The sequence below is a fragment of the Amblyraja radiata genome, chromosome 23, assembly GCF_010909765.2.
Source record: "Amblyraja radiata isolate CabotCenter1 chromosome 23, sAmbRad1.1.pri, whole genome shotgun sequence".
Classification (NCBI taxonomy): Eukaryota; Metazoa; Chordata; class Chondrichthyes; order Rajiformes; family Rajidae; genus Amblyraja; species Amblyraja radiata.
This window is the reverse complement of record NC_045978.1, coordinates 24,893,599-25,035,131: the sequence shown is the minus strand read 5'-3', so window position 1 is coordinate 25,035,131 and position 141,533 is coordinate 24,893,599. Positions and strand designations below refer to the sequence as shown.

Sequence of the window (141,533 nt, the reverse complement as noted above, 5' to 3'; positions counted from 1 at the left end):
GTCAATGTGGTGAGGATTGCTGTGCCCACGAGGGAGCCGGCTGTGTCCACCACTCTCTGCAGCCTCTTGCGCCCCTGTATGTTGGAAATACAGCACCAGGTCATTATGCAACCAGTGCAATAGTGCATCTATAGAAATTTGTTGAGAGCATTTGGTGACAAGCCAAATCTCTTTAAACATCGCAGAAAGTAGTGGCGCAGGCATGCCTTACTCGTGATTGCATCTCTGTGCTGGGCCCAGGACAGATTATCAGAGATGTTAATGCCACGGAATCTGAAGCGGCTAACTCCCCACCACCGGTCCACCAATCTTCTGACTTATCCTTTCTGAGATCAAGTGTATAAAATCGTGAGAGTAATAGATCGGTTAGATGCACAGAGTCTCTTGCCCAGAGTAGGACCAGAGGACGTACGTTTAAGGTGAAGGGGAAAAGATTTAATAAGAATCTGAGGGGTAACCTTTTTCACACAAAAGTTGGTGGGTGAATGGAACAAGCTGACAGAATAGTTGAGGCTGAGACTATAGGGAGGTTGCACGGCAGTCGAGGACACGACCCGTGACCCGTACTATTGCCACGCAACGCCGTCTGGAGTACACGCGGTGAACGTCCGGTAAGCACATACTGTGGCTGCCAGTACAGCCAGCCCTTCTTCTGTTCCAGCATCTGGACTCCACGCTCTGGTTCCACACTCGTAGACCCCGGGCCGTCTGTCCCCGCGGTCAGGGGGAGGGTCGTGAGGGTTCGGTTCGGGGGAGGGGGTAGGGTCGGTGGGGAATAGGGACGGGGGGAGTAGGGACGGGGGGTGCCGGTGAGGGGGGGGGTGCCGGTGGGGGGGGGGTCAGTGACTGTGGGCGTGCGGAGGGACCAGACTGCCCCCAACTCTGCTGCAGCTGACGGGGACGTTGCCAGGATTTCGCCCGTGTGTCTGCTGCCCCGCTCCACCCGGCCCCGTGTGTGGGCGCTGCTGACCCACAGCGCGTGGCAGTGCGGCCACACAGAGGGAGACGGGGCGGAGAGCGGCCGTGACTGGACAGCGCTGACCATGGGGGTGCTGTCCCGAGGGATGTGCTCCATCGGCCGCTTACACCTTGCTCGGATTCAGAGCAAGGATACTAGAGCATTTGGTTCAGGGCACTCAGTCACCCGCCACAATTATTTACAACGCAAAAATTGATCATTTCGACGATTTTTAACAGGTAAGAAAGTAGCGTTTCGTGTGTTAACAGTGGGAGGCTGCCATGTCCGTGCTCCGTGCGTCACGCCCTTTGACTCGATGACCTTATGTGCAACCCCCCTATAGCAGATAACCCATCCCCAAGTGTTCTCTTCCCATACACACCTGCCCACCTAGTTTTCTTTCTCCTCTATTCATCTTTCCCATCTGGCTCCATTTGCCCATCATCTTCTCCCCAATCCCTCCCATCCACACCCACATTTAAAAAAACTGGTTCCAGTTCCAAATTCCAGTCACTGGTTTGTTTTCATGTAAATGGGACACAAATGGAAGTGTTCAACCAATGCTTGAAGTGCATGGAAAGATAGAGCGAGCAAATGCCAGGATTAAAGATGGCGACACCTATAGCGTCACACAGCCGTAGTCGATGCCGGGACACTGGAGGACCGCGGGCACCGGTCATCCCAGCGACACCACTGGCGCTGGGATATAGGATTGTGCCGAGATCGGGCCTGCTTAGGGATCGTGCACCGAATTGGCGGCTGATCTTACAATGTAACCGTCTTATGTTTCGGTTTGGAGAAACGCTGGGAAGAAGAGGTGAGAGGAAAATTGACGATTGAGCGGAGGGGGGACAGGGCAGTCGCGCACGAAAGTGGATGGAGAGCGGGGAGGACAGAAAGAGTGGGGAGGGGGGAGGATAGTGAGAGGAGGCGAAGAGATGGGATGGGGAGGTAAGGGAGGGAGAGGGAGACGGGAGGGGAGAAGATAGAGAGGAGAAAGGAGACGAGGTCAGGAATAACAGGGAGAAAGGGAGGGAAGAAGTGAATGCAGAGGAGGGGAAGAGAATTTAAGGGATAGTTCCAGAGCTTTGCTCCTGCCCGACAGGTACAGTGTGGAAGCTGTCCATAGCACGGTGGCAAAGGGATCCATTCAATGGGGAGGGTAGAAAAAAAGTCTGAAGAGTCTCGCTCCGAAATGTCACCCATTCCTTCTCTCCAGAGATGCTGCCTGTCCCGCTGAGTTACTCTAGCTTTTGGTGACTACCTTCGGTTTAATCTTCGGTGTCTATCTGTAGTTTCTTCCAACACAGGTGTACAATGAAGGGTTGACCTAATGCAGTTGGACTTCAGCTGCAGGCCAATAGCAGAGAGAGGATTTTCCTATTGGGGTATGTTCAAACATGGAAATGGATAACAAAAATTCATGTCCCTTGAAACTCTTGTGGAATTAAAAGAAAATGTATTGTTCCCCATCAAGCAAAAATCATAACTGTTAATCAATTAAAAACAAAAAGTTATTTCAATTTTGCAACAGCACCAGTCTATATATTAATCATAAGTACACACATAACCCTCAAATTTAGATTCTGCCCCCTTTCCCCAATACTATAATTTGGATGAAAATCATTTTCTAACACGAGAAAAACAGTTCTGATAAAAGATCAACACCTGAAATGTAAATTCTGCTTTCTGACCTATGCTTTAAAAATTTTCCAATTGCATTTCATCATCTTCAATATTTGAGTTTGGTCCTTGTATTGAATTTTTGATTCACCTTTTTCATGCGTTTGATTTTCACTGCAGATTTTCTTGCACATCCTACACCATGGCGACCGATACTCTGCAACAGGATGACCTGGGGGCACTCGCAAAGCTCCGTGTCAAAGATTTTCTTCAGCATTTCCAGATGATCAAACAAGGCGCTGAATCCAAAATTTACAGGGGACATTTCCTTGGAAAGCCAACCGTTGTGAAAGAGCGGTTCCCCAAATCTTACCGTCACTCTGCTCTGGACAAGAAACTCACGCATCGCAGGACTGTTCAAGAAGTACGATCTCTCCTCCGGTGCAGGAAAGCTGGTCAGTGTCTATTTGAAAAAGCTACTTTATTAACTACTAAACCAGGTTCGCTTCTTAATAAACAGACACCACACAAACTGTTTGGTAGACCAGATCAAAACTTTACTTAACATCGGCCGATGGAAGGAGGGAGGACTCCAGTCAAGTGACCATTACAGACACTTGACCGTCCTCCGTTCACCTTCTCTGAACAACAGAATTACATCGCATTATATAGTGTTTTTTTGTCCCCTTAGCACATTTCAGACATTAGTCATGGTCAGAGGTACAGAGAAAGGTTTCCACAGAATGCATCACATCAAAGGCCTTTTGTTTACATGTTACAAGATAACATTGGCCATTTGGTTTACGACATTTTATCTTTCTACTTCCCTGCTTTCAACTTTCTACTTCCCTGAAACATTGGCTATTTGGATAAGGCCATTTTATCTTCACAGAGATCACCCTAGCTCTGTCATTTGGTCCCTCATAAACATTGGCCATTTGGTTTATGGCATCTTACTTCAAAGATGTGACTAGCTCTTTCTCTCTGCTTGTCCCTTGGGAGACAATGCTATGGTGTTTATTATCCCACACACTGCAACCTGAGGCAAGCCTAATTTGACACTAAATATAAGCTATAAGCTAGCCCAGAAACCTATTTAATATCTTTTTATATTTTAACTAAAATTCAGCTTCATCATATTGTAATGTCTTTTGTTTGCTGAAGTAGAAAGGCTGTCAACTTCTGAAATACAAATGGTTAATATTTGAAATGAAAACTCATTGAAAGAAAATTTGTAATTTTAAATTGCAGTTGTTCTGTCACTTCAATACTTGTTTATAAATTTTGTTGTGTTTTCCCTTGACCTTTTTTTTTGCCTCAACTTCAATGAATATTCAAGACTTTTACATCAGAATTTTGTGTCTGGTTGAGTTTAGGATGTTGCAGTGAGCTTCCAGTGTTAATTTTAATTGGCAAAAAAATTGTGGGAATCTCAGCCTCTGCCTCTGGGTTTTAGGAATTGCCTGTGCCTCTCTCTGGAACATCAGAGGTTGGGGTTAGACGATATCTATATTACTAAAAGTCTGATCTTGACCACTTCATGTTGTTCTGTATATTGATTTTAGAAAAAACGCTGCCACTTACGGCTGTGATTTTTGGCCATCTTACTCGGAGTCCCCCTCCACCGCGCAGGACAAGAGGATTTTACCCCTCGATTAAAAATAAAAGAGTTATTAGTGTATAAAAAATGTTGAGATTCTCTCTCCTGAAGGCCATGCCCCTTCCGAAGGGACTATAAAACCCGGAAGTGTTGAGTGCCTCAGTCAGTCTCTGCAAGATGTGGGAGCGAGAGGGTCATGTCTCTCAGTCTGAGCTGTAAATAACACTGAACACATGTGTACTAAACTATGAGTGGTTTTACTGACCTGCCAGCACCCTTAATGTGGTTTGAAAATATAGTTTGGAAATGCTAAAGCTGTGTTGCCTTTGGTTTGGAAATGCTAAAGCTGTGTTGTCTTTGGTTTGGAAATGCTAAAGCTGTGTTGCCTTTGGTTTGGAAATGCTAAAGCTGTGTTGCCTTTGGTTTGGAAATGCTAAAGCTGTGTTGCCTTTGGTTTGGAAATGCTAAAGCTGTGTTGCCTTTGGTTTGGAAATGTTAAAGCTGTGTTGCCTAATTAACGTTGCCTTGCCTAATTAACGTTGCCTTGCCTAATTAACGTTGCCTTGCCTAATTAACGTTGCCTTGCCTAATTAACGTTGCCTTGCCTAATTAACGTTGCCTTGCCTAATTAACGTTGCCTTGCCTAATTAACGTTGCCTTGCCTAATTAACGTTGCCTTTCCTAATTGAAAAGTTGGTTTGAGAATGCTTTGCCTAATTGAAAAGTTGGTTTGAGAATGCCTTAGTTGCCTTGCCGTCTATATAATTAAAAGTCTAATCTTGACCACATCCTGTTTGTGCTGTATATTGATCTTAGGAAAAACGCTACCACGTACGGCTGTGATTTTTGGCCATCTTACTCAGTCCCCCTCCGCTCATCAGGTGCCGAGGATTTTTCCCATCGATGAAAAATAAAAGTTATTAGTGTTTTAAAAATGTTGAGATTCTCTCTCCTGTCAATCACACCATGACGGCCACGCCCCTTCTGGTAGGAAGCGGGGAGGGACTATAAAACCCAGAAGTGTGGGCGTGGCTCAGTCTCTGCAAGATGGAGGAGGGAGAGGTCACGACTTGCTGTCTTTATTGGCCTTGCACCCTGCTTGAAATGGTATGAAACTGCACTTGAATTTGGTGGCCTTGCAACATGCTTGAAGTGGTAAAAAAATGCACTTGAAATGGAATTTCAATGTATAGCCGTGAGTCAACTGCCAGCCCACCAGCCGCGAGTGATTGAGCTGCCAGCACAACAGGCTTGTGTGACTGAGCTGCCAGCCCAAGAATCCATTCGGCCCACAATGTCCATACTAGCCCTCTGGAAAACAGTCCCTTCAGCCCACAACACCCATACTAGTGCTCCAGAAAGCCTGTGGGTGTGGTGCATTTAGACTTTGCTTCAATTAGCTGCTGCATTAGGTTATTAAAGAAAATGTATGTGTGATTAGGGGTAATCTAGTAGCATGGATAGATTGACATTAGTTAATTAGTGGTTTATTTTCGGAATGGAAAGGTTTGGCTGGTGAAGTGTTACAATGATCAGTGCTGGAGCCTTAACTAGCAGTTGACAATCCTTTATGTGATGAAGGAATATTAAGTGGAAACAAATGTCAAATGTAGGAAAGCAGAGTAATCGTGAAAGACGAAAACGGTACAGGTCCAGTAAAAGTTGGAAAAATAAATAGTATGTTGGCCTTCATTCTAAGTACTAAAGAAGTATTAATGCAATTAAAAAGAACTCTAGTGACTCCACATACTGGAATGTTGTGTGAAGGTTTAGTCTCCCTATCTAAAGAAGGATACATTTGCTCTATACCTCACAGTGTCAGTGACCCGGGTTCGATCCTGACCTCGGGTGCTTACTCTGTAGAGTTTTCACGTTCTCTGTGAGCGTGTGGGTTTTCTCCGGATTCCTCTCATATTCCAAAGAAGTGCAGGTTTGTAGGTTAATTGGCTGAGGTAAATTGCTGCTAGTGTGTAGGACATAGAACTAGTGCAAGGGTGATCGGTGGTTGGTGTGGACTCGGTAAGCCGGTTTCTATACTGTATCTCTAAACTAAACTGAACTACTGGAAGAACTGTGCAGGAAGGAACTGCAGATGCCAGTTTAAACCAAAGATAGACACAAAATGCTGGAGTAACTCAGCAGGTCAGACAGCGTCTCTGGAGAAAAGGAATAGGTGACGTTTCGGGTCGAGACCCTTCTATAGACTGTTTTCTCCAGATGCTGCCTGACCCGCTGAGTTACTCCAGCATTTTGTGTCTATCTTCTTGCTGGAAGAACTGCGCAGGTCAAGCAGCATCTGTGTAGACAAGAGGACATTGACTATGTCAACGTTCAACGGCTCTGTTTCCTGAAACGTTTACTCTGTTTCTTTTCCACAAATGCTGCCTAACCACTAATATGAAATTTCCTGCATTTTCAGTTTTTATTTCTAATTTCAGAAATTTGCAGTTTTTTCTTAAATTTTTATTTGTTGAAATCTTTTCTTTTGATTTGCGATCCAACCCTCTTTTTATGGTGGATTCTAAATCAAATGTGCTTTATGCTAACAAAACATTGTGCTGCCTTTGACTTTTGCAATCTGGAGGTAGAATTTTGGAGGTAGAATTTGCATGCTCGGTGTCCAGCTTAAAATTTCAGTCTTGAGATCAGAGCAGATCCACCACATCTGACTTGGACAAGGAAAACTGGGCACATCTTGTTCCCTAAACAGCCAGCTGCTGGGAGGTTTGTGAATTGTGATGTCATTGGACAGTCAAATCTGAGGGTCACAGAATTATACAGCAGGCCCTTCAGCCCAACTCATCACACAACGTGCCTAACTAAGCTAGTCCCATTCTCTAAACCTTTCCTATCCACGTACTTGTCCAAATGTCTTCTAAATGGAGTTGACTCCATCACTTCAACAGTCAGCTTTTTCTAAATATTACCCTCTTGTGTGCAGGGCTGGGGAGTCGTCGCGTCGGAGCAATTTTGGTGCTGTCGGTGTCGGTAAAAAAGTCCCGACTCTGACCGACCTCAACATAAATTTCAGAGACTGTAAATCTGAAATATGATCGCTTATCTAAACTTGCAGAACAAGAAGTCATCCCGATTATCCAAAAATAGGAAAATTTGCAGCTGTGATAGTAACAGCCATACCACCCACTCAGGTCAGCATGGAGAGACTGTTCTCTGCACTGAAAATAATTAAATTAGATTTAAGGGCTTCAATGAAAGAGGATCTGGCAGAAGCAATCCTGTTCCTAAGGACATGTTATTAATAAATTTTAGGTATGTACTTTTGTAGCAAACTTAACTACCTATGCATTTAGTTTTAATTTCTATTGCACTTGAGGTTTTTATTTTGGCCATAATTTATACATTTAGCTCATACCTGTGGCCTTAGTTTAATACATTTTGGTGTCATGCTTTTATAATTTTTATTTAATTGAATTGAATTTTAATTTTGTCAGTCCTATATGTATTTTTGGTTTCTTTTAGCATAATTCTTTTTTTTTATAGAATAAACAATAAAAAAGCCACAATAGCATAGCTACAACCATTAGATTCAAAACTTTAAGGACATGGTTTAAAATGGGTCGGCAACCTACGGCGCCATTCAATCATGGCTGATCTATCTCCCTTCTAACCCCTTTCTCCTGCCTTCTCCCCATAACCTCTGACACCTGTACTAATCAAGAATCTATCTATCTCTGCCTTAAATATATCCAATGACGGCCTCCACAGCCTTCTGCGGCAAAGAATTCCAGAGATTCACCACGCTCTGACTAAAGAAATTCCTCCTCATCTCCTTCCTAAAAGAACGTCCTTTAATTCTGAGGCTATGACCTCTAGTCCTAGACTTTCCCACTAGTGGAAACATCCTCTCCACATCCACTCTATCCAAGCCTTTCACTATTCTGTACGTTTCAATGAGGTTCCCCCCTCATTTTTCTCAACTCCAGCGAGTACAGGCCCAGTGCCGTCAAACGCTCATCATATGTTAACCTACTCATTCCTGGGATAATTCTTGTGAACCTCCTCTGGACCTTCTCCAGAGCCAGCATATCCTTCCTTGGATATGGTGCCCAAAATTGGACCCAAAACATCCAAAAGCTTATCACATCGCACTTGTCTGAGAGAAATTCTATCTGCCATTCCTGGGCACACTTTACCAGTTGATCTAGATACTTTTGTAACCTAAGACAATTTTCTTCACTGTTCAGCATAACATCACTGATGGTGTTGTTTGCATGCTTGCTAATCATGCCTTCTACAGTCTCATCTAAATTGTTAATATCTTCAACAGATAATAGGGAAGTCAGCACTAATCACTGCGGCGCACCACTGGTCAGTCTCCAATCTGAAAGTAAACCCTTCTTCCCACTTTCTTGGTCCGGCAAGAATTAGGCCAAACCATGAAAGGCCTGATAGAGTGGACGTGGAGAGGATGTTTCCAGTAGTCGGAGAGTCTAGTTCTGGAGGGGGCAGCCTCAGAATAAAAGGATGTACCTTTAGAATAGAGATGAGGGGAAATGTCTTTATCCAGAGCCTGGTGAATCTGTGGAATTCATTGCCACAGATGGCAGTAGAGGCCAAGTCATCGGGTATTTTTAAAGAGCAGAAAGATATGTTTTTGATTGATAAGGGCACCAAAGGGTACGGGGAGATGACACAATGGGGTTGAGAGGGAAAAATAGATAAGCCATCTTCGAATGGTGTAGTAAATGCTATGAGCCGAATGGCCCAATTCTGCTCCTTATAAGTTACTTATGAGCACTAGGTTTTACAAATAGCACGATGATATTGGTGAATTGGGCGCTAAAGCAGAGTGAAATTGCAAGCACTCAAGTCATATTTCAGCATGAGACATATTATCCATGAGATGATGAATAAAATTGTTAAAAGTCAATTTTTTATTTTTTTTTAGGTATTGCAACCCCTGTGGTGTATTTTGTGGACTACAATGCAAGTTGTATCTACCTTGAAGATTTAGTTGGAGCTATAACCGTCCGTGACTACGTAGCTTCAGTCCAGAAGTCAAAACAGGATACAGAACAACTTTTTCCCTTGGCTGAAAAAATTGGCCTGATCCTTGCACGAATGCATGATGAGGATGTTGTTCATGGGGACCTCACCACTTCCAACATGATGATACGTCAGCCTGAGAAACAGTTTAGATTGGTACTAATTGATTTTGGACTGAGTTTTATCTCTGCTCTGCCAGAGGATAAAGGAGTTGACCTTTATGTGCTGGAGAAAGCATTTCTGAGCAGTCACCCCAATACAGAAAGCGTGTTCCAAGTCATCCTGACAAGCTACTCGAGCGCTTCCAAGAAGTCAGCTCCTGTAATAAAAAAGCTTGATGAAGTTAAACAGAGAGGACGGAAGAGGTCAATGGTTGGATAGTGATATTTTTTCTTTTTATTTTCTTCTCTCCATTTATATGTACAAATCTTTCGCACAATAAATCTTTGTAATTCCATTTATTTCAGTGAGTTTCATTTTGTAGTTAGTACATAATTTTAGCGTTCTCCTTCCTACCCATTTGCCCCACGTCATTTATTGGAAAGTATTGGAAGAATCTTTTGGGGAAAGAGTTTCAGAAGCAAATTTAATCATATGGTCTTTGCACAAAGTGCTGGTGGAACTCAGCAGGTTGGGTAGCATACCTGGGAACAGGAATTGGTGATGTTTTGGGTTGGAACCCTTCTTCAACACATATCATCCATATTCTCCAGGGATGCTGCCTGACCCGCTTAGTTACTCGAGCTTTTTGTGTCTATCTTCGATGTAAACCAGCATCCGCAGTTCCTTTCGGTGTCTTTTTTTATAAAGCAGCATCAGCAGTTGTTTTCGGGAGCAAAGAGATGTTAAACGTCTCACAAAGTCTAATCCACAATTCTAATATAGTTTTACGCAGTCAATTACAATTATAATTGGACAGAAAGTAAGATCTATATTTAACATCAGTTAGCCTAGCTATTCAATTGGATTTCCGTTACTCAGTTTTGTAACAGGTTGAATGTCGCAACTTAAAATTTAATGCCATGGACTTGCTGGTAATGCTAGCATTTATTGCATATATTTCCCTTAAATCAAGTGGCCATTTCAGAGAACAGTTGAGTGCAAGTGTATCATATTGCTCTCGGGACTTTTATTCGAATGCCCTGCTGCCTGGGGACATCTTAACTTTTCTGTGCTTTTCTAATATGGTTCTGATGTTTATTGACATGTGGGCCAGAACACAGAGGTAAATTCTTGCATGTCAAACATATGTCATAATTTAGTGGGAGTGGCGGCGCCTAACGGCAGCGGCTCGACTACAGTCGTCTTGTCTTTTTTTATTTTTGTCTTGTTAAATGTATGTCTTGAGTTTTTTATTATTATTTTTTTAGCTGTGTATATGTGGGGGGTGCTGTGGGGGAAACCGTTTTAAATCTCTTCCCTGTGCGGGGACCCGACTATTCCCTGTCGGGTCTCGGATGTCGTTGGGCCTAACATCGTGGAGCCGGCGGCGACCTCCGGCCGGGACTAACCTGAGGGCTCCAGTTGCAGAGCCTGCGGAACTGAGATCGCGGAGCTGGCCAACTTCGGAGCGGGAAGAGCTGTGGTGGCGTGCGGCTGCGACCCGACTTTGGAGTTCGGAGGCACCGGCCGCAGACCCGGTGGACAGGAACATCGGGAGCTCGCAGGTCCCTGGTGGGAGACCGCTTTTCCGAGCTCCGCAACGGCGACTTCTCCCGCTGGAACCGCGGGTTTAAAGGACATGGAGCCGGGGCCTAACATCGCCCGGCGTGGCTTAAACGGCCTCAGGACTTACCATCACCCGCCGGGGGCTATAACATCGGAGCCCCAGTTCGCCTCGACACTGCAGTTGGACTGCTGAACCGCGGGAGAAGGAACAAAGGGAAGAGATAAAGACTTTGCCTTCCATCACAGTGAGGAGATGTTGGAGACTCACTGTGATGGATGTTTATGTAAACTGTGTTAAGTGTGGGTCTTGGATTGTTTTGTAATGTAAAAAACTGCAGAAATTATATTTCGTTCAAACCTAGGTTTGAATGAAAATAAATAGCATTCTATTCTATTTCTCTTACCAATGTAATTAATAATCTTATTAAAATATCTCATCCAGATGACAGCACTTGCAACAATGTGACTCGTTTGCAGAGTGTTAAGACTTTAATTTTTGTGGTCAGGTCTCGAACACACAATGTTCTGACCCAGAGGCAAAACTACCACCAAATCACGCATAGATGATACTTGGTTTAAAGACATAGCATGGAAACGGGCTCTTCGGCCCACCGAGCCCACACCAACCATTGATCAACCTTCACACTTTCTGTGTAGGAGGAACTGCAGTTGAGGGTTTATACCGAAGATAGAAACAAAATGCTGGAGTAACTGCGGGACAGGCAGCTTCTATGAAGCGAAGGAATGAGCGACATTTTTGGTTGAAACCCTTCTTCACACTAGTTTTGTTACCCCACTTTCACAACTACTCCCTACACCCCAGCGGGGATTTTACGGCAGCCAATTAACCCAAACGTCTTTGGGTTGTGGGAGTAGATCAGAAGAAACTCACCGGTCACAGGAAGAATGTGCAAACTCCACACAGACAATACCCAAGGTCAGGATTGAACCTGGGTCTCTGGCCCTGTGAAGCAGGAGCTCTATGGGCTGCACCACTTGTATGGTTACACAAATTATAGTACAGGATATTGGTAAAATAACATAATTTATAGGATTTTCTCTTATTCCTTGACAATAGGATGGCATAGTGGTTAATGTCATCACAGGGAGAATGTGCAAACTCCACACAGACTGTGCGGAAGGTGGAAAGGGGTGGAGATGCGAAAATAGCTAGTGGTGGGATCCCCTTGGAGGTGGCGGATAATTTCGGAGGATTCAGTGTTGTACGCGACAGCTGATGGGGTGGAAGGTGACAGGGCTGCCAACTCTCACGCTTTGAGCGTGAGAATCACGCCCTCATCAAACTCTCACGCTGATCAGAAATTTCTCACGCTCTGTGGTGAGAAATTCTGTGAACAACGAAAATTTCAAAACTCAGATAAACTGCATGGTCTGCGGGTGTTGAAGAGCCGGGGCTGAGGGAGGGATGGAAGCAGTGGGCGGATACAGATGCGGGGAGTCGGGGCTGGCGAGTGTTTGCGGGGTTGCGAGTCGCTCGCTGCAGCTCCGGCCATGGAGCAGTGCAAGAGTCCATGGAAGAGTCTGACTCGTTTGCGCCGCTGCCGCGAGAGTTTCTGTGTCGAAGGGACAGACTCTCAAAGGGAGGTGGAGAGAGAGAGAGGGGAAGGAGACAATGGGGAGAGAGAGAGGGGGGTGAGAGGAGAGAGGGGAGAGACAGAGGGGGCGTGAATGGAGTGAGAGAAGAGGGGAGAGAGAGAGAGGGTTGGAGAGAATGGGAGAGAGGGGTGGTAAAAGAGAGGGGAAGGGAGGGGTGGTAAAAGAGGGGGAAGAGGGGGAAAGAGAAACGGGGAAAGAGATGGGGGGGCAAAGAGAAAGAGAGACAGGAGAAAGAGAGAGGGGAGAGCAAGGGGGAGAGTGAGGTGGGAGGGAGAAATGAGGAGAGAGGATGAGAGAGAGGGGGGGGAGAGAGTGGAGAGGGTGAGAGGGGGAGATAGAGAGGGAGGGAGAAAGAGAGAGGGGGAAGCGAGGGAGAGGAGAGAGAGAGAAGAAAGAGGGAGAGAGGGAGGGAGAGCAAGAGTTAGGAGGGAGAGAGGGGAGAGTTAGGGGAAAGAGAGGGGGGGTAGAGTTAGGGGAAAGAGAGGGAAGAGAGAGTTAGGGGAATGAGGGGGAAGGGAGGTAGAGAGGGGGGAGAAGGGAAGAGAGAGGGGGAGAGAGTGAGAGGGAGAGAAAGGGGGTTGAGGGAGGGGGAGGGGACAGATAGAGGGGAGAGAGGGGGGTTGAGAGGAGCGGGAGAGGGATGAGAGTGAGGTGGGAGAGAAAAAGAGGCGGAGAGGAAGGAGAGGGAGAGTTAGAGAGGGGGAGAGAGAGAGGGGGGGGGGGAGAGGGGGATAGAGAGGCAGGTCTGCCAACTCCCATGCATTTCGCCAAATTCTCACGCTGATCACAAATTACTCTCGCTCTGTTGTGAGAAATTCTGTGATCAACGAAAATTTCAAAACTCGTATCAACTGCATGGGCCACGAGTGTTGGAAGCAGAACCAGCGACAGGGACAGATGCGGACGGGGAGCAGGGCTGGCGAGTGTTTGCCGGGCTGGCGAGTCGCTCACCTCAGCTCCGGCCATGGAGCAGCCTCAGTGCAAGGCGTCGGAAGCGTTGCACCGCTGCCATGAAAGTCTCTGTGCCAAATTTGCCCAGGTGTCCGGCATGGATCAGGCTGCGGCTCAGTGCATCCTGGAGGACAACCAGTGGCTGCTGGAAGTAAGTACCAAGCACTGGGTAGAAACGGTGGAAGATAGTGGACTTCAAATGGAGGTGGTTGGAGAAAGCATCCTGCTTGCCTGCTAGATTTTCACTTACTGTAATTGCAGGAAAAATGTTCCCGATGTTGGGGGAGTTCAGAACCAGGAGTCACAGTTTAAGAATAAAGGGGGGGGGGGGGGGGCAGTTAGGACTGAGATGAGGACAAACTTTCTTCACACAGAGAGTTGTGAATCTGCAGAATTCTCTGCCACATAAGGCTGTGCAGGCCAATTCACTGGATGTTTTCGAGAGAGAGTTACATTTAGTTCTTGGGGCTAACAAAATCAAGGGATATGGGGAAAAAACAGGAAAGAGGTACAGATTTTAGATGAATAGCCATGATCATATTGAATGGCAGTGCTGGCTCGAAGGGCCGATGGCCTATTCCTGCACCTATTTTCTATGTTTCTATGCTTGAGTATATGGCAATAAAACTCGACCACTTGATTTTGACGCATTCATGCATGGTGGAGGTATAATGTAGTCATAGAGTGATACAGTGTGAAATTAGGCCCTTCGGCACAACTTGCCCACAACCGCCAACATGTCCCAGCTACGCTACCTGCTTTTGGTCCATACCTCCAAACCTGTCCTATCCATGTATCAATCTAAGTTTTTTTTTAAATGTCGGGATCCCTGCCTCAACTACCTCCTCTGGCAGCTTGTTCCATACACCCACCACCCTTTGTGTGGATAAAGTTACCCCTTAAAAAGTTACCTCTTAAAAATACTTCATACAAAAAACATTGAAATCATACTTCTACAATGCACTAAAACATGATTTTAATACATCAAAATTCAAAATGTTCCTACCCTGGGAGGGGGGACACCCTTCTTCCACACCCTCTCCCCACTCGGTTGCTCCACTCCCTCACCGGGTACCCCCCAAGGCCAGTGATCAGTGATTGCTCAGCCTTCCCCCCCTTTCAAAAACGCTCCACGGAGAACACTGCCAGATGTGAGCGGGGAACTGAGGCCAGTTATCCGCGGTCTGGATCCCAATGCTCAGCGCTTCATGTTTCGGAGTTGGCTAATGTTATTGATTGTAATTAGCCTGATTTGTAATTAGTTGACAAAACCTTAATTTATTAATCCGGAATATCCAGGGGGATGGGATAAGTGTAATATTAAATGACATGCAAGGTGTCAGGCTGACTGTCACAACATACAGCCTTGATAACCCATTATTTCCTTCAGTTAAATATTGGGAAGGTAGCACTATTGTCATTTGCCACTCAATTATTGTTTGTTTACATCACTGACTATTTCTAACACCCTCCACCCAATTCCTTTGACAGGTTGAATAGAAATGTCCCCATTCTCGTTGTTTAATTAATTGAACACATAGATGAACATCCTCAAGGAGTGTAATCAGATGGAAACTGATTCAGATGTGATGTTTAAGAGCTTGTTCAAACAAGGGGCATATTTTAAAGGAGTGACAGAGATACTTGCAGGGGAATGTGTGAGGAGATTATTATTTGTCTTTAGTTTTAGATTGAACCAGGACATCTGAAGACTCAAAGTTTAATACAGTAATTGTGCTGATACTGACCCCAACCAACCACATAATGAATATCATCCATTCCGGAGGTTTTACATTTATGATGCCATTTAAACTTCACTTGGATTTCAATCACTTCAATGTAGAAGTAATTGGGAATGGGAAGCATTGGAACAAAACTTTGCCCTCGGTACATATTAACTGTAATGTAATCATGTATGCATGTTGGTAGGTGCAATCAAAACAAAGATCTTTTTATCATTGTTGTGTTATGAATACCACAGAAAATATTATATACTCTCAAGATCACATTTAATAAAATAATATTGCTTAAATATATAGTTATTGAACTTTGCATTTCGGAAAAGGCCCAGCTGAGAGGAAGACAGCAAAATACTGAAAATATTAGGGGTGAAAATGATTTCAGGGAGAGAGAGGGGGAAGAGAGAGGGGTGGTAATGGAAAATGAAAGAAATGGTAACAGAATACCTATACAGCTGAGTGAGTATAATTTTATGGATGGGAATTGTGTTCAACCAACTGATGACTTATTTGACAGTAACTAGCATGTTAGATAACAAGGAAGCCAATGAATGCAGCAAATTTTGTTATCCATAATTTGGTCTGTGAAGTGCCCCATAAAGGATTACTGCATTAGATAAGCACCCGTGGACTTGAATGTAATAGGTTAAGTCCAGGGGGTCAGATATGGGGCTTTATGTGTGGGCCAGATATATTGTCAGTGCAAAGGGGCTAGGGGCAAGGCAAAGTTTGCATCCAGAGTCAAGGTCTGGAATAGTACTAGATGTGCAGTCAAAGCTGGGACCAGGGGTGTGTTCAGCACTGGGAACCTAAGCAGGTAAGCAGCTATGATCAGGGTAGAATAGGGGGCCAGGTGTAAGGCTGGACTCAGGGTCAGGAATGAGAGAAGGTATGCAACTGGAGTCAGGGCCAGGAGTAATACCAGGTGTGCAGTGAGACCCAGGTTGGTCAACATGGGCCAAGTGCTTGATTATAATCTGATTTCCATAATGAATACACTAAGATCATTCGTGTGCTGCACCTGTTGATCAGAGCCTGGGCTGTACTGTGGAATGTAATTAGGAATATAATTTACTCTAACCTTATTCATAGCTAATCCAATTTAAAGCATATATATTGCATTCAAGTGTATGTTAAAAGACTCGCTACAGTATGCACCATATTGCACAATTTCAAGCTGAAAAATGCAAAAGTTCCGTACTAATGGGAGGGGACACACTCTACTCATTTATGATGGGAGAGGGGAACCCCCGTTCCCGAAAGAATGAGGGCATCACAGATATTCTAGTTTGGAACACGTCATCTTGGGCGCAGATGTGGTGTAGACAGAGGAATTGGTAGGGGGATAGAGGCTTTGCAGGATGCAGGGTGGGAAGAAATGTAGTTGAGATAGTTGTGGAAGTCATTGGGTTTGTAATAGACGTCAGTCAATTGTCTATTTCATGTGACGGAGACTGTGAGATCAAGAAAGGGGAGGGAGGGGTCAGAAATGGTCCAAGTAAATTTGAGTGCAGGATGAAAATTGGTGTTGATGAAATCCATGAGTTCTGCATGGGGGCAGGAGGTTGCTCCGATGCAGTCGTCAATGTAACGGAGATGGGGTTCGGGGATAGGGCCAGTGTACGCCTGGAACAGGGATTGTTCAACGTACCCTACAAAGAGTTTAATTGACCCTCTGTAAATTGTACCCAGTGTGTGCAGGGAGTGGATGAGAAAGTGGGATGTGTATGAACAACAATATGCTGGTTTAAACCGAAGATACACACAAAATGCTGGTTTAACGCGAAGATCCACACAAAATGCTGAAGTAACTCAGCGGGTCCGGCAGCATCTCTGGAGAGGAGGAATGGGTGACGTTTCGGGTCGAGACGCTTATTCAGGCCCGTAGAATTGGTGTGAACGGGTGAATGATAGTCAGTTTGCTGGGCCGAAGGGCCTACTTCTATGCTGTATCTTGCAATATCAGTTTAATCGAGCTATACCTTTCTACAGCAGGTGAATTAGGCGGAGGAGCGTCCCGTGAGCGGTCGCCCAGACTGCGGGCACGGTGAGAAGATGGCGGCCGCCACATCGCCTTCAGCGGCCCCCGGTGAGGGGCATGCCGGTCCGGTGGAGGACCGCGCTGGCAGCCGCGCGCACTCGGAGTGTCGGGCGGGCTGGCGGAGCGCGGACCGAGCGAGGAGAGGAGCGTCGGACGGGCGGGTGGAGCGCGAGGAGAGCGGGAGAGACGGCCGGTCGGCCCTGACTGACTGACTGACCGACCGACTGCAGGATGAACGCGGCCAAGTCCCGTGAACACTTCGTGGCCAACGGCGGACTGAAAGTGTCCGTCTGGAGTAAAGTGCTGAACAGTAAAGCGGCCTGGGAGGATAAGGTGAGAGGTCCGGGTGTCAGGGGTTGTGGGGAGAAGGCAGGAGAATGGGGTTAGGAGGGAGAGGTAGACTAGCCTTGATTGAATGGTGGAGTAGACTTGATGGGCCAAATGGCCTAATTCTGCTCCTATCACTTATGAGGTGGCGAGCATGGCAGCGGGGCCCAGACCATGGGACACCCTCCCACGGACGCCGGCAAAGGCGTTGCTGCTCCTGCTCAGTGTGCCTGTCACCCGCAGGCGCGCTAACCACTCAACATTACACCCGGGAGGCTTTCCACTTCCAAAATTGGCCTGTGTCCCATGAAAAGCCTCCACAGCTCCATCCCTCCTCGGCGTTACACGCCCCCTTGACCCAAACCACCACACATTACACCTCAGACCAAAGATAGACACTCCCAAGTGTTGGAGTAACTTAGCGGGTCAAGCAGCATCACTAGAGAAAACGGATGGGTGACGTTTCTTGTCTGGACCCTTCTTAAGCCTCCTTAGCCTTAACTCAGACCATATCACCATGGGGGTGTATAAAACCATGAGAGGAATAGATCAGGTGGACGAACTGGTCTCTTGCTCAGGGTGAGGGAATTGAGAACCAGAGGACATAGGTTTCAGGTGAGGGGGGGAAAGATTTAATAGGAATCTGAGGGGGTGACCTTTTCACGCAAAGGGTGGTGGATGTATAGGGTGATTTCACGAAAGGTCACTGGATCATAGGTGACGGTGAGGCACAGTTATCTTACTTTAGAGTCCAGAAGATAGAAAGAAAAACGAAGGTAAAGACAAGAGAGCGCTGAAGGGAAAACAACAGCAGAAGTTGTTGGCCGTGCAGGTATAAAGATCGAAAATATCGGGAATTATCGCGTTTGCTCACTGCATTTCATCAAAACTAAGGCATTATTGATGTTTTGATGAAATGCAGTGAGCAAACGCGATAATTCCCTTCAGCTCTCTCTTGTCTTTACCTTCGTTTTTCTTTATCTTCTGGACTGTAAAGTAAGATAACTGTGCCTCACGGTCACCCCGACAGGCACAGTTATTTACAGCTCAAAAACGGGCCGTCTTCGCGGTTTTTAACAGGCTTGAAAGTACGCGTTTTCAGCATCAATAACATGTACTGGAAGTGACGTTTGTACCCCAGTTGGATTTTGCGGTCACGTGGGTGAGGATCTATGATCCAGTGACCTTTCGTGAAATCACCCTATAGAACGAGCTGCCAGAGGAGGTGGAGATCATCGTGATGTTTAAGACGCAATTAGACAGGTCCATGGATAGGACAGGTTTAGAGGGATATAGGCCAAACGCAGGCAAGTGGGACTAGAGTAGATAGGACATGTTGGTCTGAAGGGCGTTTTAACACTATGGCTATACCTTACACCTTGGACCTGCTCGCTCTTACGCCATCGCCATACTGTCTCTCTTGCCTCACTCCAGACCCCAAACTAAACACTCCCAGGCAGCTATTTCCCCCCCCCCCCCCCAAATATATTTTGCCTCCCATCTGTACAACATACATTTATTTGTCACATGTACCAATTGGTAGCCCCCTGTACACTGTAGCCCCCTATCCCCAAAATTCACCTTGAAAACTGCACCATTGATGCTTTTTACAGTCGTGCGGCACAGAAACAAGGCCTTCGGCCCAACTTGCCCCATGCTGACCGTGATGCCCCATCTACGCCAGTTCCACCTGCCCGCGTTTAGCACTCTAAACCTTTTCTATCCATGGACCTATCCAAATGTATTTTGAATGCTGTTATAGTACCTGCCTCAACTACCTGCTCTGGCAGCTTGTTCCAGCTATCCACCAATCTGTGAAAAAGTTGCTCCTCAGTTCTTATTAAATAATTCCCCTGGTTCTTGATTCGCCTACTCTGGGTAAAAAGACTGTCCATTCACCCTATCTATTCCCCTCATGGTATTAATTGATTGTTTAGATTTATACAATGATGTTCATTGATTGAAAGATACAGGGTGGAATCAGGCCCTTTGGCCCACTGAGTCCACACTGACCATCGATTCATACCAGTTCTATTTGATCCCACTTTCACATTCATACCCTACACACAAGGGGCAATTTTACAGCAGCCAATTAACCTACAAATACACATAATTGGGATGTGGCAGTAAACCAGAGCACCCAGAGGCACACCACGTGTACACGTGCAAACTCCGCAGCATCTGTAATTGGAATCGAACCTGGTTCTTTGGTGTTGTGAAGCAGCAGCTCTAAAAGCTGCGTCACTGCCACCCTTCGAAAAGCTGCGATTTGCTTCCAATTATGCTCCCATTACCTAACGCCACTACCTCACATACATCCATTCCTCTCACCATGTGCACACACACACACTCCTATTACCTCCATGTCCTCAACCCTGCACATTGACCATATGCTAAATGCAATCTGACAACATAACGCAAGAGCAAAATACTGTTAATTCTGGATATCTGAAACAAACAGCAAATTGTGGAAATATTCAGCAAGTTTGGATAGCATCTATATAACAAATATAACGTTAAGGGTTCCTGACCTTTTCTCAATAATAATGCCGACTGATAATCACAATACCTCCTGATGAGATTGGAAACAGTAAAATTGTGACATTTTCATGTCATAGCATTTGGTTCAGTTCTCTTTCTTAATTGTAAATGGTCAATGACAAGGCGTTGAAGTATTTTAATTTTCAGAGTGGGAGATGCTGCCAATCAAGTAGGAATATCATGTGATGCAAGCAAATGACAAATTATAAATAAAGATTTGTGTTTAATTCTGTGAAGACTTACCTTTTGATAAGGACATGAAGCTTCCCTACCGTAAACTAGTGATAATAGCTTTATTTATTTATAAGCACATGGCATTCATATGAAACCTCAAAGACTCTTAAATTAAATTAAAGTTTATAAGCAATGGTTCTCATAGTTTAGGACTACTATTGAAAGGCACTCATTTAAATATAAACAGTCTGTTTTGGCAGATAAAATTCTAAAATTATTTCATAAATATTTAAAATTGGAAAATAAGTGTTATATGGAACCACGTTAATAACAATAGACAATAGGTGCAGGAGTAGGCCATTTGGCCCTTCGAGCCAGCACCGCCATTCAATGTGATCATGGCTGATCATCCCCAATCAGTACCCCGTTCTTGCCTTCTTCCCATATCCCCTGACTCCGCTATTTTTAAGAGCCCTATCTAGCTCTCTCTTGAAAGCATCCAGAGAACCTGCCTCCACCGCCCTCTGAGGCAGAGAATGCCACAGACTAACCACTCTCTGTGGATAACAGGTGGTGTGATACTTTAATTTTCTTTGATAAAAATTAAGAAAGGGGAGATTAATTAGATGGAGCGAGGATGTAGTTTCAACCCCACAGCAGGTAGTTGTGCTATAATATGTAGTTGTGATCTCTAAAGATGGCGCCGGAGCGTGACAGCTCTTTGCATGCTGGTCCCAGAGGAGGATCTGCTATCATCCAATACAATCGCTTCACTCTTTTCCACTTGTCTGCACTCTGGTGTTTTTCTCTTCGCTCTACCTGTTATGTTTGGCTTGATTGTATTCATGTATAGTATTCTCTGATTTGATTGGATAGCACACAAACAAAAGCTTTTCACTGTAGTCACAAGGAACTGCTCAAACTAGTTTACAACAAAAAAAAGACAAACTGTACTGGAGTAACTAATTGGGTCAGATAGCATCTCTGGAGAACATGGATAGTTAACATTTTGGGTTGAAAGACGGGTCCAGATCCAAAATGTCACCATTTCATGTTCTCCAGAGATGCTGCTTGACCCCGTTGAGTTACTCCAGCTTTTCACTGTACCTCGATTACATGTGACAATAATAAACCTAAAGCTAACAAACCTCATATTATGGAAATTTGTGTTTTAAAGATAATTGTGTCAATTAGAGAAAGGAGTCTAGGGGCTAGAGAATTTCTGACTCTTGGGTCTCAATCCGAAATGTCACCTATTCCTATACTCCAGAGATGCTGCCTGACCCGCTGAGTTACTCCAGCTTTTTGTGTCAACTCAATGACAAAAAAAATTTCCCTCAGTATTTGCAAAATAATAGCAATGAGTTTATTTTTGTTACTGAAAGCCAAAGATACTAAAGGCTGTGTGTTAACTTGTTTAATAGACTATCATTGCACAAATGTCAATAGAAACAATTGCTTGTCAGTTGCAATGGCCACGCACAGTTATACTAGCAGCTATGTTAAGGGACAATGGTGTCCGATTACTGTAGGAGGTCACATGGAAACATGTTTTCCCCCCCTAATTCTGCTTAAATCTAAGACAGCTTTTTTTCCTGCTTAACAATTTCAAAAGTAATTTATGTGGTTCTCTACTTCCTGACTGAAATCACGTTATAACCAAATAGTGTTCCCTATTTCTTCACTCTGGAATTTAGAAGGATGAGAGGGTATCTTATTGAAACATATAAGATTATTAAGGACACGATAGAGGCAGGAAACATGTTCCCAATGTTGGGGGAGTCCAGAATTAGGGGCCATAGTTTAATAATAAGGGGTAGGCCATTTAGAATGGAGATGAGGAAAAATGTTCAGAGAGTTGTTAATCTGTGGAATTCTCTGCCTTCGGAATTCAGAAGGCAGTGGAGGCCAATTCTCTGGATGCTTTCAAGAGAGTTAGATAGAGCTCTTAAAGATAGCAGAGTCAGGGGATATGGTGAGAAGACATTAACGGGATACTGAATATGGGTGATCACAGTGAATGGCGGCGCTGGCTCGACAGGCCAAATGGCCTACTCCTACACCTATTGTCTATTGTCATTATATCCAGTTGTGTTATGAAAACATGCATATTAACAGAATGACCTGAACTTATAAATGTCAGTAAACAGACTCTGATATGGTAAGATGTGCCCATTACTATGCCATGGAAAATTAAAGCTGGATGATCAGCTCCAGAGAATAATTTATTTCTTATGTGAGAAGTATAAATTCTATGTTTTCACTTTAGACTAGCTTTTCAATTTGTACCTTTTTTTATAGGTATCAATGGAATTTGCCAACCATTTTATGCGCAAACTATATTAAGAATAAAATTAATGTTTGTACGAATTCAATTCATCAATAGGATAAAAGGCAATTAATCCATTATGCTTATGCCAACCCTGTGTTGAAGATATCAGTCAGTCCCTCACTCTGGCTGTGTTCACATTATCCTATATGTTATCTCCTTGATGTATTCATTAGAACTCCTTTGTAAAGGTCACCGCAAACATCGTTAAAACAATATCAGTCTGTGCATCGAGACCACTGTTGTTGAGAAACATTTTAGTGGTGCTAAGTTTAGGGTCAAGGTGAAGGGGAAAAGATTTAATAGGAATCCGAGGGGTAACTTTTTCACACAAAGGGTGGTGGCAGATGAGGTAGTTGAGGCTGGGACTATCCCATCGTTTAAGAAACAGTTAGACAGGTACATGGATAGGACAGGTTTGGAGGGATATGGACCAAGCGCAAGCAAGTGGGACTAGTGTAGCTGGGACATTGTGGGCGAGTTGGGCCGAAGGGCCTGTTTCCACACTGCATCACTCTATGACTAAGTCTTAAATGCAATACCAAAATGGTAAAATTATTTTTTTTTCAAATTTTCTTCCATTTGGAGGAGTATATTCGGAAATATAGCCAAACCCATTAATAAAATAATATGTGTAGGAAAGAACATGCAGATGCTGCTTTAAATCGACGGTAGACACAAAATGCTGGAGTAACTCAGCGGGACAGGCAGCATCTCTGGAGAGAAGGAATGGGTGACGTTTCAGGTCGAGACCCTTCTTCAGACTGAAGTGATAAAATAAATATGCTTGCTTTTATCGGTCAGGGCATTGAGTGTAAGTGTGGGGAAGTTATGTTGAGGGTTAATTGAGGACTATAAATAGGGCCCTTTTGGAGTATTGTGTGGAGGCTTTGGAGAAGATGCTGATGAGGTTTACCAGAATGATGCCTGGATTGGAGGGTATTAGCTATAGGGAGAGGACAAACTTGGATTGTTTTCACTGGAATGTCAGAGGTTGAGAGGAGACCTGAAAGAACCATATTAAATTTTCAGAGACATATATAGGGTAGACCAATAGGGTAGAACTTTTTCCCCCAGGGTTGAAATGTCAAAGACTAGAGGGTGTAGATATACGGTGAGAGGAGAATAATATAAAGGAGATTTACGAGACAGTGGCAGTGCCTCGCAAAGCAAAAATGATACAAGCAGATAGGTTCGCAACATTTAAAAGGCATTTAGTCAGATATATGACCAGGCAGGGAATAGTGGGAGTTGGATCATGTGCAGACAGATGGGATTAGTTTAATTTGATATGATTGGTGGAGACATGGTGTGCTGATGGGCCTATTTCTGTGCTGTACTTTTTTATGTTGTATGTTTTATATTCACATTGGTGACTTTTTAAAGGTTTAAAATTAGTTTAATTGGAGAGTGAGTCGCTACAAGTAATTTTACTATTTGGCATACTTGAACCCAATTGTTATATCAGCCTTATATATCAGGCTGTTATATCAGCCTTTTTCTAACAAGTTAGCAACTATTGGACCTGGTTTCAATTTTTTAGGTACCATCACTTATATGGAGCCAGTCCATTAACTCTTCGCTCCCCTGCCTTAGCTCTTGTGTATGCCCCAGCTGAGTACTGTGCACCAGTGTGGAGTAGAAGTAGACACACTAGCCTGGTAGACATGAGCCTGAACAGCACCTTGCGAACCTCCCTCCCTCCCTCACCCACTCCTACCCAATCATCACTTCAATCCCACTTATAGCCTGACTTCAGTCTGCAAAGACTGGACCCTTCCCCACCCACTCCTCCCCAATCACCACTTCATGCCCACTTACAGCCAGACTCCAGTCTGCAAAGACTGGGCCCTTGTCCACTACCCACCCCCTCCTTGCTGCCCAACATCAGTCTGGCCACTTCTCCATCACTAACAATAACAATTGAGGAGGTGGAAAATCTAACCAGGAGACAGAAAAGCCGGAAATCTCCAGGACTGGAAAATGTTTCCCCCTCTACCCTCAAGCTCTGTGCCGAACAACTGGCACCAGTCTACAGACATTTTCAATCGGTCCCTGCAAACCTGCTTCAAAGTCTACACTATTGTTCCCGTATCCAAAAAGCCGGGGATTACTGGTCTTAATGACTCAGGCCTGTCGCACTGACCTCTGTAATCATGAAGACCCTTGAAAGACTTGTGCTGGCCCACCTGAATAATATCACAGACCCCCTGCTGGACCCCCTGCAGTTTGCATACCGGGCAAATATATCAGTGGATGACGCAGTCAACCTAGGCCTGCACTTTATCCTCCAGCACCTAGACTGCCAGAGGAACTATGCAAAGATTTTGTTTGTGGATTTTAGCTCTGCATTCAACACCACCATGTCAGAGCTACTACCCTCCAACTCTCCCAGTTGACTGTGCCTGAACCCCTATGTCAGTGGATCACCAACTTCCTGACAGACAGGAAGCAGCATGTGAGGCTGGGAAAGCATATCTCGGACACGCAGACCCTCAGCATAAGAGCACCGCAAGGCTGCGTGCTCTCCCCTCTCCTGTACTCTCTCTACACCAACGACTGCACCTCCACAGACTCCTCTGTCAAGCTTCTCAAGTTTGCAGATGACACCACCCTGATTGGACTGATCCAGGATGGGAAGGAATCGCAACAACCTGGAGCTCAATGCTCTTAAGACAGTGGAATTGATTGTAACCTTTAGGAGAGCTCCCCCTCCCCCTTCCCCCACTCACCATCAACACCACAGTCACATCTGTGGAGACATTTAAGTTCCTTGGACCCATCATCTCCAGGGACCTTAAATGGGAGACCACAATCGACTCCACAGTCAAAAAGGCCCAACAGAGGATGTACTTCCTGCGGGAGCTGAGAAAACACAATCTGCCACAGGAAATGATGGTCCAGGTTTATACTGCCATCATAGGGTCTGTCCTCACCTTCTCCATCATTTTTTTTTTTTTTTTTTAATTTTATTAGAAGTACGGTAAATTACAATAACACACAACACATATATCTTAATACATTTTTTTGTACCGCTTCATTTTTTTTTTAAGCTTTAAGAAAAAGATAGAAGTAAGGAAAGTAAAGAAGGTGCGCAAGAGTCGTGAAGTGCAAGAGAGTGTTGGGAAAAGAAAGCCCCTTAGAAAAGAAGTTAGAGAAGGAAGTAAAGTAAGAAAGTAGACCCTAGAAAAGAAAGAAAAAGAAAGTAAGGACAATCGCTCTATTATAACATTAAACTCCGCAGAAAGACTACCAACCAAGTCTGTTTTTGTTGTTTTACCTCCCATTGCCAGGTCCTGATACCATTTATTTATTTATTTATTTTTAAAATTACTATTGCACCTCATGCTTGTAATAGGTCCATAAACGTAGACCACGTCTTTTGGAATTGGTTTGCTTTACCTGCTAAGAGGAATCTCATCTCTTCCAGATGTAATGTTTCAAACATATTTGATGTCCACATTTTTATTGTTGGTGTGGGCGCATTTTTCCAGAATTTAAGTATGAGCTTTTTTCCCATTATTAGCCCGTAATTGAGTAAATTCTTCTGATACATGTTTAATTCAGGGATACCTTCCGATATCCCAAAAATGATCCATTCTGGTTTTGGTACCAGTTTTATTTTAATTAATTTTGAAAAAATATCAAATATTCCATGCCAGAATTTTTGGATTTTTGTACAAAAAACAAAAGAATGCGCTATGGTAGCTTCTTGACACAGACATTTATCACAGATTGGTGAAACATTAGGAAAGATTTTATTTAATTTAGTTTTTGAATAATATAATCTATGTAATGTTTTGAATTGGATAAGCGTATGTAGTACATTGATCGAGCATTTATGCACCTGTAGTAAATGATTATCCCAGCTCTCTTTTGAAATTTTTATAGCTAATTCTTGTTCCCAGTCTCTTCTAATTCCCTCTGTTGTGGGTATTTCTATGTTTAAAATGATATTATATAAGTACGATATTAATTTAGCTGATTCCGCCTTTGTCTTCATTGCTTCATCCAGTAAGTCGGAAGGCATATTATGATAGTCTTTTGTGTATTTTTTCAGATAATCACAAATTTGAAGATATTTAAAATATTGGTTATTTTTCAAATTATATTTCAGTTGTAGTTGTTGAAATGATAGTAATTTTCCCACTTCATACAGATCTTCGAGCGTTTTGATTCCCATTCTTTCCCATTGTATAAATGATTTGTCTATGATTGATGGTTTAAACGATGGGTTATTGACTATTGGTATTGAGAGAGATAGGTTTCTTAATTTTAGATTCTGTTTTATTTGTTTCCATGTTCTAATTGTGCTATGTATAATTGGGTTTTTATTATAATTTTTATTATTCAGATTTATTGGTGAGAGGATAATCGCTCCTATATTACTCGGGGAGCAGTCCCCTTTTTCCATTACAATCCAGTCCGCCTGCTGGGCAGAATTGTCCAGCAGGTGAATCATATTTTTAATATTTACTGCCCAATTATAATACATAAAGTTAGGGAGCGCTAGACCCCCCCAACTCTTTTCGTTTATTAAGGTGTGTTCTTTGTATTCTATGGGGTTTATAATCCCATATGAAATTTGTAATGTCTGAGTCCAATTTTTTGAAAAACTTTTTTGGGAGATATATAGGTATTGATTGAAATAGGTATAGAATTTGTGGTAAGAAAATCATTTTTATAGCGTTTATTCTGCCTATTAAGGACATCGGAAGTGTTTTCCAGAATTTAATCAAATTATTTAATTTCTTAAGTAAGGGATTATAATTGGCTTTAAACATATCCTGGTAATTTCTAGTAATTTCAATTCCCAAATATTTGAATTTTTCTGTAGCTATTTTAAAGGGGAATTTCCTGAGGTGTGTTGAGTCTTTTGGTTTTATCGACATAATTTCACTTTTGTTCCAATTTATTCTATATCCTGAAAAGGATCCAAAGTCCTCAATTAAATTTAATATATTCGGTATACTAATTTGTGGTTTTGTGATGTACAGTAGTACATCATCGGCATATAGGGATATTTTGTTATTTGAATATTTTGTATTATAACCGTGAATATCCAGGTGTGTTCTTATTTTTTCAGCAAGGGGTTCAATTGCCAAAGCAAATAACAGCGGAGATAATGAACAACCTTGTCTATTGCCCCTTGATGGTTCAAATTTGCCATCATAGGGTCTGTCCTCACCTTCTCCATCATGGTCTGGTATCAAGCATGACATCCGGAAGCTGCAGCGTATTGTTCGATCAGTCGAGAAGGTTGTTGGCTGCAACCTTCCCCACCCCCCCCAATCGACGAACTGTACACTGCAAGGGACAGTAAGCGTACGTGTAAGATCATCTCAGACCCCTCCCACCCTGGCCACAAACTCTTTGAAGCACTTCCCTCTGGAAGGCAACTCCGAACTGTCAAAGCCGCCACAGCCAGACATAAAAGCAGCTTTTTTTCCACGAGCAGCAGCTCTACTCAACAGCCAAAAGTCTGTAGCCTCCTTTTGCTCTGGTATTTTATTTCATTCTTCACATGTTTAAATTATAATGTTTTATTTTTAATTGTCTCGTGTAGATCGTGTTGTTACTTGCGATCAAAGCACCAAGGCAAATTCCTTGTATGTATACGTATTTAGCTAATCAAAATTTTTTTTTAAAATGTATTCAATTATTCAATATTCAATTATTCAATATTCAATAGATAGAAGCAGCTGATGGGTCAATTAGCAGCCTCCTGTCAGGTAACTTGGTATTCAGAGGGTGCGCTTTTATAAAGTCAGTCAGATTGTCACTCGGAATTATAAATATCCTTTGAAAGGTCATTCTTAACTCGGAGCTTACCAAAACAGAATCTTAATTGAATTTCAAGCTTTTAATAATTGCTTTGTAAAAATCCTAGACTGCAAATTGGACAGATTAATTTAATTTTTTTTCCTTCCCCCCTCCTTACAGGATGAGTTCCTAGATGTGATCTACTGGTTTCGTCAAATAATTGCAATTGTTTTGGGTGTTATCTGGGGAGTTGTTCCACTTAAAGGATTCTTGGGAATAGCAATGTAAGTCTTGATGCTGTTCCTCTTATGCTTATTTGTGTATAAGAAAAATATTTACTGTTAAGACAGATGTATTTTGTGGATTAATTTTGATGCACTGGGAATTTCTTTCAAGGTTTTTTCCCTGCCTCCTGCCAACTACAGAATCCCAAAACATAAATTTCTAAATCAAGTGATATTCAGCAATCTGTTTGGTAGGAAGCTGGAACTAGGCTTTCTATCCTAAATTTGGTTCAGTCAAATAAAATGAGCTACCACAAGTTTAAATTAATAAGAGTGCCCCACCGACCTTGCCCTCCCTTCCATTGTATCTCAGTTTTCTAACATTTAATTTTTTGCTCTTCATTCATCATTCTCATCCAGTAAACATCAGGTATTTGGGTCTCTTTTGAGTTGCCACAGCCTTAGTTTGTGTGATCTGAATGGAGTAGCCACGTTACCTGTAAAGTATGCCATTTACTCCCAACTATTGATTGTACATTAGATTGTACCTTCAGAAACAAGAATGGCTCCAAGGGTGAAAAGTTGGCAACTCTCTGAGTATGACCGTAATCTTTTCACATTTTGAGAAAGATTAATTTTTAATTAAGAAGAAGGGTCTCGACCCGAAACGTCGCCTATTTCCTTCGCTCCATAGATGCTGCCTCACCCGCTGAGTTTCTCCAGCATTTTTGACCTCCTTCGATTTTCCAGCATCTGCAGTTCCTTCTTAAAATGTTTTAATTAATGTGCTGTTGTGTCATGTCTAAACATAGATAGTTTAAATGCATCCTCTTGGCTAATTTGGTTTAGTTTTTGAAGCTAATCGGAATGAAACGTTAGTAACTAAACTGGTAACCACCAAGAACCAGTGGAAAACTGGGTTTGGAGGACCAGGGTAGTTCTCAACATATACAGGTTGGTTTTTTAAACCAATAGGCAGAAGAACCGACTAGAGGCCAGGCAGGATTAGTTAGCGATCTTGTTGTGCAAAGCCCCATGGGCAACAGTGACCACAATATGGTGGAATTCTGCATTAGGATGGAAAGTGACACGGTTAATTCAGAGACTAGGGTCCTGAAATTAAAGAAAGGAGACTTTAAAGATATGAGACAGGAATTGGCTAGGATAGACTGGCAAATTATACTTAAAGGGTTGACAGTGGTGATGCAATGGCAAAGATTTAAAGAACGCATGGATGAACTCCAAAGATTGTTCATCCCTGTCTGGCGAAAAAATTAAACAGGGAAGGCAGCTCAAACGTGGCTAACGAGGGAAATCAAGGATAGTGTTAAATCCGAGGAAGAGGCCTAAAGCAGCAAACCGGAAGACTGGGAAAAAAATTAGAACTCAATAGAGGACAAAGGGGTTAATCAGAGGGGGGAGCATGAAAGAAAGCTTGTGAGGAATATAAAAACGGACTCGAAAAGCTTCTTTTAAAGAGATATGTGGATCTCGACCCGATACGTTGCATATTTCCTTCGCTCCATAGATGCTGCCTCATCCGCTGAGTTTCTCCAGCATTTTTGTCTACCTGTGAAAAGGAAAAGATTAGTGAAGACAAATGTAGGTTCCCTACAATCAGAGACAGGTGAATTTATAATGGGAAACAAATAATTGACAAAACAGTTAAATTACTTTGGTTCTGTATTCAACAGTAATTCCTAGGGCCTGATGGTCTGCATTCTAGAGTACTCAAGGAAGTTGCCCTAGAAATCGTGGATGCATTGGTGATCATCTGCCAATGTTTCTCGATTCTGGATCAGTTCCTGTGGACTGGAGGGTAGCCAATGTAAGGCCACTTTTTAAGAAAGAAAACGGAATTATAAACCAGTTAGCCTTACATCGGTAGTGGGGAAGATGCTTGAGTCGATTGTTAAAGATGTTATAGCGGCGTATTTGAAAAGCAGTGACAGGATTGGTCAAAGTCAGCATGGATTTATGAAGGGGAAATCATGCTTGACTAATCTTCTGAAATTTTTTGAGGATGTAACAAGTAGAATGGATAAGGAAGAGCCAGTGGATGTGGTGTATCTGGACTTTCAAAAAGCCGTTGACAAGGTCCCACACAAGAGATTAGTGTGCAGAATTAGAGCATGGTGTTGGCGGTAGGGTATTGACAGATAGAGAACTGGTTGGCAGACAGGAAGCAAAGAGTAGGAAATAACAGGTCCGTTTCAGAATGGCTGGCAGTGACTAGTGAGGTGCCACAAGGCTCGGTGCTGGGACACCAGTTATTTACAATATATATTAACGAATTAGACGAGGGAATTAAATGTGACATCTGCAAGTTTGCGGATGACACAGAGCTGGGTGGCAGTGTGAGCTGCGATGAGGATGCTATGAGGCTGCAGGGTGACTTGGATAGGTTGGGTGAGTGGCCAGATGCATGGCAGATGCAGTATAATGTGGATAAATGAGAGGCTATCCACTTTGGTGACAAGAATAGGAAGGCAGATTATTATCGGAATGGTGTCAGATTAGGAAAAGGGGAGGTGCAACGAGACCTGGGTGTGCTTGTACATAAGTCACTGAAAGTAAGCATGCAGATAGAGCATGCGGTGAAGAAAGCTAATGGCCTTCATTGTGAGAGGATTTGAGTTTAGGAGCAAGGAGGTCCTACTGCAGTTGTGCAGGGCCCTGGTGAGATCGCACATGGAGTATTGTGTGCAATTTTCGTCTCCTAATTTGAGGAAGAACATTATTGCTATTGAGGGAGTGCAGTGTAGGTTCACCAAGTTAATTCCCGGGATGGTGGGACTGACTTGATGAAAGAATGGGTCGACTGGGCTTGTTTTCACTTGAATTTAGAAGGATGAGAGGGGATCTTATAGAAACATATAAAATTCTTAAAGGATTGGACAGGCTAGATGCAGGAAAAATGTGTCCGATGTTGGGGGAGTCCAGAACCAGGGATCACAGTTTAAGAATTAGGAGTAGGCCATTTAGAACTGAGATGAGGAAAAACTTATTCACCCAGAGAGTTGTGAATCTGTGGAATTCTCTGCCACAGAAGGCAGTGGATGCCAATTCACTGTATGTTTTCAAGAGAGAGTTAGATTTAGCTCTTAGGGCTAAAGGAATCGAGGAATATGGGGAAAAAGCAGGAATAGGGTACTTATTTTAGATGATCAGCCATGATCATATTGAATGGCGGTGCTGGCTCGAAGTGCCGAATGGCCTACTCCTGCACCTATTTCTCTATGTTTCAACAAATCTTCTCGAAAAGACAAATTTAATTTTCAAATTTAAAATTATACCACCATCATTTGTTGTGATTTTTGCAGTCTTTCTGCGTTGAACATCTGTGTAAGTGTTCTCTGGGCTCTCTGTTTCCAGATTTTGCTTGATCAATGCAGGGATCCTCTACCTCTACTTCAACAGTTTCCAACAAGTGGATGAAGAGGAGTACGGCGGAACATGGGAATTAACAAAAGAGGGATTTATGACGTCTTTTGCATTGTTTCTGGTAACTATTCTTTATGTCATAATATTGGTCACTCCTGCTTTGTAACAGGCATATTTTATACTTTGAAGCACTGAAATAATTGGCTTTAAAAAAAAGTTTCCACCATTTTACAACCTCCACCAAATTGTCACGAGGATTTCTTCAGTTTGAAGAAGGATCTCAACCCGAAACGTCACCCATTCCTTCTTTCCAGAAATGCTGCCTGTCCCGCTGAGTTACTCCAGCATTTTGTGTCTATCACGAGGATAAATTCATTTGTGTAAAGTCTTGGCTCTGGATAGAGTTAAATTACAATTTCTGAGCTTTATACACAAAGAGAATAGGTCCATGATGCTCTGTGGTATAAAAGCGTAGTCTATATATAAAAATACCTGTCCTCGAGTTTCATAGCTCAAAGTTACTGGAAGGATGCTTTGTTGATAATGGTTGCTGCCCTGTAATCTATGGATAAATACCGATTAGCATGTGAAAGAGAAAGACTGTCCGTAGTTAAGATATAGACTGTCTACTTTTGCATACTGCCATCGAGCTAAGAAAGAAATATTACAGAGGGCATATCTTTTTTGTATATAACTGCTGATGTCTGTTAAGAGTTGAACAAATTGGGGATAGGTTCTCTGAATCGAAGAGAACCGTGCAACTACATGCCTTTCTTTTCAGCTGACTCAGAATGGTAATGAGAGGCTGGGGAACAGAGTATGTGTAGGAAGGAACTGCAAGTGCTGGTTTAAACTGAAGATAGACACAAAAAGGACAGGCAGCATCTCTGGAGAGAAGGAATGGGTGACATCTCGGGTCAAGGCCCTTCAGTCTACATCAAGGCCCTACATCAGAGGCTTCATCACTTCTTTCCATCCAGTCCACCTTGACGGTGCATTGGATTAGAAATGCTGAAAGTATCATCAGGGATGCCTGGCATTTCCCTTTTTTTCCCCTACCTTCTGGGATAAAATACTGGAGCTGGAAAGCCTAGATGTCCAGAGTAAGAATAGTTTTTCCCCACTGCTCTCAGACACTGGAACCAATTACCTGTGTAACATGCCTTTCCAGAGACAAGGATGCTGCCATAGACTCTTATCTTAACTCAACCTCATTCGGTTGTTCCATTAATGCACTTTAGTATTTTTGTTGCACAATTTCAGATTGCACTAATATCTTTGTGCCATTGTGTACTGTTTTGTATTCATTGTTGTATGTATTGATGTATCCATCATTATCACTGTATACTGTGTACTCTGAGCTTCATGCGAACAAGGAATTTAATTGCACCCTGGTGTATATACAATACACTAATCTGAATCTGACATTCAGCCTGTAGGGTACCAATAAAGAATAACTGGCTAGGTTGGATGATGAAATATTAATGGCATCTGCTAGGTCATTTTTCAGCTTGCCAGAGGCAATGTAATGGATTGGGGGTGGTAGAGAAGAAACCAAAATCAAACCACATAGTTTTGAAAAAAGTATACTGTAGCTCAATTGCTGCTTGTTTAAGTGATACATTTAATAAATTGAATTCAATTGAAACTGTCAAAAAAGGTGTTCCCTGAATTAATTTCCCCTCAGATTTTTGTAAATAAGAAAATTAACTTCCGTATTTGTCACGTAATATTTTTACCTTTTTTTATGCTTCTAGGTTGTTTGGATTATCTTTTACACTGCAATTCACTTTGACTGAAGATCAAAAACTGTCATCAATTCCTGCCAGTTGTAAATTTTGAAAGGAGAGAAATCAAACTCTTGGTGTACATTATAAAAACTTGCAGCAGCTCAAAATCTTTTGTACCATCAAATCACGGGATCTGTGAAGACTCCATGGGACAGCTTGCAGGAAGTAATATTTCCACTGATGTTGTTTTAATCTCTGCAATAATGTATGGAATCTCCCAGGAATCTAACAAGACGTGGATCTCTTTGGCCACCACTGTTTTAAGAGATGAGGCAGCATTGAAGCACAGCTTCTCTGTAATGCTGGTACTCTTGTAGTTAGTATCTGTTTTAATTTAATTAATGTAAATTACCTGTAGAAATGAGAGATGAAATGTTAATTTTTGACTTGTACATCTTTCAGAGTTTGTATTTCAGACTTTATAATGGAAAATGATTGCACCTTGGTAGCATTAAAATGACAACCCAATACAGTTTTGTACCTGCTTTAAAGATCAAAGTGGTTCAACTAGCATTTCAAATGACTATCTGATAAAATTTTTGATACCTGGAGCAGGTTTATTGAATATTTTGTACTGGCTCCTATTCTTGTCTTCCTTTTTTTGCTACTAGTGTATATATCAGATTACATAGATATCAAACACTTTGGTCTACAATGATCCAAAAGGTTTGAGACTACCTCTCGTTTATTCTCCCAAATACTTGCAAATTAACAAATAGGAAAAGACCTTCTGGCCAATTCAGCCTTTCCCACAGAGTTGTAGTACCTTGTCCATAAGAGTAATTGCACTGTACCCTAAAAGAAAATCTGTGGTTCCAGCATGTGGTTTAAAATAACAATAACCTTTCATTATCGGTTTACAGTTCTTAAGTTATTGGAGCAGAATTAGGCCATTTGACCCATCAAGTCTACTACACCATTCAATCATGGCTGATCTATCTTTTCCTCTCAACCCCATTCTCCTGCCTTCTTTCCAAAACCCCCAACACCCGTACTACTCACAAAAATATGTCAATCTCCACCTTAAAAATATCCATTGACTTGGTTTGCACAGCCTTCTGTGGCAATTAATTCCACAGATTCACCACCCTCTGACTAAAGAAATTCCTCACTTTTCTAAAGATTCGTCCTTTTAGTCTGAAGCTATAAAACATTCTCTCTACATCCACCCTATCCAGGCCATTCATGGTAAGTTTCAATGAGGGGGCCCCTCATCCTCCAGCGAATACAGGCCCAGCGCCATCAAATGCTCATCATATGTTAACCCAATCATAGATGGGTCTCGACCCGAAACATCACCCATTCCTTCTCTTCAGAGATGCTGCCTGTCCCACTGAGTTATTCCAGCTTTTTGTGTCTATCTTAACCCAATCATTCCTGAGATTATTCTTGTAAACATCTACTAGACCCTCTCCAGTGCCAGCAAATCCTTCCGCAGATATGAGGCCCAAAACTGCTTACAGTCTAGGAAATTACTCTCAAATCTCTCCCATTACAGAGATTACTGTGGTCCTGGCGATAATTCTTTGCAAAACCTTCTTTCATAACAGGAGGTCTCTGCTCTACCTTCTAAACAGCCCAGTTACTGCTTGAAAAAAATTGAACAAATAGCAGTCCACAGCAATAGATAGCAGCAAATTTCTGAGTGTCACAGTTCTGCGGGAAAAGAATCTTCACCAGTCACCTAATTTAGATCTGGCCTGTGACACTTAAACTAGTGAAGCTTGGCTCAGCCAAACCTATTCTGCAAAGCTGTCCGTTTATTTCAATCTATTCTTCCTCTCCTTCAGATCACACTCCCACATCTATCCCTGCCAGAAGTGTAGATGTACACCTCTTTCAGCTTGCCTAAATAACTGGATACTTTTTACTCCTTTCAATGGACTTCAAACCTTTCATTTATAAAAGCATTAATGGAGGACATTACACTTTAGAGATACAGACTGTAGGACCAGAAGATGTATAATATATATAGTGCCCTCCATAAAGTTTGGTACAAAGACCCTTTATTTAATTATTTGCCTCTGTCCTCCACAATTTGAGATTTGTAATAGAAAATAATCACGTGGTTAAAGTACACATTGTCAGATTGTAATAAACGCCATTTTTATACATTTTGGTTTCACCCCATGTAGAAATTACAGCAGTGTTTATACATAGTCAGTCTGCCCCAGGGCAGCTGTGGCTACAGAAGTAGCTTACCACCACCGAGTGTGACTGAGGAGTGAATGAATAATGCGATGTAAAGCGCCTTGAGTATTAGAAAGGCGCTATATAAATCCCATCCATTATAGTCCCCCCATTTCAGGGCACCATAATGTTTGGGACACAGCACTGTCATGTAAATGAAAGTAGTTATGTTTAGTATTTTGTTGCATATCCTTTGCTTCCAATAACTGCTTGAAATCTGCAAGTCATGGACATCACCAGTTGTTGGGTGATGCACTTCTCTGGTGATGCACTGCCAGGCCTGTATTGCAGCCATCTCTAGCTTATGCTTGTTTTGGGGGCTAGTCCCCCAGTTTTCTCTTCAGCATATAAAAAGCATGCTCAATTGGGTTCAGATCGGGTGATTGACTTGGCCACTCAAGAATTGACCATTTTTTAGCTTTGAAAAACTCCTTTGTTGCTTTAGTAGTATGTTTGGAATCATTGTCTTGCTGTAGAATGAACTGCCGGTCAATGAGTTTTGAGGCATTTGTTTGAACTTGAGCAGATAAGATGTGTCTATACACTTAAGAATTCAATATGCTACTACCGTCAGCAGTTGTATCATCAATGAAGATAAGTGAGCCAGTACCTTCAGCATGCCCATACATGCCCAAGCCATAACACCCCCACCACCGTATTTTATAGGTGATGTGGTATGCTTTGGATCTTGGGCAGTTCCTTCTCTCCGCCATACTTTGCTCTTGCCATCACTTTGATATAAGTTAATCTTCGTCTCATCTGTCCACAAGACCTTTTTCCAGAACTGTGGTTGCTCTTTCAAGTACTTCTTAGCAAACTAATCTGGCCATTCTATTTTTGCGGCTAGCCAATGGTTTGCATCTTGCAGTGTAGCCTCTGTATTTCTGTTCATGAAGTTTTCTGCGGGATGTAGTCATTGCCAAATCCACACCTGGCTCCTGAAGTGTTTCTGATCTGTCGGACAGGTGTTTGGGGATTTTTCTTTATTAGAGGGAGAATTCTTCTGTCATCAGCTGTAGAGGTCTTTCTTAGCCTGCCAGTCCCTTTGTGACTAGTAAGCTCACCAGTGCTCTCTTTCTTCTTAATGATGTTCCAAACAGTTGATTTTGGTAAGCCTAAGGATTGGCTGATGTCTCTAACAGTTCTAACTGTTTCTCAATCTCATAATGGCTTCTTTGACTTGCATTGGCAGAACTTTGTTCCTCATGTTGATAAACAGCAATAAAAGTTTCCCAATGTGATGGAAAAACTGGAGGAAAGACTAGGTGATGAGAGCTCTCTTATACCTGCAATACGCACCTGAGCAATTACAAACACCTGTGAAGCCATGTGTCCCAAACATTATGGTGCCCTGAAATGGGAGGGACTATGTATAAACACTGCTGTAATTTCTACATGGTGAAACCAAAACACATAAAAATGGCTTTATTAAATTGACAATGTGCATTTTAACCACATGTGATTTTTTTTTCTATTACAAATCTCAAATTGTGGAGCACAGAGGCAAATAAATAAATGATGGGGCTTTGTCCCAAACATTATGGAGGGCACTGTAAGAGAGCTGCCACATTGTGCTTTAGTAAATGGCCAGTGTAGCAGGTGTTTTACATGTCCTTGCAATTAGAGGGACCTCAATTAATGGTATTAAAATTACATTTCAATGAACTGATGAGATTTCAGTCGTGTATATGATTGTTCAATTGCTTAATACCATTTGGGTGTCGAACCACAATCCAGAATTTCAATGTGGTGGCATCTTACTGAATTTGTTGATCTGAGACCTACCATGGTTGGATTGCAGTCATGTATATCCCATATTACACATTGGGTTTGCCAGATGAGGTCTTTCTTTTTGGTTTGGTGCATAGCTACAATAGTTAGTCATCTTCAAACTATTTAGAGATGTTTTTCAGACTGAGTTAAGATATGGGGTAAGTAGTCTTAAGGCAGCTACATCTGGCACCCGATTTTTATTGTCCATGCTGCCAGAATGCTTGCAAATACTTTGGCCATTAAAAGTAACAAACACTTCTGGGTTTTGGCTTTGTAATTACGACTCATGTTTGCCACTGACCTTTACCATGGTCATAAGACTAGATACAGGTTGCAAGAAGTGAATGTTTCATCATGAGTTTATAGGTTCCCCACCTCACCAGACCTATTATGGCCATCTCACTTTTAATGCTGCACACATTTGCCAGAATGCACCCAATAGGCATGGTTCAAGGTGCCATTTTGGAGTTGAGAGGGCAGCTCTATGTCCATAACATTCCCACCTAGAGAATAACATTGATCAAAGATCAGTTGGGTAGCTTGCACTCCAGCGGTATAAACATTGACTTCTCTAACTTCAAATAGCACTTGTTTTCCCTCTCTCTCTCCATCCCCTCCCCCTTCCCAGTTCTCCTGCCAGTCTTACTGTCTCCGACTACATTTTATCTCTGTATTGCCCTCTCCCCTGACATCAGTCTGAAGAAGGATCTCGACAAGAAACGTAACCTATTCCTTCTCTCCAGCGATGCTGCCTGTCCCGCTGAGTTACTCCAGCATTTTGTGTCTACCTTTGATCAAAGTCAAATAGGTGCAGTCTGAAGAAGTATCCTGACCAAAACATCGCCTATCCATGCTCTCCAGAGATGCTGCCTGACCTACTAAGCTAGTCCAGCACTTTGTGTCCTTTCGACTAGATTAAAGTTGAGCAGGGAAATATTGCATTCAATTAAATTGATCCTCTTGCACATTGTATCCTGTCTTAAGCAAGAACCTAATGTAATTATTAAAATAGAAGTACACATTGCTTTATTTATACAATGATATTGTGGAGAAGATTCCCTTGAATGAATTTTGCAGAAGTTTAGCTGATGCTAATCTATTTTTCTGCCTGTAAACTAATGTTAATCTCGGAATTCTAAAATGAAAATTGGCAACACAGAGATAAAGCCTGAATGTATTGATTGTCTAATCCTCTTCAATGTGATGTGTTTTATGCATGTGTGCTGATTTCAGGGCTATTAAGTGCTATTTTGCAGAGACACAAGAAACTGCAGATGCTGGAATCAACACAGGGCTGGAGTAACTCAGCAGGTCAGGTGGCGTTTCTGGTCAGGACCCTTCTGCAGACTGATTGTTGTACGGGGGAGAAAGATGCAAAAGAAGTGGAGGCAGGACAACAGGTGAGGGGTTAATTGACAGATGGGTGAACAAAGGCGAAAGATGAAAAGGAGACAAGAATGGAGAGAAGTAAAACGAAAAGCTAGAGGAAAATATATACAGTGCCCTCCATAATGTTTGGGACAAAGACCCGTCATTTATTTATTTACCTCTGTACTCCACAATTTGATATAGAAAAAAATTGCATGTGGTTAAAATGCACATTGTCAGATTTTAATAAAGGTCATTTTTATACATTTTGGTTTCACCCCATGTAGAAATTACAGCAGTGTTTATACATAGTACCCCCATTTCAGGGCAACATAATGTTTGGGACACAGCAATGTCATGTAAATGAAAGTAGTCATGTTTAGTATTTTGTTGCATATTCTTTGCATGCAATGACTGCTTGAAGTCTGCGATTCATGGACATTACCAGTTGCTGGGTGTCTTCTCTGGTGATGCTCTGCCAGGCCTGTATTGCAGCCATCTTTAGGTTATGCTTGTTTTGGGGGCTAGTCCCCTTCAGTTTTCTCTTCAACATATAAAAGGCATGCTCAATTGGGTTCAGATCAGGTGATTGACTTGGCCACTTAAGAATTGGCCATTTTTTAGCTTTGAGAAACTCCTTTGTTACTTTAGCAGTATGTCTGGGATCATTGTCTTGCTGTAGAATAGAATGAACCGCCGGCCGATGAGTTTTGAGGCATTTGTTCGAACTTGAGCAGATAGGATGTGTCTATACACTTCAGAATTCATTATGCTACTACCATCAGCAGATTGAGGGGGGATCTTATAGAAACTTACAAAATTCTTAAGGGGTTGGACAGGCTAGATGCAGGAAGATTGTTCCCGATGTAGGGGAAGTCCAGAACAAGGGGTCACAGTTTAAGGACAAAGGGGAAATCCTTTAGGACTGAGATGAGAAAAACATTTTTTACACAGAGAGTGGTGAATCTCTGGAATTCTCTGCCACAGAATGTAGTTGAGGCCAGTTCATTGGTTATATTTAAGAGGGAGTTAGATGTGGCCCTTGTGGCTAAAGGGATCAGGGGGTATGGAGAGAAGGCAGGTACAGGATACTGAGTTGGATGATCAGCCATGATCATATAGAATGGCGGTGCAGGCTCGAAGGGCCGAATGGCCTACTCCTGCACCTATTTTCTATGTATTATCTATGAAGAAAAGTGAGCCAGTACCTTCAGCAGTCATACATGCCCAGGCCATAACACCCCCACCATCGTGTTTCGTGGATGAGGTGGTATGCTTTGGATCTTGGGCAGTTCCTTCTCTCCTCCATACTTCGCTCTTGCCATCACTCTGATATGTTAATCTTCATCTCATCTGTCCACAAGACCATTTTCCAGAACTGTGGTTGCTCTTTTAAGTACTTCTTGGCAAACTGTAACCTGGCCATCCTATTTTTGCAGCTAACCAGTGGTTTGCATCTTGCAGTGTAGCCTCTGTATTTCTGTCCATGAAGTCTTCTGCAGACAGTAGTAATTGACAAATCCACACCTGACTCCTGAAGAGTGTTTCTGATCTGTCGGACAGGTGTTTGGGGGTTTTTCTTTATTATAGAGAGAATTCTTCTGTCATCAGCTGTGGAGGTCTTCCTTGGCCTGCCAGTCCCTTTGCGATTAGTAATCTCATGAGTGCTCTCTTTCTTCTTAATGATGTTCCAAACAGTTGATAAGCCTAAGGTTTGGCTGATATCTCTGACAGTTTTATTCTTGTTTCTCAGTCTCATAATGGCTTCTTTGACTTTCATTGGCACAACTTTGGTCCTCATGTTGATAAACAGCAATAAAAGTTTCCCAAGGTGATGGAAAGACTGGAGGAAAGACTAGGTGCTGAGAGCTCTTATACCTGCATTAAGGAGGCAATTGAAGACCCCTGAGCAATTACAAACACCTGTGAAGCCATGTGTCCCAAACATTCTTCAGACTGAAGGGTCTCAACCCGAAACATCACCCATTACTTCGCTCCTGAGATGATGCCTGTTCTGCTGAGTTACTCCAGCATTTTGTGTCTACCTTCGATTAAAACCAGCATCTGCAGCTCTTTTCATGTGCAGTTACAATCCTGTTTGACCCAATGCCTTAAGTCCACTTTGCTGTAGTCCAAACTACATGCTACGCCATGGTGTTGAGAAGGATCCTGTATGAATCTGAGGAGCAATCTTGATCAACCTAATCCATCAACAAAAAAAGCATCCAGATTTTTTTTCCAAACTGGTTGCTTCAATGTCGAGTAACATTCTACATTTGAAGAGCACTTCGAGGTTTGAGAGATCCATGAGGAGGTAAGGTGTTATATTTTTTTACTGTCTTGTGAAGTTTCTAGTTTATGATTAGGCATCCAATGAAACCATTGACTTTGTTGTTGTGGATGAAACCAATCAGTCCTGGAAGTGTTGCAGGAGAACAATATAATAGCGCCACCTGGCCCCTCAAGCTAAGCCTGCCATTAGATAGGATCATGGGTGATCTGCCCCATGACAACCCCTCATCTGTGCCAGATCAAACAGCCCTCAATTCCTGACCTTTCAAAACTTTGTCTACCAATAAATATTTCTGGCAATAATAGTTTCCAAAGCAGAAGGGAGTTGGCAAACATTACCTATGTAAGATTACCCCAGTAGTTGATATTAACAGAAAGACCATGGATTGAATGAATGGTTTGGTAAGTGATAGGAGTAGAATTAGGCCATTCAGGTCATCAAGTCTACTCCGCCATTCAATCATGGCTGATCTATCTCCCTCCTAACCCCATTCTCCTGCCTTCTCCCCATAACCTCTGACACCTGTACTAATCAAAAATCTCATCTATGCCGTAAAAATATCCACTGACCTGGCCTCTACAGCCTTCTGTGGCAAAGAATTCCACAGATTCACTGCCTTCTGACTAAAGAAATTTCTCTTCATCTCCTTAAAAGAACGTCCTTTAATTCTAGACTATGACCTCTAGTGCTGGACTCACCCGCTAGTGGAAACATCCTCTCCACATCCACTCGATCCAAGCCTTTCACCATTCTGTATGTTTCAATGAGGTAATAATACATTTTATTTATGGGCACCTTTCAAGAGTCTCAAGGACACCTTACAAAAATTTAGCAGGTAGAGGAAAAACATGTAAGGGGAATGAAATAAATAGTAGAGACATGACTAGTACACAAAGTAAAGACAGAATTCAATACAAAACACAATATGAGGCAATTAATGCACAGATGAAAAGGGAGGGGGACGTGGGGCTAAGGATAGGCAGAGGTGAAGAGATGGGTCTTGAGGCGGGACTGGAAGATGGTGAGGAACACGGAATTGCGGATCAGTTGGAGGGAGTTCCAGAGCCTGGGAGCTGCCCTGGAGAAGGCTCTGTCCCCAAAACTGCGGAGGTTGGACTTGTGGATGGAGAGGAGACCGGCTGATGTGGATCTGAGGGACCGTGAGGGTAGGTAGGGGGAGAGGAGGTCAGTGAGATATGGGGGGGCCAGATGGTGGAGGGCTTTGTAGGTGAGGATCAGGATTTTGTAGTTGATCTGGTGGGAGATGGGAAGCCAGTGAAGTTGTTTGAGGACTGGAGTGATGTGATGCCAGGATTTGGTGTGGGTGATGAGTCCTGGACCAGTTGGAGTCGGTTGATGTAGGTGGAGCTGATGCCAAGGAGAAGTGAGTTGCAGTAGTCCAGTCGGGAGGAGATGAAGGCATGGATGAGTCTTTCAGCAGCGGGAGGTGTGAGAGAGGGTCTGAGTTTGGCGATGTTGCGGAGATGAAAGGAGGTTTTAATGACATGGCGGATGTGAGGCTCAAGGGAGAGGGTGAAATCAAAGATCACGCCAAGGTTGCGGGCCTGGGGAGATGGGGAGAGTGGGGTTATTGATTTTGCTGAGTGTGGCTTTGGAGCCTATGAGGAGGAATTCTGTCTTATCGCTGTTGAGTTTGAGGAAATTATGTTGCATCCAGGTTTTTATAGCTGACAAACAGGAGTTGATATGGGAGAGGGGGGGGTTGTGGGGGGATTTGGTGCCGAGGTAGATCTGGGTGTCATCAGCGTAACAGTGGAAGTCCAGGTTGAAGTGGCGGAGTATCTGACCAAGGGGGAGGATGTAGCTGATGAAGAGGAGGGGGCCGAGTACGGAGCCTTGGGGAACGCCTTGAGTGACTGTGGCTGTAGCAGAGGTGTGGTTGTGGAGAGAGATGAAGTGGGATCTGTTGGAAAGGTAGGAACGGAGCCAGCTGAGTGCAGAGCCTTCAATGCCGAGGTCTTTGAGTCTGGTGAGCAGGATGTTATGGTTCACTGTATCGAAGGCTGTGCTCAGGTCGAGGAGTATGAGGATGTTGAGGGAACCAGTGTCAGCAGAGGTGAGGAGGTCGTTGAGGACTTTGAGGAGAGCAGTTTCTGTGCTATGGAGGGGGCGAAAGCCAGATTGGAGGGGTTCAAGTAGGTTATACGCAAGGAGGTGGGAATGAAGTTGCGACGCAACGATACGCTCCAGGGTTTTTGAAAGAAAGGGGAGGTTTGAGATTGGGCGGTAGTTAATGAGAGAGGAGGGATCAAGACCAGGTTTCTTTAAGATTGGTGTAACAGCAGCAGTTTTGAAAGCGGAGGGGACAATTCCTTGGGACAATGAGGAGTGGTTGGGATGCTGCCCCAGAAGAGCATTGGAATAGTTGAGGCAAAAGTTAAAGTATGAACAATGGTCTAAGAGAAGTGAGAGCAGGTGACATTACAAAGGTGGAGATAGGCAATTTTCATGATGAAATGCATGGGCAAAGCTTAGGGACAAACAGGCCAGCAAGGTTGCAAAGAGCTAGCACTTTGAAATGGAGAGGTGGAATCAATGAGGAATGAAGTTCATGGCAGGGACTGGAAGTAATGAGCCCTGTCCACATTAATGGGACAAAATTTTAGCTCATTGTAGTGTAAGGGTTAAACAGACAAAGATTTCAGCTAAAATGTGGAATGGCTAAATTAGCAGCTCTACATTCCATAGCCTCTTGAAAACAAGATTCAGACGCGTTATCTAGAATTGACCTTGCACCTGTCCATGTGTGGGGACTCGCATTGTCTGGGAACGCAGCCTTTCCCAGGCCATTCTATAGGAAATCATAGCGTTGGTGAACAACAGCAATAGTGGGCTAGACCAAAGATCTTATGGGCTAGACCACTCGTGCCACCTGCCACTAGTGGCGCAGCAACGTTGCAGACAGGGGGGGCTTATGATTGGCTCAGGGAGGGGGCAGTGGCGCGGTCTGCTCTGATACGAAATGCCATAAAGGATGGTGTTGGACGCCCTTTCGGTGAGAGAACCTCAGCCTTAGACCGTGACGCAAACAGTGCCAGAATGATCAAGAATGAAACATCCTGTGGCATGCTCTGATGAGTTTGCAAGTGCGTACAGGTTTACATGAGTGTATTTAGAAACATCCTGCGGCTTGCTTTGCTGTGTACTCGGGGTTTGCGAGTGTGTTTTGGGATATTCAGGGATACATGAGTGTATGTGCCTTATTCAGTAGCAAAGATACTAGAGGCTCCTCTATTATCTTTGTTCAGTAGTGTTGTAGCGGCGCCTGCTGGTGCCCGCAAGTATCGGACCCGGCGTTCAGAAGCCGCGTGACCCGAGAGGAGCCGGGGTTTTCGTGCGGTTTCGCTTTCACACAGCAGTTGTTCGACTGACCACCATTGTGGCCAGTCACGTGTGTATAGACCTATAGGGTGATTTCACGAAAGGTCACTGGAGCGTAGATCCGCACCCACGTGACCGCAAAATTTAACTGGGGTACATGCGTCACTTCCGGTACATGTTAGTGAATGGGAAAACACGCACTTTCACACCCGTTAAAAACATCGAAACCGGCCAGTTTTTGAGCTGCAATTTACTGTGCCAGTCGGGGTGACCGTGAGGCACAGCTACCTAAATTTACAGTCCAAAAAAAAGATAGAAACGAAGGTAAATTCAAGAGGGAGCTGAAGGGGCAAAAATAGCGGAAGTGGTTAGCGGACATTCGCCGTGGAGATTTAAAGATCGAAAATATCGGGAATTATCGCGTTTGCTCGCTGCATTTCATCAAAAGTAAGGCATTATTGACTTTTTATCTTTATTAATTTGTTATATGAAAAGTATTAAAAGTTAAAAATTCGTCAGTAAAATTGCAAAATCGCCCATGGTTCTCAGGTGGGTTTTAACATGCAAAATGAACACGCTTCTGAAGCTCTATTTACCATTTAAATAATCGTAAACTATCAATGCGTTTTGAAATAAATTTTACTCAGATGCAAGCTAAGGAATGGGATAATTGTTAGCTGTTAGTTGGACAAAATCAGGACATTTTATTATTTGCCAAAATATATTTCTCAATGTTTCTTGTTTAAAGCCTGCACAATCGCCCAAACTACTTATTTATTTATCATCTAATAACAGTCAAGCCTGTTAATGTCAACAATCCTGATTGGGCACCCATTGTGAGCAGGATAGACAATGTGCACAAGAACGCCATGCACGTGCAACAAGAAGAGAGTATTAAAGCAGATTTGGTCGCAGCTCAAGCATCTATAGCTCTGCAAGTTGATGCTGAACTTTGAACGATTATTTAAATGGTAAATGGAGCTTCAGAAGCATTTTCATTTTGCATGTTAAAACCCTTCCTGCGAACCATGGGCGATTTTGCAATTTTACTGACGGATTTTTCACTTTTAAAACTTTTCATATAACAAATGAATAAAGATAAAAAGTCAATAATGCCTTACTTTTGATGAAATGCAGCGAGCAAACGCGATAATTCCCGATATTTCGATCTTTAAATCTCCACGGCAAATGTCCGCTAAGCACTTCCGCTGTTTTTGCACCTTCAGCTCTCTTGAATTTACCTTAGTTTCTATCTTTCTTTTGGACTGTAAATTTAGGTAGCTGTGCCTCACGGTCACGGCACAGTAAATTGCAGCTCAAAAACTGGCCGTTTTCGATGTTTTTAACGGGTGTGATAGTGCGTGTTTTCCCATTCACTAACATGTACCGGAAGTGACGCTTGTACCCCAGTTAAATTTTGCGGTCACGTGGGTGCGGATCTACGCTCCAGTGACCTTTCGTGAAATCACCCTATAGACCAAGGAGCGACTTATTAATAAAAGATCGTTCAAAGAAACTGGTCATCATCTCTGCACCGCTAAAGTGTAATGATTACACAGTGAATCAAACTCTGTTATCTGAATCCGGTGATTTATCGAACACGACACTCATTCAGAGCTGTTCTTGGACAAGTGGTATGACAATGCATGTGCAAACAGGTTTTATGTTAAGAGGCTTTTATTGAGCTGTAGAAGATTAATTCAGTTGAACTGAACGCAACCTGCTTTTAATTAATGCCGCCTTTGTGCATGCATTTTCAATAATCACTTGCACTTACCTCTGTTAGTGCCTGCAGCTGTAAAGCATCAAAAGATTTAAATATTGCTTAAAGGAGATAAATTGCTTTAATTTATTTTTTCAACTAACATCGGTGATCCCATTCACATGAATGGGGACAGTAACCATTGTTGATATACCTCAGCGGAGATGGAAAGATGCATCATCTCATCTCATTGCTCGCTTCTGATTAGCAATACATAGATATGGAATGTGTAGGGAGAATTCATTTTCTCCAGAGCTGCTCCAGCATTTTGTGTCTATATAGAGAATTGCCGATCAGCTGTTTAAAATAAGTCAACCTATTCCTGATTATATTATCTATTGAATCAATGGCTGACGAGCATCATGATTCAACTCATTATTTAAGGGCAGATAGAGTTCAAATAAATAGATTCTAAGCTTTTTTTGCTATCTTGTTTTGAAATCTGACCACGTGATTTTTTTCTATTACAAATCTCAAATAGTGGAGTACGGAAGCAAATAAATAAATGATGGGTCTTTGTCCCAAACATTATGTATTCAGAGAGTTTAGATAATTTAGGTTCTATAAACATGAAAACAAAGGAATAAAGTTATTCCTAACATCCAACTTACAACTGTGAAAATTAAAAGATCCATCCACACAATATAGAAGGCATTAAAGAAACAAGTCAAATGAACATCCCAGCACATTTTCTAATGCGGAGATTTAAAACCAGTGAATGAAAGGCAGCTCAGGACATGTATCACAAGCTGATGCGGTTTGTGTGTGGGAAATTCCAGAAACATTACATGAAGATTCCTTGAATTAAGTTCACACACTGAGCTCTTTGTCACATGTCCATCAGCTTATGCACTCTGCATCATACTTCAGAGGATAAGGACTCACTGTGTGGGCAAGTTGGGCTAAAGGGCCTCTTTCCACACTGCATGACTCCGACCCGTTACCATGATTTCAAGTAAAATTTGGTGTACGACGTCTTTTTTCCTAGTAATTTCTCTGGAGATTCCAAGGGAGTAAAATTTGCACAACGATGTGTACATCACCAAGTTTTCTTAAATTGCGTGAAGCTGCATTAGCTGGAGTAACCATGTTGTCTCGCAGATCGGTGGTTTTTACACTGGATGTTGTGGTCCAAGGCAAAAAAGTGCATTGATGTGGACTGTGCAATGAGTCATCACAACTATGTTGGAAAGAGATCAAGTCATTTGCTCAAGATTTCATCAAATTCAAATCAAATTTTCTCCACAGTTGACTTATCCTGGTGGTGCCAACAATACCAAGCAGATGTATTATTGCAATGATGTGCAGGGTCCCTTGGTTCTTATGTAGTACATTCAAACAATATGTGTGTTAATTATATAAATGCATGCATGAAAGGAGATGCAAGTTCTTCATATTGGCTGATATTCAGCAATATATTTTACCTGCTTTAAATCAAATAGGATGATACTGGTTTCTGGGCCAGTTTATAAAATTTTCTGGGCCAGTTTCTTCCCAGCTGTTATCAGGATACATTTAATCAGTCTTTACCATGCACTAAATGTTATCCCCGTTATTCCCATTAGAGTGTATCTGTGGACGGCCTGATAGTAATCATATATTCTTTCACTTGACTGGACAGCATGCAACAAAAAGAAGCTTTTCATTGTCCCTCAGTACACGTGAGAATAATAATAATAAACTAAAACTAATATAATTCACCTCCTCGCAAAATGTAGTTCCATGCTTTAATTCTCTCAATAAGTCTCCTATATATATCCATTAATGTGCAGAAATAACCAGTAAAAGCTGCCGCAGAACATTCATTTCAAATGTCATTTCATCATAAAATTCAAACAATTACTCTTATGTACAGTATTACTTTACAAAGTCCAGTAGATTCTTTGATAAGAGAAGGAATTAATCATTTTTTGTGCATTGCTATTGAACCAGTCATTCAGTGTGATAAGGGCCATTTCCATTTGTTGCCCGGAGCAAAATCACTCAGCCGTTAGATCTCGAGAGTCACTAATACAAACACATCCTTGGGCTCCAGTACATGCACATGTAGGCATCACAGAAAAGTCTTTTAGCAAATCCATCAAGCTGCTTCAGGTTGGTATAAGCCAGCATTGCCTCTGATATCATCAGGTAATCACCTATTTGTGGACAAACTGTAATCTCTGGGATATTCTCTTCATCTAAGGCAGACAGAACAGATTGGTCAGTGAAGGGGAAAAAAAAAAAAAACTTGCATCAGTCTATGCACCCGTCTAAGAAACCAATATACACATCAGTCTATGAAACCAATAGATTTAAATGGATAGAATTTGAGTGTTCAATTATTTTATCTACAAGACAAATGTTATAGTATATACCTATTTAGATTACGCAGGGGGAGTAGGCTGACGCCATAGATCTGTGTTTGGGACAGAACATTTCAAAATACAGTATAACCGTTCAGATTTCCCTATGATTTTGCAACAAAAAAAACAGATTTTTGTTTCGCTGGCTCTTTAAACTGATAATGGCTTTGTTCCCAAGCTCTTTTTAAACTCACTGCGGTCTTGTTTCCATGCTCACTTTTAACCCCTTCCCACACTGACCTGTGTTCATGGGCATCCTACACTTGTCAGGCCACACACTCATTGGAGGAACACCATACCATATTTCACTTGGGCAGTTTACAACCCAGCGATATAAATATTGAATTCTCTCATTTCAAGTAATCCCTCCACTGTTCTCATCCCTGTATATCTCCATTATAACCTCTTCCCCAGCCAACAATGGGACATTATGGGCTCCACACTTTGTTGGTTATTTGCTGCCTGCCCAGTTTTGTTCTGGCACTTTCCTACCTCCAGCTCCCCCCTCCCCTCTCTCCTTTCAGTCCGAAGAAGGGTCCCAACCCGAAATTTCACCTGTTCATTTACTCCAGAGATGCTGCTTGGTCTGCTGAGTTACTCCAGCATTTTGTGTCTATCTTCATTTATAAATTAACCAAGTTCACTGGAAAGCTCAGAATCAGAATTATACGGCACAAAAACAGGTCCTACCATTCCACCCCATCCATCTGCACCAACCACGATGTCAATCTGTGCTTATCCATTTGTCTGCATTAGGCACGCCTTTCCCATCCAAATGCCTTGCAAACGCTGTCATTGTATCTGCCTCTATCATCTCCTCTACCTGCACATTTCAGATAACCACTATCCTGCAAAAAAAGTCTGAAGGAAGGTCTCGACCCAATGGTATGTCGCCTGTCCATACCATTCCCAAATGCTGCCTGATCCGCTGAGTTCCTCCAGCACTTTGTGTTTTGTTGGAGAACTTCTAACTTCTCACAATCTACAGAAACTGGTATCTCCTGCTAAAGTTAAAGGTTCACTATAACTCCTGCTGAGGGAATTTCACACAAAGGGTTTGTTAGGAACCTTAATCTTCTGTAAACCAGAGGGAAGACTAGTAGGTGTAGGAAGAAACTGCAGATGCTGGTTTACACCGAAGATAGACACAAAATGCTGGAGCAACTGAGAGGTTCAAGCAGCATCTCTGGAAAAAAGGAATAGGCGACGTTTCAGGTCAAAATCCTTCAGTCTGAAGTAGGACTTCGACCCAAAAAGTCGCCTATTCCTTTTCTTCAGAGATGCTGCCTGACCTCCTGAGTGACTCCAGCATTTTATGTCTATCCTTGTGAAGACCAGTATACTGTGTGTGTGTGTGTGTGTGTGTGTGTGTGTGTGTGTGTGTGTGTGTGTGTGTGTGTGTGTGTGTGTGTGTGTGTGTGTGTGTGTGTGTGTGTGTAATATATCCAATAGAACTTTACCAATTCGATCAGCCATACTGTCAAAGAACAGCCATGAATTTTTGCTGGTGCCATATTTCACAAATGACACATAGTGGCTGGTTTCAATGCAAAGTACTGCAAACAATTCCATCTTGTGCCGTGGAAAAGGGGCTTTGACGCAAACATTGATCGGAGAAGGAAATTTTCGGAATTGGTGGTCCTTCCTCCCCTTGTGGGAATGAACCTGAGGAAAAATCCCAGAGCAAAATATTGGAGACAAAGTGAGATTCAACAGTTTTGGATTCATGAACAATGTATTAGAACATCTCATTATTAGTAACGATGCGCAAACGCTTTTAAATATAAAACTGATAGTTAGATTCACCAGGGAAAGGGATTTACAAACCGGCTCCAACATGGCCCCCTAGGCCCACAAAAGACCAACATCAGTACCTGTACATACAGCGTGGAAACAGGCCTTTTGGCTCTCACCGAGTCCGGGCCAACCAGTGATCACCATCTGACACAACAGGGACAATTTTATCAAAGCCAACTAACCTACAAACCTGTACATCTTTGGAGTGTGGAAGGAAAACGGAACACTCTGAGAAAACCCACGCAGTCACAGGGAGAACGTACAAACTCTGTACTGACAGCACCCATAGTCAGGATCAATCCCGGGGCCCGGCGCTGTATGGCAGCAGCTCTACCACTGCGCCGCCCTGTGGCCAGTTGTAAATCAGCACCTACTGTGGCTTTTTCACTAGATCTTGGAATGCAGCAATCTGTGGATGCAGGCTTTGATGATGGGAGGATGAATGTAAATGTACTCATCAAGTTTATCTTAAGTTAGCAGTCAGAGGATGATGTTGATCAGTTGGTAAGAGTAGAGCATTTCCTGATGCACTTTAGCAGGACTAATAAGCTAGGACATTATGCATGGGAGTGCCACATTGCTGGAGGGATGTGTGGGCTTTGCAGAGGGTTCAGGTTTGCCAGAATGCTGCCTCGATTAGAGGTATTTTAGCTTCAAGAAGAGGTTGGACAAACTTGGATTGTTTTCTCTGGAATGTCGGAGGCTGAGGGGAGACCTGATAGAAGTTTATAAACTGATGAGAGGCATGGGCATGGTAAACAGTCAGAAACGTTCCCCCCCCCCCCCCCCCAGGGTGGAAATGTCAAAGATTAGAGGGCAGAGCTTTAACGTGAGAGGGGCAACATTTAAAGGAGATGTGCAGGGCAAGATTTTACCCCCACAGAGAAAGTAGTGGATGCCTGGAATGTGCTGCCAAGGGGAGAAGTGGAGACAGATACAATAGTGCCATTTAAGAGGCTTTAATATAAACACATGAATATGCAGGGAATGGAGGGATATGGATCACTTGCAGGCAGTAGAGATCAGTTTAAATTGGCATTGTGTTCAGCATGGACATTGTGGGCTGAATGGCCTGTTCCTTGCGCTGTACTGTTCTGGGTACAACATTCAATGTTAGTGCTTGAGAATATTGAAAAATGGAGGGAGTTTGCTGCACTAGTCCAAAGAGCCTGAAGGTGGGGAGCAGCACAGGGAAACGGTACATGGGATATGTGCCTTCATCAGCTGGGGCTCAGAACATGGGAGCCAGGAGGCTATGTTACAACTTAATAAGACATTGGTAAACCACAGCTGGAGTAGAGTGTACAGAACTGGTCACCACACTATATGTTGTTTGCACTGGAGAGGACATTCACCAGGATGTAGCGTTTCAGCCATGAGAAACTGGACAGGTTGGCTTATTTATCCACAAGGTAGAGGGAGGCTGAGCCGGGACTCAATGGAGGACGACATGATTATAAGGAGCATAGATAAGAGTATATTGGAAACTTTTCCTCTTAGCAGAGACATTTTAAACCAGAGAACATATTTTTAGGGCAAGATCATCAAAGGGATCGGAGAAAGAACTTTCTCATCTAGGGTGGTTTGGAATCTGGAACATGGCCTGAGTGGATAGAGGAGGCAGATGCACACATTCAAGTATCTAGCAGAGCAGCTGCATTGCGAAAGCATGGCAGGCCATGGTCGAAGTGCAAGTACATATGGATACCTGATACTCACATGGGGATGGAGGGCAGAAAGGTCTACTTCTATAGCGTATGACTCGATGTAATGAAAGTGTTTAGTTTTAGAGATACAGCGTGGAAACAGGCCCGTCAGCCCACCAAGTCCATACCGATCTTCCGTTCAGATGAGGGGCTATTTACAGAGGCCAATTAACCTGCAAATCTGTACGTCTTTGGAGTGTGGGAGGAAACCAAAGCACCCGGAGAAAATTACCAAGGTCACAGGGAGAATGTACAAACTCCATACAGACAGCACCTGTGGTTAGGATCGAACCCGGGTCTCTGGCGCTGTAAGGCAGCAACTCTACCGTTGCGTCAGCGTGCCGCCCATAGAGTGGAACTAACTACATTTCAATCTGGCAAGTTTTAATATTCAGTCTTCATTATTGTCTGGGTTCAAACCCATAATTTTAGATTTGAAAAGATTGTGGTGTCATTGGTTTAGTACTCAATTAATTTGTTGATAATGAATCCATACCTGGCTGTTGCAAGTGTAACAGTACTGCTTGATAGCACCCGGACTCAGCATTGGATCCAGAAGGCACTGAGCACATTCATATTCTGCCACCACTCCACAAATGAAGCACTGCCTCAGAGCTGCAGAGAACAAAAAACAAAACTGCTACATTCTTCAAACACACAGAATGAGTTATCAGATTTGGCAAAGCTTGGTCTCGCTTCATCCATACTCCAAGCGGTGATGAATCTAGGCTATGTCAGTGATGTAAAAGTTAATGGCAAAGCCTTTAACAGCAATGATGTACAGAGGGATCTTGGAGTCCAAGTCCATAGCTGAATGATAGTGGCAACACAAGTAGATAGAGTGGTAATGAAGGTGTGCTTGCTTTCATCGGTTGGAGCATCGAGTGCAAGAGTCAGGAAGTCATGGTTAGGCTGCATTTGGAGTATTATGTGCAGTTCTGTTCACCCCACTGCAGCAAGGATATGGAGGCTTTGGAGAGGGTGCAAGACAGGTTTACCAAAGCGCTGCCTGAATTTGAGGATATTAGCGTTAGGAAGAAGTTAGACAAACTTGGATTGTTTTCTCTGGAGTGTCAGAGGCTGAGGGGTGACTTGATATAAGAATACAAATAATCAGCGGCATAGATAGGGTAGACAGTCGGAACCTTTTTTCCCCACAGGGTGCAAATATCAAAAAGGCATAGCTTTAAAATGTGAGCGGCATAATTTAAATGAGATGCACAGGGCAAGTTTTTTTTTTTTAAACAGAGTGGTGGATGCCTGGAATGTGGTGTTGAAGTGGTGGTGCTGAAGTCAGATATGACAGTGCCATTTGAAACATGTGAATATACAGCAAATGGAGGGATATAGATCATATGAAGGCAGAGGAGATTTAACCTGGCATTATGTGTAACATGGATATTGTAGGACGAAGGTCCCGTTTCTCTGGTGTAATGTTCGGTGTTCTATGGAATACTGTCTAGTATTGGCAGCTGTACAAAGTACCGTGGTTGCGTTCATTGACATGGAGTTGAAATCCACTGACTGGATAACAATGGTGTAGGAAGGAACTGCAGATGCTGGTTTAAATTAAAGATAGACACAATATCTGGAGTAACTCAGTGGGTCAGACAGCATCACTGGAGAAAAGGAATAGGTGATGTTTCAGGTCCAGACCTTTCTTCAGACTGAGAGTCAGGGGAAAGTGAAATGAGAGATACAGACAGTGTTATAGAGTGATATAAAACAAATAACAAGAGTGTTAGTAACTGCAAGTTGATTGTTGTTAAAACGGAAGGAAATTCTGCCACCTGAATACAATCTGGTCTTTTAGTGACGATATGATCACAGCATTTCATGAGATCTTGCCTGTCATTCGATCAATGAATGTTTCAAACACTTTCTGTGACCTATTGAAACTGGCACAGCGCTGCCTATTTCAGGACAATTAATGGCAGCCTTGCCAATGACAACCCCATCTCTTGAACAAATAAAGTATGTGGGTGTACATACAGGGGAGTCTGGTCAACCTGAAACATCACCTATCCATGTTCTGTGGAGAAGCTGCCTGTCCCACCGTGTTACTCCAGCACTCTGCGTCTTTTTTTGAATGCACATAACTTGCTGAGTAATTCATGTGACAAAATGTGTGACTAATACCATTTCAATCACTGCTGTTTGTGAGATCCACAGAAAGGACTCACAAGCTGCGGCACAGTGGCGCAGCGATAGAGTTGCTGCCTTACAGTGCCAGAGACCAGGTTCGATCCTGACTACAGGTGCCGTCTGTACAGAGTTTGTACATTCTATCTGTGACCACGTGGGTTTTCTCCAGATGCTCCGGTTTCCTCCCACATTTCAAAGACATGCATGTTTGTGGGTTAATTGGCTTCTGTAAATTAACCCAAGTGTGTAGGACAGAACTAGTCTACGGGTGATTGCTCGACTGCGCCGACTCGGTGGGCCGAAGAGCCCGTTTTCACACTATCTCTGAACTAAAGCTGTAATTTTACAGCTTTAACAGCAATAGAAACCATCTGTATTCAATGTACTTGTGCTTTATTTCTGTACAAATACTACTCAATGTACAAATACTGATAGCTGGATGCAATCACAGTATAGTGTTTATAGTGATTTGCTACTATTAAACCACTTGCACATTTTACATGCAATGCTGTTAAAGAAAACGGAATCTTTATGACACAATTAACTGAATTATAAATATACAACCAATACTTACAGTTGTTGAGTAAGTCTGTAATATCTAGTTCCAGCGAGGGCATGATTTCTGTGAACATTTTAAACTGTTTTCCAAACCTGGGCATCTGCACCAGAAGACATGATGGGATCTGAAATTGAAATACCATTGGAAAGTTGGGAGATGCTAGTAACTATTTGATAATATAACTCCACATTGCCCCAATATTTCCTAATGCCAGCTTCAACACTTAATATCTACCTAAAATTTTAGATATTGTACACAGCACAGTTTAATTTAATGTATTATTGTCACATGTACAGAGGTGCAGTGAAAAGCTTTGTTGCGTGCTATTCAGTCAGAAAGACTATACATGATTACAATCAGGCCGTCCACAGTGTACAGATACGGGATAAAGGGAATAACGTTTAGTGCAAGATAGAAGTCCACTAAAGTCCAATTAAAGATAGTCCAAGGGTCTCCAATGAGGTTGATGGTAGTTCGGGACCGCTCTCTAGTTGGAGAGAGGAGTTGAGTTGCTTGTCGCGTGTACCGAGGTACAGTGAAAAGCCTTAGTTGCGTGCTATCCAGTCAGCGGAAAGAATACATAATTACAATCTGGTTCAGTTGCCTGATAACAGCTGGGAAGAAACTGTACCTGAATCTGGAGGTGTGCTTTGTCACATTTATGTACCTCTTGCCTGATGGGAGAGGTGAGACGAGGGAGGTGAGACGTTCTTGATTATGCTGGTGGCCTTGCTGAGGCAGCATGAAGTATAGATGAAGCCAATGGGAGGGAAGTTGGTTTGCATGATGGTCTGGGCTGCGTCCACAATGCTCTGCAATTTCATGCGGTCTTAGATGGAGCTGTTCCCAAACCGTGCTGTGTTGCACTCCGATCACAAGGTCAGAGAGACCTTGATCCACATTTTTATTTCAATTTATTGGCAGTGAAGTGCAAAATGCAGCATTGGAAAGAAAGGAGGTACCTGAAACTGGCCTAAAACTGAATCCATATTGTCATGAAAAGGGACCTTGATAGTTTGGGCATTACTCAAACTTACATCACATTATAATGCATTACAACTGTCAATTGACAACAATGAAATGCACTACAATTCACCAAGAGAGCCCATGATGACTTACCTTGTAAATCAAAACAGCTTTTCAAGCCAGTAGCACATAGAACCCTGAATAAGTGAAGGAGCAATTTTACAATAAATACTAATACTATTGTAGGCTTGGTCACCTTAACTCCAACTTGCAATTCACTTGCAGCCCAAAATGCCTAGTGATTACACAACTTCTTTAAGAATGAATGGGCAGCACAATGGCCCCGGTGGTAGAGCTGCTGCCTCACAGCACCAGACCAGGGTTCGATCCTGACCTCAGGTGCTGGCTGCGTGGAGTTTTCACGTTATGCATGGGTTTCCTCCAGGTGCTACATTGTCCTTGTGTTTGTATGTTCATTGGCCCTCTGTAATACCACCCTTATGTGTAGGGAGTGGGTGGGTTAACATAGAACTAGCATGAATGGGCGATCAGTGGGCAGCACGGACTCAGTGGGCCCAAGGCCCTGTTTCCCTGCTGTATCTCTAAACTGGTCCACAAATTAAACTTTATAGTACTAGTGAAAACATTTGAAGCAGATTGTTCTGAATTTCTTAGTGGGTTTTGAAACGTTAATTGCGAAGCAACTCACTGAACATTAATAAAGTGAAATATTTAAGAGAAAACGTTAGTGTTTTAGAAAAGAGAGCAACCAACCTCCTCAAATTTCAAATCACAGGAGAGGAAGGATCGCTCCAGGAGAAACTGTACAGTTGGCACTTTAACTGTGTCATCTTTATCCAGGATTATCTGATAACAGTTGCATTCCTGAATTTTCTCACCCGACCTGAAGTGTGCACATGAAGAATAACACTATTCTTGTGTCCACATCAATAAAAATGTCATCACTTACAGCCATCAGTACAGTAACTAGAAACAAACTGTTAATAAAATTAGAAAGGGGTTAGGATTTGACCATAGTTTATTTTCAGAAACTGTATGTATATTGCAAGGAGACCAGTTTTAATTTAGGTTACCGAGGAAACATCAGAAGGAAAGAGAAAAATGAAGATGTAATGAGTTAATGAAGACACAAGGAACTGCAGGTACTGGTTTACAAAAAGAAAAGGCACAAAGTGCTGGAGTAACTCAGCGGGTCAAGCAGCATCTCTGGAGAACATGGATAGGCGACGTTTCGGGTTGGGATCCTTCTTCAGAATGATTTTAGTGGGGGGGGGGGGAAGAGAAAGCTGGAAAATTGGTGGGGGCGGAACAAGGGGGTCGGCAAGTGATAAGTGGATGCAGGTGAGGGGGGGCAGGGGGAGGGGGCTGAGAGGCCACACCTGAATTCCCATTCTTTTCTCCCTTTCCCATTCCACCTATATTCTTTCCTCTGGCTTCACATTTTGTGCCTCTTCTATCTTTATCCTCTTATCTCACACCTTTTGTCTTTTCATCTCTGGCCTTTGCCCTACTATCTACCAATTGCTCCAGGATTGCCAGTTTATTTGTTCAAATCCGAGACATAAATCAGTGTTTAAACTTTGTATGGCCACTGCACGAGAACTCTATGGTTAAAATCAGTGTAAAAATTACAAGAACTAAACATTCTAATTTAATTTTCAGAATTGTCCTCCAAAACAAGTTAATCCGATTTGTTCTTTTTATTAAAATACGTGAACAAACATGGCTGAAGATTAAAACACAATGCTGGAGGATCTCAGTGGGTCAGGCAGCATCTTAATAATAATAATAATAATAAATACTTTATTGATCCCCTCAGGGAAATTCAGATGTCCAGAAGCCCCCAACCAACAAACCCACAGATTCAAAACGAATGCAGACAGAAAATACATAGAATACAGTATGGACACTACCTGAGAGCAATAAATACTTAAAAAGACCAATAATTAACAATTAAAAATTAAAAATTGCAAAATGCATCCCCCTACAGCCTAGCGGTAGATGGACAGACAACACTGTTTGAGATGTATCTTCAGAGTGATGGTGTTGAGGGGAGAAAGTTGTTGCCACCTACTGTGTGGAGTTTATACGTTCTCCCTGTGACCACATGGGATTTCTCTGGGTGCTCCAGTTTCCTCCCACACTCGAAAGACTTATAGGTTTGTGGGCTTCTATTAAATTGTAAATTTTCCATAGTGTGTAGGATAGTGCTAGTGTACGGGGTGATTGCTGGTCAGCGAGGACTCATTGGACTGAAGGGCCTCTTTCTGCGCTGTATCTCAAGTCTAAAGTAAAGTCTACTCCACCCATCTTCCCATCACACTCACTCACCTGTATCCACCTATCACTTACCAGGCTTTGCCCCAATACCATCTCTTTTCCCCCTAATCGAATCTGAAGAAGGGTCTCAACCCAATGTCACCTGTCCATTCCCTCCACAGATGCTGCCTGACCGGCTGAGTTCCTTCAACAGTTTGTTTTTTGCTCAAGATTCCAGCATCTGCAGTCGTTTGCAATCGCCATGGGTGGAGATCATTTTGATTTCAAAATTATACAGGGAATCGATAATTTTCTCTCCCTTGCTGCCTCACAGCGCTAGAGACCCGGGTCCGACCCTGACCTCAGGCTCTGTCTGTACGGAAATTGCTCGTTCTCCCTGTGACCGCGTGGGTTGCGTCTGGGTGCTCCGGTTTCCTCACACATCCCAAAGACGTACAGGTTTGTAGGTTGATTCACTTCTGTAAATTGTCCCTAGTGTGCATGGGTGATCGTTGTTTGGTGTGGACTCTGTGGGCTGAAGGACCTGCTTACACAGTATCTCTAAACTAAGAATATCAGGGCAATTGGTGAGTCCAGAAGCAAAGATATAAATTAATCAAGATCTTCGGGACATCCAAGCTGACACAGGACGTGAAAGAAATGCCCTCTTGTAATGAGCATGAGATTTATTTCAACGTTGAAATCAATTTGAAAAATTCAGAACAACTTTTTTAATGTAAAACAAAACTGTTACTATCGAACAAATATTTACAAGGGAAACTCAAGATTAAAATCTGGGACAGCTAGTGACAGAAACAACACATTTTCATTACTTTTAATGCATTTTTTTCTTCTACTTTTTCTCTTGACAAAATTAAAGAGTTTAGAAATTAAAGCTAGAATGTATGACATTCGTAATGAAGGGCAATTTCAAAATTATGACAGAGCTTCCAAGGGAAGTCTTAAAAACTAGTCCAATTGGTACCAGAATCTATTCAAATTCAGTTTGAATCATAAAAATCTGTTTTTCAAACTATACTTTGGTGATCACAATTGATATCAAGTGGGGAGAAGCTGGAACAAAAAACAGAATGCTGAGATAATACAGTGGGTCAAGCAGCATCTGTGAGGGTGAAAGGCGTTTGCCGTTATCCAGCCCTGATGCAGAGCTTTGGCCTGAAACATGGACATACATCTATTGCTTTCACAGATGCTTGATAAGCTAAGTTCTTCTCTCATTGTTTTATGTTCAATCTCTTTTAGCTTCTGAGTTGGATTCGTTTAATGGACATGAACTGATCAGAAATGATGTCTACGAAGAAATGTCACTAGCTTAAAAAAAAGAAAATTACCTGATCTTTAGCAGTGGATCAACCGCCAAGACTTCATGCAGTAGGACATTGATAAACTCTTCTGGATCTAGAATGCAAATGATCAGAAGTTCACATGAACCGTGCTATTCACTTTAATTGTAGTTATTTATTACAATAGTTCAGGAAGATGGGCACTGGCAGATTGCACAGTGTACATTCATGATAGGTTAGTTACTGCTCTGATTTGAAGACAGGCACTCAGATCCAAAATAATGCTTGGTTTTGTAGGCTCTCGAATACAAAATATAATTGATGTTAAATAAACTGCAGTTATAAACACAATATCATTCAGATTTCATTAAAGGAAACCTTATTATATGTTGGGTTATCGCTCAAGAGTTTGCCAATAGAATATTCGGGTCAACACCTGTGCTTGGCAAATAATTATAATTAAAAAAAATATCCTATTGCATTTAATGTTAGATACAATCCAGAAAAAAAATGCACCCCCCATCTTAGTACATCGACGAGAAAGCATAGGGAAAACTTAAAAGGATCAAATTTAGACGTATTTTAGAATGCCATCGTTCTGAAGATCCTGGTGTTGGTCAAACATGCTGGTTCAAAGTAATTGTATTGAACAATAAGGGGAACAAACCAAACATTAGAGGCCATAGGTTTAATGTAAGAAGTGCAACGTTTAAAGGAGACGTGCAGGACAAGTTTTCTACAGAGGGTGGCGAGCGCTGGGACCCGCTGCCGTGGGTGGCGGTTGAGACAGATATTATATCTGCAGTTCCTTCCTACATTCCATAGACTTCCTTGACCACACTTTGTTCTAGATATGAGCATCTGTCCCAATTTCACAATAATGTATTTAGACCAACCTGGTTGCCATTCCTGATTGATGAAAAAAAAACAAGGAAACATTGCAACTCAAAAATAAGGCGGCATCAGGAGAATGTTTATACTTAACGAAAAATAAAATAGTTACCCTTCTCTGCCGAAACAAACGTGTCACATCCTAATAGCTTCCTCAATTTCATCACCTTCTCTGCATTCACAAACCCATTCCTAGGATCAAAGTATTTGGTGGTTAACTCTTGGCATCTTGAATATTTATTTAAATATCCGGACCCTAGATTACAGAGAAAATTACAAACGTGCAAGCCTGGATCGATCGCCTCAGCGCAGAGGGAGAACAAGGAGGGAAGAGACGGAGACTAAGACTTTGCCTCCATCACAGTGAGGATGTGCTTGGTGAACTCACTGTGGTGGATGTTTAATTTGTGTTTATTGTATGTTTTGTTTTTATTGGTTCTGTGTATGACTGCAGGCAACATAATTTCGTTCAGACTGAAAGGTCTGAATGACAATAAAGGAATCTAAAAAAAACTTCTACACTACACTGAATTTTCTGACAACGTAAAAAAGTCTGTAAATGACAAAGAATGAGTGGCAGGAAATCTTAATAAAAAGGAAGTGCTGGAGTAACTTAGCGGGCCAGACAGGATCGACAAAGGGAATGAAAAAACAACACTTCTAGTTCGCACCCTTGAAAATGGTCCTGAACCGAAATGTTATGAGTTGGATGATCAGCCATGATCATATTGAATGGCGGTACAGGCTCGAAGGGCCGAATGGCCTACTCCTGCACCTATTTTCTATGTTTCTATGTTATCTGAAGGGTCTCAACATGAAACATTGCCCATCCATTCCCTCCACAGATGCTGCCTGTCCCACCGATTTGGCCCAGCACTTTGTTTTACTCAAGATTCCAGCATCTGCGGGTCCTTGTGCTTCTAGATGGAAATCGTATTTCTTAATCGTTCCAACAGCAAATTGATAGTTTCACTGAAACGTTGTATTCTCTACCAATTAATCTGGTGCCACTAGACCACTAGTCAGAAGAAATAGAAGTGTATATAATAAAGTGGCATAAGTAAAGGGGTATACAGTAAATCCTCACCATAATGGACCAAGGTAGGGGGGGGGGGGGGGGAGGGGGGAGGACCTGCTGTTCACGATTGCCAATTGTCTGCTATAACCTAGTGAGGGGGGTTTAAGTTTAACCCAAGCCAGGAGGGAAAAAAAACCACCGTGGGGGTGGGTTAAACCAGCGGGATTCTCAGGCCAGGGAGCCACTCAGCTCCCAGCCCCACACGCGGTGCGCCAGGGGAGAGCCCAGTATTCACACCGCCTTCTTGCTGCTCGCTCTCTCCCATCCCACAAACTGGACCAGGAAGCACGCCACGTAGTACCAGCTCGTTGGGTAACTGCCGAAAGTGGGGAAAGGATGCAATGGGAGCATCGGTCTGCTATAACCAAAATCTGCTCTATAGAAGGCCGTTATTGCTAGGGCTTACTGTATTTTCAATCATTGGTCCACAATTCGTACCGCCAGTACAAATGCTCGCTCGAATTTAGAAAACCCAATCTTCCACTTATGAAAATGACTGATGATTCCAGATCCGGACAAATCCTGCCCTCAAACAATTTGCACAGTAAGCATTGCAAAGTAGAAATTAATAACAAAAACTCTTGACTAATCTTCTATTTGATCCTAGATTTTAAAATCATTTCTTTATTTCAATAGACTTGACCAGCAAACTGAACAGAGAATGTCGTTCAATCTGGAACATCACTGCCACATGTTGGCTCTTCATCATCAAAGTGGAACCAAAGACTATTTTTGCCCATAACTTTGAAATATTTTTAAAAAAGAACAAATCTTAAAATTGTCAGGTGCACGAGGCTTGGTCGGCATGGACAAATTGGGCCAAAGGGCCTATTTCTGTGCAGTACGACTCATTGCAGAATCGATACTGTGATTCTCACTTACGTTCGCAATGGGTTGACTATATCCTCCCTCAGTATTTGTTGAATTTTCTCGTCATGTCCTCCGGGCTTGTGAAGTATACCATCCAATACTGAACTGAACGTGAACAAACTGAAAAATTAATGAAAAGTAAAACAATGAGGCATAACTCCGTAGAATTCATTCTTACCTATGTTGAAATAAATGGGCTGGAAATAGAACATTTTCTGTGAATGACATTCAGCTTCGAGAGGGAAATACTCCCTTCACACTTCCGGCCGTGACTGCAATTGACCCCAATCTACACTTGCCCTGTGTAAAATATCAATGGAGCTAAGGTAAAAATCTGCCTTCAGGTATAAAATGAAGAACACACACGGGGGGGGAACAAACATATCCTAGAAATTATCCCAAATGTACAGACCCACTCGGGATATCTGACGCATCCTACACAGCACAGGGGCCGTCTCAGCAGAGACATCAATGTACATTCAATGAAACTCCACCCACCATCACACACAAGCCCGTCAATTACGTTAATGTGGTCAAGTCCATTATATGCCAGCGATCATGTTTGACATTCGCAAATACTTGGGATATGCATTTTTTTCCCTTTACATTTAAAACACTGCAAAGGCTCCACTCCACACAATAAATGTCATAAAAACTAACTGAAAGTAATTAGAATATTTTTTTTTCTCTTGGGAGCAAATTACTCTCCTTCATTTAAATTGACCGAGTTCACATCAGCTTACCCTGGGGAAAAAAACAGTGCTGGAGTAACTCAGCGGGTCAAACAGCATCTCTGGAAAACATGAATAGGTGATGTTTCAGGTCAGGACCCTTCTTCAGACTAATTCAGGGGGTGAAGAAGGGTCCCCAAAAGTCACATATCCATATACTCCAGTTATGTTGCCTGACCCGCTGAGTTACTCCAGTACTGAGAGTCATTTTGTAAACCAGTATTTGCAGTTGTCCTCGTCCACAGCCAACAATGGATCATTGTGGGCTCCACCTTTCCTATGTCATTGGTGCTGGCTGTGTTTTGTTCTCAACTTTTTCATACCTCTAGTTTCCCCTCTAACACGACTCTCAGACCAACGGGTCTCAACACGAAATGTCACCTATTCCTTTCCTCCAGAGATGCTGCCTGATCCGTTGAGTTGTTCCAGCATTTTGTGTCTATCTTCAGTGTAAACCAGCAACTGCAGATCCTTTCTACACATTTGCAGTTCCTTGTTTCTCTGCTTAAACCTGACGTTGGCTTGGGCAGATGTATCAACTCAAGAGCTGGGATCTCTGCAGCAGATCATGTCCAGTGCGACTCCATGAGGTCTGAGCACAGGAGGCCAGCAAAAGAGTAGAAAACACCACTGTCAATTTAAACCAATGCTAGCAATGGAAACTGGGACTTCTGCAGCAGTATATGTTTGTCCAGCTTAGTGCTGGCATCAATGCAAGGGTTGTATTCATTGTATTGCTCATTGAAATCGGCTGCAAGTTTTCAATAAAGTTCTCCAGTACTTTGGTTCTTATTTGCCACAGAAACCAAATTATACACCGCATACAGTGCATTATAGCCCTTGCTTTCTCTCTCTCTCTCTCTCTCTCTCTCTCTCTCTCTCCATCACCTCCCCATCCCAGTTCTCCCACCAGTCTGACTGTTCCTGACTACATCTATCTCTGTCCCACCCACTTCCCTGACTTCAGTCTGAAGAAGTGTCTCGACCAGAAAAACGCCACCCATTCCTTCTCTCCAGAGATGCTGCGGGCTGAGTTACTCCAGCATTTTGTGTCTACCACTTTTTAATCTTGAACTGCCTGTAGTAAAGCGTTATGGTACAACTGTCCAACAGCATAGAAAAATGGCACCGCACAACATCAGTGCTTTCACAAGAACAGAGGCGGCACATAACAACCAATTCAAACCTAGAAACGGGAGCCAAACCTGAAAATTGTAGAGTCCAGGTAACAAGAATTGTAATGTCCCTGAATCCCTTTCATTCTCCCTGCCATCAACTGCTGCACCTCATCCTCACGTACTGGGGGAACATCCTCTTCCATTGTGTGATCTGCTATCATTTTCTCTAGTAATTGAAACAACCAAAATTAATATTTTTAGTTCTCACATATTAAATTCATAATCCAGTAAGTTAAATGCAATTCCAAGGCCAAAAGCCTTAACATCATGCAGCACCGAAAAATATGCATTAAAAAAAGTGTGGATTAACTTTTAGAGCCAAAACATAACATATAATCCTGGACTTCCAATACGCACAGCAAGACTTAGTTTTAAAGGAGTAAAACTAATGATCAATCTTTTTGCAACCCCTAGCTCATAATTAAATATACAGTATGATTATCTCAATTGCAATCTTGGATGTTTCTGCTTCATAGAATGGAAACTTAGGGGTTTTCAAGTACTAAAATCGGGTTTTCTGCTGCTGTACTGGTTACACTTTAGACTATGGAGATACAGCACAGTAACAGGCCCTTTGGCCCACCAAGTGAGAGGAAACCGGAGTACCCAGAGAAAACCCACGCAGTCACAGGGAGAATGTATAAACTCCGTACAGACAGCACCTGCAGTCAGGATTGAACTTGGGTCTCTGGCACTTTAAGTCAGCAACTCTACCGCTGCACCACTTATTACAGAAAGTACTCACAACATTCATTAACAGGAGTGGCACAGTGGCTCAGCTGGTAGAGCCACTGCAGCACTGCATCAGAGATACGGGTTCGATCCTGATCTCAGGTGCTGCCTATATGCAGAGTCTGTACATTCTCCCTGTGCCACGTGGGTCTCCTTCGGGTGCTCCAGTTTCCTCCCGCATTGTACCGAAGACATGCGAGTTTGCAGCTTAATTGGCCGCTGTAACTAGTCCACAGTGCGTAGGGAATGGATGAGAAAATGGGATAACATAGTGGTCAATGGTCAGCGTGGACTCGGTGGGCCAAAGGGCCCGTTTCCATGCTGGATCTCTACACTAAACATCTGCGTTATTCTGACCAAAAGGCAATAAAATATTTCAGAGCAGTCTTAGCAAATGTCCCAAAAAGCAAACAAAGAACAGCAATTTTACCTGGTGCATTAATTGGGGTTGTGCGCACATTCTTTAGTTCATGTGTGAGAAAACGTGCATCTGGTTTACAGTCTCCAAGCTGTATAAATAATGCTTTATTCTTTTCACAGACAAAATATTGCCTTTTCTCAAATGTGCCATCAGAGCCAGTTTTCTGCTCATAGTCCTAGAAATGATTTAAAAAGAAACGTTAGCTTCACATTTGTCTACCTTTGCTCATGAATAAACTACCTACCCCTGCCTTGAAAATATTCAAAGATATTGCTGCCATTGCCCTTTGAGGAAGAGTGCCAAAGTCTCACTACCCTCAGAAAAAGAATTGATCTCATCTCATCTCATTTATTATTGTCCTGGGTACCGGGGTACAAATGAAGGGTTTTTGTTTGTGTGCTATCCAGCCACAGAAAAGACAAACGACATATGAATACAATCAATTCCTCCACAGTGTGCAGTGAAATTTCATAAGGTCTCCAATTAGACAGATGGGAGCTCAAGACCACACTCTAGCTCAGGGGTTCTCAACCAGGGGGGAATTCCCCCCAGGGGGGGATTTCAGGTTTTCAGGGGGGGGAATTGGGACCACAGATTAGCAAACTCAAACTGTTAGAATGTTGATCTTTTTATTGCCTTTGAGCTCCCCAGGGCGGCACAAAATTCAGTATGCATCGGTTACCTGCTGCAAGCAGCCTATCAAACCGTTCACCACAAGCTCCTGAACCGTAAGGATCAAAATAGATTACCCATAGACAGGGCTGCCACAAAGGAAAGACATAGGCGCCACCGAGTGGTCCGTCTGCAAGTACCCTTACGAAAGCTTACGCTTCGCTTAGTCCTAGACCTAGCCTCCTGTCACGAGTACCCCCACCCCCTACACCCGCTTACCCCTCGGTGAAGCGACGCCGCTGCACCCCTGCCGGGCCCCCACTCTCGCAGATGACGTGTGACTCATACTTCAATGCTTGCAGTTCTGAGCAGTCTTCAATGATCCGCGCTACTGAGAGGTCACGCCGGGTTTTCTCTGTTAGCTCCTGTGTTTTTTGCCACTTTTTGTGAGTATTTTGTTGGTTTCGCACTCACATTGGTGACTGTGCTTCTCTAGTTTTTGTGGTGTTAACGTGGACCATAATCTCCCATATTTGCGCATTTTACACATATTTCTTTTTGTGCGTCACTGGCATTATTTACTTCTTAATGCCAGCCATGTTGCTGATTAAATAAAAAATAAAGATAAATATTTCACTTTTTATCTGTTATAAATTTTTATCTTTTATAAATATCCATTTATAGTTTTGACTTTTTCTTGTTTTTATTTACAGAATTTGGAGCCCAGTCATGAGTGTCAAAAAAAGAGGGTACGATCATTCATATATTGAATATGGATTCACATCCATCATCATCAATGGAGAAGAAAGGCCTCAATGTGTTATTTGTAGTAAAGCTTTGTCAAATGATTCTATGAAACCAACAAAGTTGAAGCAACATTTGCAGAATGTTCATCCTCAACACAAGGACAAGGACAAAAACTTGTTTGAACGTCATGGGAATGCTCTCAAAAAGATGAAGCTGGATTCAACAGGGGCATTCAAAGAAACAAACCAAAAGGTTACTGAAGCTTCTTATGTCGTAGCACTGGAGATAGCAAAGCAGAAAAAAACACATACAATTGGGGAAAATTTGATCAAACCTTGCTCTCTCAAAATGGTGGAAATTGTGTTGGGAAATGGATTGGAGAAAAAACTTGCAGCGGTTCCACTATCAAACAGTACTGTTCAAAGGAGGATCAGCGATATGGCCATTGACATCAAGGATCAAGTTGTGCGGGAGATCAAGTCTTCAGCATTTGGCTTATTTTCAATTCAACTTAATGAATCGACTGATGTGGCATCGTGTTCCCAGTTGATGGTGTTAGCAAGGTATGTTCACTCAGGTTCATTTAAAGAGGAGTTTCTCTTTTGTTCTCCTCTTGAAACAACTACCAAGGCCTCGGATATTTTGGAAAAGGTTTCATCTTTCTTTGAATCAGAAAATCTTTTGTGGGATAATATCTGTGGGTGCTGTACAGATGGAGCACCAGCTATGTTGGGGACAAAATCAGGATTTCAAGTTTGTGTGAAAAAGCGAGCTCCAAAAGTGAAAGTCATTCATTGTTTGATCCATCGTCAGGCACTGGCCTCAAAAACACTTCCAGCTCCGCTAGGGAAGGTTTTGGATCAAACAATTCAAATTGTGAATTTTGTCAAAGGAGGAGCTCTCAACTCACGACTTTTCAAGCAGTTGTGTACCGACATGGATGCAGCCCATCATTTGCTTCTTTTCCACACAAATGTTCGATGGCTGTCAAGAGGAAATGTAACTGAGCGAATATTTGAGCTTAGAGATGAGCTCAAATTATTTTTTGAAGTTCAGGGTAAGATGGAATTTTTTGCCTGGCTGGATGATGAGGAATGGATCATGCGCCTTGCCTATTTGGTTGATATTTTTGAGCAGCTGAATAAACTGAATCTTCAGATGCAAGGAAGGAATACAAACATCATAAAATGGATGCCTTGAAAGCTTTCATGAGCAAGCTGGAAAATTGGAAGAGAAAGGTCAATATAAAAAATGTTGCAATGTTTGAGAAAATGTCATCCGTTCTTGTTGTTGGTGGTGAAGACAAGGTGCTTCCACAATTTGCAAAAAATGAAATTTTGCAGCATTTGACAACACTGGAAAATGAATTCAGCCGATATTTTCCTGAACTCAGTGATGATGAGTTGGATTTAGTGCGAAATCCATTCAAATTGTCAGTTGAAAAAGTTCCTGATGATTGTCAAGATGAATTTCTGGAGCTGAAATTCGGGAGCAAGAGATATGTTCGATGAGAAATCAATCACAGAATTTTGGCCCTTGATGTGCGATTCCTACCCAAAAGTGGCAGAAAGAGCTATCCGTGCATTGCTTCCGTTTGTGTCGACATATCTTTGTGAGTCAGGCTTTTCAACTCTGTTGCAAATTAAAACGAAGCAACGTAGTAGATTAGAGGTAGAAAATGACCTGCGTTGTGCCCTTTCAAGCACTCCTCCGTGTATCCCAGAATTGGCGAAGAAAAAACAATCACAGGTTTCTCATTGACTGTAATCTTCATCTGAATAAAATTAATTACAAATTTACAATATCCTGGTATTCTATTGAACTTTTTGTTTATTGCATTATGCTTCAGTTTGGTCTGTTAAGTAATTCATTATAAATATTAAAAAAACTATTTTACTTTTATTCAAGTTTTATAAATCCATCAACATTTTCAATTGGCATTTAATTTGTAAAACTCCACTATAAAAATAATCCAATTAAAATTGTAAATGTATATGTATATGTACTAATATGGAAAAAATAAAGGATTTTCAGTATTATATGCATATTATTTGGAATGCACTTTTTGAGGCAGACAATCTTGGAAAGGAGGGGGGGGGAATGACATTCTGACATATGGTGAAAGGGGTGCATGGGGCAAACAAGGTTGAGAACCACTGCTCTAGCTGATGAGAGGACTGTTCAGTTGCCGGATAACAGCCATGAAGAAACTGTTCCTGAATCTGGAGATATGTATTTTCAAAATTCTGAAGATCCTGCCTGATGGGAGGGGGGAGAAGAGAGTGACCGGGGTGAGTGGTCCTTGATTATGGTGGCAGACTTGCCCGGGCAGCATAAAGTATAAATTAAATCAATGGAAGGGTAGCTGTTTTGTGAGATCTGTCTTAAATGGAGGTCCACTTAAGGAGGACCACTTATTCTTAAAGAGATCTCTACTTCTAGATTGTCCAAGAAGAAATGTCTCCTCGACACCCAACACGTGAAAACCCATCACAATCTTATCTGTACACTGTGGATGAATTGATTGTATTCATGTATAGTCTTTGATTTGATTTTATCGTCTCTTTAGTTTAGCGGAAACAGGTCCTTCAGCCATCCGAGTCCACACCGACCAGCAATCCCCGCACACTTACACTATTCTACACACACCAGGAACAATTTACAATTATACCAAGCCAATTCTGTCATACTTCCATAAGGATTTCACTGACCCAAAATGTCACCTATTCGTTTTCTCCAGAGATGCTGCCTGACCCACTGAGTTACTCCAACATCTTGTCTATATTTGATAACATTTGTCAAAAAGCATCTTACAAATATTTATCAAATTACATGCAATCATGCAGGTCAGAAAACAAAACCAGTACAAAACTTACCAATTCAATTCCTGCCATCCTTTGCACCTTTCCTTCTGGTATACCAATCCATCTAATAACTCCGTAGGCAAGATTGCTTCTTAATTGTACTTCAACCATTGACCCAACCTCAAGAGCAGGATTCTCACATCCCTCAAAAGGATCAGGGCTGATTTGAGTCAGAGCTTTGGAAATGTGTTTAGAAGAGTTCTTCCCACGGTCCGGAATTGAAGCAGAGGAGACAAATGACTTTGGAACTTCATTTGATTGTCCCATTCCCTTTCTTCTCGAAGATGTACTGATATTTTGGGATGGATCATCGAATAGTTGTGTGCTCCCATTTTTTGCATCTGCTAAAACTGTAAGACAACAAGGTTAAACCACAGATATTTCATATTTATGGCATAAATATCACACAGAATTAAAAAAACCTCCGCAACTGAACAACCTACACAAACATATTAACTCAGATACTGAATACGAGTTTATCTTCCCCTTATCCCAGAAATGATTGGGTTAGCATAAGAGTATATGATAGCTTTTGGCCTACACTTGCTGGAGTCTGAAAGGATGTAGGAGTATCTCACAAAAACCTACAAAATAATGGAAGGTCTAGATAGTGGAAGTGGAGAGGATGTTTGCAGTAGTGGGAGAGTCTAGGGCCAGAATAAAAGGAAGTACATCTAGACTGGAAATGAGGAGGAATTTATTTAGCCAGAGTGGTGCATCTGTGGAATTCATTGCCACAGACAGTGGTGAAAGCCTAATTGTTGGGTATTTTTAATGCAGAGAATGATAGGTTCTTCATTAGTAAAGGTGTCAAAGCTTATGGGGAGAAGGCAGGAGAATGGGGTTGATAGGGAAAAATAGATCAACCATGATCAAATAACGGAGCTGACTCGATGGGCTGAATGGTCTAATTCTACCTTCTGGACTATCTGACATGAGGAAACTTGTATCAAAGGTAAAAATCTCTCGCACCACCACTCCAAAAGCAACCAAAATCCAAACAAAAGAATAATGCGGTTGAGAGATGTTTCTCTCATGAAATCGCTGAGCTTTCTGCATGCCAATCACAGTGAGTATTGTCAGACGAAATAAAACACTTGGTACAAATTCCTTGGGGAATGGGGTTTCAAATTGGCCTCCCGAGGCAATCCGAGAAAGCTCAAACATTTGCTGTAATAGAAAAAAAAACCTGCCTGGGTTGGAAAACAAGAGCTTTTTGATCATTCCAATTACTATTAATAATCTTATCCCAATAAATCAAAAGCAAAAGAGGGAGACTGATGCTTGGCAAACAAATAGTCACTTCAGATTGCAGAGGTAGCTGTGGTTCATTTCAGTTTTAAATGAAAAAACAATTTAAAAATATGTTAGGGCAATGCTTTTTTGATTTAAAAAAAAGGATCCAGTATGAAATACTGCTCCTTGCAATTGCTATCTATAATAGATCATCCTCTATAAGTTGCTAAGGCTCTTTAAGGGCCTGACGTCAATCAGTCTGAAGAGTCCTGCTCCGAAACATCACCTGTCCACCCCCTCCCCAGATGCTGCCTGACCCACTGAGTTCTTCCCGCACTTTGTGTTTTGATTAACATTTTTCATCTTGGTTTTCTAAACCCTTCACCGTTTCCACAATCCATATTATCCTCCAGCCCTCTCAAAATCTCTAACTCTAGCCACCTTAATTATCACCAAATTTAATGATACCCTTGGCCGTTAAGGGATTATCTCCAGCATTGCTTCAAATTTAGTTTAATTTATTGTTGTCACGTGCACTGAGATACAGTGAAATACATGCTAATCAGTCAGCGGAAAGACGTTACGGGATTACAATCGAGTTGTGTACTGTGTGCAGATACATGATAAAGAGAATAGTGTTTAGTACAAGATAAAGTCCAGTAAAGTCTGAGTAAAGTGAGATAGATAGTAGTTCAGGACTGCTCTCTAGTTGGTGATAGGATGGTTCAATTGCCCGATTACTGATGGGAAGAAACTGTCCCTGAATCTGGAGGTGTGTGTTTTTACACCTCTGTACCTCTTGACTGATGGGAGAGGAGAGAAGAGGGAGTGACCGGGGTAAGGCTGGTCCTTGATTATGCTGGTGTCCTTGCTGAAACAGCGAGAAGTGTAGATGGAGGCAATGGATGGGAGGTTGGTTTGTGTGATAGTCTGATCTGTGTCGATAATTCTCCACAAAATATCCCAAGCAGTTCCCAGGTGTTATGCAAAAAATAAATTGTTGCCAATGAAACATAACATGTCAGGCACAGGATATCAATGCACTCCCGTTACAACGTTAAACCGTTCATGCACAAAATAAGCAAGCTTGAAACTACCATTGTACAATTTAATTTCTTACCAAATGGTTCTACTTCAGTGTTGCTGACCTGAATGATTTCTCCTGCATTAACCTTCACGCATGGATCACATTTCTTCCGACTTGGTCTATTGTCTTCCTACATTGAAAGTGGGGTGAGAAAGGTGCAGAGAATAGAGAAAAACATTTTAAGTGAGGCAACATGCGAGTCACTGAAGCTTTAACAAGAAGAGCTCTACATAGTCTCTTCCAAGTATTACTTGCAAAATCTGAAGCAAATTAGTAAAAACAACTTGTTCAGCAAGTCAGGATGCATCCATGCAAAGAAATAAGACGTCGATGTACTGCTGAAGGATCATTAACCTGAAACATGAAATTATTTTCTTCAGCACAGATGCTGTCTGAGCCACTCAGTATTTGCAGCTCTTTGCTTGAATTTTCAAATTTCCTCTTTTAAACTTAATGATGAAATATACAGACATAATAAATTAACACCAAGTAACAGGATTCTCTCTTTTTTATTTTGTTATGTTGACTCCAGAGCTTAATGCTACCCACAGGCACACAATAGCTCTAGGGGCATAATTTATCTGATGACCTAAAACACTCCAGACCAAAGTACTCAGCCTGCCAGATAATATCTTGCCTACGTGGCTTTTAATCATGCTGCAAAACTTACTCTGCTCTGGATCAAGGGTGATCTGTTTTTTTCCTCCATCCCATTCTAGTATCTTCTCCCTGTAAACCTGAATGCCTTTACTAATCAAGAACCCATCATTTTCCACCTAAATACCCAATGACATGCCCTCCAGTCGTCTGTGGCCATGAATTCCACAGAGTCACCACCCTCTGGCTAAAGAAATTTCTCATCATTCTAATGGTATGTCCTTTTATTCTAATGCTGTGCCGCCTTGTCCTAGAGCCTTCCGCTACAAGGAAACATCTTCTCCACATTCACTCAATTTAGGCCTGGTTCATGAATAATTATATTATTCTGGTTCATTGAAATCTGATATTAATGTATAAATAAAACCTGCATTCATCCAAAGGATCAGAATTGCTCCACTTGATACAAAACAATGACAAACTAAAGAAAAGTTAGATGATCCCCAATGCTGTTAGATAGTCCTTTTGAGCTGTGTTTTACACAAGCATCCAAATAATAAGGTACAGCTGATACAAAGCTTTAAGTTCATGAAGTCAAAATGCTGATTGCTGGACAAAAGATGATTAACCATGGAAACATAAGTGACTGCAGGTGCTGGAATCTAGAGCAGAACACAAAGTGCAGGAAGACCTCAGTATGTCAAGCAGCATCTGTGGAGGGATTAGAACTTCCTCTCTCCCCACACCCCCACTACAGTCAAGCTCCCCTCCCCCCACCAGAACAATCAGTCTGAAGAAAAATCCCGACTTGAAATGTCTGTCCATTCCCTGCACAGATGCCACCTGACCCGCTGAGTTCCTGCAACATTTTGTGTTTTGCAAGCGTACATTCTCATGAAGCTCACTTCCCAGAATTACATCCAGAGGAGAGGGTCTCTGATTATGCTACCAGCAATATCAAAGACTCACACAGCCCTGGCCAAACTCTCATCTTACTCCTGCCAACAGGAAGGTAGAAAAGGAGCCTTAAAACTGTGACGTCCAGGAACAGCTTCTTCCCGGCAACCATTTTGCTATTAATCAACCTCCAAATAAGCTCTGACCTACATAGACTTTGGGGATTTTTTTGTGTTTACACTATTGTTTGTTTAAATAAATATTAAGTGTGTGCGCATGTATATAATATATATATATATATAATACACATACGCATATACAGATAGTATAGATATATACACACATAATAATATATATATAACACTATATATATATATTATATGATATATATACAACACACATATATATACATACACAATTATATATACACACATCCGCGCATATATATTATATATGTGCGTGTGTGTATATATTATATGTCGTGTGTGTATATATTATATGTGTGTGTGTGTATATATATATATGTTATATATATATATATAATATATATTATATGTGTGTTGGTGGTGTGTATGTATATATATGTGTGTGTATTTATCTATATATCTATCCCACACACACATATATAATACTATAATATATATATACTACATATATATATACTATATATATACACATATATACACATATATATATATATATATTATAATATATATTATAATATAGATATACACAATAATATATCTATATATATACCACTTATATATTATATATATATATATATACTATAGATTATATATATATATAGATAATATATAGAATGTATATATATATATAGTATGTATATATAAGGTAATATAAATAAATATATGTATATATATATAAATATATACTATATATAATAATACGGATAGTAGAGAATATGATAGTATGGTTATAGATATGAAGTATGTAGAGGTAATGCTAAGATATAATGTAGTGGAGTACGTATGTTATAGTATAAGATTATATCTAAAAAGAAATATATATGATAATAATAATACATATCATACACCAACACACACAGACATACATATATTATATAATATACACACACACACGTATGCGTGCGCACACATACACAGAATGTTTTTCTCCTATGTTTACATGTCTCCTGTGCTGCTGCAAGTCAAGGCCAAGGAAAGAGCATTCACGTCGCAGCACTGTTTCCACCAATCTTTCCCCACAAGAAGCGCAAGACAGACACCATTGAATGCAGATGCTGAGAAGTGTGTTCAGCTCGGGCTCAACAACTTCTAATCTTGTGTGTGGACTCAATAAGAAGCAGCTGCAAGTGAAAATTTAATTATTCTGTTCTGTTTCATATGACAATGCAACATTCTTGACATTTTCCAAACTAGCAAGTGCCCAATGGTTCTTTACAATTCGGCATTGTAAATGCCATTTACAAACTGAACCCACAATATGTTCTGGTTATTTGCTGCTTACCATCAAGCTTACTTGAAACAATGTTCCATATAGATCCAATTCTTTTTTTCTCGTGGTATTTTCAATATTTTTGACAATTCCTACCAATTCCTTGTTGTTCTTTCGTAGTTGAACTACGTCATTGATTTGGACTTTAGCAATGGATCTGAAGAGCGGTTCGTTCTTAAAGAGCTCGTATCGATGAGAAAGATCCTGGATATCAACAAGTAGCTCCGCTTCTTCCTTACTGATTAGTATATAATTTCCTGGTTGCAACTTTACCACTTGCTTGACGTTTTCCACAGTTGCGGACATTTCCTCACGTCTTGAGCGGTTGAAATATCCCAAAGACCCTCGCGGGACCTTTATTCCACATGTAGTAAAATCTTTTAACACAATACAATAACGTTTATCATTTTCAACTCCGCCCATTCTTTCCATGGGGAATCCAAGGCAAGGTTAGAACCTGAAAGGGATCATACCAATGGTAAATTTTAGAATATAAGACACAAATGATTAATTTAGACACAAAGGATAAATATGATAATTATCTCTTATTGTTGTTTCACTTGAATATATTTAAATATAGCATTTTCCGATTTGAATGGATAGCTTATAAAACAAAGCTTTTCACTGTACCTCAGTACGCGTGACAATTATAAACCTAAACCTTAGGGGTTTGTAGCATGAAAAAAGAATCATCATTCAATAGATTTATGAATGCCTAATACTGCCTGTAATCGTCTTCCCTGTTCACTATACCACCAATTTTAGTGTCATTCATAAATCATAAATTATTAAAATGCCACCTATGTTTATACCTAAATTGTTAATACTGTATAAAGAACAAGAAGAAAACACAGCACAGACCCCTGAGGCAGACCTCAGGTTACAGGTCTTCTGTCTGAAAAACAATCCTCTACCACCCTGTTTCCTACTTTCTAACCAATTTTGCATCTAATCGGCTAGCTCACCGTGGATCTCATGTATAGCAACCAACCAGACCAGCCTACATGAAGACAAACTCAATTATGCAGTTTTAAGCATGATTTGTGAATGCTCGCCACCTTAGAAGGGTCAATGCTTAATTTCCCTCCACTGGTGCTGCCCAAACCACTGAGCTACTTTGGCACTGTGATTTGTTCAAGATTCCAGTATCTGCAGTTCCTGATGCATCCATTTTATTGCTCCACTGCAAAATCTCCACAACGTATGCCTGTTTTAAGCAGTACTACTCCTCTCTCTGAATCTCTCCAGATACTGCCTGACCCACCATGTTCTTCCAGTACTTTGTGTTTTGTTCAAGATCCCAACATCTGTACTTCCTTGCAAATTCCTCCAACAATTTGGACTTGTTTTGCTCAGGCTTGTTGTTATTAATGGCATTCTCCAGCATTTTTTTTTTTTTTTTTTTGTCAAGCACCCAACACCTGCAGTTCCTGATGTCTCCAGCATCTGTAGAGGACTGAATTCCTCCAGTATTGTTTTTTTGTTTTGCTCAAGATCCGAGTATCTGCATTTCCTTGTGCCACCAGCATCTGTGGAGGACTGAGTTCCTCCAGCATTTTGTTTCTTTTATTTGCTCAGGATCCCAGCATCTGTATGTAGTCTGTACGTTTCACCCGGGAAGAGGGTTTGGGCCGCACACAGTGGGCTAGGGCGAGGTTAGATGGGCAGAGCGGCCGCAGACCCATCACCACCGGGAATGCGGTGCGCCGGGCCCCGACACCTGTCCGCACGTAACCCCGGGGTTTATTCGATGCCTAGGCTGCTGTTACCGCCGCTGTCTCGACCCCGCCCGCTGCTGTTCAAGTCCACACACCGAGTACGCGAGAGCGTTTCCCGGCCGCTGTTGTATCTCAACCCGGGACATACTCACCCCATCCCTCCGCCGCCGGACCGAGCACTGCGCCTGCGCCTGCGCCACCCCCCGTCTCACGTGATTCTTGCAGCAGGCACTACGCATGCGCCACCCCCGTCTCACGTGATCCGGGCCGTTTTCCGGGCACTGCGCCTGCGCCACCCCCCCAGTCTCACGCGATCCGGGCCGCGCTCCACCTCACTTGAGTCACCGACTCCCGGGGACGGATCTCTGCTGTCGATCATGTCCTAGCCGAGGGCAATTGAGTCGCAGAGTGATACAGTGCGGAAACAGGCCATTCGGTCCAACTTGCCCACACCGGCCAACATGTCCCATCTACACTAGTCCCACCTGCCCGCATTTGGTCCATAAACCTGTCCTATCCATGTACCTGTTTAAATATTTCTTAAACTTTGGGATGGTCGCAGCCTCAACTACCTCCTTTGTCAGCTCGTTCTATACACCTAGGTATAGGTATGTTGCAAAGCCTACCTGAAGCGTCGCTGAAAATCTGTCGTTGCGGGTGTGCGCGATTTTGGCGCCGTTTAGAGGGGGGCGGGTTTAAAACGCGATTTTCTCTAGGCTGTTCAAATCGAAGATGTTCAGCCTAGTTAATTATTAACGAAAAATCGCTGAACGACCCCGCCGCAAAAGCTATTATTAGTTTTAAAGGCCTCGTAAAATAGTTATAGTAGTTTAAAAATCAATCTCTAAACCCGCGACCACCAGCAACCGCAGGGTCTCATAAAGCAAATAATTGAAGGTATGCTGTATATTTTTACATTAAAAAGGGCTTCTAAAGATCCCTTTATACAAAGTTTAATATTGCGAGTAGCTCATTTTGGGCCCATTATATCCCGCAGTATTTTTCTGGGCATTTGGGGGCACAAATCTAGCGCAATGTGAACGTTCTAAACCAGCGCGTTCCACAGGGACCCACTGGAAAGCTGATTTAAATGGGCATTTATTTACAGCAATTGAACACTAAATTCCTTCCATTTGGTCTATAAATTAATGTAAATGAGATTTAAAATTCATGTTTTATTGTGAATTATTTGTGAATATTATTTGGACATTTAGGCTATTTAAAAATGTTAATCATTTATTAAGAAATGGATAGATGTTTAGATCTAGTAATTGAAGTCTGAAATTAGCTACAATTAGGTAACTAACTAATTATATGCTTTAATTTCAGGTCATCCAAGTAAGATTATTTTATATTTGTTTCAGAATGGTTCAATCTATGATAACTGAAAATTTCATTCAGTTCTCTTAATTTTTAAGAAAGTTATGGGCTTTTGACTGTTCACGATCACAGCTTTTTTGTTATGTCCATAGAAAATCAATAGGGAACAAGATGCTCATTTCCCAGTATGAAAATGGCCATAACGTTTTAAATACTTGAGATATGAAAGTGAATTAGGTGTCAAATTAAACTTATTTTTATGCTTTATCTGATGGGATAAATTGCAGACTTGATTTTTAAAATCTCAAAATTTTGTAACATTGCTAATACACCCACCACTCCTTGTGTGAAAATGTTACCTCTCAGATTCCTATTAAATCTATTCCCCTTCACCTTAAACCTATGTCCTCTGGTCCTCGTTTCACCTGGCTGGGCAAGAGCCTGCATCTACCAGATCTATTCCTCATGATTTAATACACTGCTTTTCTTGAACAAAAAATTACATTTTCATAATAGTGAAAACATTTTTCATCATAGATTTTTTCTACCCATTCCTCTCTAGAAACAATTTGCTTTCTACCACAAATGGGGAGAGTTTTAAACCATAATTCGCTCCGGTAATGTTACAATGACAATGCTCTCCTGTGTTGGATCTTCAGCTCAACACAGGCTACCCGGCCCTTCTGTCCATGTCACGGTTCATGTTCCATCTGCTCCTCCTCATGACTTTTACTTTTGTAAAATACGACACAAAGTGCTGCAATAACAGCGGGTCAGGTAAAATCTCTGGAGAACATGGAAATGTGACGTTTCGAATCGGGACCCTTTGTCAGTTACTTTTGTAAATCTATCGCCCCGTATTCACTTTCCCCACACATTTCTGTCTAGCCTCTGTTAAAGACACCTGGAAAGGCACAAAAAATCTGACGGTTGTGAGTTTGATCTTCACACGGGGCATTCATTTATCGCAGTGCTGCAGCGGATACAGCTGCTGCCTCACAGTGCCAGAGACGCAGGTTTGATCCTGACAACGGGTGCTATCTGTACACAGTTTGTATGCTCTCCCTGTGATTGTGTGGGTTTTCTCCGGGTACTGCGGTTTCCTCCCACACTCCAAAGGCGTACAGGTTTGTAGGCTAATTGGCTTCAGTAAAAATTATATATGAAGAATAATACTAGTGTACGGGGTGATTGCTGGTCGGTTCGACTCGGTGGGCCGAAGAGCCTGTTTCCACGCTGTATCTCTAAAGCCTAAAAGTAAGATACCCAGAATATAGAAGTGATAGGGAGGGATGAGACAGATATTGTTAAGTAGCATAAGAAAATGAGGCAGCTGGAAGCAGGTAGATTAAATGTGGCAGATGCATCCGACCTCACCACATCTGCCTAATTCTCTTATATTTCCACCCATCACCCACCAATGTCTGTCTCAGCATTTCCTCCACCTTTACCTTCCCCACCTGACTCCATTCTCCCTCCACCTCCTCATCTGGATCCACCTAACACCAACTGTAGCAGAGGAGTTACTTGCAAATTTAGATTTTGGTGTCATCTTTTCAGTACTTTCAAAGATGTACTTTTTTTCCTTTATGAGTGTTCATTATAAATATTAATTACAGCGGATGATTGGGAAAGATATTTATTGGTAGTGCCATTAGGTGCTTCTTTATGAATATATAACGTGCTGAATGTTGTCAGTGCAATCTCAAATTGTCCTTGAGAAGATGGTGAACTGCGTCCTTGGACCACTGCAACCTTTCTGATGATGATACGTTCCAAAGTGCACTTGGGATGGGAGTTCCAGAGTTTAGACAAAGTGATAAATAAGAACTCTTGTCACAAGGAACTGCAAATGCTGGAATCTTAAACAAAACACAAAGTATTGGAGTAACACAGCGGGTTAGGCAGCATTTGTGGAAGAATGGACAGATGACAGCATCCTTCTTGAGACTGATTGGAGTGGGGAAAGCTGAAAAAGAGAGTAGGGGCCCCGTCCCGCAACATCGTCTGTCCATTTCCTCCATGGATGCTGCCTGACTCGCTGACCTCCTCCAGCACTTTGTTTTCAGATCAGGAAACAAACTGGTGATATATATTTCCAAGGCAGGATGACATGCAGTTTCAAGGCAAACCTGCAGATGGTGGTGTTCCTATGCAGCTGACATTCTTGGAGACACAAGGACTGCAGGTGCTGGCTTACAACAAAAGATGCAAAGTGCTGGAGAAACTCAACATATCAGGCAGCATCCCTGGAGAACATATATAGGTGACTTGGGGTCACCTATATATGTTCTCTGAAGAAGGATCCCGACCCGAAATATTCCATTCATATTCTCCAAAGATGCTGCCTGATCCGCTGAGATACTCCAGCACTTTGTGAGTTTTTTTTCACCTGACGTTCATGGCCTTCTTGGAGGTGGACATTTCAGATCAAGAACTATCAGCCAGAAGAAGGGTCCCAACCTGAAACGTCACATGTCCATTCCATCCACAGATGATGCCTGACCTGTTGAGTTCTTCTTGCGCTTTGTGTTTCGAATTAGAATAGCATTAGCATTTTAAAAATAAACAAAGTGCTGGAGTAACTCAGCTGGTCAGGCAGCAATTCTCCAGAGAACATGAATATGTGACGATTCAGGTTGGGACCCTTCCTCAGACTGATTGTAAGTTGGGGGAGAAAGCCCTTCTGGGGATTGGATAGTGGAATGGCTTTAGGTGTGAAGAAGTGAGTCGCTTGCTGCAACATACCCAGCCTCTGACCTGCTCTTACATTGAACATAGAACAGTACTGCACAGGAACAGGCCCTTCACTCCACTACATTTGTGTCGAACGTGATGCTAAGTTAAACTCATCTCATCTGCCTGTACATGATCCATATCCCTCTATTCCCTGCAATTCCATGTGCCTACCCAAAGCCTCTTAAATGCCACTATCGTATCTGCCTCCACCACCACACCTGGCAATGCTTTCCAGGCCCCCGCTACTCTATTTGTAAAAACCACTTGCCCCGTATATCTCCATTAAACTTTCCCCCTCTGACCTTATAGCTGTGCCGTCTAATGTTGGGAAAAAATGGTTCTGACTGTTTATGTTATTTATGCCTCTCATCATTTTATATACTTCTATCAAGTCTCCCCTCAACTTCCAACGTTCCAAAGAAAACAAGTCTATCCAACCTCTCCCTGTAGCTGAAGCCTTCTAATCATGACAGTAAAAATTGTCTCGTGGCAGGTTGATTCATTTCAGTTTCAAGTCAGTGGTGACCCCCAGAATATTGACACTGTGAGACTTAATAATGGTATGCCATCAAAAGTCAAAGGTAGGTGTTTTTTCTCTTGCGTCATAGAATTATGCAGCTTGGAAAATGGCCCTTCGGCCCAACTTGCCCACACTGACCAACATGTTCCACCTACACTGGTCCCACCTATTGTATTTGAACTATATCCTTCTAAACTTGTCCTTTTCAGGTACCTGTCTAAATGTTCCTTGAATATTGCGATAGTACCTGCCTCAACTACCTGCTCCGGCAGATCGTTCTATACACCCACCACCCTTTGTGTGAAAAACATACTCCTCGGGTTCCTATTAAATCTTTCCCCCCTCACCTAAACCAATGTCCTCTGGTTCTCGATTCCACTACTCTGGGCGAGAGACTGTGCGTCTACCCAATCTATTCCTCTCATTGGAATTCCTCTTTGTTGGAATGGTTATTGCCTGGCACTCCTGCAAGACTGCAAGGTTGACCTTGCTGTTCTTCGTGTCTGACAAGTTATTGCGAATAAAGAAGTTAACTGTTACTCACGTCTCGTGTAAATTATTCAGACACATGCACATGAGTGGTCAGTGCATGCATTCATGTGCAGTTGTGTGTCAGTGTATGAGTGTTGTCAATGCAGCCCAGTCCATAACACAAACCCTACTCCCATCCCAAACTCCCAATCACATCTACTCTATCTCAGGTACTTGAATAGGAAAGGTTTAGAGGGATATGGGCCAAATACAGGCACGTGGGACGTGTAGATGGGGCATCTTGGTCAGCATGGCATGTTGGGCCGAAGGGCCTGTTTCTGTGCTGTACTTTTCTATGACTATGACTTCATGCTGCCTCAGGAACACAGCCAACATAATCAAGGACCAGTCACATCTCAGTCATTCCCTCTTCTCCCCTCTCCTGTCAGGTAGAAGATAAAAAGACTTCAAGGCAGATATCAGAACAGCTTCTTCCCCACTGCTATCAGACGCCTGAACAGACCTCCTGTACGTCACCCAACCTTTTCTGTCCAGAGATGCTGCCTGACTCGCTGATTTGCTCCAGCACTTTATTTCTATCTTCGGTATATACTAGCATCTGCAGTTCTTTTCTACATATTCTGCACACAATTTTATCTATTGTTTACACAATGTAATGTACTCGTTCGTGTATGGTATGAAATGCCCGGATAGCACCCAAAACAAAGTTTTCACCATATATCAGTACCTTTACAATAATAAACCAATGGTAGACACAAAATGCTGGTGTAACTCAGTGGGCCAGGCAGCATCTTTGGAGAGAAGGAACGGGTGATGTATCGGGTCGAGAACAATACTGTACCGATACCACATGTAAAGCCTACACAGACAGCATCTGAGGTCAGGATCAAACCCGGGTCTCTGGCGCGGTGAGGCTCTCCAAGAATAGTTTAGTTTAGTTTATTGCCATGTGTACCAAGGTACAGTGAAAATGTTTTTTTGTTGCGTGCTGTCCAGTCAGCGGAAACACGATACATGATTACAATCAAGCCATCCACAGTGTACCGAAACAGGATAAAAGGTATAATGTTTGGTATTAACACAAGACAAAGTCCAGTAAAGTCTGATTAAAGAAGGTCTGAGGCTCTCCAAATGAGGTAGTTGGGAGCAAATATCCTATAGCAGAGCAAAATAGATCACTCCTGCTAAATGCAATGGGCTGACGTGTGGTATGCAACGGCACGTGGGCCTTTTTTTCATCCATCTCCGTAACCCGACCCGACCTGACCCGACTCGCAGTGTAATCAACGTTGTGGGGGAACAGTTTGTGTTAATAAATTAAAATTCTGAAAATGAGGAGATTTTTACCAAATAACTTTTCTTTTTACGAGGATGTTTCCGTGACCGGCTTCTGTCTCTGCACTAGTTATCTTTGCTCTGCTATGGGATCTTTGGTGCGGAGACGGAAGCCGGTTACGGAAATGGGGCCTAAAATTACCCATGAATCTGCCCATGACCGTACTACATCTTTTTTGTCCAGTGATCTATCTTGCTCGCTACAGGATCTTTGGTTGGGAGGACAGGACTGCTCTCTAGTTGGTTCAGTTCAGTTTTAGTTTATTGTCACGTGCACCGAGGTACAGTGAAAAGTTTTTGTCGTGTGCTAACCAGTCAGCATAAATACCATACATGATTACAATCGAGCCATTCACAATGTACAGATACATGATAAGGGAAGAACGAAGGGATCGGGAGTGATTTAAGGATTCCCGTGCAATGATTACTCCTGACTCTCAGTTTGAAGAGGGTGTCGACTCGAAGCGTCACCTACTCCTTCTCTCCAGAGATGTTGCCTGCCCCGTTGAGTTACTCCAGCACTTTGTGTCCACTTTCGATGTCAACCAGCATCTGCAGTTCTTTCCTACCCATTTAATGATTTAACGTTTTCAGAATTAACCAAAGAAGCGTCGTGCCGCGCAGATGTTATTTCGAAATGTCCTCTATTTGACTCCCAGCGGGGCTCGGGGCCCCTTTGTACGTTAATGTTGTGATCAGAACAGTAAATCGCAGGAGGGAACAAAGGCAGCCGTTCCTGGCATATTCACACAGCGCTCCTTTAGAAACACGCCCAAACCCGGAAAGGGGCGGTGAAAAGACTGACCTATCCAATGTCGGTGATCGGGGCAGCAAATCCATCCCTGCTTGCGATGTAACATCACAAACCATCGCCGCCCACACACACAAGCCTCAAAAACCAGTCGATGTGTACAATATGTTAACCCTGCAGCGTGTGCCCAGATAAGCCGACTGGGTTTGTGTGCAAAACACGGATATGGGCCAAACCCGGGCAAACGTGTCTTTGGCGAGGCACAAAATGCTGGAGTAACTCAGCGGGACAGGCAGCATCTCTAAAGAGAAGGCATAGGTAATGTTTCGGGTCGAGACCCTTCTTCAGATGGGTATCTTGGTCCGGCATGGACGAGTTGGGCCGTAGGACCTGTTTCCGTGCTGCGTGGCTCTGCACAGAAAGAAGCCCCATAACTTGTATCTAAATATATGTTTAATAAATGTATATATAAATGAATAATTGAAGTATATAAGGTAATAGAACCCGATACCTGCACTATACATAAATGCGCATTCTATATATGTATACAAATTAATTTCTTCATGTTTAACGTATATATATATATATATATGGATTCGTCCTCTCCCTCTCACCCCATCTTTTCACTCCTTCCACTCTCTGTCCACACCCCTTGTCCTTTCTCCTCCCCGTCATTTCTTCTCTTGCTCCCCTCCCACCTCTGTCCTCTCTTCCTATCCTCTGTCCCCTCTGCCCTCCCTCTCCCCATCCTCTGCCCTCCCAATCCATATCTTCTCTCTCTCTCTCCTAATTCATGTCATCTCTCTCTTTCTCTCCTACCAATCCCTGTCCCCTCTCTCTCTTTGCACACGCATAATTGAAACGCGAACGCTTCAGTTCCGCACCTGCAGCGGCGTTGCACACTGGCTTCCTCAATCCCCTCAATGAAAGCAACATCGCAGTGACGAGACGGACGGAGGGAGGGGGGAGGGAATGGCAACAGTGTATCACCGCGGGAGCCGGGCCACCGAGTGAGTGAACGAGTCGAGCGGGGTCGCTGCCGGGTTGACATGGTATTTCGTTACAAAAATACATTGTTTCATTGAACGTATCTTTCCAGCGAAGCGATCGGAAAGGAAAAACGAGACACAATGGCAGAGGGCGAAGCCGGGCAGGAGACCAATCTCGGGGCCTACTCGCCTGTAGATTACATGAGCATCACCAGCTTTCCCCGCTTGCCCGAAGACGATGCCGGCTCCAGTGACAATGTCCTTCGGTGCCGCAAAGACGACGACTCATCTCTCTGTGATCCGGATACAGCAGGTCAGTCTTATCACCGTGACGCCTCATCTTGATTTCAATGTCCAATTCCTTACATTTCTAGCTGTGATTTTGTCCAGACATAAATAATGTATAAATCACCTCCCCCCCTCCCCTCTTTAGAGGGTTTTCCAGGTGTGAAGGGAAGGGGATTATCACATATTTTAAAAATCCAAATTAATATATGGTGCAAAATATTGGAATCCAGGGTATTTATTCGCTGGAGCTGCGTCACTAAACCTTCTAAGCATTGGGCTGCCAATGTTGCCTGTTTGTCTAACCTGCGTACTGACTCATGCTGGTTGAAGCTAGGTAGCAATCATGCGTTGCCACAAAACACGGGGAAGTCGGTGTACAGTGCGGCAAAGTCGTACTGGGAGTGGGAGGGCGAGAGAGAACTAAAGTCAGCTCAGTGATCTATCTCCCGGTTGCCAAACACTTTAACTCCCCTTCCCATTCCCACACTGGCCTTTCTGCCCTGGGCCTCCTCCGCTGTCAGAGTAAGGCCAAACTCAAATTGGAGTAACATAACCTCATATTTCGCTTGGGCAGCTTACAAACCAGCTGGTACACACCAGCTGTCTGACTTTTGATTTCTCTAACTTCAAGTAACCCTTGGAGCCTCTCACTCTCTGCCCCTGCCCCAAACTAGTTGTTATACTAGTTTCACTGTTGTCCTGTTGAGTTTAACTCTGTAACTCAGTATCACCTACCCCACAGCCAACAATGGACCTTTCTTTGATCATCGTTGTTTCTTGCATACCTTTCATTCCTGTGTTCTTTGTACCTCTTCATATCTCTCATTTCCCATTCCCCTGACTCAGTCCAAAGAAGGGTCTTGATCTGAAACGTCACCTATTCCTTTTCTCAAGAGATGCTGCCTGATCCGCTGAGTTACTCCAGGTTTTTGTGTCTATAACTTTGCAGTAAAATTCATGACAGGCATCCAGAAGTACCAGGACACATTGGTGACGGGAAGAAGATGTTTCACGAGATGTTTCCCAACGTAACACAGACTGCTACAAATTAAGATGAAAGAAGTACAAAGTAAATTGCTTTGTGCCTTGACTGTACAAATGATAGAGATAATGGGGGAACTATTGCAACTCTTGCAGGGTGAGGGAAGGAGGTGTAAGTAGGAAGAGATTCCGCCACATTATATCTCTGCGCTGACGTAATGGCCAAGAAAGCAAACCAATGCCTCTACTTCCTCAGATGGCTAAGCGATTTTGGCGTGACTCCAATACAGTGGCGCAGTGGTTATCTTGCTGCCTCTCACAGCGCCAGAGACCCCGGGTTTGGACATGACTATGGGTGCTCTCTGTTCCTCCTGGGACCACGTAGGTTTTCTCCGGGTGCTCGGGTTTCCTCCCACACTCCAAATACGTACAAGTTTTTAGATTAATTGGCTTTGGTAAAATTGTCCCTAGTGTGTGTAGTATAGTGTAATGCAATGGTGATCGCTGGTCAGCGCGGACTCTGTGGGCCGAAGGGGCTTGTTTTGCACTGTATCTCGAAAGTCTAAAGATTCTTGCCAATTTCTGCAGATGCACCATAGAAAGCATCCTAATGGGATGCATCACAGCTTGGTTTGACAACTGCTCTGCCCAAGACTGCAAAATAAATAGTGAGTTGAGAATGCAACCCAATCTTCCACGCAAAACAACTTAACCCCCCCCCCCCCCCATCAACTCCATCAATAATTCACATTGCCTCAGGAAAACAGCCAATAAAATCAAGGACCACTCACACCCTGATGATTCCCTCTTTTCCCATTTTTCTGTTGGGCAAAAGATACAAAAGCTTGAAAGCACATACTACCAGATTCAACAGCTTCTTCCATGCTATTATCAGACCTGTCATACGCAGAGGATGACGTGACGATCTTCCAATCTACCTCATTATGGCCGGTGCACCTTTTATTTATCTGCACTTTCTCAAATAGTTGTAACTATATTTGTCCATAATTTCTCCACAGGCAGTATCTGCACTTTCCCCATAACTATAACTATTTATCTTCTCTTTTGCACTGCCCTTTGTACTCATGTGCAGTATGATTTGCCTGGATAGCACGCCAGACAAAGTTCTCGGTACACGTGACAATAATAAACCATCAGAATACCAGTGCAAATCTTGGTAGTGACCAGGGTTCTGCAGAGGGAACAGTTTCCATAAAATGCTAAAAATGGGGGGAGAATGGGAAGAAATGTTTGGTGGAACTGAAATATTGGATGATGATTGTTGCAGGAACAGGATGCTGAGGATAAAAGGTCCCCTTACTCTGGTTCTGTGAGGGAGGGAGGTGAGATGAAGCTATCAGTTTGGAAATAGAACAAATTTGGAGGAAAAGGATGTTGGAGAAAAAGGGGGATAAAAAAAAGTCTGGCACAGTAGCGCAGCGGTAGAACTGCTGCCTCGCTGCGCCAGAGACCCGGGTTCAATCCTGACCTCAGGTGCTATCTGTGTGTGGAGTTTGCATGATCTCACTGCGACTGTGTGGGCTTCCTCCAGGTGCTCTGGTTTCCTCCCACAGATGAGTTGGTTTGCAGGTTGAAACATAGAAAATAGGTGCAGGAGTAGGCCATTCGGCCCTTCGAGCCTGCACCACCATTCAATATGATCATGGCTGATCATCCAACTCAGTATCCTGTACCTGCCTTCTCTCCATACCCCCTGATCCCTTTAGCCACAAGGGCCACATCTAACTCCCTCTGAAATATAGCCAATGAACTGGCCTCAACTACCTTCTGGGGCAGAGAGTTCCAGAGATTTACCACTCTCTGTGTGAAAAATGTTTTTCTCATCTCGGTCCTAAAGGATTTCCCCTTTATCCTTAAACTGTGACCCCTTGTCCTGGACGTCCCCAACTGGCCTTCCCCAGTTGGGACTTCCCCAACTGGTTAATTGGCCTCTAGTGCGTAGGAAGTGGATGCGAAAGTGGGATAACATAGAACTCGTGTTAAAACAGGCCCTTCGGACCACTGAGCCCGCTCCAACCAGCAATCCACCTGTACACTAGTTCTATCCTATAATTTACAGAAGCCAGTTAACCTACAAACCTGTATATCTTTGGAAAGTGGGGGGGAAACCGGAGCACCCGGAGAAAACCCACACGGTCACATGGAGAACGTATAAACTACGTACAGACAGCACCTGTAATCAGCATTGAACCTGAGTATCTGACGCTCTGAGGCAGCAACTCCACTGCGCTACTGTGCTGCCCTAGTTCTATAGAAACAAGGAACTGCAGATACTGGTTTATAGCAAAGATAGATACAAAGTGCTGGAGTAACTCTGTGGGTCAGGCAGCATCTCTGGAAAAAAGGGTGGATGATGTTTTTGTTTGCTCCAGATATGCTCTGCCTGTCCCACTGACGTGCTGCAGCACTTTGTGTCTTTCTCTTACACTAGTTCTGTGTTATCCCCTGACTGATTCAAAGACACTGAGCCCAATGGAATTTAAACAATGACATGTATCAGAGGAGAATAAATGCGTGGAATGTCTCCACCTTGCAGGAATTATTGAGTTCCTCGCCTCCCTTGGCCTGATGCAATAATACGGTGAATGCAATTCTTGCCAAGCCTGCTTGGCAGACCCTAAAGCTACTTGTGGTAATGAGGTGTGCTGCCTCTACACCCCTGCAACACTTCGGTGTGGTTCCAACTGCATACACCATGTACTCAATATAAATTTACCTGTACAAGATAAATTCAGATGTAAATATCATTGTAGAATCATAGAAAATAGGTGCAGGAGTAGGCCATTTGGCCCTTCGAGCCTGCACCGCCATTCAATATGATCGTGGCTGATCATCCAACTCGGTATCCTGTACCCGCCTTCTCTCCATACCCCCTGATCCTTATAGCCACAAGGGCCACATCTAACTCCCTCTTAAATATAGCCAATGAACTGGCCTCAACTACCTTCTGTGGCAGAGAATTCCACAGATTCACTGTGCAAAAAATGATTTTCTCATCTCGGTCCTAAAAGACTTCCCCCTTATCCTTAAACTGTGACCTCTTGTTCTGGACTTCCCCAACATCGGGAATAATCTTCCTGCATCTAGCCTGTCCAACCCCTTAGGAATTTTGTAAGATTCTATAAGATCCTCCCTCAATCTTCTAAATTCTAGCATGTACAAGCCGAGTCTATCCAGTCTTTCTTCATATGAAAGTCCTGCCATCCGAGGAATCAGTCTGGTGAACCTTCTCTGTACTCTCTCGATGGCAAGAATGTCTTTCCTCAGATTAGGAGACCAGAACTGTACGCAATACTCCAGGTGTGGTCTCACCAAGACCCTGTACAACTGCAGTAGAACCTCCATGCTCTTATACTCAAATCCTTTTGTTATGAATGCTAACATACCATTCGCTTTCTTCACTGCCTGTTGCACCTGCATGCCTACTTTCAATGACTGGTACTGTACTGGCATAAAGGGAAATGAGGACAAGGAAACCACCTTTGGACGTGGTGCAAAGAGCAAGTTGGTTAGGCAGTTGTTCACCAGCATAATCGAGGACCAGTCTCACCCTAGTCACTCCCCTCTCCCATCAGGCAAGAGATACAGAAATGTGGAAACCTCCAGATTCAGGGACAGTTTCTTCCCAGCTGTTCTCAGGCAACTGGGCCATCCTATCAACAACTGGAGAGCTGTCCAGAGCTACTATCTACCTCATTGGAGATATTCGAACAATCTTTATTCGGACTTTACTGGACTTTATCTTGCACTAAACATCTTTCCCTTTATCCTGTATCTGTACACTGTGGATGGCTTGATTGTAATCATGTATAGCTTTTCCACTGACTGGATACCGGCAACAAAAAGCTTTTCACTATATCTCAGTTTGTGTGACACCAAACTAAATTAAAGTAAACCTAACTAAAGAGCTCAGAATAGGCCATGTATCCCATCATGTCTGCAGCACTCTTGGCTGACCATTTGCCTCAGCTCCAGTTTCCCTTCCATCTCCATCTCCCTTTGAACCCTTTGTGCTGAAAACCCATTAATCGGGAGTTGGGACACACCAACCTTGGTGCATGGAAGCGGATGGGCGGCTGCTTGAAGCGACGGACTTATGCCCCTGTCCCACTTAGGAAACCTGAACAGAAACCTCTGGAGCCTTTGCGCCCCACCCAAGGTTTCCGTGCGGTTGCCGGTTGGTTGCCGGAGGTTGCAGGTAGTGGAAACAGGTAGGGAGACTGACAAAATCCTCCGGGAACCGCACGGAAACCTTGGGTGGGGCGCAAAGTCTCCAGAGGTTTCCGTTCAGGTTTCCGAAGTGGGACGGGCATAAAGTTACATTAGTTTATGTATTGTCACATATACAGTAAAATGCTTGTTCTGCATGCTATCCAGCCAAACCTTAACGTAGACACTAGGAACTGCAGGTGCTGGTTTACAAAATAAGATACACAGTGCTTGAGTAACTTAGCAGGTTAGGCAGCATCTGTGGAGAACATACAGTACACGAGTACAATAGACTCTCTTCTGGAACAGCACGCAGAGAGTCGCCACATTCTGGCGCCATCTTGCAACTCCCAAGGTGATTTGTAGTCTCTTATTTTCTCACTTTAAGGCCCGGTATCCGGGCGGCACAGGATCGATGAGGTCTGGCCCAGCGTAATGCCATCGGCTCCTTCTGCCGCCGCTCCGTGCAGTTGCTGCAGGCTGTGTGCTCCATCCGTTCGCTCGCTCGCCCGGTTGCTGTAGTCCTGGAGTTGGCAGAGGCGGCCACGGGAGGCCCAACAGCAGCCGGACAAGCGGGCAGATCCAGCGCAGCCTGCGGCAGCTGCACTGAGCGGCGCTGGATGGAGCTGACGGCATCAAGCTGGGCCAGGCCAACTCACACCTCATAGATCCTGTGCCGCCAAACCACCGGGCCTCAAAGTGAGAATGTGAGAAATCGCACATCTTCGAGCTTTTCAGAGATTTGGAAGTTTTGTAAGATGGCACCGGAACGTGGTGACTTTCTACGTACTGTTCCAGAATAGGATCTGTTATAATAATAATAATAATAATAATAATAATATAATAATAATATCTTGTATTGTCATTGCACATAAGCGCAACGAGATTTGGTACGCAGCTTCCATCCGATGTCATAACATAAATAACTAATAATATTTAGATTTAGATACCCCGAGAACATGGATTGTAAAAAGAACAGTGAAATAGTCAAAGCAGTTCAAGCAGACTAAAGTGCAGATGTGTCTGTGCGACGTGACCATCCGAGGGAGACAGTCCAGGGGGGATGGGGGGCTCTCTAGTCTAGTATGATTTGACTGGATAGCTGGAAAAACAAGCACTTCACTGTATCTCTGTACACATGACAATAACTAAACTAATCTAATTGCAGTCTCAAATTTATTCAGTGACTGGACACCACAGAACTGTGAAGGAGACAATTTGCAGAATTGGATGTAGAGATTCCTGACTCCACATCTTGAACTTGTTTCCTTTATTGAAAGACACAGTGTGGAAACAGGCCCTTCGGCCCACCAGATTCACCTGACCACTCACACAAAGTCTATAGTATACCACTTTCTTACCCACTCACCCACTCACTAGTGGATGTTTAACAAATGCCATTTAACCTACAACCGGCATGAATTTGCAATGTGTGAGGAAACCGGAGCACCCGGAGGAAACACAAGCTGTCACAGGGTGAACATGCAAACTCCACATGGACAGCACCCAAGGTTACGATTCTGTTTCTCAATAGCTGCTGCCTGACTTGCTGATCTTTTTCTACCATTTCTTGTTCATTTTTGTTTCAGATTTACAGCATCTGAAATGTTTTGCTTTTTCAGCAAATAGATCAAGTGTCATAAATTCTCTTTGCCACGTTGAAAAAAAAAGGAATTAATTGTGCAAAGGAATTTGGCAAAGAGTTTGTGAGATCAACTCTGACATTTGCAATTGTGATGTGGGCTGGAACATTTAAAGAATGCTGCTCCATTAGTATATTTGCGTCAGTGTGCATATAAATCTCCCATCCCTTTTACTTTATTAAATGTTCACGGCACATAAATATTAAATAGATTGTTAAATGAACAGCGCAGCTCCAAATTAACTTTGTGAAGCAGTCAATAAAATAAGTTGTGAAAATGGGGAATTATAGAATCCAAGGACATTGAGTCACACAAACCAGAATTGGGTCTTTCGGCCCATCAAGTCTGTACCCACCATCAAGCACACATTTACACTAATCCTAAACTAATCCTCAATGCAACGTGGAACTCAGCGGGTCAGGCAGCGTCTGTGGAGGGAAAAGACGATGTTTCGAGTCTAGATCCGTCTTCAGACCCAAACCGTCGTCTGTCCATTCCCTCCATAGATGCCACTGAATTCTTTCAGCTCTTTGTGTTTTGCTCAAGATTCCAACATCTGCAGATCTTTGTGTTTCCCTCCACAGATGCTGCCAGACCTGCTGAGTTACTCCAGCATTTTGTGTTTTGGACTTTAGATATACAATGTAGAAACAAGCCCTTCAGCCCACTGAGTCCGCATCGACCTGCGATTGCCCCGTACACTTGCACCATCCTACACAGTAGGGACAATTTACAATTTTACAGGAGCCAATTAACCTACAAACCTGCATGTCTTTGGAGTGTGGAGGGAAACCAGAGAACCCGGAGAAAGCCCACGCAGTCACAGGGAGAACGTATAAACTCCATACAGACAGCACCCGTAGTCAGGGTTGAACCCGAGTCTCTGGCGCAGTCAAGCAGCAACTATACTGCTGCGCCACCGTACCACCTAAAAGAGAAAAGACTAATGCCTTTAATATCTCACACTGTGCGCAAGATTCCAGCATCTGCAGGTCCTTATGATGCTCCCCCCACACTCCAAAGACGTGCAGATGCTGGCTGACCCGCTGAGTTATTCCAGCATTTTGTTCTTTGTTCATGATTCCAACATCTGCAGTTTCTCGTGTCTCTACAAAACCAAATGATCTGATTTTTTTTGTATGTGGAATCTCTGTGCAAAAAAAATATGCTGCTGCATTTCCTGTAACAATGACAAGATTCATTGACTGCAATGCCGGGTTGTGATAAAGTGCTCTGTATAAATGTGTGTTTGTTCACTCTTTAAGGTGGGGCTGTGAAAGGAATAATGTAGAATAAAGGCATTCACAAAGAAAATGTGAATGACTAAACTCCCTGTCCCGCTTACGTGTCCTCGGCACGCTAATTATGCGACCTCGTGGTCCCGCGAAGGTCGCGCGCGACTTCATGCGCCCGCAATGCCGTCTGGAGCAACTCAGCGGGACCGGCAGTATCTCTGGAGAGAAGCAATGGGTGACATTTCGGGTCGAGACTCTTTTTCACTTTGAAAGAAGGGTCTTGACCCGAAACGTCACCCATTGTTTCTCTCCAGAAATGCTGCTGGTCCCGCTGAGTTATTCCTGCATTTTGTGTCCATCTTCAATTTTCCCACTGTGGGAGTAGAAGTGTGGGTGGATCCGGACCGCAACGGTCGTGAGCCCCAGGCCGAGCTCGGCGATCGTCTGCCTGCTTCTGCTCCTGTTGGATGTGAGACGTTGCGCCGTGCCAGGGTCTTGGGTCTGTCCCACTTTGGCCATCAGTTACCCAACAGGCCGTTGGCGCGCGAAGATTTCGTTCGCTACAAAATTTCAGAGCGCAGCGCGATATCGCGCACAACTCCATACCCCTCCGCGCTTCACAGTGGGACCGGCCCCGCGCGTCAACACGATGCCCGTGCGCCTCAACGCGATGAAGAGGTCGCGTAATTTGCGTGCCAAGGACACGTAAGTGGAACAGGGCCTTAAGGAATGTGGAGCTAACAGAGAGAGAAGTGGCAAAGTGAGTAAATTCAGACTTAGGCTGCAGCAGTCCAGGAGCCTGACAGAAGAAAAGGGCCGCACAGTGGCTGTCTTACAGTTCCAGAGACCCCGGTTCGATCCTGACTACAGGTACTGTCTGTGCGAAGTTTGCACATTCTCCATGTGACCGTGTGGGTTTTTCCCGGGTGCTCCGGGTCCCTCCCACATTCCAAAGGCGTGCAGCATTGTAGGTTAAATGACTTCTGTAAATGGCCTCTAGTGTGCAGGATAGTTCTAGTGTATGAGTGATCATTGGTCGGCAAGGACTTGGTGGGCCGAAGGGCCTGTTTCTAAGCTGTAGCTATAAACTAAAACTAAACTAAAACAACAAGCTGGTGTCAAGAGTGAATACCATTTTACAAATGAGCTTAAAATCTCACTGCTTTCTTTGCATGAATGCAAATAATTCAGCTGAAGTATCATATGAAGTATGCGCTCGAAAATTAATGCATTTTTGTTAGTTACGGAATTAGTGGAATAGTATGACTCCTGAAAGCACGCCTACATTTTTTCTGAAATTTACCTCCCTTCCCCTCCCAAAAGAAGGCAAGATAATTTAACACAAAGATTGCTGCTAGCAATAAAGAAGCTACAACTAATGATAGTCACAAAATGCTGGAGTAACTCAGCGGGACAGGCAGCATCTCTGGAGAGAAGGAATAGGTGACGTTTCAGGTCGAGACCTTTCTCCAGACTAAGAATCAGGGGAGTTTGACACTCGATATATGGAAGGGTAAGGTGTGAAAACGACAGATCCAAGCAGACGATGATCAGGAAAAAGGTAGAATGGTTCATCGTTAGCTGAGGAGGTGACAATGACATACTATCAGTAAAATTAATCAGGAGGAGAGTGAAACTAGTCGGAGAACTAGGGTGGGGGAGGAAACGACTGATGATGTGGTAGCAAAACAAATGGCAGAATCCAAGAGTTTGGAGCAGGTTCAATGGTGAGAATATGATTGCTTTCAACACTTGCTATTATTAAAGGGTAAAATAGACAACACCATCCTGTCTGCCCAATTAAACCCCAGAATCATCACCTTGGTGAAGTGTTGCACTTTGGGAGGTCAATATTAGGGGAAAAGGGTCTGAAGAACGGTCTGGACTGAAATCGTCACCTATTCCTTTTGTCCAGATATGCTGCATGACCCGCTGAGTTACTCCAGCACTTTATGTCTATCTAAGGGGAAAATATACAGGTTGAACACCGATTTTCCAGCACACGGTTCCAGAGCCTTAACTTGCATGATTTGCATCTTTGCATTTCACTTCTCATCTTCTCTCCTCATCTGACACCATTTTGCCCCCCTTTCACCTCCAGTTTTTGCCACCTGTTTGTCAATCAGCCCTCCTTACCAGTGTCCACCAATCACTTAGTAACAAAAAGTGTAAGGGAGTGACGCAGCAAGTCAGCAACATTTCTGGAGGGCACGGATAGGTGACATTTTGAGTTGCGATCCTTGGTTCCTCCAGTACTTTGTGTTTTACTCAAGATCCCAGCATCTGCAGTTCCCTGTGCCTCCACCTACGAGTTGCCAGGATTTGCCACAACCCAACCCCTCTCCCGCCTACTACACTCAAGGATGATGACCTGAAACGTCGCTTGTCCATTCCCCCTACAGTTTAGTTTAGGCATACAGCACGGAAACAGGCGCTTTGGCCCAACGAGTCTGTGCCGACCATTGATCACCCCAATCACAAACACTGTCCTACACACTAGGGACATAGAAACATAGAAAATAGGTGCAGGAGGAGGCCATTCGGCCCTTCGAGCCAGCACCGCCATTCATTGTGATCATGGCTGATCGTCCCCTATCAATAACCCGTGCCTGCCTTCTCCCCATATTCCTTGACTCCACTAGCCCCTAGAGCTCTATCTAACTCTCTTAAATCCATCCAGTGACTTGGCCTCCACTGCCCTCTGTGGCAGGGAATTCCATAAATTCACAACTCTCTGGGTGAAAAAGTTTTTTCTCACCTCAGTCTTAAATGACCTCCCCTTTATTCTAAGACTGTGGCTCCTCGTTCTGGACTCACCCAACATTGGGAACATACTTCCTGCATCTAGCTTGCCCAGTCCTTTTATAATTTTATATGTTTCTATAAGATCTCCCCTCATCCTTCTAAACTCCAGTGAATACAAGCCTAGTCTTTTCAATCTATCCTCATATGACAGTCCCGCCATCCCAGGGATCAATCTCGTGAACCTACGCTGCACTGCCTCAATCACAAGGATGTCCTTCCTCAAATTAGGAGACCAAAACTGTACACAATACTCCAGACGTGGTCTCACCAGAGCCCTATACATCTGCAGAAGAACCTCTTTACTCCTATAGTGAAATCCTCTTGTTATGAAGGCCATCATTCCATTAGCTTTCTTCACTGCCTGCTGTACCTGTAAGCCAACTTTCAGTGACCGGTGTACAAGGACGCCCAGGTCTCGCTGCACCTCCAATTTACAATTTTTACTGAAGCCAAATTAACAGACAAACCTGCACGTCTTTGGAGTGTGGGAGGAAACTAGAGCACCCGGGGAAAAACCATGCGGTTACAGGGAGAACGTACAACTTCGTACAGAAGGTGGCAAAGACTTTCCCCCTCCCCCCCCCCCCCCCCCCCCCTCCCAACTCTATCACTCTGAATTTGTAGGAAGGAACTGAACATGCTGGTTTAAACCGAAGATAGACACAAAAAGCTAGAGGAAGTCATCGGGACAGGCATCATCTCTGGAGAGACGTAATGGGTGACGTCACTCATTCCTTCTCTCCAGAGATGCTGCCTGTCCCGCTGAGTTACTCCAGCTTTTTGTGTCTATCTCCATCACTCTGAAGATAGATCTGAAGACAGCACCCGAGGTTAGGATTGAACCCAGGTCCCTGGCTCTGTAAGGCAGCAACTCTACCACTGCGCCACCATGCTACCCTTATTGCAGCCTGTTGACCCGTTGACTTCCTCCTGCGTTTTGTGTTTTGCTCAAATCTTTCCACCCGCTCTCCTCGCTTGTAGATCCCGACGTGTTCCTGAAAGCAGCTCGCCTTCAACGCCTGCCTTCCTCCTCCTCGGAGATGGGCAGTCAGGAGATGTCACCGCTGCGTGTGACCAACAAGGACCCGTTTTCCGCTGACTGCGTCTGTCGCCAGGATGGGCTGACTGTGATCATCACTGCCTGCTTAACCTTTGCCACCGGAGTCACCATAGCATTGGTCTTGCAGATATACTTCGGAGACCCACAGGTATCTATTCAACCTTTACTACAAAAACAAAATGCACACCCTACCTATTGATCAAACACTGTTCCACATTTCAGTGCATGCCAATAAGCAATCAAGTACATTGGAAACATTGATGCTGAGGTGATTATGGTAGTTATGTTCGCTGAAATCACGCTCCTGTCAACAATATGGCTTTCTTTAATTAGTTAGTTAAATGGTGGCAGAGTGGCGAGGCGGTAAAGTTGCAGCCTTACAGCTCTAGAAACCCAATTTCAATCCTGACTACGGATGCTGTCAGTACGTAGTTTGCACGCTCTCCCTTTGACCACGTGAGTTTCCTCTGGGTGCTCCGGTTTCCTCCCACATTCCAAAGATGTGCAGGCTTGCAGGTTAATTGGCTTCTGCAAATTGCCCCTGGTGATTAGGATAGAAAGTCAAGTCAAGTCAAGTCAAGTCAACTTTATTTGTCACATACACATACAAGATGTGCAGTGAAATGAAAGTGGCAATGCCTGCGGATTGTGCAAAAAAACTACACAACAGAATAGAACAGAATCAGTATTGACATAATAGAAAAAACCCAGCAATTTTAAAAAGACACAACACAACAGTAAATTAGTCCCTGGTGAGATAAGAGTCATGATGGCCTGTGGGAAGAAACTCTGTCTCATCCTCTCTGTTTTCACAACATGACAGCGGAGGCGTTTGCCTGACCGTAGCAGCTGGAACAGTCCGTTGCTGGGGTGGTAGGGGTCCCCCATAATGTTGCTGGCTCTGGATCTGCACCTTCTGATGTATAGTTCCTGCAAGGGGGCGAGTGTAGTTCCACAGTGCGTTCGGCCGAACGCACTACTCTCTGCAGAGCCTTCTTGTCCTGGGCAGAGCAGTTCCCAAACCAGATTGTGATGTTGCCGGCAAGATGCTTTCTACAGCCCCTAAGTAGAAGCACTGTAGGATCCTCAGAGCGACTCTGAATTTCCTCAGCTGCCTGAGGTGGTAAACTAGTGTATGGTGTGATTGCTAGTCTGTGCGGACTCAGTGGGCTGAAGGGCCTGTTTCCATGCTGTGTCTCACAAATCTAAATAGCAAGTATGTACAGTATTGAGTTTAATAGGAGACAATTAATTCCCTTAAAAGGATGATCAATCTAGGGAGGAATAGATCATAAAAAGGTTAGAAACATAGAAAATAGGTGCAGGAGTAGGCCCTTCGAGCCTGCACCGCCATTCGATATGATCATGGCTGATCATCCAACTCAGTATCCCATCCCTGCCTTCTCTCCATACCCCCTGATCCCTTTAGCCACAAGGGCCACATCTAACTCCCTCTTAAATATAGCCAATGAAATGGCCTCAACTACCTTCTGTGGCAGAGAATTCCACAGATTCACCACTCTCTGTGTAAAAAATGATTTTCTCATCTCGGTCCTAAAAGACTTCCCTCTTATCCTTAAACTGTGACCCCTAGTTCTGGACTTCCCCAACATCGGGAATAATCTTCCTGCATCTAGCCTGTCCAACCCCTTAAGAATTTTGTAAGTAGAAGAGCTGTCTTTCACCCAAAGTGTAGTGAAAGTGTTTAGGTTTAGTGTAGGTTAAGGTTTAGGTTTATTATTGGCACCTGTATCGTGATACAGTGAAAAGCTTCATTTTACATGCTATTGAACCAAATCAGATAATGCTATACAATCAAGCCAAACTCAATCAGAATAAGTAGAGGGAAGGGAAAGATACAGTGTGCAGTATATAGTTCTAACTTCTCAGCATTGTAGTACATCAGTTCGAGCGACAAAGTCCAATGTCTGTGTGAGGATAGAGGTGAATCGGACAGTACCCTAGTTTGTGGGATACCTTTCACATTTAAAAAGTACCTGGATGACCCAACAGAGCTGTCAACCAAGAGACGGAAAGTGGGCCAGCTTCTTTGATTGTCCAATAGCTTTGGATAGTCCAATGGACGTCTAGAAAGTCCAACGGCTTCTTTGATATGATGGGCTGAATGGGCTCCTATGCTGTGGATATTTAACATTTAGTTTAGGGATACAGCTTGAAAAAGGCCCACTGATTGCACACTGAGCATCGATCACCTGTTCACACTAGTTCTATGTTATCCCACTTTCTCATCCTACACACGACGGGACACTTTACGGAGGCCATTAACCTCCAAACCCGCATGTCTTTGGGATGTGGGAAGAAACTGGGGCACCCATGCAGTCACAGGGAGAACATGCCAACTCCACAGAGACAGCACCCGAGGCCAGGATCGAACCAGGGTTTCTGGCGCTGTGAGGCAGCAGCTCTGCCAGCTGTGCCATTGTGCTGCTCATAATGAAATTCATCTGCTGCCACATATTATAGTAATACGAGGGGATACCTGGATATGGGTGGGCAAACAAGTTTGAGTGGTTTTGCGGGATACTGGTTAGGGTGCCTTTAGCAAAACCCTTGTTCGGAATCGACTGGGAAACCTGCTGAAATAACAACATTGCAGAAACCACAAGCAACAGTCATGAACAAAGGAAGTTTTCTGCCGATGACTCTACATTCCCCTCTTTTTCTGTGTAGATCTTTCACCAAGGAGCTGTGGTTACAGACGTGGCCCATTGCTCCGCAGTTGGTACCGAAATATTGAATCGTGGTGGCTCTTCAGTCGATGCAGCTATCGTGTCTGCATTGTGCTTAGGAATAATCCACCCCCACAGCTCTGGAATTGGAGGGTAGGTGCTGCAGGACTTAAGAATCATTCACAGAAATGTTCTTCGTTGTTCGCACAATTGTTGTTGTTCTACTGAGAGGGTGACATGTCTTTACACTCAATTCCCTCTCTGCCCAACTTGTGGATTCCTACATTAAAAAAAATGACTTTTCAAAGTTGTGTTGTGAAAGTTTAAAGTGAAGAAGGATACAGAGTGTTTTATTGTCATATGTCCTGAAAGATAACAATGAAATTGTTACTTACAGCAGCACAATGGATATGCACACATAGTGTGTGGGCAGGGACTGCAGATGTTGGTTTAGACCAGGGGCCGGCAACCTTGTTCTGCATAGGGGCCGGGACGCATGTCTGTGAGCGGATGACAGGCCACATCTATCATGTGTACACATGGATGGCAGGCATCAAATCACGTGTTCACAGGTAGACAGAAATGCTGGAGAAACTCAGCGGGTGAGGCAGCCTCATGCAATCCTTGCATGTCTCACCTGCTAGAGTTTCTCCAGCATTTTTGTCTACCTTCGATTTTTCCAGCATAGGCAGTTCTTTCTTAAACGTGTTCACAGAAGGTGCGCGGCCATGCCGGCGGCTTTGCGCAAGATGCGGTACAGCCAGAGCTCGGCCGCGCTCGGGGCACCCGGCTGCTGCTCGGGGTGCTCGCCCGCTGCTCAGCAGGCCGGATTATTACAGGGATGATTTTGGGTTACGGGCCGCATTCGGCCCGGGGGCCGTAGGTTGCCGACACCTGGTTTAGACTGAAGATAGACAGACCCAGTCTGAAGAAGGGTCTTAATCCGAAACCTCACCCATTCCTTTTCTCCAGAGATGTTGCCTGACTTGCTGAGTTACTCTGACATTTTGTGTCCATCTTCCTTGTAAACATAGTACTCTGTGAACCCCATAAACAAGATAAAAGTTCAGTATGTGTGTGTGTGTTACGGCGCCAGGGACCCGGGTTTGATCCTGACTATGGGTGCTGTCTGTATGGAGTTTGTACGTTCTCCCTGTGACCACATGGTTTTCTCTGGGTGCTCCGAGTCCTCCCACACTCCAAAGACGTACAGGTTTGTAGATTACTTGGCTTCGGTAAAATTCTAAATTGTTCCTAGTGTGTAAGATAGTGTTAGTGTGTGGAGTGATCGTGGATCAGCACATATTTGGTGGGCCGAAGGATACATTTCCACGCTATTATCTCTAAAGTCTAAAATAACAGTGCATGTACAGGAAAGGTTGAGAGAGATATGGTCTAAATGCTGACAGGTGGGACTGGTGTAGATAGGGCACATTGGTTGGCATGGGCTAGCTGGGCCGAAGGGCCTGTTTCCATGTGCTATGATTCTACGACAATGAATCTATGCGAAAGCCAAGTAAGAATATCAATTTCCCGTTTTGGTACTTATGACAATAAAACACTCTTGACTCTTCCATCGTATCTGTCACCTTGTCAGCACAAAATATATTGAAAGTCTCTTATTGCCTTCCAAGTAAGGTCCAGTAAAGATGTCTTCTGATCACCGATGTCCTTTCTCACAGGGGTGGAGTTATGTTAGTTCATGAGATCAGGAAGAATGAGAGCCTCGCCTTTGACTTCAGGGAGACGGCTCCAGCAGAGGTTGAGGAGCAGATGTTCTCACATGGATGGGAGGACAAGGTCAGTGGTTTTCTCCACCTATCTCTCACGTTCCAAAGGCAAAATACCCCAGATGCCAGAGCACCGAAATAAAGTCGAAAATCTTGGAAATGCACAGCAGGCCGGACATTTGGAGAGCATTTCAGGTCGATGACATTTCATCAAAACTTTGCAATGGTTTTGCTGTTTGTTCAGACATTTGGTGAAGTGCATGAGATGCCGGCCCAAGATAAGGCACTGGTCAGACCGGATTTGGAGTATTGTGAGCAGTTGTGGGCCCCATATCTGAGAAAGGTTGTGCTGGCATTGGAGAGGGCCCAGAGGAAGTTTACAAGAATGAATCCAGGAATGAGTGGGTTAACATATGAGGAGCGTTTCACTGCACTGTGGCCTGTACTCGCTGGAGTTTAGAAGGATGAGGGGCGACCTCATTGAAACTGACCGAATAGTGAAAGGCCTGGATAGAGTGGATGTGGAGAGGATGTTTCCACTAGTGGGAGAGTCTAGGATCAGAGGTCATAGCCTCAGAATAAAAGGGCATACCTTTATAAAGGAGATGAGGAGGCATTTCTTTAGTCAAAGGGTGGAAAATCTGTGGAATTCATTGCCACAGAAGGCTGTGGAGGTCATCAATGGATATTTTTAAGGTGGAGATTGATAGACTTGATTACTATGGGTGTCAGAGGATATGGGGAGAAGGCAGGAGAATGGGGTTGAGAGGGAAAGATAGATCAGCCATGATTGAATGGTGGACTTGATGGGCCGAATGGCCTAATTCTGCTCCTACAACTTATCAACTTTTAAGAATATTTCAGGTCGATGAAATTTCATCAAAACTTTGCAAGGATTTTTCTGTTTGCTCAGCGATTCGGTGAAGTTCATGAGATGCCGGCCCAAGAGGGCGCAGCTAGTGGATATGCTGCCTCATGGTGACGGAGACCCAGGTTGAATGCTGACCTTGGGTCCTGTCCGTGTGGAGTTTGCACGTTCTTCCTGTGACCACTGGATGCTCCGGTTTACTCCCAAATCCCAAAGAAGTGCGGGTTTGTGGGTTAATTGGCACTTTGTAAAATTGCCCCTAGTGTGTAGGGAGTGAATGAGATAGTGGGATAACATAGAACTAATGTGAACGGGTAATCGATGGACAACGTGGACTCGATGGGTCGAAGGGCCTGTTTCCATGCTGTACCTCTAAACCAAACTAAAGGGCCTGTTCCACTAAACGAATTTACCCAAGAGCTCTCCCGAGTTTAAAAAAAAATCAAACTTGTGGTAAGTACGTTGAATGTACGTAGCGGGTACGTCGGAGCTTGGGACGTCTCTTAGTGGCTCGTAACGCTAACGGCAGGTACTCGGGGAAATGCAGTAAGCTCGCATGTTGAAAAATGTCCACGAGAGCCCCAAGTACCTCCGAGCGGCTATTACCGTAATTCTCCGAGTTCGAATCAGGGGAAACTAGGGAGAACTCTTGAATTACCTCGTACAGTGGGACAGGCCCTTAAAGATAAATATTGAACAAGCAGCCTGAAGAAGTGACCCAACCTGAAATGTTACCTATCCATGTTCTCCTGAGATGCTGCATGACCTACTGAGTTACTTCAGTATTTTTTGTCCTTTGATGTACACTAGCATCTGCTGTTCCTTGTATAAATATTAACTTTCAATTTGGAGCCTTGAGTTTGAATTTCAATCTTGTTTGCCATTTATGGTTCTAGTCCCCTCTCTACCCTGGGCAAATCTTTGTTCAAACTACCCTGGCTACAATAGACAAAAGGACTCCTTTTGCATGTTGCATGTTTGTGGTGGGACAACCAAATGGAGTTGTCTATAGTTCTTCAAGAGATAGGGCGGCACAGTAACACAGCAGTAGAGTGACTGCCTTACACCACCAGAGACCCGGGTTTGAACTTGACCACGTCTGCTGCCTGTACAGAGTTTGTGCTTACTCCCTTTGACTGCGTGGGTTTTCTCCGGGTGCTCCGGTTTCCTCCCACACTCCGAAGACGTACAGGGTTGTAGGTTAATTGGCTTCTGTAAATTGTAAATCGCCTCTTGAGTGTAGGGTAGCGCTAGTTGGTCAGCGCGGACTCGGTGGGACGAAGGGCCCGTTTCCGCGACGTATCTCTAAAGTCTGAAAAGGTCTAAAGCAGGGGTGGGGAACCTTTTCATGTTGGAATGCCGCATTAAGTTAGCTGTAATCTAATAAGGCCGCATCCAAGAAACATCAATTAGATATACTTCAAAATGTACATTATTTTGTTAAAATAGCCCTCATGACTTACTAATGTTTTAATTGTGGCCGTCAGTCAGGGAGGATTATGTCGTTGAATCTTCTTTTACTCTTTGGTATTTTAGATAGGTTCATTTTAAGATTAAAATAAAAATAATAAGAGGAACAAAAGCATATTAATAAAAATAAAAGGATTCCCCACCCTGGTCTAAAGCTAACTGTTTTACAGGGAGAATATACTTTAGAGACGGTTAGTATTGATAGATTGGCATTGTAACATCTTGTTGTCTTGCTTGTGCAGCCAGGTCTTTTAGTTGCTGTCCCTGGTATGATAAGAGGATTTCACCAAGCCCACCAAGTCTATGGCAGGTAAACATCACACCAAGCAACATGGGAATATTATTAATATCATTTTCAGTTTTCTGCCTCATCTTTTACATTTGGTTTGCTTCAGAACTATTTGATTTTTCTTAATTTGTTTGTTTAAGAACCTAGCCTCTGCTGTTTTGTGCTATCCTGGGTTCTGCTGCTTTAATTTATGAACATGCATCAGTCACCTCAGAAAGCACTAAGAATGCAGTAGATCGTTCCCCTTACAACCAATCGCCTCAGACTGTACTAAACTAGAATGGAAGCAAGTTGTCCTACAACCTGAGGAACTGCCGAAGATAAAGGAAGAATATTTGATGAGACGTAGCAAAGATAAAACTGCTGAGTCAGATAGTAATCAGAATTATTTTAAGCGAACATTTTAATTTCTGCTCTAAAAGCGTTTGCAAGTTCCCTTCCAAGTCACAAACCGCCCTGTCTTGGAAAAACATCACCGTTCCTCCGTCATCACTGAAACTCATGACCCAACAGAACCGTGGGACTCCTTTAACAAAAGGACTGCTGAAGCGCAAGAAAATGGCCGCCGTCTCATTCTCGAGGGCAAGTAGGTGTGGGCAATAAATCCTTGCTTCAATGATACACTGGTCAACCAGAGGAGCACCTTCAGCAACAGACTGGTTCCTCCAAGATGCAGGACAGAATTCCACAGGAGATCCTTTTTCCCTGTGGCTATCAAACTGTACAACTCCTCCCCCTTCAGTCATGGGGTAGACTGACTATTCCCCCCCCCCCCCCCCCCAATGTTTGCACATCCCCAATCCTTTCCACTCGTCATTTTAATTTCATGTTTCATGTACCTTGTATTTTATGATGACTGTATGCAGATCAATTTCCCTCCTGGGTTAAATAAAGTTCTATCGTATCGTATTATCGCATGTAGCCAGGTGCAGTGAAATTATTTTTTTTGCAAACAATTCAGTAAAATTATTGCCATACATAAATACAATCCCAGATTAAGTCCAAAATGTGCAGAAACAACCCATTGTCCATAGGCAAGAATCACCAGGTTTTGGCACCATTGTCAAAGTCCCATAAAGGGCCATTGCTGCCGTTGCCTCCCTCCGGATTGCCAGTGAACCATCGTCCTCTCCTCGCCTGGTCACCTTCAGCCATCGTGCCCCAGAGGAGGTTTCCGCAGCCGACCTTGAGGGCGCGGAAGGGAAAGTAAGACACCCTCCCCCCCCCCGGTTCTTCATACTGGCCCTTTGTTCCAGCGTCTGTCGCCGACTCCCTCCACCCTCTCCGGTCCTCGGGGACAAGCAGGGGCCGGGCTCAGCGGCTTCCTTCAGGCGGGTTTCCCGGTTCCGCGCCTACTTCCGGGGGATTGGGGCGGCGTACATCCCGACGGGTTCTTCTGCCGTGTGGCCCATGAAAGGGCTAACTTGATGTGCAGAAAGTCCAGAGCCTTGAATTAGATTCTAACAGCATTGAAGGGGAATCATTGACATAATAATTTGCAGCGAGACTTTTTGGTCAAGAAGTGTGTATCCTGTACAAGATTGTCCAATAATGTTGCTGTTACTTCTTCCTTTCTTCAGGATCTCCTGGTCTGAGTTAATGTCTGCAGCATCAAAAGTTGCACTGGAAGGTTTCAACGTCACTCAAGAACTTGGTTGGTAGAATTTTTATTCCTCCGATATGTAATTCAGGGCAGCGCACTGCTATTGGGAGAGTGGGAAAACTGCTTTAGCTTCAGTTTGAGATATAGCACAGAAACAGGCCCTTTGGCCCACCGAGTCCATGCCTGTCGTCGATTACCCATTCACACTATTTGTATGTTATCCCGCTTTCGCATCCATTCCCTGAACAGCAGGATAAATTTACAGAGGCTAAGGAACCTCCATCCAAGACCGCAAGAAATCGCAGAGAATTGTGGACGCAACCCAGGCCATCACACAAACCAACCTCCCTTCCATTGACTACATCTACATTTCACACTGCCTCGGCAAGTCCACCAGCATAATCAAAGACTAGTCTCGCCCCGGCCTCTCCCTCGGTACACATGACAATAATAAACCAAACTGAACTGCCATGTATGTATTTCTAAGTACATTAGAAGAAGACTTAAAATGTCACTACGTCACTCTCTCTGAGCAGGGAAACAATATTCTGTTGTTTGAAATGTTTTGTTGATCAAGACCCCCTAATGATTTGTTTTTAGCCTAACTTGATTTTGTTGTTTTCTGTGATTCCAGCTAACGCAATTGATCAAGTAAACGACAAAAATGTATCCGAGATTTTCCGTGACATTTTCCTGCCAGATGGAAAGCCGTTACTGTCAGGTGCTTTCATGAAACGCTTGGATCTGGCAGCTATTTTCGACGCAATTGGTCTGGAGGGCGTTTCGGCATTTTACAATGGAAATATCACAGAGGAAATGGCTTCAGAGGTAAAGAAGTCAAGAGAATCAAGATTGTTTCATTTTCATGTCATGTATTGTCAACAGATCAATGAAATTCTTACTTGCGGCAGATTAACAGGCCCATGTACACAGTAACGCACACATAATATAGAACAATCAAAAATACATTAAATTAACAGTTGTAATAATAGGTACATTACCCAATTGCACCAAAGTAGTGCATAACCTGAAGTTTGTTGTGACTTTAGACTTTAGAGATACAGCGCGGAAACAGGCCCTTCGGCCCACCGAGTCTGTGTCGACCAGAGATCAGCCCAAACACTAGCACTATCCTACACACTAGGGACAATTTACAATTTTTTTTTGCCAAAGCCAATTGATCTTTGGAGTATGGGAGGAAACCGTGGCACCCAGGAGAAAACTCACTTGGTTACTGGGAGAACGCATAAACTCTGCAGAGACTGCACCTGTAGTGAGGATCGAACCCGGGTCTCTGGCACTGTAAGGCTGCTGTGCCGCTCTAGGTTGTGCAACCAAAGACACAATCCAAAGAAGATCATAGCTGCTGAGGTTAGTGTTGTGCAGTGTCCAAGAGTGCTGGGCAGAAATAGCTCTTAAACACGATATTCACGGCTTTCAGGCTCCTCTACCTTCTTCCTGATGGTAGAGGCGAAATAAGAGCGTGGCCTGTAAAGTGTTGGTCTTCGATGAGATTGGCTGCCTTTTTAAGTCTGTCATTTCCCCATTCTCTGTGGTGGTAATTGCAATTTGAAACTGTTTAATCTGCATGACACGGTTTGCTGCAGATAAGCACTTGGCTATTTTGGGCATATTGCTGAGGTAAGGTTTGTATAGAATCAATTGGCATGGACTGAAGCAATCTGTAGAAGCCAAGATAATGAAGCATGCACTTCTTCTGCTTCTTCTATCATTAGGTCTATCAATGTGTAAATATGATTACCAATAAGCCTCACATTTGGTTCAGTATCCCAGCACTACATTACAACGTACTTCTGATAATGTATTCCTTCAGGATCCTGTAGATACAGAGACCCCCATTTACATAAGAGTTACGTCCCGTGAACGCTCACACAAGTCGGATTTTACGGGTTGGAGTCACCATTCCCATCCCCTGCCCGAATCTGAGTCACACCATGGCCTCTCCCTCTTCCCCCTTCTCTCATCAGGCAAAAGCTATAGAAATGTGAAAACGGACACCTCCAGATTCAGGGACAGTTTGCTCCCAGCTGCTATCAGGCAACTGAATCATCCTACCAACAACCAGAGAGCAGTCCTGAACTACTATCTACCTCTTTGGTGACCCTCGTACTATCCTTGATCGGACTTTGCTGGCTTTACCTTGCACTAAACATTATTCCCTTACACTGGAAATGGATCAATTGTAATCGTGTATTGTATTTCCGCTGACTGGATAGCACACAACAAAAGCATTTCACTGTACCTCGTGAAAATTAATCAAAGTAAACTAAACTAAAGAAGGGTCTTGACCAGAAACGTCACCCATCCATGTTCTCCATAGTTGCTGCCTGACCCGCTGAGTTACTCCAGCACTGTGTGTCCATCACTGGGAGAATTAACTGCAGGGGCCGCGGAACGTTTTTGAAAGTTGGGGGGGCTGAGCAATCACTGATCACCGGCCTCGGGGGGTACCCGATGAGGGAGTGGAGCGGGGGGAGTGTGGGACAATTATGTTTTGTTGTTGCTCGACCTCCAAAAACTGGGGGATAATACAGGCCATCCCCCCAACTCTCAGGCCGACTCTCTCTCTCTCTCTCTCTCTCTCTCTCTCTCTCGTGGCCGACACTATATCTCTCTCTCTCGGGGCCGACTCTCCCTCCCTTCCGCTCGGTGGCTAATCACAGTGCTTCGTTCACTGCCCCATATCTCGACTGAACCGCGCTGTGATTAGCCGTTGAGCAGAGGGGAGGGAGGGTTTTGGAGGGGCAGTCGGTTTCCGCCGCGGCTGGTCGTGGTTTTGCCACGCTCACTGTGCTATTGTTCTGAGATTCTGGATGGCAGAGGTCCTCAGAAGAAGAGAAAAATACGCCTGTGGGCCGGATAATTTCGGGTTATGAAGCAAGTCTCGCCAAAAAAGTGATGGGGCTGCAGCCCCCCCCCCAGTTCCGCGGCCCATGAACTGTCTCAGTGGCGTCAGGCTGGAGTCTGGGCCATTTCTGTAGCGCACGGCCTTCTGGGTAAGCCCCTCCTCCATTGCCGGATGGTTTCCGATGTAAACAAGAGTGATCGCACAATGTTGTGGAAATTACAAGCTGCATTTTTTGCACTGGGGATTGGGTACAGAATCATTTACATAGGTATGAGTTTACGTAAGTCATCTATTGCAAAAGTCCGGGAGTGTCTCTATCGTGAATAGCCTTACGAAGAACTTGGTGGTTCTCAAGAGCTTAACATTGACTCTCTTCTGTCTTTCCTCGCAGGTTCGGAGCAAAGGTGGAGTACTCTCCGCAGAAGACTTTGCTAACTACAGTGTGATTGTCCAGAAGCCCATTGAAGGATCGTACCAAGGTAGGCACTGACCTCAGCTTAGAGGTTGAAGAGGCAGGAGGGAATACTTAAATCTTCCCAAACCCTACCAAACCAGGAAGCTACGTGGGGATATCACCTTCTGCAGGATCTCCACCAGGTTTTATGCCATCCTTACTTAGAAATATTATGATGGTCCTTCACTGTCTCTAGATCTAAATCCTGGATTTCCTTCCCAGAAGTGTAAAGGGAATAAACTCCTCACTTCAAAATACATCTCTGTGCCCATCAAAATGTCTTTAAATGACATTGGACGGGTTAATGGATAGGAAACATTTAGAGGAATATGGGCCGAACTCAGGCTGGTGATGGGGTACTGTAGATGGGGTATCTTGGGCTGAAGAGACTGCTTCCGTGCTCATAGAGTCATACAGTGTGGAAACAGGCCCTTCGGCTCAACTTGCCCATGCCGACCAACATGCCCCATCTACATGAGTCCCACCTGCCTGCGTTCGGCCCATATCCCTTCAAACCTGTGCTATCCATGTACCTGTCTAAATGCATCTTAAACTTTGGGATAGTGCCTGCCTCAACTACCTCCTCCGGCAGCTTGCTCCATACACCCCCACCCTCTGTGCTATAAAGTTACCCCTCAGGTTCCCCTGGAGGCACCTCTGGCCAAAGCTGTTCCAGTACAGTTACAACACTGGCATCTGCCTGACAAGGGGGGAAATAGTAAGATTAAACGAGAACTTACCAGTTTGAAGTTTGATCGTTATTTTATGAGGAGTAACGTTGAGGGATTACGTGAAGAACCCCGCCAGGACGCATGCGTGTCATTCTTCAAAGCAGCGGTGTGAAATCACAGATAACGGTAATGACTAAACATAGTAAGATTAGAGAAGAGATACCAGTTGAGTATATGATCAAGGGTGGGAGCGGAGGGCACGTAATCCCTCAACGTTACTCCTCATAAAATAACGATCAAACTTCAAACTGGTAAGTTCTCGTTTAATCTTACTATTTTACTTCGGAGTCACGTGAGTGACTACGTGAAGATTTTAAAGCTCTGTGATTTCATGCCGTGGAAACGAGTCCCTGCATCACATCTGCCTTGATTATGGGGAGAATAGTGTTAACATCATTAGACATCAATACGATATTGAAAACCCAACGATAAATATATTAACACCAATTATTGCCCCTATTTATGGGGTAAATTATATTACAGAACTTAAATTTGTTTCTGCAAATGTTCCAGGTTCAATGACTGGTTTGTTATAAAGTCGTTGGAAAGTTACCTCCGTTGACCATCCTGCTGTCTTGAGGATTTGGTCCATAGGAACGTCCAACTTCATAGCTGCCGATGTAGCTGCAGCCCTGGTGGAGTGAGATTTTAAAATGCTAGTGTCTACTCCAGCCTTTATTAGGACCTTTTTTAGCCATCTAGAGATGGTCTGGACTGTCACTGTTTTGAGTGGCTGTTTGTAGCTGATTAAAGTGACATTTCTTTCCCTCTGATGATCTTAGTATACTCCATATATAATAGTAAGTGTGTTACAATACAGAGACGACCATCTGTCGGGTAGGCCCTGAATTCTGTTTTTTTAGGCCTGCTGACCCCTGTCTGTTCTGTTTGACTATTTCATTGATGTGAAAAGTTAAATTTCCAGATGAAATAATCATGTTGTCCAGCCTTAGTTTCTGTAGTGACTGGACCCTTTGTGCCGTGACCAAGGCCATCAGCATGACTGTTTTCATAGTCAGTTTCTGTAGGGACAGAGCTGTAGCTGGAGACCAGTTTCTTAACATGGTCAGTACAATGCTCACATCCCATATTTGGGAGTACCTGGTTCTTGGGGGATTAACATTAAAATGCCCCTCATGAGTTTGGTTACCAGGGTGTGTCCCAACAGAATGCCGCTCTGTTCCTTGCCACAGGTATGTTGACAGAGCACTTCTGGCGCAGTTGATGGCACTATGACTGAGCCTCTCATCGTAATGGAGGCTTGCCAGGAATTGCAGAACAGACGGGATGTTCATAGATCTGTGGGTGATGTTTATTGTTGTGGCAGTACTTCCCATTTCTTGATGACACCAAGTACTGTTTTTTGGTGGACTGTCTGTGGGCCGCTGCAATAATATCCACTGTTCGGTCCGTCAGTCCCAGGTGTAGTAGAGGTGCTTTCAACTCTATAAATTAATAGGTTTATATAATTATGACATGGGTAACTACCCCTTGTTGCGGGAAGAACCAGTAAATTAGGTCTATGATGGATGGTGATGCATGGTTCTAATACAATGTCGTGTATCACCGGGACCCATGGTTGAGTAGGCCAATCGGGTACTATCAAAATACCAGACGCGGAGTCTACTGTATATTCCTAAATACCCGACTGATGAGGCATAAATAAATAATCCCCCAATGCAGCGAAAATGCATCTGTACCACTGCCCCAGGTTCTGGTTCCCATAAACATAATTCGATAACTGGTGAGAGCATGGATGCGAATAGGTCGATATCTGGTGTTCCATACCGTGCTGTAATTTCGGCAAATACATTTTTTATCCAACATCCATTCAGTGTTTTCATAGAATTAGCGTGACCTGTTGTCTGCCACTAAATTCAGTTTACCTGGTAAGTAGGTAGCTGATATCCAAATCTCTCTCTCTGGATACACTATTGCCAAATTGTGTTGGCCAGATTGTCACATGATGTCGATATGTTTCCACCCATATGGTTGATATATGCTACCACGGTGGTGTTGTCAATTTGTAGTCTAACATGCTGGTGATATAACCCAGAACAATATGACTTAAAGCCATGGAATGCACTCAACATTCCCAGGTAGTTTATGCCCAGTGTTTGTAATAATGATGCCTCCTGTGCATTCCATCTCCCCCACAGCTGGAGATGGAATTGGTAGCATCCATCCAAGTGCACTGGCATCAGTATGTAGTTCCATAGACGGGTAGCTGATAATGTTTGGATCGGAACAATGCCTAATGTTATGTTTCCACCATTTTAGTTCCATTGTGGCCTCTGTTGGTAGCTTCATTGGTCTGTCAGAATGACCCCCATAATTTTTGAGTGCACGAATGTGTGCCCTCTGTAATTTATGATAATGTAAAGGTCCGATTTGTGTGGCTGGAAACGCAGCCACTATAATGCCAATTATTCTTGCTACCAGTCTGATGGATGGTTTTGTTTTGCTGCAAGCCTCCATTAAGGCTGTAACCTTTTCTTTCGGCAAAGTCACTGACATGTGAACTGTGTTAAGGGTGTACCGCAGATGATCCATTGTGTTAAATAACATCTGTGGTCATCTCTAATGGGTACTGTATAGTAAGCATCTTTTAATACGATGCTTGCCATGTAGTAACCTAGGAATCAATTGCTTAGCAGTAACAAAGGTTCCCATCTAGTAATGAATATATAGTACGAAAGTATTCAAATTAGTCAAATCTATGATGATGTGGCAACCACCATCTAGTTTATGATAAAGATTTTGGACACGAATTCCTGTGATTCGTGTTGGATATCCTCCATTACTCCTTTTTTATATGGGCACTGTAGTTCAGCATGCGCTATTGATTTTTTCTTTGCCTGTAAGCACGAACATTCGGTTCGGTACATGCTGAACTGGAGGATTATGTTTTGTATAAATTCTATGGTATAACCCTATACTTCTGAAAATATAAGTGTCGGTAGCTAATTTATTCCATGCATCCAGATAGAATTGTAATCTCCCACCAACCTCGTAAGGAACCAGACCCACCTACCTCCATGGTTACTATTGGTAGGTTTGTTACTTTTTCGGCATCCTCCGTGGATGTTGAGGTGCCGGTGTCTGGATCTGTAGTTGGGTCGGTGTTGAGGGTTAGCGCATTCCCCAGGAAGTAGTTTTTAGACGTTGCTTTAATGAGCCCCAGGGTACCCTCTTTGTCAAGTTCTTTTACCTGTTTTGATAAGTTGCCTCCAAATAGTAATATTGGTGGTTTGGAGGTTCCAGGTTTGCATAGGCCTGCAAATTAGGGTCTAAAGCCGGTTGGATGGCACTTCTTCTAATGCTGTTTACTCGTATTGGTAGTTGCAAAATAAAGCCAGTGCATCCTGGTGATCTTGTGTCATGTCTTTTTTGTTTATTGTGCGGGCGAAACCCGTAATTCCCGCTGTTAGGACTTTCAGAACTTTCTGTTGTTTCAAGTCCCTGGCTCTGCCATGTTTTCAAATACACTGGTTGACACTGGGAACATTCTGTGATTTGCAGTTCCCTGATGGTAAGTGTCTTCCAATAGGTTTTCTTGCACCCCATGTGCACTAGGGGTATGTTCTGCACCCCTCTTCAGGTTCAGCCCAGAATTGATCCCCTATACTCCCCTCTGATGAGGGAGAAACACTGTGCAGCCCTACAAGAGGTACTGCTGTAGGACACTAGCTGCCCCCTGTGACTAGTCTCCATCTCCCGGAGCCTGCCACTTACCTGCTCCAACAGCCGCTCCAGCTGGCTCCGATGCTCTCCGGCACTGGCCACTCGCTGCTGCTTCAGTTCCTGCAGCCGCTCCAACCGGCTCCAATGCTCATGATCACTGGCCGTCGTGGCTGCTCCTGAAGCCGCTACTCCTGAAGCCACTCCTGCTCCAGTTCCTGCAGCCCCTCCAACCGGCTCCAATGCTCACGGGCACTGGCCGTCGCGGCTGCTCCTGAAGGCGCTCCTGCTCCAGCTCCTGCAGTCAGCCCAGGATTGACCCTCCGTGCTCCCCTCTGATGAGGGAGGAACACTGTGCAGCCCCACAAGAGGTACTGCTGTGGGGCTTACTAACTGCCCACTGTGGCTAGCCTCCATCTCCCGGAGCCTGCCACTTTGGAGTATTTCCTCCAGCAGCCGCTCCAACCGGCTCCAATGCTCACGGGCACTGGCCGTCGCGGCTGCTCGTCATCCTGCAGCCGCTCCAACCGGTTCCAATGCTCACGGGCACTGGCCGCTCGCGGCTGCTCGTCATCCTGCAGCCGCTCCAACCGGCTCCAATGCTCACGGGCACTGGCCGTCGCGGCTGCTCGTCATCCTGCAGTCGCTCCAACCGGCTCCAATGCTCACGGGCACTGGCCGCTCGCGGCTGCTCAAAGTCAGACTCATCGGAGTCTGGCATTCGGTCCATTTTTTGCTTCGCTTTCCCGCCCGGCTTTGCCGGTGCGGGAGCGAAGTCGGGCACAGCTGTTCCCATTTCGGGAGATTGGCGTGCCGTTGGCTGCTGCTGCCGGCTGCCCGTAACTCCGTGGTTCTCCCCCGCCAGCTTTTCCGCAGCATTCGTGGATCTGGTCCATGTCTCCACCTGTAAGGTAAGTGGAAGGAACGCAGAGTCTCCTTACCTGCTGTTCCCGTCTTTCAAATTCTGCCGCTAAGGGAACGTCGTTCCCCTTGCTGTGACTCGTTGCAATGCGTGTAGCGATATGACACGCATGCGTCCTGCCGGGGTTCTTCACGTAGTCACTCACGTGACTCCGAAGTAAAATTGCTCTGCAGTGTGCCCTGATGCCAAAAAGCAGGGCAAATTCAATCTGGTTAAAACGTTCGGCCCTCAATCATCAGTAAAATGGTCCTGCAAACAAACAAATTTCTCACTAATAACATGCACACCAATGCTCAAAGTAGGTTGGAGAGCAGGAGGAAAGAGTAGGCTCAGTCTCAAGAACAATCTCGACCCGAAACATCATTATTCCTTCTCTCCAGAGATGCTGCCTGACCCGCTGAGTTACTCCAGCATTGTGTGTCTATCATCAATGCTCAATATGGCGTCATGATCATAAACTTCCCAAAAATGCTCAATATGGATTTATGATCATAACCTACCCAACAATGCTAACCAACAATCGGCCTATCAGGGAAACACCATGCCTGAGAACATCTGTTGCCGGCCTGATTTGTCCTGGTCTTCTCTTGCTTCCAGTTCCCATCCTCCCACCCCAGACAATATCTGAAGAAAAGTCCCAACCCAAAACGTCACCTGTCCGTTTTCTCCTGAAATGCTGCCTGACCCGCTGAATTACTCCAGCACTTTGCGATTATAATCGTTGCTCAATATGGCTTCATGATCTTTACAAAGAAAGTTATTCTTTTGGGGAATGGTCTGGTCAAAAGTAACGTTTATTTTGTGGTGTTTTGCAGGTCGCTTTGTGCTTACAGCTCCTCCCCCACACACGGGAGCCGCACTTGTTGCTGCCCTCAACATATTGGAGGGATTTAACATAACGACCCAGGCCTCCAGGAACCTGACCTATCACCTCCTCACAGAGGTAGGGCTTGTGGACCCTGGTGTAAGGTTGGCCTCGTTTCAGGCAGTCCCTTGGGTTTGAGGATGTCTTGTTTCCACTACAGGTGTCTTGGCTCTGCGATGACGGATGAGGCCAGTCTAGGACCCGCAGATTCCACCACAGGCAGGGTAGAAGATGCCTGATGGGACGGGCGGATGGGGAGTTTGTTAGATGGCTCAGCCCTTCCATTATGTACCTCAGGATGTTGTATGCCGTGGATGGTTGACCTCAAAGTTCTCAATTCCTCACAGTTCCAAGTGATCCTCCGCTTTGAGAATTCATGGGTCAAAGATTCCCGTTGGTCATAGAGTCATGGGGTTGTGCAGCACCGAAGTGGGTCCACCGGCCCGACCTCATCGTCGGTCCCTCACTAAGACCATCTGCTAGTGTCTTGCATTATCAATTTGCCTTCTTTCCCCAATGTTGGCAGATGGTTCTCACCGTTCATTTACAGCCATCTTTCTGGGAATGAGGGTTGCCCATTAAGGAGTAGGAAGGTGCACGAAAGGCCACCACACCCTCCCCTTGTAAGACCTCACGAGAGACCAAGGTTCGAAGAAGATTAATCATTATGTCTATTGTAAAAGTGGGGTGTTGTTTGTTGGTGGGATCAGGTTGATAGTGGACCTTCTAAATGGCTTCCTGTCATTCTGGAAATACAATGCTAACTGCTGCCCATGCCGTTCCATCAGGTGTCCTTCCCTGACCCAGGAACATGGGTCGAGTCACATTTGGTCAAGGTCCAGTGTGGGAAGGGGCCGGAATGCACGGAGATCCTGTTCAATGTTTCCATCACGTGGAGGTATAAAATGGACATAGCTGGGAAGAGGGAGACCGAAAGCCATGCTGAAATGAAGGAATTTTAGGGTTCATTTGGAAATGCATTTCAGAAAGCAAGCCTCTCGGTTTGAAGTGGAGACACAAAGAACTGTAGATGCTGGAATCTTGAGCAAAACACAAAGCGCTGGAGTAGAGGAACTGCAGATGCTGGTTTACACAAGAAGACAGAGTGCTGGAGGAGCTCAGTGGGTCAGGCAGCATCTCAGGAGAAGATGGATAGGTGACGTTTCGGGTCGGGACCTTGCTTCAGACTGATTATGGGCAGGAAGAAAGCTGGAATAGAGGAGGTGCAGGACAAAGCCTGGCACGTAATGAGCTAACACAGGTGAGGTGGGCTATTTGACAGGCACATGACAAAAGCCTGAGACGAAGAGACAGAAGGTGCGAAACGAAAGGGTTGAAGAGCTGTGAATTGTGAAGCTAAAGGAAGGGATGCAGGTGGAAGGGGTGAGGGATGGAAGACGTAGGTTCGAGTCCCGGTGAGTCAGAGGGAGGGGGCGCGGCTGGAAAGAAGACAAGGGAGGGTTATGTGGGTGAAGAAGGGAGAAGGATAGGGTTATGCAGTTACCTCAAATTGGAGAATTCCATATTCATAATATTGGATTGTAAGCTAGCCAAGTGGAATATGAGGTGCTGTTCCTCTAATTTGTGTATGCCCTCACTTTGGCAAAGGAGCACTTGAGTAACTCAGCGGGACAGGCGGCGGCATCTCTGGAGGATATCGGTAGGTGACGTTTCGGGACGGGGCCCTTCCTCAGACAGAACCCCTACAATTCACTACAATCAGTCTGAACAAGGGTCCCGACCCAAAAAGTTGCCTAATCACACTCTCCAGAGATGCTGCCTGACCCGCTGAGTTACTCCAGCACTCTGTGTCAGTATTTGGTATAAACAAGCATCTACAATTCATTTTTACTACAAATTATTTGATCATCCAGTGTGCTCATTACCACAAAGATCTCCTATTTATTGTTTGTGGACTTAAATACGTCTTCACTTTCTTTTCTCTAGACGTTGAAAATTGCATTAGGTCTTGCAAGCAGCCTCGGAGATCCTTTATTTGACCCCACAACAACTGAGGTGACGGAGAAGATGATTAGGTGCGTGATCTCATTTTCATTTACTGGTTCTTTATCTGTGAAAAATTGGGTCAAATGTTTTAAGACTAAATCTTTAATTATTTCTATCAGTGGCAGATGTCAAACTTGTTGTGCAGCACAGTCCATCACACAAACCAACCTCCTTCCATTTACACCTCACGCTGCCTCGGCAAGACCACCAGTCAAGGACGAGTCGCACACCAGACACTCCCTCTTCTCCCCTCTCCCATCAGGCAAGAAGTGTAGAAGTTTGAAAACCCACACCTCTTCCTCTCCCTTCTTCCCTCAACACTCCCTCCTCTCCCCCACCTCCTCCTCACTCCCCAGTGCCACACCTGAACTCACACCTATTTCTCCCCCTCCCCTACTACCCTCATTCATTCCTCCAGCTTCACAATTCCCGTTTTTGTCTCGTACCTTCTGTCTTTTCATCTCTGGCCTTTGTCCACACATCTGCCTCTCAAAAACCTCTTATTCACCTACTACCTGCCACGCTTTGTCTTGCCCCTCCTCTTTTCCAGCTTTCATCCCCCACCCCCTTCCATAGAATCAGACAGAAGAAGGGTCCCAACCTGAAATGTTACCTATCCATGTTCTCCAGCGATGCTGCCTGACCTGCTGAGTTACTCCAGCACATTGTGTCATTTTTTGTGAACCAACATCTGTAGTTCCATGTATGCACATGGGTAGATTGAGCTGCATAGAGCTAAGGGAGCACGTTGGGGAGGGTGGGGGTGGGGGGGGATGGTGTCCATTATTACCGATGGTCTGCTATAACCGAGTGAGGGAGGTGAAGTTAGACCGAAGCCTGGAATGAAGAAACACGGCATTGGGGTGGGTTAATCAAGCGGGAATCCACAGGCTGGAGAGCCGCAGAGCCCCCGGCCCTACAGGCGGTTCTCCCGCCGCCTTCATGCTGCCTGCTCTCTCCGCTCCCGCAACCGGAAGCTGCCGCCACGTGACGCCAGCTCATTGGGAAACTGGCAGAAGTGGGTGGGGGGTGGGGGGGGGGGGGAGCAGTGCAACGGGAGCCTCGGTCCGCTATAACCGAAACGCGCTACATAGAGGTCCGTATTGCGAGGGTTTACTGTATTTATTTTGCTTTCTCCCTTCAGCAAATTAGAAGCCAATTCTCTGCGTCAGCTGATCAACGAAAGTGTGGCATTTCCCCCAAACCACTATCTACCCCTCAATTCCCTGGAGACTGGACCTTCCGCAAGTCAGGTCCATGTCATTGGGCCTGATGACTTCATTGTTTCCATTGTGAGGTAACAGCACAGCAATGTTTTTATTAGAGACTTTGATCCTTTCTGGAGTCGGGTCCAGATGGAGCTGATCTTTTTGGGGCAAATGACTTAATTATACCAGGATACATCAGTATAACATCCTTTGTATTATCACGAGAATCATAATTATTTGTAGTGTCTTTCATCGAAGTATAATGATGCCCTCATTTATATATCGCCTTTTGCACCAAAGTATCTTGAAACATGTAGGTGGCACAGTGGCGTGGTGCCTTACAGTTGCTGCCTTACAACGGCAGGGACCTAATCTGATCCTGGTCACAGATGCTGTCTGTTTGGAGTGTGTACATTCTCCCAGTGACCACGTGCGTTTTCTCCGGGTGCTCCAGTTTCCTCCCACACTCCAAAGACGTCATCGCCCAGTCTGATGAAGGGCTTGACCCGAAACCACCTATTCCTTTTCTCCAGAGATGCTGCCTGACACGCTGAGTTACTCCAGCATATTGTGTCTATCAAGTTACAATGTATGTTTCTACAATACATTTTTAAATGGGAAAGAAAACATCCATTATTGGCATGAGCTCCTCCATTGCATTGTTCTCAAAATTATAGACTATTCCCAGAATGTGATTCTTGAAGTCATTAAAAAAAATAACTAAACAATAAAGACATTTTTACTATTGGCACCAAATCACTACAAGGTTCTTTTTGTATGTTTCATAATCTTCTTTCTTAACAAAAAACATTTAAGTTTCATGGGCCGTTCCTGTTTGTCTCCTTTAATATAAGTTGGTCATCATTATCCAAACTTACAAGAAGATCATTTGTCTTTGGCTGATGTGCTTGGTGAATAATCTTTAATGTATCATATGTGTACCTCTTAAATGGTGGGGGGAAGCCCAGGCTTTGAAGATATCTGGGATAGCATCAGACCCCAGTCCACCCTTTGCATATATTGGCCCTATTTCTGCTTGCACGATAATTGTCACTGCTCTTTGAAGAAGTTCATTGCCGGCCAAGCACTTTTAAGATTTATGTATTATTCCATTCAAGATATTTTGCAGCAAGTCGAATGTTGAATTGTCATATGCACCGAAAATGGAACAATGAAATTCTTACTTGCAGCAGAAAATAATACCCATAGGTAACATGATAAATAAAAAAAGTTTAATAAGTTAAAAACAATATTAGTGCAAAACAAAAGCCCAAAGTCCCACGTGCAACCAAGACAGTTTGTTGTAGAAACCAGTAGAAAGGCAGTACATAGAAACAAAGAACAGCAGATGCTGCTTTATTAGATTAGATTAGATTAGATTATACCTTTAATAATCCTTTTCAGGAAATTACAGTGCCACGACAGCTTCAAGACAGACATAACACCACACATTTCCTCAAATGGCTTCCATACTTAACAAGTTAAAATACGTTAAAATACAAGTTAAAATACAATTAATTTTTAAAAAGTGCAATTATTTATGCGCATTATAAAATCTTATAGCAGCTGGTACACAGGACTTCCTATGTCTCTCCGTTTTGCACATTGGTGCAATCAGCCTCTGACTGAAGATGCTGCTCTTGATCACCTTCAGGGCATGGAGTGGGTGAGTGGGGTTTGTCATTATAGAACCTAGTTTGTTCAGAGTTCTGGCCTCTGCCACCTGCTGGACCGTTCGTTGCTCAGCCCCGACCACTGAGCCGGCCTTCCTGATTAGTTTGTCCAGTCTCTTTTTATCCGCTATACGGGCGCCATCTCCCCAACAGGCCACAGCAAAAAACAGAGCACTGGCCACCACTGAATGGTAGACACTGCACAGTAGGGGTTGGCAGATATTAAATGACCTCAGCCTCCTTAAAAATACAGTCGGCTTTGTCCCTTCCTGTACACCGCCTCCATATGACACTTCCAGTTCAGCTCACTGTCAAGCTGCACCCCAAGGTACCTGTGATTAGCGACCACCTCCACCTCAGTGCCCTTAATGGTGATCGGCGTTGCTTGAGTCCTCCTCCTCCCCCTCCTGAAGTCCACAACTATCTCCTTTGTTTTTTTGGTGTTAAGATGGAGGTTATTGTGTGCGCTCCACTCCACAAAGTTACTTATTATGTCTCTATATTCCTCCTCATTGCCCCCTTTAATGAGGCCGACAACAGCTGTATCATCCGAAAACTTCTGCAAAAAGCAGCTGTTGGTGTTACATTGGAGATCCGCTGTGTAGATGGTAAACAGGAACGGAGCCAGCACAGTTCCTTGTGGAGCCCCTGTGCTGCTCAAGATGGTGCCCGAGACACTGTTCTGTAGGCGCACGTACTGTGGTCTGAGGGAAAGGTAATCCAAACACCACAATACCAGTGATGGATCCACTTTCATCTTCTCCATCTTCTCCCCTAGCAGTCGGGGCTGAATTGTGTTGAAGGCGCTTGAAAAGTAAAAAAAAGTAATCCTTACAGATGCATCAGTAGTGTCCAAATGTATGTACACCCTCTGCAGCATGTAAATGAGGGCATCATCGACACTGATGTTAGGCTGATATGCAAACTGTAAAGGATCCATTTGATTTGACACACTAGTCCTGATGTAGGAAAGGACAAGTCTCTCAAATGTCTTCATTATATGTGAAGTGAGCGCTACTGGTCTGTAGTCACTGTGGAGAGTGGGATGGGTCTTCTTTGGAACAGGTACCAGGCAAGATGTTTTCCACAGCCTTGGAACCCTCTGTAGACGCAAGCTCAGGTTGAACAGGTGTGTTAGAATACCACACAGCTCTGAAGAGCAAGTCTTCAGTAGCCTTGGGCTGCTGAATGGTAGACACTGCACTGCACACCAAAGATACTGCAGGTACAAAGTGCTGGTGTAACTCAGCGGATAAAAAGAGGTCCTGACCCGAAACGTCACACATCCTTTTTCTCCAGAGATGCTGCCTCACCCACTGAGTTACTCCATACTTTTATATCTACAGTCCGTAGTGCGTTATTTGCGGATTGAAAATAAATGCTGTTCACTCAGATAAGGAAAGGATGATTCAGGAAGTTTCTGTAACAGATGGAGTATCTTGAAACCAAGCAGGAACTGCAGGAGTTCTTAACCTTGAAACATTTTTTTGTTCACCTTGTGTCCAGCTCCCTGAACCGGCCGTTTGGCAGTGGGATCATAACACCCTCCGGAGTTCTTCTGAACAGCCAAATGTTGGACTTCTCCTGGCCAGACCAAACACAGGACAATTCGACGGTGAATATGGTAAGCAAGTCAAGAGTCAAGAGGGTTTCATTCTTAGTGTGCAGGAAGGAACTGCAGATGCTGGTTTACACCAAAGATAGACACAAAATGCTAGAAGGAGTTAGAGCTCTAGGGGCTAGTGGAATCAGGGGATATGGGGAGAAGGCAGGCACAGGTTATTGATTGGGGACGATCAGCCATGAACACAATGAATGGCGGCGCTGGCTCGAAGGGCCGAATGGCCTCCACCTGCACCTATTTTCTATGTTTCTATGCTAGAGTAACTCAGCAGGACAGGCACCATCTCTGCATACAAGCAATGGGTGACGTTTCGGGTCGAGAACCCTTCTTCAGACTGAGAGTCAGGGGAGTGGGAAACGAGGGATATGGGATATACTCCGTTTTTGCTCTCTCGTTTTCATACCTTACCCCTCCATATCTCTCGTCTCCCTCTCCCCTGACAGTCTGAAGAAGGGTCTTGACCCGAAACATCACCCATTCCTTCTACCCAGAGATGCTGCCTGTCCTGCTGAGTTACTCCAGCATTTTGCGTCTATCTTGGGTATAATTCTTAATTTAGTTAACCCGGACCCTAACCCTGAAGCCCATGGATGAGTTTGCATTAGGCTGACATTCCCTGACATCACACGGAACCAGCCTGCTGATGTGCATCAATTTCATTCAATGAAATGCTGCAGTGTTTTTTACACTGCGTGTCATGACTGGATTCTTGACGACACCATGAGTGACATTCAAATCCTTGTCTACTTCTCTTGGCTCAGTAACTGTCCTCACATTTAAACAAGCTGAGTTGAATTCTGTCCATCTCCTTCCACAGACGCTGCCTGACCCGACGAGTTCCTCCAGTACTTTGTTTTTGCTCACGATTCCAGCATCTGCAATCCCTTATGTTTCAGAGTCAAGTCGCAATTTCACATTAAATAGTTAGCTAATCAGATTTAGGCTTAGTGTAGGATGGAACTGCAGATGCTGGTTATACCCTGACTATGGACACCAAATGCTGAAGTAACTCAGCCGGACAGGCAGCACCTCTGGAGAGAAGGAATGGGTGATGTTTTGGGTCGAGACACTTCTTCAGACTCAGGTCAACAGCATAATAAGTACAACAGCATTATAAAAGACCCCACACATCATGGACTGTTCACTCTGCTGCCCTCGGGCAAAAGGTATCGCAGTATTAGGAGTAGAACGGCCAGGTTTTGCAACAGCTTCTTCCCCCGAGCAATCAGACTCTTGAATTCCATATAATGTGCAGCCACTATTATCTATTTTATCTTTTTATCAATTTTATCCTTTTGTCATTTTATGTTGCACGGTGAGCCAGATGCAACAACATTTCGTTCAGACTTGCATTTGTTGGTGTATTTTTGAATGACAATAAAGTCTTTGATTGATTGATTGATCGAAAGGTTCGTCATTGTCACACGTACCGAGGTACAGTGAAAAGCTTTGTCTCGCATGCTATCCAAACAGATCAGATACACCATACTTAAATACAATCAATTCAAACTCAAGTACAATAGGTCAAGCAAAGGGGAAGATACAGAGTTGCAGAATATAGTTCTCAGCATTGTAGCAGTTTATTCCAGAGACAAAGTCTAATGTCAGCAGTGGGGTAGAGGTGAATCGAAGAGTTCCCTAGCTTATGGAAGGACTGTTCAGAAGCCTGATGACAGAGGTTGAGATGAGAAGACATTTCTTCACCAACCACCCAGTGGTTCATGTTTGGAACTGTGTACCGAGAGTCTGTCGGACCTTAATTGCGGAGTATGTTTAATGCAGAGAGTGATCGTTTTTGGATATTAAGGGATATGGGGTTCGTGGTGGAAAGCGAAGCAGAGGTAAAAGATCTGCTGTGTCCTTGCCGAGAGGAACAACAGGCATGACGGGCCAAATAGCCTACTCCTACGAGGAGTGCCGCTGAGAACAACCCATCGGGGGGGGGCACCGAGAACGCAAGGGTGACCCACCGGAGGGGCGCTGAAAACATAGGGGGACAAGCAGAGGGCCGCCGGGAATGTTGGGGGGACCTGGGGGGGGGGGGGGGGGGCTGTTTGCTGCTATGTGGGGTTTGCAGATTATAAAACTGTTCCATTACCTTTTTATAATTTTGTCAGTGCCAGAAAAGTGTCGACTCCTGTGTACTGCCTAGGTGAGGTCTGCTACATGAATTTTACAGGGTTGTATGCAAAACAAAGCATTTCACAGAACTTATGGACATGTGACAATAAAGTATAGTTGAATCATTGCCTCCATGTCTGGTGTTTCAATGTGATTTGACCCCGTGACACAACAGAACACGATTCCTGGAAGAACGTGGCCTTGAATAACTCCCGCTTTTCCATCTCTATCTTTGTTTCAGAGAAACATTATTCAAGCTGGCAAACGGCCCTTGTCGTTCCTATTGCCGACCATAGTGCGGCCGTTACGAGGTGTGTGCGGAACCTATCTCGCCCTGGGAGCATCCAGTGGGACCAAAGCCTTGAGCAGCATTACTGAGGTCAACAGCATTAATGTGTATTATTTAGCTTGCATTCCCTTGTCTCTACAAGAGTGAGAGATGATCAGATCGACATGTTTTAAAGAATTATGAAATCATGAGAGGAATAGATTGGGTAAACGCACAGTGTCTCTTTCCCAGAGATGGGGAATTGAGAACCAGAGGACAGGTTTAAAGTGAGGGGGGGGAAATTTAATAGAGGGTTAACTTTTTCACACAAAGGGTGGTGGGTGTGTGGAACGAGCTGCCGGAGGAGATAGTTGAGGCAGGGACTATCGTGACATTTAAGAAACATTTGGACAGGTACATGGATAAGATAGGTTTAGAGGGATATGGGCCAAACGCTGGCAGGTGGGACCGGTGTAGACGGGTCAATGTGGTCAGTGTGGGCCTGTTTCCACGCTGTATGACTCTGTAAGGCCCACGCGCTCACAGGGAGAATGTAAAAACTCCACACATACAGCACCCGAGGTCAGGATCGAACCCGGGTCTCCGGCGCTGTGAGGCAGCAACTCTACCTGCTGGGCCACTGTGCTGCCTTCTGCTGTCCTGACGAACAGGTAACATTGGATAAAGGAGGGCAGGGAGTGGCTCATGGATAATTGGGCAGAATAGACTTTTGCTGATGCAGGCACTATGGAATTCCATGTATAATAAAAATCTCATTCACCCATATAATGTTGTCTTTGTCCTACATCCATACAGGTTTTGTTGAACGTATTCTCTTTCCACAAGCTTCTGAACGAAAGCCTTGCCCTTGGCCGACTCTACGCACAGCTGCAGCCAGATGTTTTGCTTGTTGACAGTAAGTACATTAAAACCATCTTTTGTTCTTTGCTAATAGTTATTTCCAATGGATGAAAGAGGCATTAGGGAGGAACTGGCTAAAGTTGGGAAGGGACCCTAGCAGGAATGACGGAGGTGCAGCAACGGCAGAAGTTTCTGGGAGTAATTTGTAAGATGCAGGATCTTTTCATCCCAAAGTTCATAGGTTCTAGGAGCAGAATTAGGCCATTCGGCCCCTCGAGTCTACTCCACCATTCAATCGTGGCTGATTTATCTTTCCTTCTCAACCCCATTCTCCTGCCTTCACCCCATGTCCCCAGACACCCATTCTAATCAAGAATCTGTCAATTTCCGGTTTAAAAATATCCATTAACTTGACCTCCACAGCCATCTGCCACAATGACTTCCACCGATTCATCACCCTCTGACTAAAGAAAGTCCTCCTCATCTAAAGGTAAGAGGTAGTGGAAGAAAGCCATGATTGAATTTGCAGAGGAGACTCCATGGTTCCAATGGCCTAATTCTGCTCCTACGACGAATGAACTTGTAACATACATCCCAGAACTTCAGAGGTGCCGAAAGAATTCACAACCAAAAGCTGTAGCTAAGTTGTACATGGGTCGACATTCACTGGGGGTGGCAGAGTGGCGCAGTTGGTAGAGCCACTGCCAAGCACCACCGGAGATCCAGGTTCGATCCTGACCTCGAGTGCTGTCTGGACAGAGTCGGTACGTACCCCTGGTGCTCCAGTTTCCTCCCTATCGCAAAGACATGCAGGTTGGGAGGTATATTTGGCTGCTGCAAATTGTTCTAGGCATGTCGATAAGTAGCAGGATCTGAGGGAAGTAGATGAAAATGTCAGGAGAGTTTTTTTTTAAATGGGATTAATATAGGACAAGTATAAATGGATGGATAATGGTTGGCCCAGACTCGATTGGCAAAAGGACCTGTTTCTGTGCCTAATCATCCTATATTTCTTTTCATCGACTATGAATTAGATCACTGTTTAAAAACGAGGTGTGGCCCATTTAAGACTGAGATGGGACTGAACCTTTTACGTTCAGAGATTCAAGAGCTTTGAAACTCTTTTCCCCAATAGAGAGTGGATGTAGAATATCTGACTGTTTTATTTATAAGACAGAGTCTAGGCTTAGCTTAGGTTTAGTTTCAGTTTAGTTTAGTTTAGTTAAGAGATATTGCGTGGAAACAACCCCTTCCGCGCACCGATTCCGCACCAACCCACAATCACCCGTTCACACTCGTTCTATCCTACTCACTAGGGACAAATTACAGAAGCCAATTAACCGACAAACCTGCACGCCTTGGGAATATGGGAGGAAACCGGAGCACCGGAGAAAACCCATGGGTCGCAGGGAGAACCTAAAAATCCATACAGACAGTACCCATGGTCAGGGTTGAACCCGGGCCTCTAGCGCTGTAAGGCAGCAACTCTACCGCTGTGCCACTGTGCCAGAGGTAGATAGATTTTTGATAAGCATGCGTGGGTGATGACAATCACAAGGGACAGCTGGAAAAGTGGGGTTCAGATGACAAGTAAATCAGCCATGACATTTTCGTGGGGCTCGAGGGACAGAGTGGTTGTCTCTTGCTGCCTAATTCAGATGTATGTATGATCTACATTGGCTGGCCTGGACAAAACGGGCCAAATAGCCTTCTTCTGTGGTAAATGCCTCTGATCCCATGACGTAACACTCAACTCTTTATTGTCAATCAGATGAATTCCCTGAGGAAGATGTGGAATTCCTCATGGAGAGAAATCACACGGTGGTGAGAGAAGACTCCTTTTCCTTGGTCCATGTCGCCAAGAGGATCAATGACTTCATCACTGGTGCCAAGGACCCCCGGAGTAACGAGGCATCGGTGGCTGTTATCTCCTAGCCAAAAATTCAGCCAATATCTGTTTGTCTTTCCTTCTTTTCCTTTGTCATTTTGGTTCGCTGTGAAGTCACAAAAATGAGAGACAAAGGTTAGTTGCAGAGAACAATAGTCTTGGAAAACAGTAAAGAGGAGAATCAGAATCCTACTTGAGTTTGTGGGAAGGAACTGCGGATGCTGGTTTACACCGAAGATAGACACAATATAACTCAGCGGGTCAGGTATCATCTCTGAAGAAAAGGAAGAGGTGACGTCTCGGGTCGAGACCCTTCTGATTTGTTCTGTACCGTTTCACACCTCTATTTTCCCTCTCCCGTGACTCACAGTCCGAAGAAGGGTCTCGGCCCAAAATGTCACCTATTCCTTTTCTCCGGAGATGCTGCCTGACCCACTGAGTTCCTCCAGCATGTTGTGTCTAGCCTTCTTGAGTTTGATGTTTCTAACTTAAGATGGCCTACCTTCTGTGGTTCACCAGTGTTGTTTATACTGGAACCTAAAGAGCAGTTAAAATATACACTGCAAGTCATTCTGCCTCGGAACATTTGCAAAATGTATACTTGCTTGGCAAACCTTCGCCTGCGTTCGCCCCTCCCCCATCTCCCCCGCTTTCCATAGAATCATACAGCGTGGAAACATGCCCTTCGGCCCAACTTGCCCACACCAATCTACATGACGCATACTACAGTTCCATTTGCCACATATCACTGTAAATCTATCCTATCCATGTACCTGTCTAATTGTGTCATAAATGTTGCGATTGTCCCTGCCTCAACGACTTCCTCTGGCAGCTCGTTCCATACACCCACCACCCTATGTGTGAAAACATTACCCCTCAGATTCCTATAAAATGTTCCCCCTTTCACCTTAAACCTATGTCCTCTGGTGTCCAGTGATCCCGAAGATCCAGAAGATCCTGTAACCTGAAGTCATCGATATATTGTGACGTCAATGATATAAATTCATAATTTCTAGGAGTAGAATTAGGCCATTTGGCCCATCTAGTCTACGATGCCATTCAATCTTGGCTGATCTATCTTTCCCTCTCAACCCCATTCTCCTGCCTTCTCCCCATAACTCCCGACACCCGTACTAATCAAGAACCTATCAATCTCCATCTTAAAAATATCAATTCACTTGGCTTCCATAGCTGTCTGTGACAATGAATTCCACGGATTCACCATCCTCTGGCTAAAGAAATTCCTCATCATCTCTTTACTAAAGCTGCGTCCTTTTATTCTGAGGCTATGGCCTCTGGACTCTGAGGCTGTGGCCTCTGGACTCTGAGGCAATGGCCCTAGATTTTCAGACTAGTGGAAACATTCTCTCCACATCCACTCTATCCAGGCCTTTCACTATACGGTAACTGACATGTTCACTTCCAATAAGGCAATCATTAATCAGTTTTGGTGAATTAACATAACTTTATTTTTGATTTTACTTTTTCTATTGAGCATCATTATCTGAAGTGTATAATCAAACATGCTGTAAGGAAGAAAGAACATATCCATCTAGTTTATTTCCCCGTGACTTTCCTGTTGCTTCTCCCCTTGTCCCAACCCAGGTGGAGTTACATTATGTTGCAGGCCTTGGGTTTACTATTGGCATTGAAAACACTATTGACTTCCTCTTCTGTCTGTGCTAAATTCATAATGTATTAACTTGTGCATGTGAAAATCCATCTTTGAAGATGGATACTGTTACAGTCAATAGAAATCAGACATCACAGTGGCACAGCCAGTAGAGCTGCTGCCTCACAGCGCCAGAGACCCGGGTTCGATCCCGTCCTCAGGTGCTGTCTGCGTGGAGTTTGCACGTTCTCCCTGTGACCACCGGGGTTTCCTCCTCGTGCTCCGGTTTCCTCCCACATGCCAAAGACGTGCGGGTTTATTTCCCGTTTGTTAATTGCCCTTAGCGTGTAGGGAGTGTGTAGAACTAGTGTGTGAACGATGATCGGCGCGGACTCGGTGGGCCGAAGTGCCTGTTTCCATGCTGTATCTCTAAACTAAACTAAATGAATATTAGTAGCGCAGTTCAGCACGTGCATACACATTTTGTGCATGTGATTCACGGAATCATTTCTCAGTCGCTGGTGCCAAATAGCTCAACGTTGGCCTGTATTTATTTATTTATTTATTTTTAAAGACATGCCGCCCACTGTGCTTGTACAGTGTTTTCCGGCTTATCGATTCTCAGGAGCCGACAAGGTGGGTTTAAGTAACCCAGCATTGAGAACAAACAGTGCCAGTTTCTTTCCATGAATTCCTGCCCGTGAAATTCTGTTGCACTCGAGGCCCAAGGCATCTTTGCACAAATGTCTTTCACACTGAATGTGCACGGGGTCAGGTGGGTTGCCAATGTGCTGTGGTCCGAGTGGGAAGACGTGATAGTGTAGGGAAGTGATGGGGCTACAGTTTGTATGGGAAGGGAGCCAGTAAGATTGTAATCCTGGGGATGGTCAAAGTTTGAATGCGATTTTGTTGGGAAATCAGTAAGGTCAAAAGTTGGAGGGGCTGCCAAGATTAGGCTTTGGGAGGGGGAGGGGCTCTTCAGGATTAGGACCATTGAGGATAGAATCAGGGCTCAAGGTTAGTTGGATATGTGATTGAGTTTGTCGGGTGGGGAGATTCAGTCACCCACACAAGTAGGGGCCTTGAGAAAAATTAGCAGACAGCTTTGCAATAAAACATAGCTGGGGAAACATGGATGCCTCCATGTCAATGGATGGGGTGAAAACAGACCCACTTATATGTAGAAATAAGGAAATGCAGATGCTGGTTAATGCACAAAAGGACACAAAGCGCTGGAGCAACTCAATAGGTCAGACAGCATGTCTGGAGAACATGGATAGGTGACGTTTCGCGTCCAGACTCTCGATCTGGAACTGGGATTTGTCTCGGTCTGGAACTGGGCCTGGAATCCAGGTGAGTTGACTGCCCCAGCCTTCTGGTGGCCGGAGGAGGAGAGGCGAGGATCGGCGGAGTCATTGTTCAAGCCCGCGGGTGGTTAGAGTGCAGGTCCCGACCCGAAACGTCACCTATCCGTGTTCTCCAGAGATACTGCCAGATCCGTTGAGTTACTCCAGCACTTAGCTTCATTTGGCCACTGAAATGTAGACAAGAATATTGCACTACTGGCATCCGAACATGTGTTATAGGCTACTTGGTGTCATTCACAAGCTCGCTATGAATGCAAGTCATATACAGATGATCAGGAAGAAAGATTCCAACATGCAGTTCCTTCATAGGCTTGGGGTTTTGATAAAATTAATTTCAGTAGCTCAGACAGACCTTGTGTTGTGAACTTGTAGGCCAGCAAACATTCTACACCAGGACGTTACAAAAATAGATTTAGCTCGAATTCCAATGAAAGTCATTAACCTGAAATGATGCATCTGATTCCTTCTCCCCACATGCTGCCTGACCGGCTGAGAATTTCAAGCTGTTTCTGTTTTTATCTTAAATCCCTGCATTCCTCTGTATTTCCATTGTGAATCGTTTTAAGCAAACCGAATTTCAAACTGGCATGACAGTACAGTGGCGCTAGGTGCCATTTGTTAAAATGTAGAAACTATGAACTGCAGATGCTGGTTTATACCAAAGACAGACACAAAGTGCTGGAGTAATTCAGCGGGTCAGGCAGTATCTCTGGAGAAAAAGGAATAGGTGACGTTTTAGGTCAGGACCCTTCTTCAGACCTCGCTGTTCGGGACCATGTTCCGTTCCACGAGTCTGAAGAAGGGTGCCGCCCTAAAACACCATCTTGTCCATTTCCCTCCAGTGATGCTGCCTGAGCCACTGAGTTCCTCCAGCACTTTGTGTCAGGAGTGTGGGTAAGTTAGCAGCTGGATCTAGTGTCTAGATTATTTGCATATATCCTGTTCCTATTAAACTCACAGGAAAATTCATTACAACTGAGTAACATACTTTAAAACATTAAATGAAAGTGTGTTTGTGTATTAAGAGGAGGAACATCGGTACAGGCTGGAAACGTTGCCAGTTCATTTGTTACCCTCGCCCACTACACACAACATTTTCTCTAGAACTTAATGACAACTATAAGATGGCCATTCTTATGAGACACCACAGTGAATGTTATTCCTTTTCTCATCTGATGGACTTTCCTACAGTATAATTTAGTTTACTCTAGTCTATTGTCACGTGTTCCGAGGTCCAGTGAAAAGCTTTTGTTGCGTGCTAACCAGTCAACGGAAAGACTATACATGATTACAATCAACCATCCACACTGTACAGATACATGATAAAGATAAAGCCAGTGAAGTCCGATCAAGGATAGTCCGAGGATCTAGGTGCACAGCAGTTGAGAGGTACAATTCTGGAAGATTTTTCCTAATTCTGGGGCACAAACCATTTGTAACAACGACTCCAAAAACCTCCCTGCTTAATATCTAGAACTAAGGCAGAGGCTAAACTGCTCCATATAGCATCCTGATTGATGTATTTACACACAGAAAGTGCTCCACAGAAGCAGTCCATTACGTCCAAGTGTTCTGTGTTGGGTTGAATGCTCCACAGTAAACTCTTCTCACTCGCCATTTAATCCATCAGCATGATGTCTCCATTTCCCCTCACGTGTGTCACCAGCTTCCCTTACAATGCTCTTAAATGCATCTGTGCTGATGTGAGGCGTGAATGATGCTTTTCCTTGTAACTATAAATTTGTTTTACTGTGAGCCATACCTGCTGACATTGATGACCCTGTATCAAAAGGCAGAAAATGTGGGGATTAAAAAAAAAGTAAACACTTAAATAAAATGTGCATTGTGCAGGGTTGAGTTGTTATTTCTTGATGCACCACCCATCATTTTGTAATGGCTTGCCAGATCACTTAATTATGGAGAGACTTTAAATTTGTTGCACAGAACAAGACCATTTGTGTTTAAATAATTCAAAACCACATCCACTCTCTCCTCTAAAGTATTGCATTTTCTGCTTCTAATGGTTATCCAATTTTCCCTTAAAAGATCTACTCATCTATCCTTCAATTATTCATTTGAATAAAGAAATGTCTATCTCCATCTCCTCCTAATTTACTGGTGATAATTTACTCAATTGTTAAGGGCGGCATAATGGCGCAGCAGTAGAGTTGCTGTCTTACAGCGCCAGAGACCCGGGTTCGATCCTGACTACAAGTGCTACCTGTACAGAGTTTGTGTGTTCTCCCTGTGACCGCGTGGGTTTTCTCCGGGTGCTCTGGTTTCCTCCCACATGCCAAAGACCTGCAGGTTTGCAGGTTAATTGGCTTCTGTATAAATTGGGAAATTGTCCCTAGTGTGTAGGATAGTGCGAGTGTAGTCCGATCGCTGGTCGGGGTGGACTGAAGGGCCTGTTTCCACACTACCTCAAGTCTAAAGTAAAGTTAACCTTACTGCAGTTGAGAATTATTTCTGATCCCAACTTGGAAAAGAACTTCATGTTTAATATAAAATGTCTGCATTGAACACCTGTATAATTTATTGCCAACGCTGCAACTGATGTTTGCACAATGCATGATACGTTTCTTCCAAGTATATTCTTACTGCCTTATATCAACATAATTCAAGCTTTTGTGCATTTCACTTTATTCAACTATATCTTTTTTTTCAGCTTCACTAAGTTCATGAAAAAGCATTTATTTCATAAAATGTAAGAAATTCTGCATGGGATACTCCTCCACATCTAATATTACCGCAATCCTTTCTCAATTGTTCATTGTATCCTTTAGCTGCAGCAACCTTTTCACTGATTTGGGTGTGTAGGGTTGCAATGACCTGCTCGTAGAATTTCCTTCTTGCTAAGAATGATGGATGAACTGAATCATTCTGGGCTTGGCTTCAGTACAGGAAGGCCCAAACAATTGGCAGAGTGATGGGTCAATCGTACTTTATTGTCACATGTACCTAGGTACAATATCATTTCTTTTTTATTTTGCATACAGTTTAGTTTAGTTTAGAGATACAGAGCGGAAACAGGCCCTTCGGCCCATCGAATCCGCGCCGACTAGCGACTCTCACTCGCTAACACTATCCTACACACACAAGGGACAATTTACAATTTTACCAAGCCAGTTAGACCACAAACCTGTACATCTTTGGAGTGTGGGAGGAAACCAGAGCACCCGGAGAAAACCCATGCAGTCACAGGGAGAGTGTACAAACTCGATACAGGCGGCTTCCGTAGTCAGGATCGAACCCGGGTCTCTGGCACTGTAAGGCAGCAACACTACCGCTGCACCCTCGTGCTGTTCCCCTCCCCCACCCAGTTCAGTTAGAATCTCACCATACATAGACAATATCATACTCAAGTATAAGAGTGGAAGAACAGTAGGTTACACTGAGGCAGTTCACAAAAGTCGCCACGTTTCCAGGGCCATCTTTTTGTACCATTGAAGTTCAAAGTTGTTTAAAATGTGGAGTCTTAACTTGGCCTTAAAGGCCCGTTGTCCCGGCAATGGCACTGGGTCGGTGGTGCTGGGGTCGCCCTGGCCAGGTGATGTCATCAATTCCCTCCACCGCTCTAAACTGTCGCAGATCGTATCCAATTCACGAGCTCGATCACCGGGAGCAGCGCCCCGTCCAATCCTGCCCAGTCAGCAAGGAGGAAAGAAAAAGAGATGGAAGTAAATTAGAAGGGTTGTGAAACCTTCTCGTGCAAGTTGGCTGCTACTCTTCCAATTGTGATTGCAGTTCATAACCACATTAATGGGTCTAACAGCACTTGGAGCCATTCCATCAGCTTTAAAAGCCTCTTGAAAATATGAATCTCACTTTCTTGAGCCAGAATGGGATCAAGTTATCTAGGATGAATCATTGCTCAAGCAAGTGTCTCTGTTTTCTAACTAATTTGGTCAGACGGGAGAGAAATCTGACCTTTATTTAGTGCATTAAGTGTGCAATGTATTAATGTGCCTAAAATTTGGTTTTAGCTACTTATTACAACACAGAAGGAGTTCATTTGGCCCAGTAGTTCCCTGCAGATCATCTCCTTATTTCATTTAACTCCTCATGAACTTCAACTCTCCTTTGATTCTTTTACCATTTGCTTTAGACATTAGAGACACAGCTTGGAAAACAGGCCCTTCAGCCACCGAGTCTACACCCACCAACGAACACCCATACACTAAGTTCTATCTTACACACACGGGACACTTTACAGAAACCAATTAACCTATAAACCTGCACGTTTTTGGAATGAGGGAGGAAACCGGAGCACCCAGAAGAAACCCACGCGGTCACAGGGAGAACGTAATGAACGAGTTTAAAGATTTAGAAGTTACAAAAGGGATTCTGCTGTGGATTTAGAAGCAATAAGATGAATGCTTAACCTTTCTCCTACAACACTAGCAAGTGTACAGCACAATAACATGAATGTTTTCACCTTTCTCCTACAACACTAGCGAGATTACAGCACAATAATATGAATGTTTTTGCTCTATGATATAAATGATTTAAAAGACGTTCAGACAACTCGTTCCTTTACTCTATAGAGTGTAATGTACAAAAAATAAATCAACAAGGTCAAAAATCAAGAGTGCTTGAATCTGCAAAAAATAGCTCCTTCAGCATAACCATATATGGGCTAACCTTTCCTCTATCGGAAGAACCTGTCAATCCTCTGACTTTAACAGGCAAGAGACTGTACAATGCTCTGTAAGATAGAATTGCTGATTATTAGGGTAATCCCAGGTAATATCTGATTGAACATTACCCCTGTGTGTGTGGAGAAAGAGAGACTCTGTAGTCTGTATTTTACATACTGTAAGAGTTGACTCCCACACCCACCTGGCGAAATAAAGACGTTACTGTATTACTAACTTTTGTGTTGTTATCTGTTTGAGGCAAATTGAACAATAACAGTACAAACTATACAGACAGCACCCGTAGTCAGGATCGAACCCTGGTCTCTGGTGCTATAAGGCAGCAACTCTACCGCTGCGCCACTGAGCCACCCACTCTTATCTGTTTTTGTTATCTGCAGAATTGGGTAATATGCAATAGCCTATTAACCTACCAGCTCATCTTTGGGATTTGGGGAAGATTAGAGCTCACAACAGCCAGCTGAAACCCATGGGATCACAATGAGAATATGGAGGCTCTACATTGAAAACATGGAGATCTTAGTCCAGGGAGGTTTGAGGCAGCACTGTGAGAGCTACGCCAGTGTGCCAGCCTTCACTGACTTCCAATGTCAGCAGCAGAGTTTAATGGGTGTTCAGGCAACACAGTGGCACAGCTGCCGCCTCACAGAGCCAGAGGCCCATGTTCGATCCTGACCTCGGGTGCTGTCTCTGATGAGTTTGCACGTTCTCAATGTGACCGCGTGGGTTTCCTCCGGGCGCTCCGGATTCTCACAGCCCAATGACATGCTGGTTTATAGATTAATTAGCCTCTGTAAATTGCCCCTAGTGTGTAGGGAGTGGGCGAGAAAGTGGGTTAACGTAAATGTGTTTTACTGCATTGCGTACTGTAATTAATTCAACCAACAGTGGACAAATTTCTATCTCAAACTCTTCGGAGAGGAGAATTTTTAAGTGTTCGTGGGTGAAAGTACACTTTGTGCAGAAGCGATGGATGAGAGAAATGCTCCCTCTACAGTAACATAATGGGAAAGTGTGCACCCATTTCAGAAATTGAAAGTGGAGACACAACGAAATGCAGATGCTGGAATCTTGAGCAAAACACAAAATGTTGGGGAAACTCAGCAGGTCAGGCAGTATCTGTGGAGTCACAGAATCATACAGCATGGAAGCAGGCTCTTTGGCCCAACTTGTCCATGCCGATCAAGGTGCCCCATCTACACTAGTCCCACCTGCCTGCTTTGGCCCCTGATCCTTCTAAATCGTTCCTATCCATAAGGAATAAGCAGACACTGTTTTTGGTTGGGATCATCTTCAGACTAATTTTACTGGTGGGAGGGAGGGGGGAATGCTGGAAAAGAGAGATGGGGGCGGGTCAAAATCTTCAAAGCAATAGGTGGATACAGGCGAGGGGGGGGTTTGAATGGAAGATGGTGGAATAAGTGACAAAGGGCAAAGGTGAGAAGGACAAAAATGTGTCAAATAAGGAGAGAAAAGGAGAAGTAAAATGTAAAGCCAGAGGAATATGGGTGGAAAGGAAAGTATGATTTTTTTTGTCAGAACTAGCTTTTGCCAGCCAGCCTTATCCCCTTCCCATCTTCCTCAGACCATATATACATCAATGCTTTCCTAATCAAACATTGACTAGCAAAGGATGACACAACCATTGTACAAATGGACAGACTACGTTTCTGGCTGTGACCAGACCTCAGACTGAAGATGGGTGCCGACCCAAAATGTCATCTGTCCATTTCCCTCCACAGATGCTGCCTGACCCGCTGAGTTCCTCCAGCACTTTGTGTTTTGCTCAGGATTTCAGCATCTGCAGTTGCTTGTGTCTCCAGGCTGTGGTGGCAGGCGGCAGACCGTGGAGCCGTGCGTAACCCCTGGCAACAGGCCTGGCTCGCCCGCCGGGGAGCTTGGTAACCCGTCCTCGAGAGGGAAGCTGCCAAGCCTTGATCCTGCTCATCGCCGAGAACCGGAGAGCCCAAGAGGAGGGTGGAGAGAGATGACGGTAGACGCAAGGAACAAAGGGCCAGTAAGGGGAACTGGGGTCTTACCTTCCTCACGCTTAAGGTTGGCTGCGGGAGGCACCCCCGGGACACAGAGAGGGATGACGGTGAATAATGCCAATACCAATGTGAAAAGAACCATTATTTCTGAACTGCGGGTGCAGCGGGAACTATTGCAAAAGGCGAGAGTTCCAGGACAATGCACAGCATAGTTGAGGATAGTGAATGGATGACCATGTTGGAGTGTAGAAGAAGCAGGAAGTTCAGGTGTGTTCAGTCTCTCTCTCTCTCTCTCTCTCAACTGTTCTCAGCATTGGAGAAGATTGGGTTTGATGATACTTGAAGGAGTGCACCTTGGGACAAAGCACAGCGAGGGGGGAGCAACAGAGGTAGAAGAATCCGAGTCAGACGTTCCATCAACATAGAGCTAAAGCCAACGACTAAGGCTGTGGGCGGCACGGTGGAACAACAGTAGAGATGTTGCCTCACGGCACCAGAGACCCGAGTTCGATCCTGACTACAAGAGGTGACTGTACGGAGCTTATACGTTCTTCCTGTGAACGTGTGGGTTTTCTCCGGGTGCTCTGGTTTCCTCCCACACTCCAAAGACATATAGGTTTGTAGGTTAATTGGCTTTGGTAAAGATTGTAAATGGTCCCTATTGTGTAGGATAGCGCTAGTGTACGGTGATCGCTGGTCAACGCAGACTCGGTGGGCCAAAGCGCCTGTTTCTACGCTGTATCTCTAAACTAAACTAAGACGAGATTTTATTGAATGACAAAGTAGTCTTGTGGGATCATAGAGCGCACTTATATCCCTACTTCTTTCTCTTCTGAATGTTTTGGGTAGATTGCCATAGACATGTTCAAAAGTATGGACAAATTGATAAAGTAATTAAAGACCATTTTCAAATATGGTGACCAAAAGTCATGGTTTGACATAATTGTCAAAAGAACAAGAAGTAACTATTTTTTTTAACCAGTTGCATTATTATGATCTAAAATGGGCTGCTTGGAAGCTTAGAAGAAGCAGATTTAATTTCAAGAGAGTTATCGAAAGGGATAGACACAAAATACTGGAGTAACTCAACGAGACAAGCAGCATATCTGGAGAGAAGGAATGGGTGATATTTCAGGTCGTGACCCCTTTTCAGACTGAGTCAGGGGAGAGGGAGACAAAGAGAGATACGGAAGAGTATGGTGTGAAAATGACAGATCAAAGGGGACGTTGATGAAGGAAAATGCTGACGAGTTCATTGTTAGCTGAGGGGAAGGTGACAATGAGGCATACAATCAGAAAAATTTAATCAGGAGGAGAGTGACACCAGTCGGAGAACTAGGATGGGGGAGGGTTGGAGAGAGGGAAAAACAAGGGTTACTTGAAGTTAGAGAAATCAATATCCATAGCGGGAATATTGAAAGGCATGGACCATACTCCTGTGGGTGAGAGGACTATTAAGTTGCCTGATTACAGCTGGGAAGAAACTGTCCCTGAATCTGGAGGTATGCGCTTTTGAACTTCTGTACCTCTTGCTCGATGGGAGAAGAAGAAGTGACCGGGGTGAGACTCATCCTTCATAATGCTGGTGGCCTTGATGAGACAGCATGAAGTTTAAATGGAGTCAATGAAAGAGAGGTTAGTTTGTGAGATGGTTTGGGCTACGCCAGGTCTCCCTTCAAACTCCAACGCTCAGAGTAAACAATCCAAGTTTTTTTTCCCAACCTCTCCGTACAGCTGATACGCTATAATCAAGACAGCATCCAGGGTAACCTCTTCTGCACCTTCTCTAAAGCCTCCTCCTGTAATGGGCCGACCAGAAATACAGACAATACTCCCAATGTGGCCTGACCAAAGTCCAGAGTAAACATTTCTGGCACGACAATAGTTGCATGAACACTTTCTCCTCACTCCCACCTCAGCTGGGTCCACACCGGCTGGTCACAGCAGAAACTCTCCTACCCATGTACCTGTCCAAATGTCTTTTAAATTGAAACATGAATCATTTAGATAGGTATATGGATAGGATAGATAGACAATAGACAATAGGTGCAGGAGTAGGCCATTCGGCCCTTCGAGCCAGCGGATGTGGGATATGGGCAAATGCAGGCAGGTGGGACTAGTGTCAATGGAACATACTGGTCGGTGTGGGAAAGTTGGGCCGAAGTGCCTATTTCCATGCTCAATAACTCTATGAAAAAGGGTATGATAGTTTTGTTTCAACTGCCTCCTCCAACAGCTCATTCCATATACCCACCATATACGGTGTGAAAAAATTTTCATCTCAAATTCCATCTCACCTTAAACCTTAAAACTGTGCCCTCTGGTTCTTTGATTCCCCTACTCTGGGTTAAAAAAACATATCTGTGGATCTACCTTGCCTATTCTTGATCTAATGGGCAGGATGTCCTCCTATGCTAATAGTTGGGAAGTTGAACCAGATCAATGGGGTACTTCCTCCCGTGATTCTGTCCAGAGATCCCGACAGCCCTTTCAGGTTAGGCAGAGGTTTACTTGAACTCCTCCAACCTCATCTACTGTATCCGTTGTTCCAGATGTGGACTCATCAGCGAGACCAAACGTAGACTGGGCGATCGTTTCGCTGAACACCTTCGCTCAGTCCGCCGTGGCCTATGTGATCGCCCCTAGTTGCCAAACACTTTAATTCCCCTTCCCATTCCCACACTGACTTTTCTGTCTAGGGCCTCCTCTATTGTCAGAGTGAGGCCAAATGGAACAGCACCTCCTATTTCGCTTGGGCAGCTGACTGGTTAGCACGCAACAAAAGCTTTTCACTCTACCTCGGTACACGTGACAATAAACTAAACTGAACTGAACCCAGCAGTATGAATATTGAAGGTAGACACAAAAACTCAGCGGGTGAGGCAGCATCTATGGAGAGAAGGAACTGGCGACGTTTCTTCAGACTGATGTCAGGGGAGGGGGCAGGACAAAGATAGAACGTAGTTGGAGACAATGGGACTAGTGGGAGAACTGGGGAGGGGCGGGATGAAAGAGAACAAGGGCTACCTGAAGTTAGAGAAGTCAATGTTCATACTGCTGGGGTGTAAACTACCGAAGCGAAATATAAGGGGCTGTTCCTCTGATTTCTCTAACTTCAAATAACCCTTGTAATCCCTCTCTTTCCGACCCAAGCCCACCCTAGTCGTCGTACTAGTTTCACTGTCGCCTGATGAGTTTCATTGCCTGCATAACTCGTATAACTTGTATAACTGTATATCTGAACAAGGGTCTTGACCTGAAACGTCACCCATCACTTCTATCCAGAGATGCTGCCTGTCTTGCTGAGTTAGTCCACAATTTTGTGTCTATCTTCAGTGTAAACCAGCATCTGCAGTTCCTTCCTACATAACTCCTACAATACTGTAGGGCGGCCACGGTGGCACAGCGGTAGAGTTGCTGCCTTACAGCACTGGAGACCCCGGGTTCAATCCTGACCTCAGGTGCTGTCTGTACAGAGTTTGTACGTTCTCCCTGAGATCAAAGATGTACAGGTACAGGTATGCAGATTAAATGGCTTGGTGTATGTGTAAATTGTCCCTAGTTTGTGTCGGATAGTGTTAATGTGCTGGGATCGCTGGTCGGTGCGGACTAGGTGGGCCGAGGGGCCTGTTTCCATGCTGTATCTCTACGCTAAATTCATTAACACCTAGCCCAAGGCCAACAATGGACAATTTCCAAGTCAAGTCAAGTCAAGTCAACTTTATTTGTCACATACACAAAATGTGCAGTGAAATGAAAGTGGCAATGCCTGCGGATTGTGCAAAAAATACGGAACAGAATAGACAGCATCAGTATTTAATTGTTAGAAAAAAAACAACAATTTAAAAAAGACACAACACAACAGTAAATCACTACAGTAAATTAGTCCCTGATGAGATAAGAGTTTACAATCCTGATGGCCTGTGGGAAGAAACTCCGTCTCATCCTCTCTGTTTTCACAGCATGACAGCGGAGTTGTTTGCCTGACCGTAGCAGCTGGAACAGTCTGTTGCTGGGGTGGTAGGGGTCCCCCATAATATTGCTGGCTCTGGATCTGCACCTTCTGATGTAAAGGTCCTGCAGGGGGGGGCGAGGGTAGTTTCTATAGTGCTTTCGGCCGAACGCACTACTCTCTGCAGAGCCTTCTTGTCCTGGGCAGAGCAGTTCCCAAACCAGATTGTGATGTTGCCGGCAAGATGCTTTCTACAGCCCCTGAGTAGAAGCACTGAAGGATCCTCAGAGAGACTCTGAATTTCCTCAGCTGCCTGAGGTGGTAAAGGTGCTGCCTTGCCTTACTAACCAGTGCGGCAGTGTCTGGTGTCCATGTCAGATCCTCTGTGATGTGGACTCTCAGGTATTTAAAGCAGCTCACCCTATCCACAGTAGCCCCATTTATCTCCAGTGGCATGTACGTCCTCGGATGTTGTGCCCAAAGATCCTATAGCAAGCACGATAGACCACTCGATGAAAAAGACGTAGTACGGTCATAGGCAGACTCATGGGTAATTTAAGGCCCCATTTTCGTAACCGGCTTCCGTCTCCGCACCAAAGATCCCATAGGATAATAGTGCGGAGACGGAAGCCGGTTACAGAAACATCCTCGTAAAAATAAAAGTTGTTTGGTAAAAATCTTCTCCCCATTTTCAGAATTTTAATTTATTAACACAAACTGTTCCCCCGCAACGTTGATTACACTGCGAGTCGGGTCGGGTTACGGAAATGGATGAAAAAAAGGCCGTTCCGTTGCGTACTACACGTCAGCCCATTGCATTTAGCAGGAGTGATCTATCTTGCTCCGCTATAGGATCTTTGGTTGTACCCTTCTAAAGTCCACAATCAGCTCCTTAGTTTTTATGACATTCAAGAGGAGGCTGTTATCCTGACACCAGAGTGCCAGATCAGCCACCTCCTCCCAGTAGGCCTTCTCATTGTTATCGGAGATCAGGCCCACCGCCACAGTGTCCTCAGCAAACTTGATTATGGAGTTGGAGCTG

General features: G+C 43.9%; 4 protein-coding genes across 7 annotated transcripts; 3 read left to right on the top strand and 1 right to left on the bottom strand.

Annotated features, from left to right (window-relative positions):
• The first annotated feature begins 988 nt into the window (after positions 1-988).
• tp53rk (TP53 regulating kinase) lies at positions 989-9,649 on the top strand. Of its 3 annotated transcripts, XM_033041859.1 has the most exons (4): positions 1,587-1,775; positions 2,269-2,346; positions 2,762-3,036; positions 9,091-9,649. In XM_033041859.1, the coding sequence occupies exons 3-4, from the start codon at positions 2,784-2,786 to the stop codon at positions 9,567-9,569; spliced, it is 732 nt and encodes a 243-aa protein (XP_032897750.1). In that variant the 5' UTR covers positions 1,587-1,775; positions 2,269-2,346; positions 2,762-2,783; the 3' UTR covers positions 9,570-9,649. The 3 variants fall into 3 exon arrangements, with proteins under 3 accessions (XP_032897751.1, XP_032897750.1, XP_032897749.1); XM_033041860.1 differs by lacking the exons at positions 1,587-1,775; positions 2,269-2,346 and adding an exon at positions 989-1,197; XM_033041858.1 differs by lacking the exon at positions 2,269-2,346 and having other exon boundaries at positions 1,609-1,775.
• Positions 9,650-17,295: 7,646 nt separating this feature from the next.
• rab5if (RAB5 interacting factor) lies at positions 17,296-34,301 on the top strand. Its single transcript, XM_033041861.1, has 4 exons — positions 17,296-17,537; positions 28,519-28,622; positions 31,938-32,067; positions 33,704-34,301. The coding sequence occupies exons 1-4, from the start codon at positions 17,436-17,438 to the stop codon at positions 33,743-33,745; spliced, it is 378 nt and encodes a 125-aa protein (XP_032897752.1). The 5' UTR covers positions 17,296-17,435; the 3' UTR covers positions 33,746-34,301.
• Positions 34,302-46,361: 12,060 nt separating this feature from the next.
• LOC116986378 (ubiquitin carboxyl-terminal hydrolase CYLD-like) lies at positions 46,362-76,911 on the bottom strand. Of its 2 annotated transcripts, none has more exons than XM_033041856.1 (14): positions 76,854-76,911; positions 74,996-75,440; positions 72,047-72,143; positions 69,703-70,040; positions 65,477-65,642; positions 64,342-64,480; positions 62,418-62,525; positions 60,570-60,649; positions 59,615-59,681; positions 56,757-56,886; positions 55,032-55,140; positions 52,809-52,927; positions 50,270-50,474; positions 46,362-48,644 (listed from the first exon to the last, which is right to left on the bottom strand). In XM_033041856.1, exons 2-14 carry the CDS (start codon positions 75,413-75,415, stop codon positions 48,472-48,474), a joined length of 2,151 nt encoding a protein of 716 aa, XP_032897747.1. In that variant the 5' UTR covers positions 75,416-75,440; positions 76,854-76,911; the 3' UTR covers positions 46,362-48,471. The 2 variants fall into 2 exon arrangements, with proteins under 2 accessions (XP_032897747.1, XP_032897748.1); XM_033041857.1 differs by having other exon boundaries at positions 69,703-69,902.
• Positions 76,912-84,614: 7,703 nt separating this feature from the next.
• Positions 84,615-131,990, top strand: ggt7 (gamma-glutamyltransferase 7). The gene is made up of 16 exons (XM_033041855.1): positions 84,615-84,868; positions 84,958-85,160; positions 97,011-97,237; positions 99,781-99,932; positions 101,462-101,579; positions 104,090-104,157; positions 105,717-105,790; positions 106,374-106,567; positions 109,000-109,087; positions 115,212-115,339; positions 117,209-117,297; positions 118,413-118,565; positions 121,656-121,773; positions 124,136-124,273; positions 124,979-125,078; positions 126,795-131,990. The coding sequence occupies exons 1-16, from the start codon at positions 84,831-84,833 to the stop codon at positions 126,956-126,958; spliced, it is 2,052 nt and encodes a 683-aa protein (XP_032897746.1). The 5' UTR covers positions 84,615-84,830; the 3' UTR covers positions 126,959-131,990.
• Positions 131,991-141,533: the final 9,543 nt, after the last annotated feature.

Excerpts from the sequence above, each read along its gene's own strand:
- tp53rk (XM_033041860.1), top strand. The coding sequence starts at position 2,784 with ATGGCGACCGATACTCTGCAACAGGATGACCTGGGGGCACTCGCAAAG. Across the intron at positions 3,037-9,090 it reads CCTCCGGTGCAGGAAAGCTG|GTATTGCAACCCCTGTGGTG; the intron begins GTCAGTGTCTAT and ends ATTTTTTTTTAG.
- rab5if (XM_033041861.1), top strand. The coding sequence starts at position 17,436 with ATGAACGCGGCCAAGTCCCGTGAACACTTCGTGGCCAACGGCGGACTG. Across the intron at positions 17,538-28,518 it reads AAGCGGCCTGGGAGGATAAG|GATGAGTTCCTAGATGTGAT; the intron begins GTGAGAGGTCCG and ends CCCTCCTTACAG. Across the intron at positions 32,068-33,703 it reads CGTCTTTTGCATTGTTTCTG|GTTGTTTGGATTATCTTTTA; the intron begins GTAACTATTCTT and ends TTATGCTTCTAG.
- LOC116986378 (XM_033041856.1), bottom strand. The coding sequence starts at position 75,415 with ATGGAAAGAATGGGCGGAGTTGAAAATGATAAACGTTATTGTATTGTG. Across the intron at positions 56,887-59,614 it reads GATCCACTGCTAAAGATCAG|GTCGGGTGAGAAAATTCAGG; the intron begins GTAATTTTCTTT and ends TGCACACTTCAG. Across the intron at positions 55,141-56,756 it reads GTGATTTGAAATTTGAGGAG|ATCCCATCATGTCTTCTGGT; the intron begins GTTGGTTGCTCT and ends TTTCAATTTCAG.
- ggt7 (XM_033041855.1), top strand. The coding sequence starts at position 84,831 with ATGGCAACAGTGTATCACCGCGGGAGCCGGGCCACCGA. Across the intron at positions 99,933-101,461 it reads CACAGCTCTGGAATTGGAGG|GGGTGGAGTTATGTTAGTTC; the intron begins GTAGGTGCTGCA and ends CCTTTCTCACAG. Across the intron at positions 121,774-124,135 it reads ACAATTCGACGGTGAATATG|AGAAACATTATTCAAGCTGG; the intron begins GTAAGCAAGTCA and ends TCTTTGTTTCAG.